At 34.1% G+C, this 144,179-nt stretch overlaps 5 protein-coding genes, 1 non-coding gene and 5 pseudogenes across 11 annotated transcripts; 4 read left to right on the forward strand and 7 right to left on the reverse strand.

Annotated features, from left to right (window-relative positions):
* Positions 1-13,593: 13,593 nt before the first annotated feature.
* Positions 13,594-15,652, reverse strand: LOC116140196 (annotated as a pseudogene).
* Positions 15,653-21,438: 5,786 nt separating this feature from the next.
* On the reverse strand, positions 21,439-34,410 carry LOC116140197 (stromal 70 kDa heat shock-related protein, chloroplastic-like). The gene is made up of 4 exons (XM_031425826.1): positions 34,255-34,410; positions 33,461-33,524; positions 22,054-22,319; positions 21,439-21,561 (listed from the first exon to the last, which is right to left on the reverse strand). Exons 1-4 carry the CDS (start codon positions 34,408-34,410, stop codon positions 21,439-21,441), a joined length of 609 nt encoding a protein of 202 aa, XP_031281686.1.
* Positions 34,411-49,636: 15,226 nt separating this feature from the next.
* On the reverse strand, positions 49,637-61,334 carry LOC116140198 (annotated as a pseudogene).
* A 15,839-nt stretch (positions 61,335-77,173) lies between these two features.
* LOC116140220 lies at positions 77,174-78,954 on the reverse strand (annotated as a pseudogene).
* Positions 78,955-103,496: 24,542 nt separating this feature from the next.
* LOC116140221 lies at positions 103,497-104,951 on the reverse strand (annotated as a pseudogene).
* Positions 104,952-117,231: 12,280 nt separating this feature from the next.
* Positions 117,232-119,257, reverse strand: LOC116140217 (pentatricopeptide repeat-containing protein At1g09190-like). The gene has a single exon (XM_031425851.1). It carries the CDS (start codon positions 119,242-119,244, stop codon positions 117,790-117,792), a length of 1,455 nt encoding a protein of 484 aa, XP_031281711.1. The 5' UTR covers positions 119,245-119,257; the 3' UTR covers positions 117,232-117,789.
* A 1,240-nt stretch (positions 119,258-120,497) lies between these two features.
* LOC116140214 (zinc finger matrin-type protein 2) lies at positions 120,498-123,850 on the reverse strand. Its single transcript, XM_031425847.1, has 10 exons — positions 123,674-123,850; positions 123,484-123,564; positions 123,363-123,390; positions 123,199-123,281; positions 122,477-122,509; positions 121,864-121,942; positions 121,726-121,778; positions 121,334-121,394; positions 121,158-121,240; positions 120,498-120,786 (listed from the first exon to the last, which is right to left on the reverse strand). The coding sequence occupies exons 1-10, from the start codon at positions 123,689-123,691 to the stop codon at positions 120,697-120,699; spliced, it is 609 nt and encodes a 202-aa protein (XP_031281707.1). The 5' UTR covers positions 123,692-123,850; the 3' UTR covers positions 120,498-120,696.
* Positions 123,851-123,883: 33 nt separating this feature from the next.
* Positions 123,884-123,955, forward strand: TRNAP-CGG. Its single transcript has one exon. It is a non-coding gene; the product is annotated as a tRNA-Pro (tRNA).
* Positions 123,956-125,072: 1,117 nt separating this feature from the next.
* LOC116140199 (acetylajmalan esterase-like) lies at positions 125,073-126,826 on the forward strand. The gene is made up of 5 exons (XM_031425827.1): positions 125,073-125,439; positions 125,642-125,860; positions 126,017-126,165; positions 126,254-126,527; positions 126,600-126,826. Exons 1-5 carry the CDS (start codon positions 125,169-125,171, stop codon positions 126,824-126,826), a joined length of 1,140 nt encoding a protein of 379 aa, XP_031281687.1. The 5' UTR covers positions 125,073-125,168.
* Positions 126,827-133,609: 6,783 nt separating this feature from the next.
* On the forward strand, positions 133,610-134,609 carry LOC116140201 (annotated as a pseudogene).
* A 375-nt stretch (positions 134,610-134,984) lies between these two features.
* Positions 134,985-137,648, forward strand: LOC116140207 (50S ribosomal protein L18). 6 transcript variants are annotated; one of them, XM_031425836.1, is made up of 3 exons: positions 134,985-135,070; positions 135,270-135,360; positions 137,129-137,648. In XM_031425836.1, the coding sequence occupies exon 3, from the start codon at positions 137,131-137,133 to the stop codon at positions 137,473-137,475; it is 345 nt and encodes a 114-aa protein (XP_031281696.1). In that variant the 5' UTR covers positions 134,985-135,070; positions 135,270-135,360; positions 137,129-137,130; the 3' UTR covers positions 137,476-137,648. The 6 variants fall into 6 exon arrangements, with proteins under 6 accessions (XP_031281696.1, XP_031281698.1, XP_031281700.1 ...); XM_031425838.1 differs by having other exon boundaries at positions 134,986-135,119; XM_031425840.1 differs by having other exon boundaries at positions 134,990-135,070; positions 135,267-135,360.
* Positions 137,649-144,179: the final 6,531 nt, after the last annotated feature.

The following is a 144,179-nucleotide window of genomic DNA, read 5'->3' on the forward strand; positions in this document are numbered from 1 at the left end:
AATTACTAAAAAGGGTACTACATTAAACAAATGCATACTATGAAATTTTAAAATTAAACAAGGATAATGTGGTAATATACTTGGTCAAACTAGCTTATAAGCAAAGTGCTTATAAGCAAAAAAGAAAAAGTACCTCCCCCTCAACTTATTATTTTTAGCTTATAAGCTCAAAAAAATTATAAACAAACAGGTAAGCTTAATTTTAGAGCTTATAAGCAAATTTGACCAGCTTATAAGCTTAGAATTTCATTGGCTTTATAATAATTCAAGTCAAATTTTTTTTTTTTCCAGGAAGAATTTGTATGCCGTGACGTGGCAGTAAACTGCCACGTCATCAATTAAAAATAATTTTCTTTATTTTGATTTTATATTTCTTCTTCTCCGTTTCTTTATTTTCTTTATTCTTTCAATTTTCAATTTTTTTTCTTCTCCATCGCTCTTCTCCCTGTGGACAAACGAAACCCTAATCCTAAGTACCAAAACTGTAGAGAGTTTGGCCCTGTCGTTTCAAAACTTCTAAAATCTAAAAATTCCACCGTGGATTCCCCGAAATTCCGCCATGGCTCTTCACCAGAAAAGTGTGAGTGTCTTAATACATATCCCAAGTCCTCTTTCAAGTGAATTTGTGTTGATTTTGATTCTAATTGTTCGTGGTGTCAATGATTGTGAATATGTATTGAGCAACAAAATTTTAATGACATTTTGTTGATATAGTAGTTTGAGCCGTTAAGTCGGTCGTGTTTCGTTTCTAAGATGGTTTTTTATTTTTCAAGTTCTAAATTTTTTGGGCTCTGGAGTGGAAGAAATTGAATGCTTTGTCTGGGATGAAGAGATGTTAGAACACCATCGTTTTTGGTTGTTTACGTGGGGGTTTTCATTTCTTCTTCTTTTTTATTGTTTAAATATTTTGGGTTAATTTAATTTCAAGAGTCATTATTTTGAGTTTGAGATGTGGCCGTCGCGTGGCTTCCTTGCCTCCAACAGGGGCGCTGTCTAGTGTTCACCACAACACAAGACAACGTGGCCGTCGCCTATTTTTTATAAGCTTTAAAACATGAATACCCTTCAACTTAAAACTAAGTAAATTTAAATCTAGAGGTTTAAATATTTAAATTATAAAGAATATTTTTTCTCTTATTTTAACATTTATTATATATCAATTTTATCAAGTAGAAAAAATGTATTTTTATGTAAAGCACTTTTAGGATTTTTTAAATATTTATTATATCTGATTATTATTTTACTTATTTTATTAATAATCAGATAAGACAAAAACATTTTTGTGTTTTTTAACATGATTTTTTTTGTTAAATAATAACTTTATTATCCCTTAAATTGATATGATGACTGTGATTATGCAATATTACCATATATGATAAATTGTACTTTAAATTAGTGCATAATTTTGTAGTTTCTCTTTCTCATACCAGAAGTTTAATTCGATTACATATAGCATTGACTGCCAATCAGTAAAAAATAAATAAATAAACATTACAGTGTAATAGATCTTCACCATTCATGAGTAAAATTGCAGATCTTTTACAAAATCCTTCAAATTTCAGGAAATCCAAATTCGATTCTTCATCCTTTCTGCATTTATGCCAATTTGACATAATGAGCAAGAGGGTTTTGTCAATAACTATACATCATCGTGAAACTTGTAAACTCATAACTTGAAACTTGTAATATGCACTTTCATGACCAAAGCCTTTGCAGTACCATTCAATTATTGCTGAAGATGAACATTCTGCCTAATTTAATTTGTAAACATGTTTGCTTTCCCCACCATACTTTCACTAATCATGTTTACTTCGTCCTTCTGCAATTAGTCCTCCTCAATATATCTTGTATGTATCCTCATGGCTAGAGGAAATACATTCTTGTTTACCATAACAATATTTGAGATTCTGAGATTCCTAACTCTCCATACCATAAAAATTCTTGCAAGTGAACATACAGCTACAGGTAGAGATAAAACTAGCAGTAAAACTAGGAAAATAAGATCCATCGTTCCATTAAAAGCTGAGTTCTCTAAGTTCTCTCATCTCATTATCAAATTTTTTTCCATTTACCTTCATATCTCCCACATTATCATCATTCGCATTGCAATGTAAGGGCAGAAATGAAAAGACACATTACCAAGAGAAGTCAACTTGCTTGGCTTTCGCAGCAACTCATCACTATTCTTCACGAATGAAAGATCCACAGGATATACATTCCATCTAGTAGGGAAATTGAATTTCTCATTGTAGAGGGAATCCTGTATAGTTGAACCAGTATTTTGTAATTATCTGATAGCACTCTTGCCTGGTGATTGTTTGATACTCTTTTCTCTCATCAACACTCTGACCCTCTCAACGCCGTCCCACTCGTTAAATGGCAGATATGCCCTTGATGCCATTTAGTCACCACGGCTTTGCTTGATGCCATATTGCCATTCATAACAAGCGTCGTCTTGGCTTGTTTAAATGGCAGATATGCCCTTAATACCATTTAGTCACCATCACCACGGCTTTGCTTGATGCAATTTATAAAAAGCGTCGTCTTGGCTTCATTAAATGGAAGATATGCCCTTGATGATGCCATTTAGTCACCACGGCTTGTAGCTTCCTTGATCAAGGGCATATCTTCCATTTAATTTCAAGTAATTCAACCGACAGTTGCACTGTTGCAGGTCTCTTTCGCCTTCCTAATTGCCCTGCCTCCTCGCTTATATCCTCAGTCCAAGATCACTTCAATACTTGCTTTCTTGCTCGTTTCACTTATCTTCTTCTCTTTAAAATAATCTTACATGTTATTAACTTTAACTTGTCAAATTAAGTAATTTATTAATAAAATAATTTTATTAACACATATGTTTTAAATTAAAAAAATAATAATACATATTTACCCTATTTTTTATTTAATGACAAACATAATGTAATTAGATAGTTGGATTTTTATGAGGGTAATTATCAGAAATTTATTAAAGACATACATAAGAGTTTGTTTAATCAATAATACTATGCTTATTCACGATCTTACTAACGTGTATAAATATAAAGCATAGTACGAGTACCATATGTAATTTTAACAAAGATGAGTAAGGCGGTTAGTAAGTTCGTGAGTAAACATAACATTACTCTTGTTTAATATATAAATAACATTATTTTCTTTTCCTTAAATTACTACTGTTCGCCGGCCACGTATTATGCTCACGAGTTTGTTGGACCAAACTATTTCTTCAAAGATATCATTATTTCATGTCGAAATTAAGGATATCAAGGTAACAATGTCAAAAATGTCAAAAAATAAATCATGAAGATATTTAAATGGGTTTAAAGGAAACTAATTTGTAATCTTAACTTTTTGGTAGATTTATGTCATGGAAATGAAAATGCATCTTAATTTAATTAATTTTTATGTATACCTATGAAGATTCAGAGTACTTATATGTTTTATTTATTTGTTTGTGTCGAAAAAGACAAACCAACGATGACCAAACTAAGTGCCCTGCCTCAATCTGCCCTCCTTAATTCTGTGCAGGGTTGGCTCCTCGATGTTGGGAAACCCCGCCTGCCGATTATAAGACATGGAACCTTAACAGTAATACAACTTGTCATAAGGGTTCATAAGTGAATTATTATAAACCTAAATCCTGCAGTACTTCTGAAAAATTAGTGCATAATTTGTAGTTTCTCATACCAAAAGTTTAATTCGAGTAAATATATGATTGTGACTGCTAATCAATTAAATAAAAAAAAATTACAGTGTAATAGATCTTCACCATTCATGAGTAAAATTGCAAATCTTTTACAAGATCCTTCAAATTTCAGGAAAGTCTATATCAAAAGAAATCTAAATTTGATTCTTCATCCTTTCTACATTTATGCCAACTTGTCATAATTTGCAAGAGGGTTTTGTCGCAATACATCACTTTAACTATACATCAACATGAAACTTGCAAACTCGTAACTTGAAACCTGTAAACGAAAAAACGAAAAACTTGTAATATGCACTTTTATAGCCAAAGCCTTTGCAATAACATTCTTATCATGTTTACTTCGCCCTTCTGCATTTAGGCCTCCTCAATATATCTTGTATGCATCCTCATGGAATGAAGAGATAGAATTATCTATCTTATACACATTTCAAATCCGTTCTCCATGCAACAAAAAAGACAACCCAAACCATCTTCCATCCCTACAAAATCATTTTCTTATACACATTTCCAATCAATTAGAGTGGTAAAAAAACTTGGCACTTTCTCACTTTCTGTCTGTAAAATCAGCGTCAATGACATCACTGTCTGGTCCCTATGCCGATAAATCTGAAGGCCAGCTTCAGCTCCAGCCCCAGGTGCAGGTCCAGCACGGGGTTGGTTGTAAAGGGACTGGACAAGATGCATGACTTCCTGATTAAGTGTAGGCAAGGAAATCTTTCATTCCCTGGGTAGAGCCTCCTGAAATTGCATCCTTTAGCCCTTGTAATTTTGCCTCAACTTTCTCTTTGACAGGGCTTCATGCTCCTTTAGTTGCTTCTCTGTCTGGTAGACAACCGAATCTGCCTGATAATTCCACCTTTTCTGAAATTTCATTTGCTATAAAACAGGAGAAAAAATCATCAAATAGGTCAAAAGTTGATTGCATTCAAAAGCTCTTTTGATCTAACGTTAAAAGTGCTTGAAGTATAACTAGCTCTCAGTTCTATATGCAACCTAAATCTGGTAACAAACACGACAAATATTAAAAAAAAAAAAAAAAGAGACATGAATCCACATTAACAATAATACCATTTATCATAAGGGTGGTTCTTTAGTGAATTATTATAAACCTAAATCCCGCAGTACTTCCGAACAATAGTCTGAAGCAATTTTGGAATTGAATTAGCTAGTTAGAATCAAACTCACCTCATCACTGGGCAAGATGCTAGCACCTGTAATCGTGATGTCTTGCTTCTTCCCTGTACCGCTGTCAACCGCGGTGACACAGAGAATGCCATTGGCATCAATGTCAAATTTGACTTCAATTTGAGAACCACTCTGGACCATCTAGACTGAAGCTGCCGAGAGATTAAATGTCCCCAACAAACTCTCACATTAATCTCCACACTGGTTTGCCGATGGGCAGCAGTTGAGAACACTTCTGAATTCGAAGTGGGATGAGTAATGTTTCATGGGAAGATGTCCCATAAAATATAGTCATTTAAATTTTTTTTTTTTTTTAAATTTTTATATATACTGAAGACGTCTTTCTTCAAAGATATTTTACTTATGATTCTACCATTTTTGTCATAATGGCCTAAATTTGCATTACACAGTTAAGGTTATGAAACTTCAGTATCATCTTCACGTTTAGACTTCCTGCCCACTTCACGAGTAGCAGACGACCTTCTATCAGAGTCAGAGATAGTTTTCTTTGAAGTTTGCGGTGTGTTTGGAATTCCCAGTTCTTTCTTAACTCTTCTTCTCTTATCTCTTCTTCTAGATACATCCAAGTATCATTTTTTATTGCTTCAACACCAAACCAGCTGACTCCTCCTGGGACAAATAATATGTCTAGAGCTTCTAAGTTCTAACACGAAGAGAATGTCAGTTTTTTCAAGAGCTGCAGCAACACCAAAGAAGCCAAAATAAGGAATGCAAATGTATTTTATATTAATATTAAATTTCTTCCTTGGTTTAGATTTTAGATACAGAATCTTGGATTATGATATAAACCAAATAATATAAACGGAGAGATATGGATTGAATTGCAGACAAACCTCAGAAGATACGCTTAAAAATAATTTTGGGGGCAAAACCATAATTTTCTTTTTATTGAAGTAATTTTTTTCAATAAAATATTTTTAGTCAATGGTATAAAATAAATTTTGGCCTTCCATGCAACTTGTATATCTATAAGAAATGTTGGGCTTTTTAGGACAATCGGGCCATGCCCTTTAATAAACCGAAGTAAGTTGCCATGAAGCTTCCATGCAGCTTATAAATCTAGCTGAAAATGAGGGAACACTTGAAGTAATTAACGCAAAAGAGTTGTTTGGATAAGAAGTTTAGTCTAACAGTAAAACCTTTCACAAGCCATTAATTTAATAAAAAACGATAAATAATATTATTAAAAAATCATTCCAACTCTCTTGTCAGTTTCTCTCATTTGCTTATAAGGAATCTTATTTTTTTTACTATAATAATTTTCTTTTAAATATTACTTTTATTCATAACCCAGTCAGCTGAAAGATTGCCTATAAAAATGATCTCAGTGTAATTGAATAATTTGATAAAGACTCTTAAATATATTATTCAAGAGGTCCTGTGCTAAATAATTTACTTTGTTTGTTGGACTTTAAAAACTGAACTAGTGCGTCTAGTAGATATTCCACACAACTTAGACTAAAAGTGACTTTGAAAGTTTAGCTATCAAAAATACATTATGAATGGTTTAAGTTAAGGGCCAAAACTAACATAATAGGGGTTATGTGTAAGAGAAATACTACATGTACAAAGAATCTTTGTACAAAATGATGTGGTAGTTGCCACACCACTAATTTGTAAAAAAAAAAAAAAAGAATATTGATGTGAAACTAGTGGTGTGGCAATTGCCATATCATTTTGTACAAAGACTCTTTGCATTTCCCTATGTGTAATTAATAATGCTACACTTAAAATGACTTTATACAAAATCATTAGTACAGAGGGACAAGACACTATTCTTGCATTGTCATATCATTAATCAAAACCACTACTCTTACAAAGCTCAATACAAAGTAGGTTTTACAAAGTGACGTGGTAGGTTACGTGGCAATGTCACATCATCTGACACGTCATCACTTGCCACNAAAAAGTGAGGCTGATACGGAGTCTTGTCAGTATAGGATGGCTAAAATTTGAGAAGGTTCTACTACTGTTCAAATGCGGTCACGTCGCATAATGACGCAAGTGGCATGAGTCTTGTCAGTATAGGATGGCTAAAATTTGAGAAGGTTCTACGACCGTTCAAATGCGGTCACGTCGCATAATGACGCAAGTGGCATGCCACTGTCAGTACAATGGGTGAGCGCCAGGTTAGCGAATGGTTTGAAATCGTCCACGGGTCCAATCCTTGCGAAAGTCAAGGAAATCACTCGGGTAGGTGAGCAATGAGACATAGAGAAGGATTTGTACGGTACTTACTCACTTGCAGATTTAGTAATCATTACCTTGTTTTATCCTACTATAAATAGAGGTTTCCCTTCTCATTTACAGAATTAGCTAAATTCACTCTGGAATAGCTTACTCTCTCTCTCTCTCTCTCTCTCTCTCTCTCTTGTATTCTCTAAGTTGTAACTCAACTTGTTGAATGCGACCTGACCTTACTGTCATTAATACAACATCAGTTGATGTAGGATTCACTTTTGAGCATCCGAACCACTTTCAACATTGCCTTTCACTCGTTATTTAACTAAATATTCTTATATCGCGTCTTACTTCTAAGTCCGCTTAGCATTTCTTACGTACGAATAGTTGGTGTCAAAATCAAGCATCAACAAATACCTATACTTGTCTAAACAAACTTCTGTTTCTTGATGTTCTCTCTCTTTATTGTCTCCTCCAAACTGTTCCTTTCGAAGTGTTAAATAAAGGAAAAGCTATGGCTTATGCTTATAGACATGCAAATGAAGAGGAAGAAGCGGAATTGTTGGACCTAGAAATTAAAGAGTTGGAGTCAATACTGTAAATTTAAGTGCATATTTTGGTGACAAATTGAGTCTCTTATCACATTTTGTAAGGGATTGATACGTGGAAGGGTTAAGTTTTGCATTATATTCAGAGTATTCTCACGGTATGAATATGAACTCAACCGGAAACATTTGACCATCAACTAAATTTAATAGGCTAACATTGTCTCATTATAAACCATTAGTTACCACCTCAATGAAATAAACTCCACTGCACTGGAAAATGCTAAAACAAACAAAATCTTTCCATCATTTTATCTGTTAGCTGCTGAAGATGCGGTTCAAACTAGGGTATGCTAGCTGCACGTAACTTCCCCATACTCATTGAACATACCTACATAAAAAAGATAAATAAGTAAACACTGCCTTTACTTCCACACGCCACTTCCCCAAAAAGTTTAATGATAACTCATGCTCAATAAATAAACGAAACTTCTGTTGCATGAAGAACTAATTCATTAATAATACACACAAGCATGCTACATTGCGATATAGCAACTTCGACCGCTTCTTCATTGATGTTACAAGACTAATAGAGACCCCGATTGCAACACAAGATTAAGAAACAGTGTCAAATGGTAACAGTATCATGCAATTCATTAAGATGCAATGCAAAAAAAAAAAATTAAGAGCACCGATTAAGAATAATGAACACAATGAATGAATCTTAATAATGTCTGAAATAAGGCTGAAGTAAAAATAATGCATATAAGTAAATAAATATGACACCGATAGTAAGATAATTGAGAACAAACCAGGTAACTGCTTTTCCATGATGAATAATGGGGTAGAGAGAGCGCCACCAGGAAGAAACTAGTCTAGATTCTCTAATTCCAGCAATTTGATAGAACACAAATCCATCAGAAAGTGGATCCACAATTATCCATATCAATGAACTTTATGGCAAAGTAACTGACGATCAACGAGTAAAAAAAATCAAGTACCTTCAACTAAATCACCCAGAACAAAAGCCACAAAGTAGTCATTTGCCAAAGACAAGTCCAAGTAATAAATGATTTCGACTAGAGAAGGCAAATTGCATACCTGAAGAAACAGACATGTAATTTTGGACAAGTAAGCTTCAATGGTTCCAACGAGCAACAGTTGCTGAATAACATAAAATATTAGTGCATAATAAAGCAGGTAAACCAAGAAACTTGGCTCTTTCTCACTTTCTGTCTGTAAAATCAGCGTCAATGACACCACTGTCTGGTCCCTATGCCGATAAATCGAAGGCCAGCTTCAGCTCCAGCCCCAGTTGCACGTCCAGCACGGGGTTGGTTGAAAAGGGACTGGCCAAGAGCATGACTTGATTAAGTGTAGGCAAGGAAATCTTTCATTCCCTGGGTACAGCCTCCTGAAATTGCATCCTTTAGCCCTTGTAATTTTGCCTCAACTTTCTCTTGACAGGGCTTCATGCTCCTTTAGTTGCTTCTCTGTTGGTAGACACCGAATCTGCCTGATAATTTCACCTTTCGAAAGTTCATTTGCTATAAAACTGGAGAAAAAATCATCAAATAGGTCAAAAGTTGATTGCATTCAAAAGCTCTTTTGATCTAACCTTAAAAGTGCTTGAAGTAATTAGCTCTCAGTTCTATATGCAACCTAATCTGGTAACAAACACGACAAATATTAAAAAAAAAAAAAAAAAAAGAAAAAAAAAAAAAAAGACATGAATCCATAAACAGTAACACCATTTATCATAAGGGTTCTTAAGGGAATTATTATAAACCTAAATCTGCAGTATTCCGAACTTGAAGCAATTTTGGAATTGAATTAGCTAGTTAGAATCAAACTCACCTCATCACTGGGAAGATGCTAGCACCTGTAATCGTGATGTCTTGCTTCTTCCCTGTACCGCTGTCAACAGCGGTGACAGAGAGAATACCATGGCATCAATGTCAAATTTGACTTCAATTTGAGAAACACTTGGACCATCTAGACTGAAGCTGCCAAGAGATTAAATGTCCCCAACAAACTCTCACATTAATCTTCAAACTGGTTTGCCGATGGGCAGCAGTTGAGAACACTTCTGAATTGGAAGTGGGATGGTAATGTTCCTGGGAAGATGTCCCACAAAATATAGTCATTTAAATTTTTATACATGCTGAAGATGTCTTTCTTCAAAGATATGTATCTTATGCTAGACCTTTTTGTCATAATGGCCTAAATTTGCATTACACAGTTAAGGTTATGAAACTTCAGTATCATCTTCACGTTTAGACTTCCTGCCCACTTCACGAGTAGCAGACGACCTTCCATCGGAGTCAGAGATAGTTTTCTTTGAAGTTTGCGGTGTGTTTGGAATTCCCAGTTCTTTCTTACCTCTTCTTCTCTTATCTCTTATTCTAGATACTTCCAAGTATCATTTTTTATTGCTTCAACACCAAACCAGCTGACTCCTTCTGGGACAAATAATATGTCTAGAGCTTCTAACACGCAGAGAATGTCAATTTTTTCGAGAGCTGCAGTAACACCAAAGAAGCCAAAATAAGGAATGCAAATGTATTTTATATTAATATTAAATTTCTTACTTGGTTTACATTTTAGATACAGAATCTTGCATTATGGTATAAACCAAATAATATAAACGGAGAGATATGGATTGAATTGCACACAAGCCTCAGGAGATACGTTTAAATGTAATATTTGGGGCAAAACCATAATTTTCTTTTTATTGAAGTAATTTTTTTTCAATAAAATATTTTTAGTCAATGGTATGAAATAAATTTTGGGCTTCCATGCAACTTGTATATATATAAGAAATGTTGGGCTTGTTGGGCTTTTTAGGACAATCGGCCCTTGCCCTTTAATAAACCTAAGTAATTAGCATGTAAGTTGCCATGAAGCTTCCACAAGTGTGGGGTGGGAAGTGGGAACCAGCTGAAAATGAGGGAATAATTAAAGTAATTAGCGCAAAAGAGTTGTTTGGATAAGAGGTTTAGCCTAACAGTAAAGCCTTTCACAAGCCATTAATTTAATAAAAAGGATAAATAATAATATTAAAAAATCATTTAAGCCAATTTGACATAATGAGCAAGAGGGTTTTGTCAATAACTATACATCATCGTGAAACTTGTAAACTCATAATTTGAAACTTGTAATATGCACTTTCATGACCAAAGCCTTTGCAGTACCATTCAATTATTGCTGAAGATGAACATTCTGCCTAATTTAATTTGTAAACAACTTTTACATCATGTCGTGGCAGCTCACACAACATGATATTCCACACACTTAGGCTGAAAGCGACTTTGAAGGATTAGCGGGATGTTAGATCACACCCCCCAAACTTCAAAGTTATGTGCAAATGCACATACTTTGAAGGATTAAAGTATGTGCAAATGCACATACTTTGAAGATGAAAAACACTTATATAGAGGCAAGGCTATCTCTTACAAGCACTGAAATATGGGCTTTTTCTTCCATTAGCAAAACCAAAAAATCTCCACAATATTAAAAAGAAAACAAAAGAAGCGAGAGAAATGCCTCCCCACTTACCTCAAAATCCTGCCTCCATCCAAATCGTCGATTGTCCTCCTGAAACTCAAAACTCTATCGCTACCTCCATCCAAAGGTTGTAGTCTCTCTCTTTTCACTTCTCTTTTTCATTTGATTCATATTCATTTTTAAATTCATATAAATATGATGAGAATTTGCATTTGCAGGGAGCAAAACTTCATTTCCTTGGCGCAATTCAATGAGGCCTTTAGTTTCTACATTCCGGTGCTTTTGGCTTTTATACAATTGAATCCTCCTCCTCAATCGAAAATTCGTCCTATAAATTTGTACTCTTTTTCTTTTATAGTTGTCACACTCATTTACTGTCTCTCTTTTACTGCTTCCACCAAGCTTAATATTTCTCACCCCACAAAGTCTCAACTCTCTGACGTAGTTGCTTTCATATCGGGATCTCTTGCTTCAATCTTATTGATCTCTAATATTGTCGCGTACTTGACTGAGTTTATAATTCTTATTTTATGGGCTTTCTTGTCTATTTTGCTAGTCCATCAACATGTCCCATTAAACAAGAAGGAAACGTACGAAAAGCTTGGAGGAAAGATGAAGAACATTAAGATTCCCGAAAAGATTAGCAACTTATGGAGCAAAAATGAGATCCTTGAAAAGATAAGGAGCTTATGGAGCAAAAACGAGCCGAATCTTCCAAGAGATGGATGATATAATAATTAGTGAATCAAAAGCATCTTTGTTGTACTCACCTGTTATACTGGGGAAATTGTAGAATTTCGTAGGCTTTACATTAATTCAAGTCAATATATATATAGGAAGAATTTGCATAACGCGACATGGCAGCACACTTTCACGTCATCAATTAAAAATAAATTTCTTTATTTTGATTTTATATTTCATCTTCTCCGTTTCTTTATTTTCGTTATTCTTTCAATTTTCAATTTTTTTCTTCTTCTCCATCGCTCTTCTCCTCACAGACAAACAAAACCGTAATCCTAACCACCAAAACCGTAGAGAGTCCGACCCTGTCGTTTCAAAGCTTCTAAAATCTGAAAATTCCATCGTGGATTCTTCGAAATTCCACCGTTACCTCCGCCGTGGCTCTTCGCCAGAAAAGTGTGAGTCTCTCAATACAGATCCCAAGTCCTCTTTCAAGTGAGTTTGTATTGACTTTGATTTTAATTGTTCGTGATGTCGATGATTGTGAATGTGTTTTGAGCAAAAAAAATTTAATGGGGTTTTGTTGTTATAGTAGTTTAAGTTGTTAAGGCAGTCATGTTTCGTTTCTGAGATGCTTTTTTATTTTTGAAGTTCTAAATTTTTTGGGTTCTGGAGTGGAAGAAATTGAACGATTTGTTTGGGATGAAGAGATGTTAGAACGCCGTCGTTTCCGGTTGTTTACGTGGGGGTTTTCATTTTTTTTTTTTTTTTATTGTTTAAATATTTTGGGTTAATTTAATTTCAAGAATTATTATTTTGAGTTTGAGATGTGGCCGTCGCGTAGCTTCGCTACCTCCAACAGGGGCGCTGTCCAGTGTTCACCACAACACAAGGCAACGTGGCCGTCGCCTATTTTTTATAAGCTTTAAAACATGAATACCCTTCAAACTTAAAAGTTAAAACTAAGTAAATTTTAATCTAGAGGTTTAAATATTTAAATTATAAAGAATTATTTTTCTCTTATTTAAACATTTATTATATCAATTTTATTAAGTAGAAAATATATATTTTTATGTAAAGCATCTTTAGGGTTTTTTTAATATTTATTATATCTAATTATTATTTTACTTATTTTATTAATAATCAGATAAGACAAAAACATTTTTGTGTTTGTTTTACATGATTTTTTTTGTTAAATATTAACTTTATTATCCGTTAGGTTGATATGATGATTGGGATAAAAGGTATATATATATATGAAAGAAATCCAAATTCGATTCTTCATCCTTTCTACATTTAAGCCGACTTGACATAATTAGCAAGAGGGTTTTGTCGGTAACTATACATGAACGTGAAACTTGTAAACTGGTAACTCGAAACTTGTAATATGCACTTTTAATAGCCGAAGCTTTGGAAATACCATTCAATTATTGCTGAAGATGAACATTCTGCCTAATTTAAATTGTAAATATGTTTGCTTTCCCCACCATACTTTCACTAATCATGTTTACTTCGTCCTTCTGCAATTAGGCCTCCTCAATATATCTTGTATGGATCCTCATGGCTAGAGGAAATACATTCTTGTTAACAATATTTGAGATTCTGAGATTCCTATCTCTTAATACCACAAAAATTCTTGCAAGTGAACATCCAGGTAAAGATAAAACTAGCAGTAAAACTAGGGAAATAAGATCCATCGTTCCATATAAAGCTGAGTTGTGTAAGTTCTCTCATCTCATTATCAAATTTATTTCCATTTACCCTCGTATCATCACACATTGCAATGTAAGGACAGACACATTACCAAGAGAAGTCAGCTTGCTTGGCTTTTGCAGCAACTCATTGCTATTCTTCACGAATGAAAGATCTACAGAATATACATTCCATCCAGCAGGGAAATTGAAAATCTCATTATGGAGGGAACACTGTATAGTTGAACCAGTATTGTGTAATTATCTGATAGCACTCTCGGCTGGTGATTTTTTTATACTCTTTTCTCTCATCAACACTCTTACCTTCTCAACACCATCCCACATCCCCTCTTCTGCATAAATAATAAAACATAATTACCAGAATTCCATGGTTCAAGATTAATAAGCTCTTTAACAGCATGTTCTGCAAGTTCCACATCGCCGTGAGTTCGGCAAGCACTTAGCAGAGCACCCCATAAAGCAGCATTTGGCCTAATACTTATGCTTGTAATCAGGTCATAAGCTTCTCTAACACGTCCACTACGTCCAAGGACATCAACCATGCATCCATAAATCATAATGCTCGAGATTTGGCTCTACATGGTGCCTTTCAGTCCTTGAAGCAAACAACTCCCACCCTTTTTCTGAATGAAATAGAGACAACAACAGGAACAAAATATAATAGTAAAACAAATCAAACAGTAAACAAAGAAAATAATACGCGCGATTTATCCTAGTTCACCCAATGTAGGCTACGTCCAGCTGAATCAATATTATTACAATATGTCTCACCTCTCTCGTTTACAATGAATGAATTGCTCTCACACACATAACAAGAGAAAAGAATGTTTATATACTAGGTTTAAGAGATTAAACCTAGTTTTACAAGGATTCTTATTCCTAAGCCCAACCCAAAAAGGAATTAGTAATTTAAAAGAAATCGTACAGCGGTTATACATGGAAAAGCCCAAAACCGCCTACGGGCTCGGGGGCACTGCCTTAGCGTCCCCCGTCCGTTCACCGGTCAGCAGGACCTCCAAGTGCGTCTCCGTTACCCATTAATGATGAAGTAGTCGACAACTCCAACATTTTCCACCATCCCAGCATGAGCACAACATGTTAGAACCCGCACAAAAGTAGCAGCATTCGCAGTCACACCTTTCGTCATCATTTGCTCAAACAATTCAACCCCGAGGTCACCCCTTCCATTGAAAGCCAGGCCTGAAATCATGGCATTCCAAGAAATCAAATTTTTTTTAAGGCATTTCACTAAAAATCTTTCTACCAGTCTCCAGAGTTCCACACTTGCAATAAAAATCAACTATGGCATTTCGAACTGAAACAATATTCCGATAAAGACCACTTGATTTAGCATAAGAATGAATCCACTCCCCAACATCAAGAGATCCCAAACGAGTACAAACAGGCAACACACTAACAATAGTTGCCTCGTCTAACTCAAATCCCTGATCGCGCATTTCATGAAATAATCTCAAAGCTTCACTATCCCTCCCACTCTGTGATAAGCAAGAAATCATTGAATTCCACGAAAGGACACTTCTCTCACTCATCTCCCTGAAAAGATGCAACCCCGTTTCGACATCTCCTCGTTTACGAAACCCGTGAATAATCAAATTCCAAACGATCCATTTCATCAATCACCTTCACAGCATCCCCCATCTCATCAAATTTTGTATACAAACTCAACAATCCCAATCCTCACTGATACAAAACACTCAAACCCACTTCTAATAACCTCTCCATGAACACATTTGCCAACTCTAACATCAGAAACACTCACACACGCCTTAAGCAGCGGCGAAAATACCCTCAATTTCTTAACTCTTAATCCTTATACAATGAAAATTCAACGTAACACCATTATCTATTCTAATAACTTTTCATCCCCAACCAAACCAATTTGAGAAGAATACAAGAATCTACAGATGGGAAGAAGGAGTTTTTGTAGAAGAAGCTATGTGCTAAATTTTAGAGTTTAGTGGGTATCAAAGCCTCCGCCCTAAAAGTAGTAATAAAAGCCACGGCTGCACTTTTACTTGCGTTTCCTTTTCCTTTCTAAGCCTAAGGTAAACTCAGGTGAGTCCACGTGTCAACCCCCCAGTCCAACAATTACCCATACTTCTATTTTGATTTTTGATTTTGATACAAAATATTAATGGATCTTATTATATTCTTACTTATTACGGAGTTTTAATTATCTTACTCTTATTCACAAAGAAATTTACCGTTGTAGGTAATAAAATTGTATTTTAAAATATTTTGGATGAAAAAGCACCATTAGGCCATTATTTGTAGATAATTTTTTATAAAAATATTGTTATAATTTTTTATAAAAATATTGTTTTATTACTTTTTATCTTCATTAAGAGACAAGAAATCAGTTACCTCCAACACTGATCTGAAGGGTCAGATACTGGCTGATGTTTGATTTTGAAGTGTCAGCATCATTGATTGTTTTATTAAAGACAAAAATAAGTGACTGAAATTGACTATATCTGTGATAATATAGATAAATTATTATGCTGGTTTCGCTTCACTATCAACACAGAAAATCAAGTGGGTAGTTTTCATTTTTTTTTTTTTTTTTTTTGTTTAATTCTTTAAATTGATACAAAATCAAACAATTCAAACGGAAGCATATTTATCAAACAATTCAAACATAACATATTTATCCTTTAATATTATTTTGTTAGTTGTTTTTAATCATATTTATTACTTCTTTAATTAATTTTGTTTATTTACCTTTGATTTTCTTCAGTTTATCAAACTTGGATATGGATTATATTATTGAATGTTTTATCAAGTAACTTGGGACAATCATTCATGCGGGAATTGCGAGTTTTGGAAAAGCTTCCATATTTTTACGATAACTTGAGTTGGAGACTTTAGATTTGGACGATTCTTGAAGCGTTGCAAAGCTGATTTGAAGGGCTACAATTCATATTATCGTGACTTTGCTAGATTTTGGAGTTATCATGCTCGATTTTGGATATGTTTGAAGACTACGAAATCTGGATAGTCCAACTTTGGCTATAAAAAAAGGGAAGTTCTTTTAAAAAAGGGAAGAAGGAGGCGGCTGTGGAGAAGAAAGAAAGATGTCCATTATTGGTTCAATCACATTATTCTTTAGAGCAAGCATAGGTAAATTAAATCAATATTCTAACTATCAAAAATACTTGATATTAATGATGAAAGAAAATATAATTCAATTATCTATATAAGTAAAAACCATAATCTATGAAGAACAAATAAATGGAAATTAATCTTTTAAAAAGAGAATCACTTCATTAAACAAAGTTTCATCCTAAACCCTGGTAAAAGAAAATTAGAAACACATGGCTGAGATTAGAGAGTCAAGGAGGATTAATATTTATTAATTCAAAGCTTTAGCAAATCCCAAATGGGTCTCAACTTGGTTGTGTGTGATCCTATTAATTTAATAAAAAAGAAAAAAATAATATTAAAGAATCAGACGAAGTCTCTTGTAATAGTTTCTCTCATTTGCTTTTAAGGAATCTTATTTTTTTTTACTATAATATTTTTTTATAAAAATATTACTTTTATTCATAACCCACCCAGCTGCAAGATTGCCTATAAATAGCTCATGCATAACCCTGCCAGTGCCTCTATAATAATATAATAAAAATAATAATAATAAGATAAAATCGTATTAAAGTAGTATATTCCTAGAAATATTTATAGTATAAAGTTGTTTTACTAAAATTGTTGGCATTGTCATGGACATTCACTTTTCTTTTGTTGATTATGTTATTGTTGGTTATACACATAAAAAATGGATATCCAGTTTTATATATTATTATTATTATAAAATCTTATATTAAAGATTGCTTCATCTTAGAGCATCACTCTATATTCTCATTCTGATTTGCTTATGACAGTTTTTGTGTACAAGATCTTGAGGTTTGGAAATTTTCTTCGGAACTTCAAGTAGCAGAGTGTTCTAAATTTTGCTGTTTTTCATAAAAGCTTGGATGCTTTGTGTACAGTATGGCTCACGGTGAGTTCACACTGTTAAAAGTTGTGCAGCAATAGCATTAATTAAACCAATTTTTGATCCAGTTATCTGCCTTTGAAGGGCCTTGGAAGATCTGGATTCTTTGCTTTTGCTTGCATCAATAAATGAAGGAGAAATTTCTCAGCAATCAATAAAGGGCCTTGGAAGATCTGGATTCTTTGCTTTTGCGTGCATTAATTATTAAAGGAGAAATTTCTCTGAAATCAATGAAAGCGACAAACAAAAAATTATATATAATTCTTTCTTCAGTTTTCTATCTTAGCTATTGAATATTGTTATGCCGGCAAAAGTGAGATTGAGGTAGAGTCTTATCAGCATGGCATGATTAGAACTTGAGAAGGTTCTATGACCATTTAGATGCGGCCATATCGTATAATGACACAAGTGGTATGTCACTGTCAGTGCAGTGGATGAGCGCTTGGTTAGTGAATGGTTTGAAATCGTCCACGTGTCTAATTCCTATAAAAGTCAAGAAAATCACTCGGACAGGTGAGCAATGGGACATAGAGAAGGATTTGCACTGTACCTACTCACTTGCAAAATTAGTAATCATTACCTTGTTTTATCCTACTATAAATAGAGGTTTCCCCTCTCATTTGTAGGATTAGTTAAATTCACTCTAGAATAGCTTTCTCTCTCTCTCTCTTGCGTTCTCTAAGCTGTAACTCAACTCGCTGAACGTGACATGACCTTACTCTCATTAATACAACATCAGTGGACGTAGGATTTTCTTTTGAGCATCCGAACCACTTTAAACATTGCCTTTCACTCGTTATTTAACTAAATATTCTTATATCGCATATGACTTCTAAGCCCGCTTAGCATTTCTCACGTGCGAATAGTTGGTGTCAAAATCAAGCATCAACAAATACCTATACTTGTCTAAACAAACTTATGTTTCTTGATGTTCTCTCTCTTTATTGCCTCCTCCAAACTGTTCCTTCCGAAGTGTTAAATAAAGGAAAAGCTATGGCTGATGCTTATAGACGTGCAAATAAAGAGGAAGCAACGGAATTGTTGGACCTAGAAATTAAAGAGTTGGAGTCAATACTGTAAATTTAAGTGCATATTTTGGTGACAAATTGAGTCTCTTATCATTTTTTGTAAGGGATTGATATGTGGAAAGATTAGGCTCCGTTTGGTTCACTTATTTGCATTTTTTAGAAAAGTTTTTTGAAAAAAGTTAAAAAAAGTTGAATTGGGCGGATATTACGATGTAGGATTTGGAAATTAATAAAAATACCCCCAATGTTTGTTTATTTACTAAACACTCCTATAATAAAACTTTGAAAGTTAACAAAAACACCCCCAACCCACCCATTGAATAATCATAGCCGGCCACAACCGCCGGAGGGTGGCCGGAGTCGCCGTATCGACGCATGACCAGTTGGATCTTGCCGGTCGTGCGTCGATACGGCCTTTGCCGGCCAGATCCACGGTGGATCTGGCCGGCAAAGGCTAGATCTACTGTTAGATCTGGCCGCATTTGCTCGTCAACAACGGCCAAAGATACGGCCATCATTGATGGTCAACGACGACCAAAGATACGGCCGTCGTTGATGGTCAATGACTACTATATGTTGGCCGTCGCTGACGTCTGGTTACGGCCAAAGATCTGACCTTTTCTGGCTAGATCCACCGTGGATCTGACCGAAAAAGGCTAGATCGACGCACTATCGGCCAGATTCAGCCGGTAGTGCGCCATTACATCAGATTCCAACCAACTTCCAATAGTAGTGGCCGGAATCTGGTATAATGTGGGTTTAGGGGTGTTTTTGCAATTTCGAAAAAAAATATTTAGGGGTATTTAATTAAATTAACAAATTTAAGGGGTTTAAAAAAGTTGAATAATATTGGATAATATTGTGAGTTTTTTGGTATTTTACTGTTTAACTTTTTTGAAAATAATAATAGTATTCCCAAAAACCAACCAAACGGAACCTAAGTTTTGCATTATATTCAGGGTATTCTCATGGTATGAATATAAACTCAACTGGAAACATTTGACCATCAACTAAATTTAATAGGCTAACATTGTCTTTTTATAAACCATTAGTTACCACCTCAATGAAATAAACCCCACCGCACTAGAAAATGCTAAAACAAACAAAATCTTTCCATCATTTTATCTGTTAGCTGCTGAAGATGCGGTTCAAACTAGGGTATGCTAGCTGCACGTAACTTCCCCATACTCATTGAACATACCTACGTAAAAAAAGATAAATAAGTAAACACTGCTTTTACTTCCACACGCCACTTCCCCAAAAGGTTTAATGATAACTCATGCACAATAAATAAACGAAACTTCTGTTGCATGAAGAACTAATTCATTAATAATACACACAAGCATGCTACATTGCGATATAGCAATTTCGACCGCTTCTTCATTGATGTTACAAGACTAATAGAGACCCCCCATTGCAACACAAGATTAAGAAACAGTGTCAAATGGTAACAGTATCATGCAATTCATTAAGATGCAATGAAAAAAAAAAAAATTAAGAGCACCGATTAAGAATAATGAACACAATGAATGAATCTTAATAATGACTGAAATAAGGCTGAAGTAAAAATAATGCATATAAGTAAATAAATATGACACCGATAGTAAGATAATTGAGAACAAACCAGGTCACTGCTTTTCCATGATGAATAATGGGGTAGAGAGAGCGCCACCAGGAAGAAACTAGTCTAGATTCTCTAATTCCAGCAATTTGATAAAGCACAAATCCATCAGAAAGTGGATCCACAATTATCCATATCAATGAACTTTATGGCAAAGTAACTGACGATCAACGAGTAAAAAAAATCAAGCACCTTCAACTAAATCACCCAGAACAAAAGCCACAAAGTAGTCTATTTAAAAAGACAAGTCCAAGTAATAAATGATTTCGACTAAAGAAGGCAAATTTGCATACCTGAAGAAACAGACTTGTTAATTTTGGACAAGCAAGCTTCAATGTTTCCAACGAGCAACAGTTGCTGAATAACATAAAATATTAGTGCATAATAAAGCATATAAATGTTAAGGTAAACCAAGAAAATTCAATTGAAAGAGGACATTGGAACCGTATTTAGAGACTCGCACTTTTCTAGAGAAGAGCCATGACGGAGGTCTTGGCAGAATTTCGGAGAATCCACGGTGGTCACTCGGTTCACTTCTCTCTTTTGGTTCCTCCGTTAGATTTTAGAAGCTTTGAAATGACAGGGCCGGACCCTGGTTTCGGTGATTTGGGTTTGAGTTTGGTTTGTCGATGATGGAGAAGAGAGCATGGAGAAGAAGAACTAAAGAATTTTAAATCTGAAATAATAAAGTAAATAGGAATGGAGAAGAAAACATAGAAAATTAGAATAAATAAATAATTATTCACTGATTATGTGGCATTGCTCAATTCTAGAAATAAGCAATTAAGATATGATGTAAAACTTTTGATGAAGTTTCGGAAATATCATAAATTTTATTATAAGAAAATAAAGAATGCAAGATCATGGCTCTGGAATGAAGAGATAGAATTTTCTATCTTATACACATTTCAAATCCGTTCTCCATGCAACCAAAAAGACAACCCAAACCATCTTCTATCCCTACAAAATCATTTTCTTATACACATTTCCAATCAATTAGAGTGGTAAAAAAACTTGGCTCTTTCTCACTTTCTGTCTGTAAAATCAGCGTCAATGACATCACTGTCCGGTCTCTATGCCGATAAATCTGAAGGGCCAGCTTCAGCCCCAGCCCCAGCTGCAGGGTGCAGGTCCAGCACCGGCTTGGTCGTGAAGGGACTGGCCAAGATGCATGACTTCTTGATTAAGTGCAGGCAAGGAAATCTTTCATTCCCTGGGTAGAACCTCCTGAAATTGCATTCTTTAGCCCTTGTAATTTTTCCTCAACTTTCTCTTTGACAGGGCTCCAAGCTCCTTTAGTTGCTTCTCTGTCTGGTAGACAACCGAATCTGCCTGATAATTCCACCTTTTCTGAAATTTCATTTGCTATAAAACTGGAGAAAAAATCATCAAATAGGTCAAAAGTTGATTGCATTCAAAGCTCCTTTGATCTAACCTTAAAAGTGCTTGAAGTATAACTAGCTCTCATTTCTAAATGCAACCTAAATCTGGTAACAAACACGACAAATATTTAAAAAAAAAAAAAAGACATGAATCCACGTTAACAGTAATACCATTAATCATATAATAATACTATACTTACAAAAAAATCTTACAAAGATTTCTATACAAAATGAGATGATAAAAAATAAATAGAATAGTGAAACAAAAAGTCAAACTCATTAAATTCATTATTCCATTCATTTTTTACTATATCACTTTATATGGAGATCTTTATAAAATTTCATTGTATGTGTTCTTAAGTGAATTATTATAAACCTAAGTCCTGTAGTACTTCCTAACAATAGTCTGAAGCAGCCTATGGTCTTAACTTGAAGCAATTTTGGAATTCAATTAGCTAGTTAGAATCAAACTCACCTCATCACTGAGCAAGATGCTAGCACCTGTAATCGTGATGTCTTGCTTCTTCCCTGTACCGCTGTCAACAGCGGTGACAGAGAGAATACCATTGGCATCAATGTCAAATTTGACTTCAATTTGAGAAACCACTCTGGACCATCTAGACTGAAGCTGCCAAGAGATTAAATGTCCCCAACAAACTCTCACATTAATCTTCAAACTGGTTTGCCGATGGGCAGCAGTTGAGAACACTTCTGAATTGGAAGTGGGATGAGTAATGTTTCCTGGGAAGATGTCCCACAAAATATAGTCATTTAAATTTTTATACATGCTGAAGATGTCTTTCTTCAAAGATATTGTACTTATGGTACTACCATTTTTGTCATAATGGCCTAAATTTGCATTACACAGTTAAGGTTATGAAACTTCAGTATCATCTTCACGTTTAGACTTCCTGCCCACTTCACGAGTAGCAGACGACCTTCCATCGGAGTCAGAGATAGTTTTCTTTGAAGTTTGCGGTGTGTTTGGAATTCCCAGTTCTTTCTTACCTCTTCTTCTCTTATCTCTTATTCTAGATACTTCCAAGTATCATTTTTTATTGCTTCAACACCAAACCAGCTGACTCCTTCTGGGACAAATAATATGTCTAGAGCTTCTAACACGCAGAGAATGTCAATTTTTTCAAGAGCTGTAGTAACACCAAAGAAGCCAAAATAAGGAATGCAAATGTATTTTATATTAATATTAAATTTCTTACTTGGTTCAGATTTTAGATACAGAATCTGGATTATGGTATAAACCACATAATATAAACGGAGAGATATGGATTGAATTGCACACAAACCTCAGAAGATACGTTTAAAAATAATTTCTGGGGCAAAACCATAATTTTTTTTTTTTTTTTGAAGTAATTTTTTTCAATAAAATATTTTTAGTCAGTGGTATAAAATAAATTTTGGGCTTCCATGCAACTTGTATATCTATAAGATATGTTGGGCTTTTTAGGCTTTTTAGGACAATCGGGCCTTGCCCTTCAAAAAACCTAGGATAATCTTTTGGTTAGTGGTCATCCTCAGATACCACTATCCTAATGCATCTTATAGATTCCCTTATTTAATAGGTACTTTATTTTGTTATCATGATATATTAATTTATTCAACAACAATAAAGAATAAAGATACCTTGATGCTTTACGATTTCTTATATAATTAAAATATAGTATATAAAGTTGGGGAAAAAAGATTGCCCCAAATGGTAAGTTGTCCTAGTTCTTTTTATATGTCATTTGATATCATAATGACATCATCAGGCTGACATCAACACGGTGACATCACGGTTCGATCTAGTGGTTGAACTAGTTCGACCAGCTAATCCGATGACCCGATTACCTAATTGGGACACTCCCTGAGTCGAGTTTTAAAACCTTTTGGTTGTTGAATTGGATTTTCAGTCATTTGACACAAAGAGTAATAAAGAGATGAAAGTTTTGCACATTCTAATAAAAAACTTTATATTTACATTTGTTTATTAGTATGACAAAAAATTAATGCTTATTTCAGCTGCAAAGATTTTCCCTAATCTGCCACGTCAAACTTTATATTTACATTTGTTTATTAGTACAACAAAACTTTAGTTTTGCACCTCATCTGTCACGTCAACGAGCTAACACATCACCTCCCAAAAAAAAAACAAAAAAAAATTCTATGAAAAAATTCAAATTCCATTCCCTTCAAACTCTCTCCTTCCCCTAAATAAAAAATCTCTCCCAAAATTGAAATTGCTCTCCTTCCCCTAAATCAAATCTCTCCCAAAATCAAATTTAAACCACCGTTGTCTGTTGTTTACCCCCATCACCGCCAGCTATCATCTACCAAAAAAACTCTGGTTCTCTTTAACTGACCCGAAAAGCTAAAACACAAACAAAACCAAAAACATTTCCTTCCAATTCTCTCAAGTTTCCTTCCTTGGCTTTCACCAACTCTTTCTTCTCTTCTTCAACTCTTCCTCAAACTCCGCTCACCGATTCCTATGTCAATGGTATAAAATAAATTTTGGGCTTCCATGCAGCATGTATATCTATAAGAAATGTTGGGCTTTTTGGGACAATCGGGCCTTGCCCTTCAATAAACCTAAGTAATTAGCATGTAAGTTGCCATGAAGCTTCCATGCAACTTATAAATCTAGAAGAAATGTGGGGCTTGTTAGACAATAGGCAAACACAACTACTTCCACATAAGTGTGGGGTGGGAACTGGGAACCAGCTGAAAATGACGGCGCAAAAGAGTTGTTTGGATAAGAGGTTTAATAAAAAAGATAAATAATAATATTAAAAAATCATTCCAAGTCTCATGTCAGTTTCTCTCATTTGCTTATAAAGAATCTTATTTTTTTTACTATAATAATTTTTTTTAAATATTACTTTTGTAAAATTACCTATAAAAAATATTTCTTTATCGAATGGTTTGATAAGGATTCTTAGATATATTAATGAAAAAACCTTATACCGAACAATTTACCTTGCTCGATAGGTTTAAAAGACTGAACATGTACAACTACGAGATATTCCACCTAACTTAGATTGAAAGTGACTTTGGAAGTTTGGATTTACTGTTTAGCTCGCAAAACTGAGTGACTTTTGAATGGATTTTATTAAGTGAAGCAAGTAAAATCATTCCAACTTCTTTTTGGTTTTTCTTAAAATTAATATTAGATTAAGAGTAAGGATAATCTTTTGGTTAGTGGTCACCCTCGGATACCACAATTCTAATGCAATCTTATGGATTCCCTTATTTAATAGGTACTTTATTAATTTCTGAGCGGCTTGACTTTTCTTGTACCTAACAACCCTTTTTTATTTTATTCATTTAAAAAAAAAAAAAAAAAAAAAAAAAGATAATGGAGAGGGATAAGGATGACGTCATCATGTCCTAGAACATCACCTCGTATAGGTATATTCATTTAATTATTAATTAGATGATTTCATCTAATTTGTACATACTTTGAAGTTGGAGGGGTTTGATCTAACATCCCCTAATCTTATGAACTAAAGTTTCATACTTTGAAGTTATTAAAAAGTAAACCAATCTTATAAACTTTATATTAATAAGTAAATAATATTAGTAGACGAGATTGGTTTACTTATTAATGATTATGAACTAAAGTTATATCCATGACTCATTTATAGTTGAGNTATTAATTAGATGATTTCATCTAATTTGTACATACTTTGAAGTTGGAGGGGTTTGATCTAACATCCCCTAATCTTATGAACTAAAGTTTCATACTTTGAAGTTATTAAAAAGTAAACCAATCTTATAAACTTTATATTAATAAGTAAATAATATTAGTAGACGAGATTGGTTTACTTATTAATGATTATGAACTAAAGTTATATCGTGCATGACTCATTTATAGTTGAGTCCAAATCCCTAGGAGAACTTATTGTGACATAAAATCATATCCACAATTTGAGGAACCAACTTATTGTCACGATTATATGAGATATCATTTAATATAAAGTCACTTAATCATATTTTATCAAGTTGTATAAAAAATATTGTATATGTAATATTATACATAAAATTAAGATTAAATGACGATGTGTGTTTAGTATAACCATGGTTTTAAAGCCCAGTCGGTTCAACCGATTGAACAGGGAACCGGTGATAGAGTCGGGTTGGTTCGACTAAAAAATTAGAATTTTCAAATAACCCAGTTTAAACCACAGTTAGCCCGGATTTTTTGTTATGAATCATCGGTCCAATCGGTTCAACCCAATGGTTGAACCGTTTTTTTATTATTTTTTTATATGTCATATTGATGTCGGAATGATATCATCACGCTAACATCAGTATGATGAAATCACGGTTCGACTCGATGATTAAACTGGTTTGATCAACCAATCTGATGACCCGATGACCTGACTGGATCACTCATTAGGTCGTGTTTTAAAACCTTGAGTATAACCTTTTGTTTGTTCAATTGGATTCTGAGTCATTTGACACAAAGACTAATAAAGAGAAGAAAGTTTTGCACATTCTAATAAACAACTTTATATTTACATTTGTTTATTAGTACGACAAAAAATTAATGCTTATTTCAGCTGCAAAGATTTTATAAACATTATAAAATCCAATCTCTAACATCCCCTAATCTTATGAACTAAAGTTACATACTTTGAAGTTATTAATATTAATGTTATTTACTTATAACTTTAGTTCATAATCATTAAAAAGTAAACCAATCTTATAAACATTATATTAATAAGTAAATAATATTAGTACACGAGATTGGTTTCCTTATTAATGATTATGAACTAAAGTTATATCCATGACTCATTTATAGTTGAGTCCAAATCCCTGGTAGAACTTATTGTGGCGTAAAATCATATCCAAAATTTGAAGAACCAACTTATTGTCATGCTTATATGAGATGTCATTTAATTTAAAATCACTTAATTATATTTTGTCACATCAAGTTATATAAGAAATATTGTATATGTAGTATTATACATAAAATTAATATGAAATTACGATGTGTGTTTAGTATAACCATGGTTTTAAAACCCGACCCGACCGGTTCAACCGATTAAATCGGGAATCGGTGATCGAGCCAGGTTTGTTCAATTAAAAAACCAGAATTTTCAAAAGACCTAGTTTGAATCACAATTAGACCGTATTTTTTGTTACGAACCATCGGTCCAATTGATTCGACTCAACAATTAAACTGTTTTTTATTATTTTTTATATGTCATGTTGATGTCAGAATGATATCATCACACTGACATCAGTATGATGAAATCACGGTTTGACCCAACTTTTAAACCGGTTTGATATGACCCGATGACCTAACTAGATCACTCATCAGGTCGTGTTTTAAAACCTTGAGTATAACCTTTTGGTTGTTCAATTGGATTATGAGTCATTTGACACAAAAGGTAATAAAGAGAGGAAAGTTCTGCACATTTTAATAAAGAACTTTATATTTACATTTGTTTATTAGTACGACAAAAAATTAATGCTTATTTCAGCCGCAAAGATTTTAATGCCTTTATGATTGCAAATTCTAATAGAGGACAGGTTTTGTTCATGAATCATCCAACTTACTATTTCAAGTTTCAACTTACTATTTCAATCAAAGAACCTTTAGATGGTACTGCTACTATCGGAAATCTCACCTAAGAAATATTAATTCTATTTAAAACACAACAGGGACTCGTTATTGAAGATAAAGCAAGACTTAAACTTAAAAAGGGGCTTATCAAAAAAAGTGTATAGGGATTTCAGTGTCGAGTAGTCACATTTGATCACTATTGTTGGTAGTGAAAGTAGGCCAAATTGGTCAAAAAAGAATCAATTATCTCATACTTACATACTCTCTAGTTAATGTTTATGTTCTTCTGGGTCCCGATGATCACTTTCTCTTAGTGATTAAAACTTTTAGATTTATATCTACTGTCCTCAAATTCTAGTGAGGTATATAACATTTCCATGCTATAACATATAAATCCATCAAACTAGTTCTATGAGATGGAGTTTGAAATTAAAATCTTGCTTCGAACTTGGAGTGTCTGTCAAACCCTATAATTTATATATAAAAAAAATTTGAAACAATAATAGTTAAATTTGGTTATATGGGTGCTCATAAGGAGATCCAAACTTCGAACTTTATGAGAGCAAATCACATGTACTGCCGTAAACATGAAAGATGTAAACATGCTTAATGGTTGTAATATTTGTCTTCCTTTCCCATGCGTTACTAGCTAGTTGCATTATATAATAGAATAGAGACTTTGTGGAAAAAAATAATGTTTCTCCAAGTCATAGAACATATAGAGATTGTTTTAAATATAGAGGGTCAAGAATGTGAAGAAAACTCCAAGGTACAAAAGGATCCAATTGTCAGGCAGCACTTCTAAAAGACATTGATCAATGCTCATGAGCTCTTATATGCAACCATTAAATCCAAAAGAAAAGGCTATATATATATATATATATATATATATATATATAAAGAAGCATCACTATCTCTTGTTAAGAAGTTGATTTTTTTTTAATTCAGAACAAAAGATTTGATGACATGACATGTCGACATAATAGAGTTCAAAGCTAAAGGTGGCCATCCAATTTATGTAAAGGGCACTTGTCTATGGCAGTATCAGGAGAAAGACAAGAATTAAAAAAACTTGGCTTTGCTAAAACAACCAAGTGTGTGCTTGTCTTTTGGAATATCTTTTTTCTTCTCTACACGGATAATCTATAAATCAAAGAAGTCTATGATTATTAAATGACACAAACCCATGAAGTACGACTAAAGAAAAAAAAACATTTATTATAAACGATGTTGAAATAAGGATTCCATACATATATCCGCCCGCCCCATGTCATATGGTACCTTTCCCGAGCATTTTTGAATATTATATCACTAAAAACAATTCTATTATAAAGAATTCTTTTCCTCTTATTTAAAAATTTATTATATCAATTTTATTAAGTAAAAAAAGTATATATTTTATGTACAGCATTTTCAAGATTTTTTTTTATATTTTTTATATCTAATTATTATTTTAATTGTTTAATTTATAATCAGATAAGACAAAATTGTTTTTGTGTTTTTTACATGATCTTCTTGTTAAATAATGGATTTGAGTAACGGCAGTTATCTACGGATGAAATAGTCATTATATTATAATATTTGAGTTTGTAATGTCACTTGGTTATATACCTCTAGAATATAATTGCCCTAAATTAATTGATTTATAAATAAGAACTTTGACGGGTGCTGCTTATAGCTAGAAATCGCACTAAAAGATTGTATAGAGAAAAAACGAGAGAAGATGCCAGATTTCCATGTAATCCTCCATCCTCCTCCTCTTGAAACTCAAAACCCTGCCTCCATCCAAAGGTTTTATTCTCTCTCTTTTCACTTTTCTTTTTCATTAGATTCATATTCATTTTCAAATTCATATAAATATGATAAGGATGCAGTTTTTTTTTTTCATTAGATTGATATTCATTATTAAATTCATATAAATATGATGAGAATTTGTTTTGTAGGGAGCAAAACTTTATTTCCTTGGCGCAATTCAATGAGGCCTTTAGTTTGTGCATTCCGGTGCTTTTGGCTTTTTTATGTTGAAGGACAAGTTGGCATGGATTGTTACGTGGCAGTTGAGTCATATTAAAAGGTTGTTAAACGTCAGAGTGTGTTAGTGTAATTAGTTAAGAATCAGAAATGCATGTGTAAACAGTGCATGCGTTTGTATATAAGCTATACAGTGTCACGTGAATAAAAAAAAAAAAAACTGAATTCTTCTTCTCTTCAAGTTATTCAATTTCTTCTTCTCTCAAATCTTAACATTTTACAATTGAATCCTCCTCCTCAATCGAAAATTCATCCTACAAATTTGTACTCTTTTTCTTTTATAGTGGCCACACTCATTTACTATCTCTCTTCTACTGCTTCCACCAAGCTTAATATTTCTCACCCCACAAAGTCTCAACTCTTTGGCGTAGTTGCTTTCATATCGGGATCTCTTGCTTCAATCTTATTGATCTCTAATGTTGTCTCGTACTTGACTGAGTTAATAATTCTTATTTTATGGGCTTTCTTGTCTATTTTGCTTGTTCATCAACATGTCCCATTAAACAAGAAGGAAACGTACGAAAAGCTTGGAGGAAAGATGAAGAACATTAAGGAGGTGTTTGTCTAAGCTTTTAAGTTGGTCAAACTAGCTTATTATTAGTATATGCCCTAGAAACCAATCGTGTCGTCAGTTCCAAGACATTATGTTTTGTATATATATGTTAATGTATATATTTTGTATATAAATTTTATCTTATCAATAGAAGAAAGTATTCTTATTTCACATATAGTTTATTTCTTCATTTATATATATGTATTACATATGAAATGCCTGGATGATATAGGGTGTGTTTGGTTCATTATTTTGGATAGGATTTTGAGAATAATTTTGGATAGTTGGATAGGGGAGTATTACGAGGTAAAATTTAAAAATTTATAAAAAAAACCCCAAGGTTTGCTAATTTAATTAAACACCCCTAATATGTAAAATGACAAAAACACCCCCACCAACCGCAGTGCCAGATTTCGAAACCACTGCCGGAATCTGGCTGAAAAATTGCGTTACGACACAGACCGGTCGGATTTGTGTCGTAACGCATCGATATGGTCGGAAAATGTTAGATCTACGGCTAAATGTGGTCGTTGATGGCCGCAGAGGTCTATCTTCGGCCAAAGATATGGCAGTCGTTTTCGGTCAACGATGGCCAAAAAAAATTAGTTGATGAGCGCATAAGCTAGCCCGAACACCCTAATTACCAAAAAAAAAATTTGGTCACACATTGCCACTGTTTGAGGTATTAGAAATACCCTAGATAGATGTAACTTAAAATGAAATAGAATATGATTATTACACCACCAGCTTTAGGCTAGTATAAATACCCTTTTTTCTTACTCTTAAGCCTTATACAATCTATATCCAACGTAACACCATTATCTATTCTATTACTTTTCATCCCCAACCAACCAATTTGAAGAATAAACTCAACTGGTTTACTCAATAATGTTTTTATAAAATATTGTTTTTGTTACTTTTTCTTCAGTAAGAGACAAGAATCATTACCGACTTACCCTCCAACACTGAAGGTTCAATATTGGCGCTGATGTTGGATTTTGAAGTGTCAGCATCATTGATTGTTTTATTAAAGACAAAATAAGTGACTGAATTGACTATATTTGTGATAATATTAATATATTATTATGCTGGTTTCGCTTCACTATCAACGCGAAAATCAAGTGGTAGTTTTCCTTTTTTTTTTTTTTATTCTTTAAATTGATACAAAATCAAACAATTCAAACGAAGCTTATATTATTAATTCAAAGCTTTAACAAATCCACAATGGGTCTAACTTGTTTTGTGTAGATCCTATTATTTATAAAAAAGAAAAAAAAATATTAAAGAATCATCGAGTCTCTTGTGATAGTTTTTCTCTCATTTGCGTTTAAGGAATCTTATTTTTTTTTTACTATAATATTTTTTTATAAAATCATTACTTTATTCATAACCCCCCAGCTGCAGGATTGCCTATAAATAGCTCATGCATAACCTGTGCCAGTGCCTCTATAATAATAAGAAGATAGAATCGTATTAAAGTTGTATATTCCTAGAAATATTTATAGTATAAAGTTTGTTTTAACTAAAATTGTTGGCATTGTCATGGACATTCACTTTTCTTTTGTTGATTATGTATTGTTTGTTATCACATTGTTGACGCTTGATTTTGGACGCCACCCACTCGCACGTGCAAAGTGCTAAAAGATCCTTAGAAATTACACGTGATGGATCTATGAAATTTGAATATGGTGTCTAAGTTATATACGTTGCAGAAACATAATAAAGTTGGCAAGTGGGTTTTTATAGTGGTTTCAGTGTTTAAAAGTGAATCTTACGTCCACTGTTATTTTATTATTCTCTAGCTATTTCTATGGTATTGCCCATAAGGCATACAAAGATGGAGAAAAGCTTTGATTACAGAAGAAATAATTAAATGAGCTCAAATCTATGCCTAACTCTCATCTGTTCACCTCCCCCTTTTTTTGTGAAGAGAAGTACCAATTTATACATCTTTGAGGTCAATGTATGAATGTTTTGCAGTTTCCTTAACCCATGGAAGACACTCATTCGTTCATCTCTTGAAAGGAGATAGGTTGGTATGAATATCTTTGAGGAGGTATGAGCTTGGCACTATACGAAAAGAGCATTTATTGAGCTGACATAATCATGACTTTTTAGACATACACATAAAAAATGGATATTCAGTTTATATATTTATATAAATCTTATATTAAGATTGTTTCCATCTAGAGCATCACTCTACATTCTCATTCTGATTTGCTTATGACCCTTTTTGTGTACATGATCCTGAGGTTTGGAAATTTTCTTCGAAACTTCAAGTAGCAAGAGTATTCTAAATTTTGCTGTTTTTCATCAAAGCTTGGATGCTTTGTGTACATGGCTCACACTGAGTTCATACTGTTAAAAGTTTTGCAGCAATAGCATTAATTTAAACATCTTTTATACCCAGTTATCTACTCTGAGGTCCTTGGAAGATCTGGATTCTTTGCTTTTCCTGCATCAATCAATGAAGGAAATTTCTCTGAAATCAATGAAACGATTGGAACTGCTCTCAAACAAACAAAAATATTTAAAGTTTTCTATCTTAGCCATTGAATACCTATACTTGTCTAAATAAACTTCAGTTTTCTTGATGTTCTCTCTCTTTATTGCCTCTTCCAACTGTTCCTTCCGAAGTGTTAAATAAAGGAAAAGCTATGGCTGATGCTTATAGACGTGCAAATGAAGAGGAAGAAGCGGAATTTTGGACCTGAAATTAAAGAGTTGGAGTAATACTGTAAATTTATTCATATTTGGGTGACATTTGAGTCTCTTATAATTTTTGTGGGGATTGATAGTGGAAGGGTTAAGTTTTGCATTTATTCATATGGTATGAATCTGAACTCAACTGGAAACATTTGACCATCAACTAAATTTAATAGGCTAACATTGTCTCTTTATAAACCATTAGCTGAAATAAACCCCACTGCACTGAAAATGCTAAAGCAAACAAAAATTTTCCATCATTTTATCTTTTAGCTGTTGAAGATGCGGTTCAAACTAGGTATGCTAGCTGCACGTAACCTCCCCATACTCATTGAACATTCCTACATAAAAAAGATAAATAAGTAATCACTGCTTTTACTTCCACACACCACTTCCCAAAAGTTTAATAATCGCTCTTGCTCAAAATAAACGAAACTTCTGTTGCATGAAAACTAATTCATTAATAATACACACAAGCATGCTACATTGCGATATACAATTTCGACCGCTTCTTCATTGATGTTACAAGACTAGAAGACCCCTGTTGCAACACAAATTAAGAAACAATGTAAATGGTAACAGGATCATGCAATTCATAAATGCAATGAAAAAAACAAAAATTGAGCACCGATTAAGAATAATGAACACATGAATGAATCTTAATAATGACTGAAATAAAGCTGAAGTAAAATAATGCACATAAAATAAATATGACACCGATAGTAGATAATTGAGAACAAATCAGGTCACTGCTGTTCCATATGAATAATGGATTAGAGAGAGCGCCCCAGAAAGAAACTAGTCTAGATCTCTCTAATTCCAGCAATTTGATAGAACACAAATCCATCAGAAAGTGGATCCACAATTATCCCTTCAATGAACTTTATGGCAAAGTAACTGACGGTAAACGAGTAAAAAAATCAACCTTCAACAAAGCCACAAAACAAAAGCCACAAAGTAGTCTATTGCAAAGCAGGTCAAAAAATAATGATTTCGACTAAAGAAGGCAATTTTGCATACCTGAAGAAACAGACTTGTTAATTTTGGACAAGAAAGCTTCAACGTTTCCACGAATAACAGTTTGCTGAATAACATAAAATATTGTGCACAATAAGCATATAAATGTTAAGCTAAACCAAGAAAAAGGGAAATAGATACCTCAATTGAGAAATCACAAAGTGATACAAGCCACCTTCACAATCCTGACACCATGAAAATTAGAATAAAGTCAACATAATTCAATTGAAAGAGGACATTGGATCCGTATTGGGAGACTCACCCTTTCCTAGAAAGAGCCGCGATAGAGGTAGTGGCAGAATTTCGGAGAACCCACGGTGGTCCCTCGGTTCACTTCTCTCTTTTGGTTCCTCCGTTAGATTTAGAAGCTTTGAAATGATAGGCCGGACCCTGGTTTTGGTGATTTGGATTAGAGTTTGGTTTGTCGCCGATGAGAAGAGAGCATGGAGAAGAAGAACTAGAGAATTTGAAATCTGAATATATAAAGTAAATAGAATGGAGAAGAAAACATAGAAAATTAGAATAAATAAATAATTATTCATTGATTAGTGGCATTGCTCAATTCTATAATAATCAATTAAGGTATGATGTAAAACTTTTGATGAAGTTTCGGAAATATCATAATTTTTATTAAAAATAAATAATTCAAGATTTGGCACGGAATGAAGATATAATTATCTATCTTATACACATTTCAAATCCGTTCTCCATGCAACAAAAAGACAACCCAACACCATCTTCCATCCTACAAAATCATTTTCTATCCAGATTCTCAATCATTAGAGTGGTAAAAAAACTTGCTCTTTCTCACTTTCTGTCTGTAAATCAGCGTCAATGACATCACTGCCCGGTCTCTTTGCCGATAAATCGGAAGGGCCAGCTTCAGCCCCAGCCCCAGGTGCAGGGTGCAGGTCCAGCACGGCTTGGTCGTGAAGGGACTGGCCAAGATGCATGACTTCTTGATTAAGTGCAGGCAAGGAAATCTTTCATTCCCTGGGTAGAGCCTCCGGAATTGCATTCTTTAGCTATAATTTTTGCCTCAACTTTCTTTTGACAGGGCTCCAAGCTCCTTTATTTGCTTCTCTGTCTGTAGACAACCGAATCTGCCTGATAATTCCACCTTTTTTGAAATTTCATTTGCTATAAACACTGGATAAAAATCATCAAATAGGTCAAATTGATTGCATTCAAAGCTCTTTTGATCAACCTAAAAAGTGCTTGAAGTATAGCTAGCTCTCAGTTCTATATGCAACCTAAATCTGGTAACAAACAGACAAATATTTTAAAAAAAAAAAAAAAGCATGAATCCCCATTAACAGTAATACCATTTATCATAAAGTTCTTAAGTGAATTATTATAAACCTAAATCCTGCAGTACTTCCGAACATAGTCTGAAGCAGCCTATGGTCATAACTTGAGCAATTTTGGAATTCAATTAGCTAGTTAGAATCAACTCACCTCATCACTGGAAAGATGCTAGCACCTGTAATCGTGATGTCTTGCTTCTTCCCTGTACCGCTGTCACAGCGGTGACAGAGAGAATGCCATTGGCATCAATGTCAAATTTGACTTCAATTTGAGAAACCATCTAGCCTGAAGCTGCCGAGAGATTAAATGCCCAACAAACTCTCACATTAATCTCCACACTGGTTTGCCGATGGGCAGCAGTTGAGAACAGTTCTATTCGAAGTGATGAGAATGTTTCATGGAAAGATGTCCATAAAATATAGACATTTAAATTTTTTTTTTTTTAATTTTTATGTACTGAAGACGTCTTTCTTCAAATATATTGTACTAATGACGAAAACGAGACAACACAGGAACAAAATATAATAGTAACAAATCAAACAGTTAAACAAAGAAAAATAATACACGCGATTTACCCTGGTTCACCTAATGTGGTTATGTCCGCTGAGTCATATTTATTGCATATCCTCACCTCTCTCGTACAATGAATGAATTGCTTTCACGCCCATAACAGAAACAATAGATTATATACTAGGTTTACTCACACGAAAATTGACATTTTACAACCAATTTTTTAGCACCTAACCAAATTAGTTAAAAAGCTACATTTACCAACTAAATTGACATTAGTCGAGCAAAGGAATTAAATTTTGGGGCCCACATGTTCCAACATTTGGCATCTAAAGTTAATTTTTTGCGACTATTTTGTTAGTCCCAGAACCGATTGCTTTAGTTACTAATAAATTTAGTTGCAATTTTTTCCGGGTGATTTTTCCCTCCAAAATTTGATAATTTGCATCTAAAATATGGCTTTTTGATTCTACATTTTTTGTTACAAAAAAACATTTTTTTGCAACTACAATTTAGTTGCTAAATTAGTTGCGAATAATTAGGGATTTATTAGTAACTATTATGATTAGTTTAAGAAAAATGAAATTACCAAAATATCCCATTTTGGATAGTAATTACGGCCCCAAAGTATATACAGCAACTAAATTTGATTTAGTTGCTAATTTAACTTAAAAAATTCATATTCCCCCCAAAATTATTTGTTCCCGCCGGACCTCAATTATGGGCAACTAACACTAATTCTTTACTGACTAAATTTTAGTTGCAAATTGACTTATTTCCATATAGAATTATATTTCAAAATATCCCATATTGGACAGTATCAAGGCCCCAAAGTATATACAGAGGTTGATTTTACTCATTTTTTTTGTTTAGGGGTCAAATGATATTATTTAGGGTCTACCTTGTCACTTTCTTCATGTAGGTTTTACTATACCCAATTATCCAAAAGCCCCAAACTAATTTTACCCTAAACCCTAATTGATCACTCCGTTCGCATCTTCCTCCATTTTTTTCCCTGAAATCTGGACTTCTCCCTTGTCCTTGTCAGTTCTGCACTGTCGTCCATCGAACCTCATCTTTCTCAATCTTTTCACGGCCAGCTTCTGACCCTAAACGCTCTTACAACAATGTTCTTATTAAACGACGACGTCAGAAGCGTTCGTTCTTCTTAACATTGCAGTTACAGTTGCACTCTAAAATCTCATTCCAATGCAAATACAAAGTCTTGATTAATTAGGAGAAAAACTGTTATCAAAGAAACACAACCACAATCAGAAATGTGATTCGATCGCAACTGCTCCACCGCCTAGATTCGCCACTAACCTCTCTTTGAACCATGTTAACGCTCATCCTGTTTGGTTTAAATCCAATCTCTTTCTCTCCCCAACCTTTGACTCCGAATCCTATATCTTGGAGCTCCGAAATTTTGTTCCCTTCGAGACACTCCGATCTAAGCTACATCTCATTTATCTTCCCTCAACCATGAACTTATTGATTTAATTGACCGGGACTGTGCTGATTTCGTTAACTTGAACACCAGCTCGTCGATGTCGACGCGGCTGCTTTCTAGCTACTAACCCCGTCAAGGACCCTTCCGGCCAAGCACATCCATCAACGGAGGTCGAATTCCAGCAGCGAATGAGAAGAGGGGTTGTAGTCGAAAGAGGAATTCGTACGACAAAACCTGGTACGATTTGCTTCTTCCATTTATTTTAGCAACTCCGGCAATGGACCTGCTTAGGAAACGCTATTGTCGATCTGCATTGGGCTCTTGGACTCCGGGAAGCAAGCAACACCCTTTCTCGATAAGTTCTGCACGATTTGTTTAGTTTAGAAGTCAGCCTGAACTTACTTTGAAGTCTTTGCTCAGCCTGAACATTCCTACCTTGCCTCGCGCTAGGGAATTATCCAGTGGCCAAGCTCACTTCACGCAACGCCATCCATCCAACGAGATGTGCTTCGGGAAATTGACCAGGCCCATTGTTGGAGTTGAGGAGAGAATCGAGGGTTTTAGAGTCTGTTGAAGGTTCTATTTTGCGTTGCAGAGTAGTTTAAAGAAAGATTGGAGGCTGCTGCGGCTAGGGAGGCTCTTGAACTGTTGCTTGACCCATTTCATTTGTTTCTAAGGTAATTCATTACTGCATTTTTAGACTGATTATTATTCGTTGAATTAAGTTATATTGATTGCGTTGTATATGTTTTTGATATAGCTAATTTCAGTTTTGGGTGTTGTACTTTTTGGCGACTAAGTGTATAAAGAGAAAGAAGCATGGATCTAGAAGTTACAAATTTGGGATTTGTGGAATAATATCTATGTTCACTTGAGTTCAATTTGATTGATAGCATCTAGCTTATATGCCTATTTTATTAATTAATCAGTTTTTCATGTGAGTTTCATGAATTGCATGAGATGTATGCTGTTAATTAGTAATCAGATAACATAAGTTTATTAAATCTGTTACGTGCTTCATGTTTTTGTTCTTTCATGGCTATGTTAGATTTTCCATTTCATAATGTACTGAATAGAATGAAGATTAGGTGGCAGTATTTTTTATTTTGCATTGTACTCACCATGTGCTTAGGGAAATGAGTCAAAGATGATTAAAAGTGGAAACATGAGTACTTATTTAAGTGGCCGTGCTCGGGTTAGTGTGTGTCTAATCAATTTTAATGCTGAATTTTAATTATTGGGGTTCAATTAAATAAGTGTTATGCTTCATCACCTCCGCCTCATGAAACCCCACATCATTAATTACAAAGCCCTGCTTCAATTTTTTCATTCTGACTTTACATTTGCACCATTTAGTTTTTATTCAAGGAAGTGGTGAGCAATTCAAATACTCTTGGAAACAAATGCTCCGACACCACCACTCTGCCTTCTGCATGGATCCATCTCAAAAGGGTAAGCTAGTTACTTTCTTTTTATTTTGTTATCGAGGATTAAACTGTTAAGGGGATGATGGCATGAAGTGTATTTTCATTTGGGGCAAAGATTATCACCACTATTATACTCAGTGTAAATGAAATTTTAGCACCCTTATGAAAATAAAACAATCATCAGGTGCTACTTTGCAAATGGTATTTCTACTTTAAAAGTCTTGGTGTAAGCTAGATTATCAAAGAGCTAAAAACAGTGTCATTATTATGTAAAATTCATGCTGCCTAGAGTGGTCACCACATTCAGATCTGCCATGGTGCAACCAGCCAAATGCACAATTGAGGTCATTGGTTCCTCATGATTTCCTTTGTTTCTCGTTTACATTCTGAGTCTGGATATTAAGGTGAACATATTCCTTTTGCTTACCAACTTATAGGCTTTCTCTATGAATTTTTGATAGTGCAAATACTATATTAATTTTCTTTGGGCTGCTGAATTTAAATATCTAGGTCACTGATAACCTACATTCAAAGTATATTATACTTTAGCTATAGATTTATATGAGGAGAACTTTAATCATTTACCTTGGATTTTATGAAGTTTTAGGAGAATATAGAAATAATGTTTCTACGGAGAGTTGACGTTTTTTATATGTTTTAATTAGGTACCAAAGAGAGACCTCCTACATTAATATTTAGAGTGTGGTATTTCTTTTCATATAAGAAAAATGACATATTCTTGATAAATTATAAAATTAAAACCTAATTATTTTGTTGTAAAAGGTTTTTGAGTCTTAAGTTGACTTGAAACTGAGGCTAACAAGACTGCGGGCACCACAGCTACTACACCCATAACAAAAGGTATAAGTTACGTAAATTGATATTTAATTAATTATTGATCGTTTAGACCCATTTACATTATCACTAGTACTATATTCTTTGTATGGATGAATGTGGTTTAATTGGGTTGAGTATTGTCTTTGTGATAGAACATATTTTGATACTGATTTTATGTTTTGTTTATGAACCTAGAAGTCACAAGGATAGAAGATAAACAGTTGGAGGACCAGCTAATCTTATTTGATCAACAAAAAGAGAAAATAAAAAGCCTTGAACACCAACAATTGGTCCTGTGAGATGATGAAGCGCCAACTATACCCTTGAACTAGGGAAATCTGATAAAGCTCCATCTCGACACACTTGCCTTCTCGAACTGATGAAGACTCATCCTCATCAGATACACTATTTCAAATACCGGAACTGGTGATACTTGACGTGCTAACGGTATTGATGGTTTTTTGTGTTGTATGGACAATAGATATTTTGACATGGTAGAACCATCTTTTTAGGATTGTTTGCATATATGTTTAGATGGTGTACATGGGTGTGGGCATTTTTTTTTTAGTTATGCACAGATAGATAGGTAGAAAAGGAAATGTGGGTGCATGTTGTTCTTTTGGGTTATGCACATGTGATAGTGCATTTTGGATTTTTATTGCTCATCATGCATAAAAATCCATGTATGGACTATATATATATGTATGAAAAATGATTTTGATTTAGTGATCAGATTTTATATTGTGTCCATTATTTGTTCATGTTGAATGTATAATGTAGGTCAATACAAATGCTCTAAAAAAAAAAACATTCTGCAACTATGTTTTGTAGCAAAAAGTCATTTAGCAAGTTGCATTCCGCTGGAGGTCAATATGAAATGCTCTAAAAAACACATTCTGCAACTAAGTTTTAGTAGCAAAAGTAATTTAGTATAATTGTTCCATATTCAGCATCTAAAATAGTCGCGATAACATTTGATTTCACATTCAGCATCTAAATGATTAAATAACCATTAAATTTTTGTCACTAAGATAATTCGGCCACTAATAAATAGTCACAAAACCTATTGGATTCCACATTCAGCGTCTAAAATGACTATATTAACTACTAAATTTGGTCACCAAAGATACATTCGGCCACTAATAAAATAGTCGCGAAAACTACATTCAGCGTCTAAAAGAGTTACAGTTAGCCACTAAATTTTGGTCACAAAAGATACATTCGTCGACTAATAAAATAGTTGCGAAAGTCTTTTACGAAATTACCCTTACACCTTTGGCGTCTAATTTGTGTGGGATTCGCGACAAATTATTAGACACTAAAACTGACATTTTGCAACTAATTGATTAGTCGCTATACAATTTTACCAAATTACCCTTGAACTTTTAGCGTCTAAGTTGGGGGACTATTTTGACCAGCATTTACCGACTATTTTGCTAGTCGCAAAAAAAAAACTTTTTGCATCTAAACCACAATATAGACGCGCTATGAATCTACGACCAGCATACTGCAACTAAGGGGGCAACAACCAAATTTAGACGCTAAAAATGGCTTAGTGTCTAAATGTGACTTTCTGCGTCTAATTTTGCTAGACGCAGAATGTCAGTTTTCTTGTAGTGAATAGATTAAACCTAGTTTTTACAAGGATTCCTATTCCTAAGCCCAACCCAATAAGGAATTAGTAACTTAAAAGAAATTCTAAGCCCAACCCCCGCCCGCTCACCAGAGAGTGGGGCACCCGCCCGCTGACCTGGCAGCGGGACCCCCAAATGTGTTTCCGTTACCCATTAATGCTGAAGTAGTCAACAACTCCAACACTTATGATACTACCATTTTTGTCATAATGGCCTAAATTTGCATTAAACAGTTAAGGTTATGAAACTTCAGTATCATCTTCACGTTTAGACTTCCTGCCCACTTCACGAGTAGCAGACGACCTTCCATCAGAGTCAGAGATAGTTTTCTTTGAAGTTTGCGGTGTGTTTGGAATTCCCAGTTCTTTCTTATCTCTTCTTCTCTTATCTCTTCTTCTAGATACATCCAAGTATCATTTTTTATTGCTTCAACACCAAACCAGCTGACTCCTCCTGGGACAAATAATAACACGAAGAGAATGTCAGTTTTTTCAAGAGCTGCAGCAACACCAAAGAAGCCAAAATAAGGAATGCAAATGTATTTTATATTAATATTAAATTTCTTACTTGGTTTAGATTTTAGATACAGAATCTTGGATTATGATATAAACCAAATAATATAAACGGAGAGATATGGATTGAATTGCACACAAACCTCAAAAGATACGCTTAAAAATAATTTTTGGGGCAAAACCATGGCTCGTTTGGTTCAAAATTTTAGGTTTTTAGGAAAAGTTTTTTGAAAAAAGGTTGAATTGGGCGGGTATTACGATTTAGGATTTACAAATTAATAAAATACTCCGTATATTTATTTATTTACAAAAACACCCCTATAATAAAATATTAAAAGTTAACAAAAACACCCCTAACCCACCCTCAAATACGGACAGCCGGCCACCACTGTTGGAGAGTGGCCGGAGTCGCTGTATCGACGCATGACTGGCTGGATCTTACCGGTCGTGCGCCGATATGACCTTTTCTAGCCAGATCCAAGGTGGATCTGGCCAGCAAAGGCCAGATCTGGCCGTCAATGACCAAATCTGGCCGTCAATGACCATATCTGGCTGTATTTGTTGGTCAACGACGGCCAACAAATGGTCATCGTTGATGGTCAACGATGACCATTTGTTGGCCATCGTTACCGATTGTTACGGCCAAAGATCTGGCCGTTAACGGCCAGATCCACGGTGGATCTGATCGGAAAAGGCTAGATCGACGCACTACTGTCCAGATTCAGTCGGTAGTGTGCCATCCTACCAGATTCTGGCCATTTTTCGATGGTGGTGGCCGAAATCTAGTAAATATGGATTATTGGGGTGTTTTTGTAATTTTTAAAAATATATTTAGGGGTATTTAATTAAATTAACAAATTTAGAGGGTTTAAAAGAAGTTGAATAATATTGAAAGTAGTATTCCTAAAAATCAGAGTTTTTGGTTATTGTATTGTTTAATTTTTTTGGAAATACTAACAAGTAGTATTCTTAAAACTAAAACAAATGAAGCCCATAATTTTCTTTTTATTGAAGTAAGTTTTTTCAATAAAATATTTTTAGTCAATGGTATAAAATAAATTTTGGGCTTCCATGGAACTTGTATATCTATAAGCAATGTTGGGCTTTGTAGGACAATCGGGCCATGCACTTTAATAAACCTAAGTAAGTTGCCATGAAGCTTCCATGCAACTTATAACTCTAGCTGAAAATAAGGGAATACATAAAGTAACTAGCGCAAAAGAGTTGTTTGGATAAGAGGTTTAGGTAACAGTAAAACCTTTCACAAGCCATTAATTTAATAAAAAAAATAAATAATAATATTAAAAAATCATTCCAAGTCTCTTGTCAGTTTCTCTCATTTGCTTACAAGGAATCTTATTTTTTTTACTATAATAATTTTCTTTTAAATATTACTTTTATTCATAACCCAGCCAGCTGAAAGATTGCCTATAAAAATTATCTCTGTATGATCGAATGATTTGATAAAGACTCTTAAATATATTACTCAAGAGATCTTCTGCTAAATAATTTACTTTCTTTGTTATGCTTTAAAAACTGAACTAGTGCTTCTAGTAGATATTCCACACAACTTAGACTAAAAGTGACTTTGAAAGTTTAGGTTTCTTGTTTAGCTATCAAAAATACTTTATGAATGGTTAAGGCGCCAAACAACATAATAGAGGTTATGTGTAAGAGAAATGCTATATGTACAAAGAATCTTTATGCAAAGTGATGTTGGCAGTTATCACACCACTAATATTATAATATATATAATAATATAATATATATATATTATATATATTATATAGATATATATGATATTTATGTTACTAGTGGTATGGCAATTGCTACATCAATTTGTACAAAGCTCTTTCCCTAGTTAATTAATATACTACACTTAAAAAGACTTTATATAAGTCATGACATGACACTATTCTTGCATTGTCATATCATTTAATGTGAATTTATTAAATTGATTTTTTATATTAACTCTCCAATCATAATTTGCATGTTATTTTGTATTGATAACTTTGTATAGATTCTTTATAAGTATAGTATTATTCATTTTTTTCTATGCTTTCTAAAAATGGCGAACATATGAGGGTTTTGCAGATATCCCTTTGTTTATAATGGAGGAGGAATAACTATTGTAACAAAACAAAATTATTGGGAAATAATTTTCAAATGTTAAGTTATATAGTAATATTTTGTAATAATATATTCAAATTGAAGTTAAAAAACCGGGAAAATGATGGAAGGCTTTTTTCCATTTTCAGATTTATTAATGATGGATTTTGTATTAATTTGTTTTGGAACTTTCATTGAATGTGTTTTGTGACACGTGGCACTGAAAATATGACTTGTTAACTAAAATCTAGAGCAATTTTTTTTTTAAGGCTTTTGTAATTTAACAATATATATATATATATATATATATTTATATTATATATTATATATATATATAATATATATATATATATATTTATAATATATATATTCAATGTATGGCCTTGATATAATAATATCAAGACGGTTCTGACAAAGGTTTTTGTATGTATATAAAATCATTCCACTTCTTTTTGTTTTTATTAAAAATTATTTGTGGATAATTGAATATTTGTAAAGACTTTTAGATGTTTACTAAAAAGTCTTGTGTTAAACAATTTTCCTTGCTTGTTACACTTAAAAAACTGACAGGTGTATCTAGAGATATTCCACACAACTTAGTCTAAAGTGACTTTGAAAGTTTGGGTTTACCGTTTAGCTCGCAAAACTGGTGACTTTTGAATGGATTTCATTAAGTGAAGTCATTCCAACTTCTTTTTGGTTTTTATTAAAATTAATTAGATTAGAGTCAGGATAATCTTTTGGTTGTGGTCATCCTCAGATACCACATTCTAATGCATCCTATAGATTCCCTTATTTAATAGGTACTTTATTTTGTTATCATGATATGTTAATTTATTCACAACAATAAGATACCTTGATCGTTACGAGTTCTTATATAATTAACATGTATATAAAGTTGGGAAAAAGATTGCCGCAAATGGTAAGTTGTCCTAGTTCTTTTTATTGTCATGTGGATATCAGCATGATGCCATTACAGTTCGATCGGACGATTAAACCGGTTCGATCGACTAATTCGGTGATCTGACTGGATCACTCTTTGGATCGGATTTTAAAATCTTGAGCAAACCTTTTGGTTGTTGGATTGGATTTTGAGTATAACTTTGTTGTTGGTTGGATTTTGAGTCATAAGAGTAATAATGAATAAAGTTTTGCACGTTCTAATTAGAACTTTGGGTTCGTTGTTACACTCTTGGGAATATTATTATTAGTATTTCAATAAAGTTAAACAGTAAATTACAATATTCTCACAATATTATTCTATATTATTCAATTTCTTTTAACCCTCTTAAATTGTTAATTTAACTAAATACCCCCAAATATATTTTTTTTAAATTAAAACACCCCAACAACCCCATTTACCAGATTCCCCCCACCACTACCGGAATCTGGTATATGGCGCCACCCGCTAAATCTGGCCAGTAATGCGCTAATCTAGTTCTTTTTCCGACCAGATCCACAGTGAATCTGGTCGTAGTGCGTCGATCTAGCCTTTTCGGCAAAATCTTTGGCCGTCACAGACGACCGTATCTTTGGTCGTCATTATTTGGCTAGATCTGATTGGAAAATGCCATATCAGCACACACAAACAGAACCATCGGTCATGCGTCGATACGGCTACTCCGGCCACCCTCCAATAATGGTCCCCAGCTGTCCATATTTAATGGGTGGGTTGGTGGTGTTTTTTGTTAACTTTAATATTTTATTATAGGGTGTGTTAGTAAATAAACAAACATACGAGTATTTTTGTAATTTTCAAATCCTACATCGTAATACCTGTCCAATTTAACTTTTTTCAAATATTATTTAAAAAATATCAAAATATGAATCAACAGGGACTCGCACGGGTCGGGAAGGTATTCAACATTGAAAATTAATTTATTGATGTCAAAGGCCGTGAACATAAATCAAGACTTAAAAGAGGCTAATCAAAGAAGTGTATAGGGATTTCAGTCGCTGTCGAGTAGTCTCATTTGGTCACTATTGTTGGTAGTGAAAGTCGGCCAAATTGGGTGAAAAAAGAATCAATCATCCCATATTGCATGCTCTCCTAGTTAATGTTTATGTTCTTCTAATCCTGATGATCACGTTCTCTTAGTGGATAAACTTTTAGATTTATACTACTGTCCTCAAATTCTAGTGAGGTATATTACATTTCCATGATATAACATATGAGTCATCAAACTATTCTATGATATCGAGTTTAAACTAATATTGTTCGAACTTGAGTGTGGTCAAACCCTTAATTTATATATAATAGTAATATAATTTAGCTTTCAAATTACCTGCAATGTAGAAAGATGTGACTTTGCATTGTTTTGTTATCGAAAATCATTAGCCCACGCGCACACAACTGTTTTAGACCAACCAAATGCCTAATAGTATTAGGCTAATACTCCCTCCGTGGTTTCTACGAAATTGGCCTTTTAAGCCTCGATTTATAAATCATTTTATCTCTCATCAAATTGATGTTTTCTTGAACTGTAAAAGAGAGAGAGACGGAGAGATGTTGATTGCTGGCTATAAAGAAGACGGAGACAGAGAGATGTGATTGCTGGCTATAGAAAAAATCATTTTATTACATCCCTCTCTCCACTTTTTTTTGTAGTCAAGATCTCCTCTCTCTCAATATTTCACACATATGTGGAGTGGGCACATGCAATGTCGAGGAAACATCTCCTCTGTGGGAAGAGTAGAGAAAGGAATTTTGGCAGTAGAACCATGTGGAAGAGAAAGACAGGAGGGCGAGAGACATAAAGAGAAGAAGATGCGGGCCATGAAAAACAAGTGGGAAGAGAGGATATAAGAAGAAAGGAGACTGGGTAAAAGAAACGCCAAAAGACAAAAAGACACAACATTTATTTTGAAAAAAGTTAATACCTCGACAGCTCGACTGACACAAAATGGCTTTTTGTGTTTGAACTTTTTGGAATTCAAATATTTTTGTACGTCAGCCTCACATGCGAACTGAATACTGATCAGGTGATCATATTTAATATTTATTAAAGAGTATGCAATCATCGAAAGTAGTGTAGTTGTATAGAATTCATGCATTCATTAATATTAATTTATAATCTCATGGTTAGGATTGTCTGCCATTCAGTGTATTATTTCCTTCCCAATGACACAAACCCATAAAGTAACTAAAAAAAAAAAAAAAAAAAAACCTTGGGATTTGATTATTCTTCCTTTCCGTACAATTCCCTACTTAACTCATAAATAAGACATCGAGGGGTGCTGTTTATAGCTAGAAATGCATTAAAAGATGTATAGAGAAAAAACGAGAGAGGATGCCAGACTTCCATCGTCCCTCCTCTTGAAACCAAAATCTTGTCCTCATCCAAAGGTTTTTATTCTCTCTCTTTTCACTTTTCTTTTCATTAGATTATTTCATTTTCAAATTATGTATAATATGGTGAGGATTTGCTTACATTTTTTTTTCCTTAGTTGATAGTTACTTTAAATTCATATAAATATGATGAAAATTTGTATTGCAGGGAGCAAAACTCGTTTCCTTAGCACAATTATATGAGGCCTTTAGATTCTACATTCCAGTGTTTGTGGCTTTTTGCAATGAATCCTCCTCCTCATTCGAAATTCATCAGCAGTTTGTACTCTTTTTCTTTTTATAGTGGCCGCCTATTTACTATCTCTCTTTACTTGCTTCCACCAAGCTTATATTTCTCATCCCACAAACTCTCTACTCTTGGTGTAATGCTTCATATCGGGATCTCTTGCTTCACCTTATTGCTCTCTAATCTGTCTCGCCTTTTGATGAGCTTAATATTCTGATTTTATGGCTTTCTTGTCAATTCTGGTAGTCCATCAACACACGTCCCATTAAACGGAAGGAAACGTACGAAAAACTTGAGGAAAGACGAAGAACATTAAGATCCCGAAAAAGATTAGCAATTTATGGAGCAAAAACGAGCCGAATCTTCCAAAGATGGATATATAATAATTAATGAATCAAATTTTTAATTTTGCATCTTTGTTGTAGCCACCTGTTATACTGGGAATGTTTGTTTGAGCTTATGAAAATTAGCTTATAAGCAACAATTGCTTATAAGTTAAAATTAACGTATAAGCATTTAAATTTTAAGCAATTACGTGTTTGGTTAAGTACTTATAAGTGACTTGATAGTAATTAACGTGTTTGGTAAATGTGGCCTATAATACATTTTATTATAAAATTACTAAAAAAGGTACTACATTAAATAAATACATACTATGAAATTTTAAAATTAACAAGGATAATGGGGTATATACTTGGTCAAACTCTTATAGCAAAGTGCTTATAAGCAAAAAAGAAAAAGCACCTCCCCCCCCAACTTATTTTTTTGCTTATAAGCTCAACTTATAGCTTAAAAAATATAAACAAAACAGTAGCTTAATTTTAGAACTTTATAAACAGTTTGACCCAGCTTAAGAGCTAGACAAACCCCCATGAAATTTCATTGGCTTTACAATAATTCAAGTCAATTTTTTTTTTTCATGTTTGTTATTTCATCATTTAAAATAATTTTCTTTATTTGATTTTATATTCTTCTTCTCTCCGTTTCTTTATTTCTTTATTCTTTCAATTTTCAATTTTTTCTTCTCCATCGTTCTTCTCCCCGCAGACAAACGAAACCCTAATCCAACTACCAAACTGTAGAGAGTTTGCCCTGTCGTTTCAAAACTTCTAAAATCTAAAAATTCCACCGTGGATTCCCCGAAATTTCGCCAGGCGCTCTTCACCAGAAAAGTGTGGTGTCTTAATACATATCCCAAGTCCTCTTCAAGTGAATTGTGTTGACTTTGATTCTAATTTTCGTGTGTCAATGATTGTGAATATGTATTGACACACAAAATTTAATGACATTTTGTTGATATAGTTTGAGCCGTTAAGTCGGTCGTGTTTCGTTCTAAGATGGTTTTTATTTTTCAAGTTCTAATTTTTTGGGCTCTGGAGTGGAAGAAATGAATGCTTTGTTTGGGATGAGAGATGCTAGAACGCCACGTTTTTGGTTGTTACGTGGGGGTTTTCATTTCTTCTTCTTTTTTATTGTTTAATATTTTGGGTTAATTTATTCAAGAGTCATTCTTGAGTTGAGATGTGGCCGTCGCGTGGCTTCCTTGCCTCCAACAGGGCGCTGTCTAGTGTTCACCACAACACAAGACAACGTGGCCGTCGCCTATTTTTTATAGCTTTAAAACATGATAACCCTTCAACTTAAAACTACAGTAATTTAAATCTAGAGGTTTAAATATTTAAATTATAAGAATATTTTTTCTCTTATTTTAACATTATTATATATCAATTTTATCAATAGAAAAATGTATTTTTATGTAAGCACTTTAGGATTTTTTAAATATATTATTTTACTTATTTTATAATCAGATAAGACAAAAACATTTTGTGTTTTTTAACATGTATTTTTTTGTTAAATAATACTTTATTATCCCTTAAATTGATATGATGACTGTGATTATGCAATATTACCATACTGATAAATTTACTTTAAATTAGTGCATAATTTTGTAGTTTCTCTTTCTCATACCAGAAGTTTAATTCGATTACATTAGCATTGACTGCCAATCAGTAAAAAATAATAAATAAACATTACAGTGTAATAGATCTTCACCATTCATGAGTAAAATTGCAGATCTTTTAACAAGATCCTTCAAATTCAGGAAATCCAAATTCGATTCTTCATCCTTTCTGCTTAGCCAATTTGACATAATGACAGAGGTTTTGTCAATACTATACATCATCGGTGAAACTTGTAAACTCATAACTTGAAACTTGTAATATGCACTTTCATGACCAAAGCCTTTGCCGTACCATTCAATATTGCTGAAGATGAACATTCCGCCTAATTTAATTTGTAAACATGTTTTGCTTCCACCATACTTTCACTAATCATGTTTACTTCGTCCTTCTGCAATTAGTCCTCCTCAATATATCTTGTATGTACTCCTCATGGCTAGAGGAAATACATTCTTGTTTACCATACAATATTGAGATTTCTGAGATCCTAATCTCCATACCATAAAAATTCTTGCAACGGCTGAACATCGCTACAGGTAAGAGATAAAACTAGCAGTAAAACTAGGAAAATAAGATCCATCGTTCCATAAAAAGCTGAGTTCTCTAAGTTCTCTCATCTCATTATCAAATTTTTTTCCATTTACCTTCATATCTCCCACATTATCATCATTCGCATTGCAATGTAAGGGCATAAATGAAAAGACACATTACCAAGAGAAGTCAACTTGCTTGGCTTTCGCAGCAACTCATCACTATTCTTCACGAATGAAAGATCCACAGGATATACATTCCATCTAGTAGGGAAATTGAAATTCTCATTATAGAGGGAATACTGTATAGTTGAACCAGTATTTTGTAATTATCTGATAGCACTCTTGCCTGGTGATTGTTTGATACTCTTTTCTCTCATCAACACTCTTACCCTCTCAACGCCGTCCCACTCGTTAAATGGCAGATATGCCCTTGATGCCATTTAGTCACCACGGCTTTGCTTGATGCCATATTGCCATTCATAAAAAGCGTCGTCTTGGCTTGTTTAACTGGCAGATACGCCCTTAATACCATTTAGTCACCATCACCACGGCTTTGCTTGATGCAATTTATAAAAAGCGTCGTCTTGGCTTCATTAAATGGAAGATATGCCCTTGATGATGCCATTTAGTCACCACGGCTTGTAGCTTCCTTGATCAAGGGCATATCTTCCATTTAATTTCAAGTAATTCAACCGACAGTTGCACTGTTGCAGGTCTCTTTCGCCTTCCTAATTGCCCTGCCTCCTCGCTTATATCCTCAGTCCAAGATCACTTCAATACTTGCTTTCTTGCTCGTTTCACTTATCTTCTTCTCTTTAAAATAATCTTACATGTTATTAACTTTAACTTGTCAAATTAAGTAATTTATTAATAAAATAATTTTATTAACACATATATTTTAAATTAAAAAAATAATAATACATATTTACCCTATTTTTTATTTAATGACAAACATAATGTAATTAGATAGTTGGATTTTTATGAGGGTAATTATCAGAAATTTATTAAAGACATACATAAGAGTTTGTTTAATCAATAATACTATGCTTACTCATGATCTTACTAACTATCTTACTAATGTATGTAAATATAAAGCATAGTACAGGTACCATATGTAATTTTAACAAAGATGAGTAAGGCGGTTAGTAAGTTCGTGAGTAAGTATAACATTACTCTTGTTTAATATATAAATAACATTATTTTCTTTTCCTTAAATTACTACTGTTCGCCGGCCACGTATTATGCTCACGAGTTTGTTGGACCAAACTATTTCTTCAAAGATATCATTATTTCATGTCGAAATTAAGGATATCAAGGTAACAATGTCAAAAATGTCAAAAAATAAATCATGAAGATATTTAAATGGGTTTAAAGGAAACTAATTTGTAATCTTAACTTTTTGGTAGATTTATGTCATGGAAATGAAAATGCATCTTAATTTAATTAATTTTTATGTATACCTATGAAGATTCAGAGTACTTATATGTTTTATTTATTTGTTTGTGTCGAAAAAGACAAACCAACGATGACCAAACTAAGTGCCCTGCCTCAATCTGCCCTCCTTAATTCTGTGCAGGGTTGGCTCCTCGATGTTGGGAAACCNGTGGTCATCCTCAGATACCACAATTCTAATGCATCCTATAGATTCCCTTATTTAATAGGTACTTTATTTTGTTATCATGATATGTTAATTTATTCAACAACAATAAAGATACCTTGATGCTTTACGAGTTCTTATATAATTAACATGTATATAAAGTTGGGAAAAAGATTGCCGCAAATGGTAAGTTGTCCTAGTTCTTTTTATATGTCATGTGGATATCAGCATGATGCCATTACAGTTCGATCGGACGATTAAACCGGTTCGATCGACTAATTCGGTGATCTGACTGGATCACTCTTTGGATCGGATTTTAAAATCTTGAGCATAACCTTTTGGTTGTTGGATTGGATTTTGAGTATAACTTTTTGGTTGTTGGATTGGATTTTGAGTCATAAAGAGTAATAATGAGAATAAAGTTTTGCACGTTCTAATTAAGAACTTTGGGTTCGTTGTTACACTCTTGGGAATATTATTATTAGTATTTTCAATAAAGTTAAACAGTAAAATTACAATATTCTCACAATATTATTCTATATTATTCAATTTCTTTTAAACCCTCTTAAATTTGTTAATTTAACTAAATACCCCCAAATATATATTTTTTTAAATTAAAAAAACACCCCAACAACCCACATTTACCAGATTCCCCCCACCACTACCGGAATCTGGTATAATGGCGCACACCGGCTAAATCTGGCCAGTAATGCGCTAATCTAGTCTTTTCCGACCAGATCCACAGTGAATCTGGTCGATAGTGCGTCGATCTAGCCTTTTCGGCAAAATCTTTGGCCGTCAACGACGACCGTATCTTTGGTCGTCATTATTTGGCTAGATCTGATTGGAAAATGCCATATCAGCACACGACAAACAAGATCCATCGGTCATGCGTCGATACGGCTACTCCGGCCACCCTCCAATAATGGTGCCCAGCTGTCCATATTTAATGGGTGGGTTGGTGGTGTTTTTGTTAACTTTTAATATTTTATTATAGGGGTGTTTAGTAAATAAACAAACATACGAGTATTTTTGTTAATTTTCAAATCCTACATCGTAATACCTGTCCAATTTAACTTTTTTTCAAAATATTATTTTAAAAAATATCAGAATAATGAATCAACAGGGACTCGTCAGGGTCGGGAACGTATTCAACATTGAAAATTAATTTATTGATGTCAAAGGCCGTGAACATAAATCAAGACTTAAAAAGAGGCTAATCAAAGAAGTGTATAGGGATTTCAGTGTCGCTGTCGAGTAGTCTCATTTGGTCACTATTGTTGGTAGTGAAAGTCGGCCAAATTGGGTGAAAAAAGAATCAATCATCCCATATTTGCATGCTCTCTAGTTAATGTTTATGTTCTTCTATATCCTGATGATCACGTTCTCTTAGTGGATAAAACTTTTAGATTTATATCTACTGTCCTCAAATTCTAGTGAGGTATATTACATTTCCATGATATAACATATGAGTCTATCAAACTAGTTCTATGATATCGAGTTTAAAACTAAAATATTGTTTCGAACTTGGAGTGTGTCAAACCCTATAATTTATATATAATAGTAATATAATTTAGCTTTCAAATTACCTGCAATGTGAGAAAGATGTGACTTTGCATTAGTTTATGTTATCGAAAATCATTAGCCACGCGCACACAACTGTTTTAGACCAACCAAAATGCCTAATAGTATTAGGCTAATACTCCCTCCGTGGTTTCTACGAAATTGGCCTTTTAAGCCTCGATTTAATAAATCAATTTTATCTCTCATCAAATTGATGTTTTCTTTGATACTGTAAAAGAGAGAGAGACGGAGGAGATGTTGATTGCTGGCTATAAAGAGAGACGGAGACAGAGGAGATGTTGATTGCTGGCTATAGAAAAAATCAATTTTATTACATCTCCTCTCTCCACTTTTTTTGTAGTCAAGATCTCCTCTCTCTCAATATTTCACACATATGTGGAGTGGGCACATGCAATGTCGAGGAAAACATCTCCTCTGTGGGACAAGAGTAGAGAAAGGGAATGTTGGCAGTAGAACCATGTGGAAGAGAAAAGACGAGGAGGGGACGAGATACATAAAGAGAGAGAAGATGCGGGCCATGAAAAACAAGTGGGAAGAGAGGAGATAAGAGNGAGAATGTCAGTTTTTTTCAAGAGCTGCAGCAACACCAAAGAAGCCAAAATAAGGAATGCAAATGTATTTTATATTAATATTAAATTTCTTCCTTGGTTTAGATTTTAGATACAGAATCTTGGATTATGATATAAACCAAATAATATAAACGGAGAGATATGGATTGAATTGCACACAAACCTCAGAAGATACGCTTAAAAATAATTTTGGGGGCAAAACCATAATTTTCTTTTTATTGAAGTAATTTTTTTCAATAAAATATTTTTTGTCAATGGTATAAAATAAATTTTGGCCTTCCATGCAACTTGTATATCTATAAGAAATGTTGGGCTTTTTAGGACAATTGGGCCATGCCCTTTAATAAACCGAATTAAGTTGCCATGAAGCTTCCATGCAGCTTATAAATCTAGCTGAAAATGAGGGAACACTCGAAGTAATTAGCGCAAAAGAGTTGTTTGGATAAGAGGTTTAGCCTAACAGTAAAACCTTTCACAAGCCATTAGTTTAATAAAAAACGATAAATAATAATATTAAAAAATCATTCCAACTCTCTTGTCAGTTTCTCTCATTTGCTTGTAAGGAATCTTATTTTTTTTACTATAATAATTTTCTTTTAAATATTACTTTTATTCATAACCCAGTCAGCTGAAAGATTGCCTATAAAAATGATTTCAATGTGATCGAATGATTTGATAAAGACTCTTAAATATATTACTCAAGAGGTCTTGTGCTAAATAATTTGCTTTGTTTGTTAGACTTTAAAAACTGAACTAGTGCGTCTAGTAGATATTCCACACAACTTAGACTAAAAGTGACTTTGAAAGTTTAGGTTTCTTGTTTAGCTATCAAAAATACATTATGAATGGTTTAAGTTAAGGGCCAAAACTAACATAATAGGGGTTATGTGTAAGAGAAATGCTACATGTACAAAGAATCTTTGTACAAAGTGATGTGGTAGTTGCCACACCACTAATTTGTAAAAAAAAAAAAAAAAAAAGAATATTGATGTGAAACTAGTGGTGTGGCAATTGCCATATCATCTTGTACAAAGACTCTTTGTAAGAGTCTTTGTACATGTAGCATTTCCCTATGTGTAATTAATAATGCTACACTTAAAATGACTTTATACAAAATCATTCGTACAGAGGGACAAGACACTATTCTTGCATTGTCATATCATTAATTATCATTTAATGTGAATTTATTAAATTGATTTTTATATTAACTCATCCAATCATAATTTGACACGTTATTTTGTATAGATGATTTTGTATAGAGTCTTTATAAGTATAGTATTATTCATTTTTTTTTTATGCTGTCTAAAAACAGCGAACATATGAGGGTTTTGCAGATATCCCTTTGTTTATAATGGAGGGAGGAATAACTAATTTGTATAAAAAGATACATATTTATATACACTTGTAGTGTTGTAAACTAGGTAGGTGATCAATCTAAATTAGGATAGAAGTGATCCCTATAATTAAGGATTTTAATGTGATCCCTATAATCAAGGATTTTAATGTGATTCCCATCATCTAGGAAGTCATGTACATCTATAACACTCCCCCTCAATCTGGAGTATAGATATCAATCATACCCAGCTTGTTACAAAGATAATCAACTCGAATCTCAGTTTGAGCTTTTGTGAAGATATCTCTTAATTGTTCTCCAGTCTTTACATACTCAGTGTAAATCAGACCTTGTTGTAGTTTCTCACGGACGAAATGGCAATCGATCTCAATGTGTTTTGTTCGTTCATGGAACACTGGATTAGATGCAATATGAAGAGCCGCTTGGTTATCACACCATAATTCCTGTACTGAAGTTTCAAGGCCTATTTCAGTCGGAACTGATATATCCACATTATTTCACAAACAACGTGTGCCATAGCCCTATATTCCGACTCTGCACTTGATCGTGACACAACATTCTGCTTCTTGCTCTTCCACGATATAAATTTCCTCCCGACAAAGATACAATAGCCTGATGTAGATCTCTATTACCTTGGAACCTGCCCAATTGCATCTAAGAACATTCAATATGAGAATGACTATGATTGGATATATATACCGCGTCCAGGGGCTCTTTTCAATAACACAAGATCTGCTCCAAAGCCGCCAATAATGAACTAGTTGGGGAGGCCCTAAACTGACTGACAACACTTACGGAATATGCATATCTGGATGAGTCACCGTAAGATAGTTAACTTCCTGACCAATCTTTATATTTCTCAGGATCTCAAATATGTTCACATCTTTCGAAGCTGCACATTAGGAACCATCGGAACACTACATGGCTTTGCCCCAATTTCCCTGTCTAGTTAATAAGTAGAGCACATATTTCCTCGAGAGAGGTATATACCTCGTTGCTCCTTGTAACTTCAACCCCAAGAAATACTTCAATATCCTAAGTCTTTTGTGTGAAAATGGGTATGGAGAAAAGATAGAGATGTGTGCCCACACTGTCACTCCCAGTAATAAACATATCATCCACATACACAACTAGAAGAATGATGCCAGTTCAGACCGTTTGTAGAAAAACAGAATGGTCAGTTTACATTTCAGCATACCAAATCTCTAACCGCCTGACTAAACTTTCCAAACCAACGCGCGAGGACTCTGTTTTAAACATACAGAGTTTGCAAAGATAACATATTCCCCATACTCCCCCTGAGCAACAAACCAGGAGGTTGCTCCATATATACCTTTTCCTGAAGATCGCCGTGAAGAAAAGCATTCTTGATGTCTAACTGATGCAAAGGCCAATCATAAGTAGCTGCCATAGAGATAAACAGTCGAATAGAGGTAACTTAACCACAGGGGAAAAAGTATCAGAATAATCACTCCGTAGTCTAGCATATCTTTAGCAACCAAACGAGCTTTTAGTCGAGCACTGACCCATCTGGATTAACTTTAACTGTAACACCCCATTTGCATCCAATTGCCTGTTTCCTAAAGGTAAATCTACCAATTTCCAAGTACCATTGTCATCTAAGGCATTCATTTCCTCTATCATTGCATTACGCCAACCAGGATGAGAAGGGCTTCATGAACAGTTTAGGGATGTAATAGAATCAAGGGAGCATACAGGAATATGATGAATGTGACAAATGATCATAAGAAACACAAGAAGAAACAGGATAAGTACACTGTCGTTTACCTTTTCGCAATGCAATAGGAGATCATCACTTGAAACTAGTCGGATGACGAAGAAGTGGTGCTGGACATGAAACAGGAGGAGGTGAGACGAGAGGTAAACTTTGACAGGAGCTGTAAGTCGGTCGTGTTTCGTTTCTGAGATGGTTTTTTATTTGAAGTTCTGAATTTTTTGGAAGAAATTGAATGTTGGTTTGGGATGGAGAGGTATTTGAAACATCGTCGTTTTGAGCTGTTCTGGTTGTTTACATGGCGGTTTTTTTTTTTTTTTTTGATTGTTTAAATATTTTGGGTTTATTTATTTCAGGGGTCATTATTTTGAGATGTGGCCGTCGTGTGTCTTCGCTACCTCCAACAGGGCGCTGTCCAATATTCACACAACACTTGGCAACGTGGCCAGGCCTATTTTTTATAGCTAAAAACGTAAATACCCTTAAAACTTAAAACTAAGTTTTAATCTAGAGGTTTAAATATTTAATTATAAAGAATTATTTCTCTTATTTAAACATTTATTAATCAATTTTATTAAGTAGAAAATATATAATTTATGTAAAGCATCTTTGTTTTTTTTTAATATTTATATATACTAATTATATTTTACTTATTTTATAATAATCAGATAAGACAAAAACATTTTGTGTTTTTTTACATGATTTTTTTGTTAAATATTAACTTATTATCCGTTAGGTTGATATGATGATTGGGATAAAGGTATATATATATATGAAAGAAATCCAAATTCGATTCTTCATCCTTTCTACATTTAAGCCGAATTGACATAATTGAAGAGGGTTTTGTCGGTAACTATACATGAACGTGAAACTTGTAAACTGGTAACTCGAAACTGTGAATATGCACTTTTAATAGCCGAAGCTTTGGAAATACCATTCAATATTGCGAAGATGAACATTCTGCAATTTAAATTGTAAATATGTTTGCTTTCACCCACTATACTTTCACTAATACTGTTTACTTCGTCCTTCGCAATTAGGCCTCCTCAATATATCTTGTATGTATCCTCATGGCTAGAGGAAATACATTCTTGTTAACAATATTTGAGATTATGAGATTCCTATCTCTCCATACTATAAAAATTCTTGCAGTTAACATAGGTAGAGATAAACTAGCAGTAAAACTAGGGAAATAAGATCCATCGTTCCATATAAAGCTGAGTTGTGTAAGTTCTTCATCTCATTATCGAATTTATTTCATTTACCCTCGTATCATACACATTGCAAGTAGGACAGACACATTACCAAGAAGTCAGCTTGCTGGCTTGCAGCAACTCATTGCTATTCTTCACGAATGAAAGATCTACAGAATATACATTCATCCAGCAGGGAAATTGAAAATCTCATTATGGAGGGAACACTGTATAGTTGAACCAGTATTGTGTAATTATCTGATAGCACTCTCGGCGGTGGATTTTTTTATACTTTTTCTCTCATCAACACTCGTACCTCTCTCACCAAACACCATCCCACATCCCCTCTTCTGCATAAATAATAAAACATAATTACCAGAATTCCATGGTTCAAGATTAATAAGCTCTTTAAAAGCATGTTCTGCAAGTTCCACATCGCCGTGAGTTCGGCAAGCACTTAGCAGAGCACCCCATAAAGCAGCATTTGGCCTAATACTTATGCTTGTAATCAGGTCATAAGCTTCTCTAACACGTCCACTACGTCCAAGGACATCAACCATGCATCCATAATGCTCGAGATTTGGCTCTACATGGTGCCTTTCAGTCCTTGAAGCAAACAACTCCCACCCTTTTTCCACCATCCCAGCATGAGCACAACATGTTAGAACAAGCACAAAAGTAGCAGCATTCGGAGTCACACCTTTCGTCATCATTTGCTCTAACAATTCAACCCCAAGGTCACCCCTTCCATTGAAAGCCAGGCCTGAAATCATGGCACTCCAAGAAATCACATTTTTTTTTTTAGGCATTTCACTAAAAATCTTTCTACCAGTCTCCAGAGTTCCACACTTGCAATAAAAATCAACTATGGCATTTCCAACTGAAACAATATTCCGATAAAGACCACTTGATTTAGCATAAGAATGAATCCACTCCCCAACATCAAGAGATCCCAAACGAGCACAAACAGGCAACACACTAACAATAGTTGCCTCGTCTAACTCAAATCCCTGATCGCGCATTTCATGAAATAATCTCAAAGCTTCACTATCCCTTCCACTCTGTGATAAGCAAGAAATCATTGAATTCCACGAAAGGACACTTCTCTCACTCATCCCCCTCAAAAGATGCAACCCCGTTTCGACATCTCCTCTTTTACGAAACCCGTGAATAATCAAATTCCAAACGATCCATTTCATCAAACACCTTCATAGCATCCCCCATCTCATCAAACTTTTTATACAACTCAACAATCCCAATCCTCACTGATACAAAACACTCAAACGCACTTCTAATAACCTCTCCATGAACACATTGGTCAACTCTAACATCAGAAACACTCACACACGCCTTAAGCAGCAGCGAAAATACCCTCTATTTCTGAACTCTTAATCCTTATACAATGAATATTCAACGTAACACCATTATCTATTCTAATAACTTTTCATCCCCAACCAAACCAATGTGAGAAGAATACAAGAATCTACAGATGGGAAGAAGGAGTTTTTGTAGAAGAAGCTGTGTGCTACATTTTAGAGTGTAGAGAGTATCAAAGCCTCCGCTCTAAAAGTAGTAATAAAAGCCGCGGCTGCACTTTTACTTGCGTTTCCTTTTCCTTTCTAAGCCTAAGGTAAACTTAGGGGAGTCCACGTGTCAACGCCCCAGCCCTACAATTACCCACACTTCTATTTTAATTTTTGATTTGGATACAAAATATTAATGGAACTTATTATATTCTTACTTATTACGGAGTTTTAATTATCTTACTTTTATTCACAAAGAAATTTACTGTTGTAGGTAATAAAATTGTATTTTAAAATATTTTGGGTGGAAAAGCACCTCCGGCCATTATTTGAGTGAGAAAAAGTGGTTTACTCAATAATTTTTTATAAAAATATTGTTTTATCAGTTACCTACAATCCAACACTGAAGGGTCAGATATTGGCTGATGTTTGATTTTGAAGTGTCAGCATAATTGATTGTTTTATTAAAGACAAAAATAAGTGACTGAAATTGACTATATTTGTGATAATATTAATATATTATTATGCTGGTTTCGCTTCACTGTCAACACAGAAAATCAAGTGGGTAGTTTTTTTTTTTTTTTTTTTTAATTCTTTAAATTGATACAAAATCAAACAATTCAAACGGAAGCATTTTTATCAAACAATTCAAACATAACATATTTATCCCTTAATATTATTTTGTTAGTTGTTTTTAATCATATTTATTACTTCTTTAATTAATTTTGTTTATTTACCTTTGATTTTCTTCGGTTTATCAAACTTGGATATGGATTCCATTATTGAATGTTTTATCAAGTAACTTGGGACAATCATTCATGTGGGAATTGTGAGTTTTGGAAAAGTTTCTGTATTTTTACGATAAATTGAGTTATAGACTTTAGATTTGGACGATTCTTGAAGCGTTGTAAAGCTGATTTGAAGGGCTACAATTCATATTATTGCAACTTTGCCAGATTATGGAGTTATCATGCTCGATTTTGGACATGTTTGAAGACTACGAAATCTGGATAGTCCAACTTTGGCTATTAAAAAAGGGAAGTTCTTTTAAAAAAGGGAAGAAGGAGGCGGCTGTGGAGAAGAAAGAAAGATGTCCATTATTGGTTCAATCACATTATTCTTTAGAGCAAGCATAGGTAAATTAAATCAATATTCTAACCATAAAAAATACTTGATATTAATGATGAAAGAAAATATAATTCAATTATCTATAGAAGCAAAAACCATAATCTATGAAGAACAAATAAATGGAAATTAATCTTTTAAAAAGAGAATCACTTCATTAAACAAAGTTTCATCCTAAACCCTGGTAAAAGAAAATTAGAAACACATGGCTGAGATTAGAGAGTCAAGGAGGATTAATATTTATTAATTCAAAGCTTTAGCAATTCCCAAATGGGTCTTAACTTGGTTGTGTGTGATCCTATTGATTTAATAAAAAAGAAAAAAAATAATATTAAAGAATCAGTCGAAGTCTCTTGTAATAGTTTCTCTAATTTGCTTTTAAGGAATCTTATTTTTTTTTTTTTACTATAATACTTTTTTATAAAAATATTACTTTTATTCATAACCCACCCAGCTGCAAGATTGCCTATAAATAGCTCATGCATAACCCTGCCAGTGCCTCTATAATAATATAATAAAAATAATAAAAATAAGATAAAATCGTATTAAAGTAGTATATTCCTAGAAATATTTATAGTATAAAGTTGTTTTACTAAAATTGTTGGCATTGTCATGGACATTCACTTTTCTTTTGTTGATTATGTTATTGTTGGTTATACACATAAAAAATGGATATCCAGTTTTATATATTATAATTATTATAAAATTTTATATTAAAGATTGCTTCATCTTAGAGCATCACTCTATATTCTCATTCTGATTTGCTTATGACAGTTTTTGTGTACATGATCTTGAGGTTTGGAAATTTTCTTCGGAACTTCAAGTAGCAGAGTATTCTAAATCTTGCTGTTTTTCATAAAAGCTTGGATGCTTTGTGTACAGTATGGCTCACACTGAGTTCACACTGTTAAAAGTTTTGCAGCAATAGCATTAATTAAACCAATTTTTGATCCAGTTATCTGCTTTTGAAGGGCCTTGGAAGATCTGGATTCTTTGCTTTTGCGTTCATCAATAAATGAAGGAGAAATTTCTCAGCAATCAATAAAGGGCCTTGGAAGATCTGGATTCTTTGCTTTTGCGTGCATTAATTATTAAAGGAGAAATTTCTCTGAAATCAATGAAAGCGACAAACAAAAAATTATATATAATTCTTTCTTCAGTTATCTATCTTAGCTATTGAATATTGTTATGTTGGAAAAAGTGAGGTTTACGTAGAGTCTTACCGATCAGAACTTGAGAAGGTTCTATAACTATTTAGGGCATCTCTAACCCACGCCAAAATAGCGTAAAAAATACCAAATTAGCATGGATTGGTACTCTAACCCACTTCAAACACTGTGCCATTTTGGTGCAGTGCGCCAAAATGGCGCAATACTGTAACACAAATAAAAAAATATATATTTTTTTTAATTTTGGTATTTTTGTTTTTTTTTAAATTTTGTTAAGTTAATTTGAGTATTAAATTTTATACTAAAAATTACACCAAATTTGAGTATTTGTATTTAATTTAATTTGATTATTATTTATAATAATACATTTATAATAATGATATAATTTAAAAAATGATGAAAAATTAAAAATAAAATTTTATTCAATGCAAATATTAAACTACAATAACTCAAAATAAAAATTAACACTAATTTAAAAACACTAAAATTAAAAGAAAATACAACATAAACTAATTAAATGTATCATTAAATGTAATGTTTGTATCATTTTATATTAGATGTAATGTTTTTCTATATTAAATGTAATGTTTATTTGATTAAATAAATGCTTAATTTTATTAAATTAGTATAATTTTTAATTTAATTATTATTTAATAAAAATATCATTTCTAATATTTAATTAATATATACAAAAATAATGAGTGAAATAGATTAACTGTTGATTATTACAATAAAAGAAAAAAAAGAATATTCTAGAGAATATTCTAAGGAATATTTTTTTTGGTGTAATATTTGGTGTTGTGGGTTGGAGATGGAATAGTGTTTTGCACCAAAATTTGCACCAAATTGGTGCAATGGGTTGGAGATGGTCTTAGCGCAGCCATATCGTACAATGATACAAGTGGCATGCCACTGTCAGTGCAATGGATGAGCGCTTGGTTAGCGAATGGTTTGAAATCGTCCACGTGTCTAATCCTTACAAAAATCAAGGAAATCACTCGGACATGTGAGCAATGGAACATAGAGAAGGATTTACACGGTACGTCGGTACCTACTCACTTACAGATTTAGTAATCATTACCTTGTTTTATCCCACTATAAATAAAGGTTTCCCCTCTTATTTGTAGGATTAGTTAAATTCACTCTGGAATAGCTCTCTCTCTCTCTCTCTCTTGCATTCTCTAAGCTGTAACTCAACTCGCTGAATGTGACATGACCTTACTCTCATTAATACAACATCAGTGGACGTAGGATTTGCTTTTGAGCATCCGAACCACTTTAAACATTGCCTTTCACTCGTATTTAACTAAATATTCTTATATCGCGTATGACTTCTAAGTCCGCTTAGCATTTCTCACGTGTGAATAGTTGGTGTCAAAATCAAGCATCAACAAATACCTATACTTGTCTAAACAAACTTCTGTTTCTTGATGTTCTGTTTCTTTATTGCCTCCTCCAAACTGTTCCTTCCGAAGTGTTAAATAAAGGAAAAGCTATGGCTGATGCTTATAGACGTGCAAATAAAGAGGAAGCAACAGAATTGTTGGACCCAGAAATTAAAGAGTTGGAGTCAATACTGTAAATTTAAGTGCATATTTTGGTGACAAATTGAGTCTCTTATCATTTTTTGTAAGGGATTGATATGTGAAAAGATTAGGCTCTGTTTGGTTCACTTGTTTGCATTTTTTAGAAAAGTTTTTTGAAAAAAGTTAAAAAAAGTTGAATTGGGCGGGTGTTACGATGCAGGATTTGGAAATTAATAAAATATCTCCTATGTTTGTTTATTTACTAAACACCCCTACAATAAAACTTTAAAAATTAACAAAAACACCCCCAACCCACCCATTGAATAATCATAGCTGGTCATCACCTCTGGAGGGTGGTCGGAGTCGCCGTATCGACGCATGACCGACTGGATCTTGCCAGTCGTGCCCCGATATGGCCTTTGCCAACCAGATCCACGGGTCGTACCCCGATATGGCCTTTGCCGACTAGATCCACCATGGATCTGGCCGAAAAAGGCTAGATCGTCACACTACCAGCCAGATTCAGCTGGTAGTGCGCCATTATATCAGATTCCAACCAACTTCCAGCAGTAGTAGCCGGAACCTGGTATAATGTGGGTTTAGGGGTGTTTTTGCAATTTCGAAAAAAAATATTTAGGGGTATTTAATTAAATTAACAAATTTAGGGTGTTTAAACAAAGTTGAATAATATTGGATAATATTGTGAGTTTTTGGATATTTTACTGTTTAACTTTTTTGGGAATAATAATAGTATTCCCAAAAACCAACCAAAGGGAACCTAAGTTTTGCATTATATTCAGAGTATTCTCATGGTATGAATATAAACTCAACTGGAAACATTTGACCATCAACTAAATTTAATAGGCTAACATTGTCTTTTTATAAACCATTAGTTACCACCTCAAGAAATAAACCCCACCGCACTAGAAAATGCTAAAACAAACAAAATCTTTCCATTATTTTATCTGTTAGCTGCTGAAGATGCGGTTCAAACTAGGGTATGCTAGCTGCACGTAACTTCCCCATACTCATTGAACATACCTACGTAAAAAAGATAAATAAGTAAACACTGCTTTTACTTCCACACGCCACTTCCCCAAAAAGTTTAATGATAACTCATGCTCAATAAATAAACGAAACTTCTGTTGCATGAAGAACTAATTCATTAATAATACACACAAGCATGCTACATTGCGATATAGCAATTTCGACCGCTTCTTCATTGATGTTACAAGACTAATAGAGACCCCCGATTGCAACACAAGATTAAGAAACAGTGTCAAATGGTAACAGTATCATGCAATTCATTAAGATGCAATGAAAAAAAAAAAAATTAAGAGCACCGATTAAGAATAATGAACACAATGAATGAATCTTAATAATGTCTGAAATAAGGCTGAAGTAAAAATAATGCATATAAGTAAATAAATATGACACCGATAGTAAGATAATTGAGAACAAATCAGGTCACTGCTTTTCCATGATGAATAATGGGGTAGAGAGAGCGCCACCAGGAAGAAACTAGTCTAGATTCTCTAATTCCAGCAATTTGATAAAGCACAAATCCATCAGAAAGTGGATCCACAATTATCCATATCAATGAACTTTATGGCAAAGTAACTGACGGTAAACGAGTAAAAAAAATCAAGCACCTTCAACAAAAGCCACAAAAACAAAAGCCACAAAGTAGTCTATTGCAAAGACAGGTCCAAATAATAAATGATTTCGACTAAAGAAGGCAAATTTGCATACCTGAAGAAACAGACTTGTTAATTTTGGACAAGCAAGCTTCAATGTTTCCAACGAGCAACAGTTGCTGAATAACATAAAATATTAGTGCATAATAAAGCATATAAATGTTAAGGTAACCCAAGAAAATTCAATTGAAAGAGGACATTGGAACCGTATTGAGAGACTCACACTTTTCTAGAGAAGAGCCATGACGGAGGTCTTGGCAGAATTTCGGAGAATCCACGGTGGTCACTCGGTTCACTTCTCTCTTTTGGTTCCTCCGTTAGATTTTAGAAGCTTTGAAATGACAGGGGCGGACCCTGGTTTCGGTGATTTGGGTTAGAGTTTGGTTTGTCGATGATGGAGAAGAGAGCATGGAGAAGAAGAACTAAAGAATTTGAAATCTGAAATAATAAAGTAAATAGGAATGGAGAAGAAAACATAGAAAATTAGAATAAATAAATAATTATTCATTGATTATGTGGCATTGCTCAATTCTAGAAATAAGCAATTAAGATATGATGTAAAACTTTTGATGAAGTTTCGGAAATATCATAAATTTTATTATAAGAAAATAAAGAATGCAAGATCATGGCTCTGGAATGAAGAGATAGAATTTTCTATCTTATACACATTTCAAATCCGTTCTCCATGCAACAAAAAAGACAACCCAAACCATCTTCCATCCCTACAAAATCATTTTCTTATACACATTTCCAATCAATTAGAGTGGTAAAAAAACTTGGCTCTTTCTCACTTTCTGTCTGTAAAATCAGCGTCAATGACATCACTGTCCCGTCTCTATGCCGAAAAATCTGAAGGGCCAGCTTCAGCCCCAGCCCCAGGTGCAGGGTGCAGGTCCAGCACCGGCTTGGTCGTGAAGGGACTGGCCAAGATGCATGACTTCTTGATTAAGTGCAGGCAAGGAAATCTTTCATTCCCTGGGTAGAACCTCCTGAAATTGCATCCTTTAGCCCTTGTAATTTTCCCTCAACTTTCTCTTTGACAGGGCTTCATGCTCCTTTAGTTGCTTCTCTGTCTGGTAGACAACCGAATCTGCCTGATAATTCCACCTTTTCTGAAATTTCATTTGCTATAAAACTGGAGAAAAAATCATCAAATAGGTCAAAAGTTGATTGCATTCAAAAGCTCTTTTGATCTAACCTTAAAAGTGCTTGAAGTATAACTAGCTCTCATTTCTATATGCAACCTAAATCTGGTAACAAACACGACAAATGTTTAAAAAAAAAAAAAAAAAAAAAGATATGAATCCACATTAACAGTAATACCATTAATTATATAATAATATTATACTTACACAAAAATCTTACAAAGATTTCTATACAAACTGAAATGATAAAAAATAAATGGAATAGTCAAACTCATTAAATTCATTATTCTATTCATTTTTTACTACATCACTCTATATGAAGATCTTTATAAAATTTCTTTGTATGTGTAGTAATGTTCTTTATCATAAGGGTTCTTTAGTGAATTATTATAAACCTAAATCCTGTAGTACTTCCGAACAATAGTCTGAAGCAGCCTATGGTCATAACTTGAAGCAATTTTGGAATTCAATTAGCTAGTTAGAATCAAACTCACCTCATCACTGAGCAAGTTGCTAGCACCTGTAATCGTGATGTCTTGCTTCTTCCCTGTACCGCTGTCAACAGCGGTGACAGAGAGAATACCATTGGCATCAATGTCAAATTTGACTTCAATTTGAGAAACCACTCTGGACCATCTAGACTGAAGCTGCCAAGAGATTAAATGTCCCCAACAAACTCTCACATTAATCTTCAAACTCGTTTGCCGATGGGCAGCAGTTGAGAACACTTCTGAATTGGAAGTGGGATGAGTAATGTTTCATGGGAAGATGTCCCATAAAATATAGTCATTTAAATTTTTATACATGCTGAAGATGTCTTTCTTCAAAGATATTGTACTTATGATACTACCATTTTTGTCATAATGGCCTAAATTTGCATTACACAGTTAAGGTTATGAAACTTCAGTATCATCTTCACGTTTAGACTTGCTGCCCACTTCACGAGTAGCAGACGACCTTCCATCGGAGTCAGAGATAGTTTTCTTTGAAGTTTGCGGTGTGTTTGGAATTCCCAGTTCTTTCTTACCTCTTCTTCTCTTATCTCTTCTTCTAGATACTTCCAAGTATCATTTTTTATTGCTTTAACACCGAACCTGCTGGCTCCTCCTGGGACAAATAATATGTCTAGAGATTCTAACACGCAGAGAATGTCAGTTTTTTCAAGAGCTGCTGCAACACCGAAGATGCCAAAATAAGGAATGCAAATGTATTTTCTATTAACATTAAATTTCTCACTTGGTTTGGATTCTAGATACAGAATCTTGGATTATGGTATAAACCAAATAATATAAACGGAGAGATATGGATTGAATTGCACACAAACCCCAGAAGATACGCTTAAAAATATTTTTTGGGGCAAAACTAATTTTCTTTTTATTGAAGTAATTTTTTTCAATAAAATATTTTTAGTCAATGGTATAAAATAAAATTTGGGCTTCCATGCAACTTGTATATCTATAAGAAATGTTGGGCTTTTTGGGACAATCGGGCCTTGCCCTTCAAAAAACCTAAGTCATTGGCATGTAAGTTGCCATGAAGCTTCCATGTAAGTCTCTCATTTGCTTATAAGGAATCTTATTTTTTTCTACTAACAATTTTTAAGTTTACTAACAATAAAAAATTTAAAAATTAGATATTGAAAAAGACATTAAAAAAAAAAAAAAACGAAACAAAATTATAAAAATCGATTTAAAGAAATGGGTTTATAGTATACTTTGCAGAATTTTTTTTTTTTTTTAATGATATAAGTAAATAACCCTATTCCTTTAAGTAATTGATCCTCAAATTTAAGTGGTTTAGACATCAAAACTTTAAGAAAGTTAAACAAGAAATTACTTGAAGGTCAAGAATAAATAAAAAGGAAAAGTATAAGAAACTAAGATTATTGTAAAAGAAAAAAGAAGATATGCTAAATTTCATTCTTATCATGTGCTTTATGCCCAACTATAAGAGTACGTATGAGCTAAAAAGAAGAATCAATTGAATTGCGGAAAATTATAAATAATAAATATGAAGTTGTTCCTATATGCATATTAATTGTTATTATTCATGATTTATATAATTCTTTTAATATTCAACTTTGGTTTCTTTTAATAATCACTGAATGATCTGATGATAAAAGAGTAGAAAAAGATTTCATAAACTCTTGAATTATAGACCCTCCAAACACTAATAAGAGTAATCATTGGAGCTTTTACCCAATCGACAGTTCTAAAACCTCAAAAGATTAGTTAAGGTGCATACAAACTAACCCGAACATCCCATTGATTAAAAAAAAAAATGGTTTCTTTTCATAACATTTTTACACAAAGATGAGTGAATTAAGAATAAACTACCCATATTTCTCGTACGTGTACAATTAAATTATCCGTTCTACTCTTATTTAAGTTAACATGTACAAGACTAGAATATGGGGCTCTTCACTAATAATTTAAATCGCAAGATATGGATGCTAGACCCCAAACACCAACGTATAAATAAAATTATCTCCACCTAATTATTTTAATGTTTTATATAATTTAATATATCCAGAATAACAACCGTCGCTGTTTTTCCCCTTCGAACCAATTAATTAATAAATCATGAATCATGACCAATAATGATGTCAAAGATCTAAGTCATTGTGCTGAAATCAGCCCTCAAGGCCTCGAGAACAAGATCTTTTTAAGAGGAAAGTCAATAACGCTTCCACGTGCTGTAAAATATCAGTTCTTAGTTTATCAATTTTTTTTTCAATTCAGTCAACTATGCTTATATTACTCTTAGTTGGAAAATAAACGACATATATTAAACCATGCTTATCAGCTTGCGTCTGACGATTTGATATTTCCATGTTTCCGGGAAATTTTCTTGAAGACAAGTTTCTAAAATTAAGCTAATATATTTATTTATACATTTTTAAGCTGATATATTTATTTATAATTTTTTTGAGTTTATAAGTAAAAAAAATAAATTAGGAGAAAGGTATTATTATTATTATTATTGTTTATAAACTAGTTTGAGCAAGTATATTATCATATTATTCTTTTTTAATTTTAAAATTTCATAAGTTAGGAGGGAGGTATTCTGCTCGGGGCATGATCGATGTTCACCGGTCCCTTGAACCCTTTGGGTCTACTGTGCACCACTTGCTTTCCCTTTCTTTGACGAGTTGCAGTGCAAGCGGTATGGGCTTTTGCCCTTTTTCGCTCTTTCACGTGATCTGCAAACATTTTTGGCGGTGACACCGTCTCATTTGATTCGGGTGGCATGACCCGATCCAATCGGTCCAGCCTTTGGCTAACTCTTTGGAGAGTATTGTTGAACCTCTCCAGGTAACTCATAACGGCTGGATCAAGCCATTAGCTTGAAAGGATATCCCCCATGATATTTTTTTGGGTTGAGGGCACCTCGGGAGAAGTGTCCTCTTGTACATGGGGGATCTCTTCATTGCCATAATTAGTTCGCTCAGATTCGAAACTGCGAGCCATTTGCTGTAGTGGGATCGATTAGTCAGAGATTCTCTTGATGAAGAACATGTACTAAATCAGGTCCTCCTTCTAGCGTCAAACTGTTGATGCTCGATTTTGACACTAACTATTCACACGTAAGAAATGCTAAGCGGGCTCAGAAGTCACACGTGATTATGGAAGTATTTAGTTGAATAAAGGGTGAAGAACAATTTTAAAATGGTTCGAATGCTCACAAGGTGAATCCTACGTCCACTGATATTGTATTAATGAGTGAAGTCAGGTCGCATTCAGCGAGCTAAGTTACAGCTTAGAGAATACAAGAGAGAGAGAGTATGCTATTCTAGAGTGAAATTAGTCAATCCCACAAATAGGAGTGAAGTCCTCTATTTATAGTAGGATGAATCAAGGTAATGATTACTAAATCTGCGAGTGAGGTAGATGTCGTGCAAATCATTCAAAGCGTCCCATTGCTCACCTGCCCGAGTGATTTCCTCGACTTGTGCAGGAATTGGACATTTGGATCGTTTCCAACCATTCACCAACCTGGCGTACACCTATTACACTTGCAGGAGCATGCCACTCACATTATTACGCGATATGACTGCGTCTGAGCGATTGTAGAATCTTCTTCAGCTCTGACCATCCATGATGATAAAGCTTTGCATGAGCCTTACTTTTCCAAGCATAACAATACGTATATTAAAAAAAAATTATTAACTAAAAAATATTAATCAATCAAAGCATAAGTAACATGGAATTTAAAAAAATAAAAAATAAAAATAGAACTTAACAGAACAAGTACTTAGTAATTAGTATAACTAAATTGTGTCTTAAGCTTACATAGCAGCTAAATAAAATAAAATTAATGAAACTTTAAATCAACTCTGATGTATTAAATACAGTTTAGGAAAAAAAAAATTTATTATAACTGAACTCGAATCAATCAGCTACTTATTTCTAATTAATACATATTTCTAAACAAGTAAAATCTACGTAAGTTTATTAATTATCGGCTTGGAATATTTATTCCATAAACACATAGGTTATTCTCACCCAACCTTCTTAGCCCCTTAGACCATCTCTAATGGTGCGTTTTATTTTGAAGAACATCTTTCATATAAATAAAGAGTATCTTTATTAATTTTAAAATATAAAGAACATAATTTTTATTCAAATCCAATAGACTCTTTAAATTTGATGAAGATGTTCTTTATTTTTAAGAAAGAAACTTAATGAGAGAGAGAATTAATAAATAAAATACATAGAAACTTATAGTTTATTCATTAAAATTAAGATAGAAAGTGAAATTTGACTCTGTAAACTGCAATAGAATAGATAAATCATAAATGGCTAACCATGGTTAACACTTTTAATTCTTATAAATAGCTGGAGGAGTTTTTGTGCCGCTTATGCAGTTGCTTGAATCGCCTGGTTAGCAGGGAATCACATCAAGGTTTGTAAAAAGAAACGGAGAAGATGCCAGGCTCCCACCCTGCCTCTATCCAAAGGTTTTAGTCTCTCTCTTTGCACTTTTCTTTTTCATTAGATTCATAATCTTTTTTAAATTCATATAAATATGATGAGAATTTACATTTGCAGGGAACAAAACTTCATTTCCTTGGCACAATTGAATGAGGCCTTTAGACTCTACATTCCAGTGCTTGTGGCTTTTTGGCAATTGAATCCTCCTCCTCAATCGAAAATTCATCCTGCAAGTTTGTACCCTTTTTCTTTTAAAGTGGCCGCACTCATTTACTATCTCTCTTTTACTGCTTCCACCAAGCTTAATATTTCTCATCCCACAAACTTTCAACTCTTTGACGTGGTTGCTTTCATATCGGGATCTCTTGCTTCAACCTTATTGCTCTTTAATCTTGTATCGCCTTTGATTGAGTTTATATTTCTGATTTTATGGGCTTTGACGTCTATTTTGGTGGTAATTCATGAACATGTCCCATTAAATAAGAAGGAAACTTACAAAATGCTTGGACAAAAGATGAAGAACATTAAGAAGATAAGCAACTTATGGAGCAAAAACGAGCTGGGGCTTCCAAGAAATTGATGAATCAAAATCTTGAATGGTGCATCTGTTGATTCACAATTCTGATAACACTTTCCAAGAGGTGGATTATATATTAATTAATGAATAATAATTTTGAATTTTGCATATGTTGTATTGTATTCACCTCATTATAAAAGGGGAAAGTGTTTTAAGGTATAAATGATCAGAAGTGTATTTTTTAGGTGAATGTCTGCAGCTTTTGTGAGTTGTCTTTTTTTTTTTTTTTTTTTTTTTACTTCTAACTTTAAAGCCAGGCCCATTAAAATATAAATAAATAAATAAGACAATTCTGACTTAGAATGTCACACTAACGTCACAGTTACGGGCCATGAAACCCACTTCTATAATAAAATTATATTCCGCTGCCAAAATATATCCTTATTTTTCGGAAATTACTTTAATTTACATAAATTTGATCGAAAGAAAAAAATATGGCTGTGGAACGAAGAGATTAGAATTATCTTATCTTAATACACATTTTAAATCTATTCTCCATTCAACAAAAATGACATTATGATAATTAGAAGTTGAATTTGTCTCATATCGTCTCAATAGTGGATTATTATGGTGTATATAAATAGTCAGACTCTCCTCATTTGAGTTAACTTTTAACAATGAGTTCTACTTAAGTCTATTTTATCATGGTATCAGAGCCACATTCATTTTTCTCCTCTCTTTGGTTGGGGTGATGATGAGTTTGGACCCTAACCTTGCATGTCAAGCGTAAGTGAAAGTGTTAGAAGTTGAATTTATATCACATCGTCTCAATAGTGGGTTGTTATGGTATATATAAGTAGTTGGACTCTCTCTTCTCTTGAGCTAGCTTTTGAGAGTGAGTTTTATCTAAGGTCACTCTATCAATGACAACCTACACCAGCTTCTGTCCCTACAAAATCATTTTCTTATACACATTTCCAATCAATTAGAGTGGTCAAAAAACTTTCGTTCTTAGGAGAATAAAATTTGGATGTGTAGAGTGACTAAAATAGGTCCTTTTAGTAAGTTCTTTGGATTTTTTAAATATATTAATAATACCCTCATTTTAACATTGTTTAAAATATTAAGTAAATTATAATATAATATAAAATATTATTACCATTTCTTAATCAGTTTGTATAAGAAAAAAAAGTGTGTATAAATTGTTTTTATATTTTTTATTATTATTATTCATATTTTATTATATGCCTTATATTGTAAGTTAATCTCTCTTTAACAATGCCGAATTTGGGGAATATTACAATGCGGATCTCACGTAATATATTTAGCTTGCCCAAGTCAATGTAAACAATTACAACATAATAATTACTGACTATTTGGAATCAAAATTTAAGTCCAATTTTCCATAAAAGTAATAGGCAGCCATTTTATCTTTCTGGTAAAGGGTCCAATGGGTTAACCACACGTCAATTGTGTTGGATTGTTTATGCAGTTAAGGTTTGTTGATCCTGTTTTCCTTTGACCCTTTTTATTTCAATAATGGCATGTGTATAAAAAAATCTTATAAAAATTTTTGTACAAAATAAAAATGATGTAACAAGAAATAAATGAATGAGTAAATATAATGAGTTTAACATTTTGTATTTACTATTTTATTCATATCACTTTATACATAAATCTTTTGTAAGATTTTGTTGTATATGAAAAGTTACTCTTTTTATTTGATTGTAATCTAATCTTGACAGAGGACTTTGGGCTTATATAAATTAGAGTGGTAAAAGTAACTTGGCTCTTTCTCACTTTCTGTCAGTAAAGTTATTATTTAATAAATAATACCGGATATTATTGCTGAGGATATAGTTGTACAAGTTTATTGAATTATAACGGGAACCCAAGTTTATTCAATATTAATATAAAATACATGTTTGTATTATAGTTTAAAATTTCGTTTTAATACTTTGGCGAATTTATGGCATCACTTTGAATCATTTTTTTGTTTTTTTTAGTAATTAGAGGTGTTTAGACTAGTTTATGCATACCTCAACTAATCATTTGAGTCAATTGAATATCCTACAAACCCAATAAACAAGTAAGTCACAATTATGTATTGTAATAAATAACTTCAAAGTTTGAACTTAATAAGTCAAAGAAGAAAGTACACCTTCTTGATCATCAAACCAATCCATTGGGGTTCACTTTGAATCATTAGAATACATGGTAACCTTATCCAACTCCTTGGCATGGGTTAAAATTCTGGAGATCAAGTCAAAATTGTCACTTCCACGTAGTGGATGGGAGAAGATTGTGAGATTGAACCGTGAATCTAGCATTATTCATAACTTATTAATTTCTTAACAGCTATATAATCAAAAATTAAACTTTTGAATGCATTTGAAATTACATCTCTTTGTATCAAAGAATTTATCAGTAAAAAAGATAGAGCCACTGCATATCTTGGCCCCCCATTGTTGCTCCACTTTGTGCCCTCAACACGATATTCAAGTAATTCAACCGACGGTTGCACTGTTGCAGGTCTCTTTCGTCTTCCTAATTGCCCCGCCTCTGCGCTTATATCCTCAGTCCAAGATCACTTCAACACTTGCTTTCTTGCTTATTTCTCTTATTATCTTCTCTTTACCATAATCTTAGATGTTATTAACTTTAACTTGTCAAATTAAGTAATTTATTAATAAAATAATTTTATTAAAACATATATTTTAAATAAAAAAAATTAATACATATTTATCCTATTTTTTTATTTAATCACAAACATAACGTAATTAGATCGTTGGATTCTTATGAGGGTAATTATCAGGAATTTATTAAAGACATACATAAGAGTTTGTTTAATATATAAATAACATTATTTTCTTCGCCTTAAATTATTACAGTTCACCGGCCACGTATTATGCTCACGAGTTTGTTGGACTAAACTATTTCTTCAAAGATATCATTATTTCATGTCGAAAAAAAAAAAAAAAAAAAAAAAAAAAAAAAAAAAAAAAAAAAAAAAAAAAAAAAAAAAAAAAAAAAAACATCATGAAGATATTTAAATGGGTTTAAGGGAAACTAATTTGTAATCTTAACTTTTTGGTAGATTCAAGTCATGGAAATGAAAATGCATCTTAATTTAATTAATTTTTATGTATACCTAATGAGTACTTGTATGTTTTATTTATTTGTTTGTGTCGAACAAGTCAAACCAACGATGACCAAACTAAGTGCCCTGCCTCAATCTGCCTGCCTTAATTCTGTGCAGGGTTGGCTCATTGATGTTGGGAACCCCCGCCTGGCTATTATAAGACATGGAACCTTAACACTAATACAACTTGTCATAAGGGTTCAAGTGAATTATTATAAACCTAAATCCTGCAGTACTTCTGAAAAATTAGTGCATAATTTGTAGTTTCTCATACCAAAAGTTTAATTCGAGCAAATATATGATTGTGACTGCTAATCAATTAAATAAAAATTAAAAAAAAAATCGAAATTACAGTGTAATATATCTTCACCATTCATGAGTAAAATTGCAAATCTTTTACAAGATCCTTCAAATTTCAGGAAAGTCTATGTTGATGCGTGATTTTGATACCAACAAAACGTACGTGGAAAACGCTGAGATGACTCAGATGACACATGTGTATCGAGATATTGAACTGAAATAAAGAAAGAAGAACAATGTTTAAAGTGGTTCGGATGCTCAAGTAAGTGAATCCTATGTCCACTAGTATTTGTCGCACCGATCGTCACGGCTACAAAATTAAATCTAATTACTGTAGTTAGCAGTAAGCAGGGTCGAATCCACAGAGAGCAAGACTAAGGACCTAATGTATATTTGAATTAACGAAAGATAAATTGGCAAAATGATTGATTAAAACTAAGCAAACTAAATGCAAATAATAAAATCGTGAAATTAACACTAATGAAGATTTTATAATAAAAATGTTGCCGTTACGGTTTTGGTTCGACACGAGACCAACTCCCACAATTCTCCTCCACCCTCTACGATCCCCTAAACCTACAAGGTAAGGTAAATCAATGAAATAGCTTTCCGACACTCTAGGTATAATCTATCTTGTCTCACCCGATCACTCAAGTTCGATTGGTTAAAGATTATCATTGAACACCGATAAACGCTATACGACAATACTACTAGTTGGTACGCGATTAACAAATACAATTTGTTAACACGTATCTTCCAATCAACCAACTTTACAATAAACGCAACAACAGTAGAAATGAAATTAAATCCAAACACAACTCAATTACAATCGATGCGAAGTAATGAAAAGCAATATTCATCATTCAATTATTTCAAACCAACGTTTATCATTCAGCAAGTTCTATTAAAACATTAAATCATAATGGACAACAATATTCATCACAAATTATGCTCAAATCATATTAAAGTATCGAAATCAAACATGAAACGAAAACAAATATAATTCGAAACACAATACTACCAAATGTCCTACAATCGGGCTCATCCAACTAGTCGAGAGCTGATGAGTAGAGCCGTGGAGTCAATCTCGATCTCGCCTATATAGTAACAGACAACCGAGAACTTAGCCACTTATGGTGGTGATGACGGAGGCTGAAATGATGGAAACGAAGCTGATTATGGCGGAGAGGAGGTAACCGACAGCGATATGATGCGAAGAAGGGGAGACAACGACCAATGGACAGCTCGGAATACGAATAGTCGCACGGCGGGTCTTCCAAAAAATGGTGGCAGAAATCGGATTCGAAGGTACCGATGGAAAGCTCTAGTGATTGAGAGTTCAGATCAGGTCCTGGGGAGGTGAAAGGTCGCCAGAAATGAGCAAGATCGCGATTGGAAGATGAAGAGGCACGGCGGCGATTTGGCATATTCCGACAGTTTTCGCGGCAGCTGAAGCTTGGAATGGGTAGATCCGGCCATGGGGAAGGAAGATCAACCACCAGGAAGCTGAAATGTTGCCGGAAACTGGAGAAATCACGACTGGAAGATGAAGAGTCGCAGCGGCGGAATGCGAAATGTCGCAGCGATGGTGCGTGATTTGCGGTGGTGATGGCGACTGATGAAGATCGGTGCACGAGGAAGATGGATCGTCGCCAGAGGCTGTCGAAAAGGAAGACGAAGAGTCGCCAGAAAATCTGGATGAACAGCGTGCCTCTGTAACGCAACCTTTCGTTTTCATTTTATAGATAAACTGCAAAATATCACTTTGGTCCCTGCACGATTGAAAAGTGACAAAATCAACCCTTATAAATATAACAGTTTACCCCCCAAACAACATAAATGAGACAAAATCACCCCTAATCCATAAACCACAACCTAATATCAACTCATATCCTTTCCAAAATCATTCCAAACATGTTAAACTCATAAGAAAAATATTAGGAAGCGATTTTCATGAATAAATTCATAAATTCTTTAATTGTCTCAATATACTTCAATTTAATCACACTTGGGGTATTTTTATCACCAAAATAGAGTCACGAAAGTGACTCTAACAGTATTGTATTAATATATTTGAGATCAAGTCGCGTTCAACGAGCTGACTTACAAGAGTTTATTTATAGTGAATGGGTTAAGGTAGTGATTACTAAATCTATGAGTTAGTCAGACTATCTGTATAAATCCTTCTTTATGTCCCGTCGCCCACCTACTAGAGCGATTTACGCGATTTGTGCAGGGATTGGACACGTGGACCTTCTCCAGCCTTTTGCTGGTCTGACACGCACCCACTGCATTGACAGAAGCATACTGCTTATGTCGTCACGCGACATGGCTGCGAGTTTATTTAAGCTCTAACCACTTGTGCTGACTGAGCTCTGCGTCAGCCCTACTTTTCCAGGCATAACAGTCTATATCATAAGAAATCTGAATTTGATTCTTCATCCTTTCTACATTTAGGCCAACTTGTCATAATTTGCAAGAGGGTTTTGTCGCAATACATCACTTTAACTATAAATCAACATGAAACTTGCAAACTCGTAACTTGAAACTTGTAAACGAAAAATGGAAAACTTGTAATATGCACTTTTATAGCCAAAGCCTTTGCAATAACATTCTTATCATGTTTACTTCGCCCTTCTGCATTTAGGCCTCCTCAATATATCTTGTATGCATCCTCATGGCTAAAGGAAATACATTATTGTTCACCATGATATTTGAGATTCCCAACTCTCCATACCATAAAAATTCTTGCAAGTGAACATACAGGTGGAGATAAAACTAGCAATAAAACTAGGAAATAAGATCCATCGTTCCGTAAAAAGCTGAGTTATGTAAAGTTCTCTCATCTCATTATCGAATTTATTTCCATTTACCCTCATATCTCCCACATTATCATCATTCTCATTACAACGTAAGGACAGAAATGAAGACACATTACCGAGAGAAGTCAGCTTGCTTGGCTTTCACAGCAACTCATTGCTATTCTTCACGAATGAAAGATCCACAAAATATACATTTCATCCAGTAAGGAAATTGAAAATCTCATTATAGAGAGAACACTGTATAGCTGAACCAGTGTAATTATCTGATAGCACTCTCGCCCGGTGATTTTTTGATACTCTTTTCTCTCATCAACACTCTTACCTTCTCAACACCATCCCACTTCCCCTCTCCTGCATAAATATTCGATAATAAAACATAATTACCAGAATTCCATGGTTCAAGATTAATAAGCTTTTTAACAGCATGTTCTGCAAGTTCTACATTGCCATGAGTTCGGCAAGCACTTAGCAGAGCACCCCATAAAGCAGCATTTGGCCTAATACTCATGCTTGTAATCAGGTCATAAGCTTCTCTAACACATCCACTACGTCCAAGGACATCAACCATGCATCCATAATGCTCAAGATTTGGCTCTACATGGTGCCTTTCAGTCATTGAAGCAAACAACTCCCACCCTTTTTCCACCATCCCAGCATGAGCACAACATGTTAGAACACCCACAAAAGTAGCAGCATTCGGAGTCACACCTTTCGTCATCATTTGCTCAAACAATTCAACCCCGAGCTCACCCCTTCCATTGAAAGCCAGGGGTGAAATCATGGCATTCCAAGAAATCACATTTTTTTTAGGCATTTCACTGAAAATCTTTCTAGCAGTCTCCAAAATTCCACACTTGCAATAAAAATCAACTATGGCATTTCCAACTGAAACAATATTCCGATAAAGACCACTTGATTTAGCATAAGAATGAATCCACTCCCCAACATCAACAGCTCCCAAACGAGCACAAACAGGCAACACACTAACAATAGTTGCCTCGTCTAACTCAAATCCCTGATCGCGCATTTCATGAAATAATCTCAAAGCTTCACTATCCTTCCCACTCTGTGCTAAGCAAGAAATCATTGAATTCCACGAAACAACACTTCTCTCACTCATTTCCCTGAAAAGATGCAACCCCGTCTCGACATCTCCTCTTTTACAAAACCCGCGAATCATCAAATTCCAAACGATCACATCTCTTTGACCCATTTCATCAAACACCTTCATAGCATCCCCCATCTCATCAAAGTTTGTATACAACTCAACAATCCCAATCCTCACTGATCCAAAACACTCAAACCCACTTCTAATAGCCTCTCCATGAATACATTGGCCAACTCTAACATCAGAAACACTCACACACGCTTTAAGCAATGGCGACAATGTGTACTCATCAGGCCAAATGCCACGACTTTTCATCACAGAAAACAAGTTCAGAGACTCTTCAAAAGGCCCGTTACGTGAATAGGCTTTGATCATGGAATTGAAGAGGATAATGTTGGGGTTTTGGCTTTGTTTAAAGATTAAAACTGCGTAATTCATTTTGTTGAGTGTACCACACACGGAAACGAAATGAGGATTTGGTTGGATTGGTGAAGGCCGTGGCGGAGAAAATGAGCGTGTGGATTTGAGTGAGTTGGGTTCGGGTTTTGTGGCCATTAAGAAGGCGCAGGATCTTGCGCTCAATTTCAATGGAAGATCTGTTCATTGTTTTTAAATGCAGGGTTACACTCCTTTTGCAAAGAAGAAAATGAAGGCAACCAAAACGGTTACACTACCAACGGTTTAATTTTAGTTATTATATAATATTCACAAATTAGTTATATGATTTTTTTTAATTTAAAAGTAAATTTGATAAACTCGAATTATTTATATAATAACACAATAAATATTCGTATTAAGTGACGTTTTAAGGCCTTGCAGAATTTTTAAGAAACGAATCTCTCTCTCCGCATGTTGACCCTTGCAGTGCAGTGGAATTTGATTCTCCTGCCATACCCATTTGAAAAAAAAAAAAAAAAAAAAGAGAGAGAGAGGAGATGAGAGGCAGAGGAGGTGGCGGGGAAAAAATTGAATAAAAGGGACGGGCAAAGTTCTCGGGAAAGAAAGAAAGGAGATGAGGACAGACTAAAAGTGGAATAAAAGGCACAGGCAAATTCGTCGAGAAAGACAGAGACAACGACTGTTATTTCCAAAAGAAAGATACTCTCGTAATATTTGAGATGGCAACTTCTCTGTATACGTAAAGTAAAATTTCCATGGATATGCTTATCCTTCTCAGGGGCGGATCCAAAGTGTATCATGCCCACCCTCAATTTAAAAAAAAACAAAAATTAAAGACATTATTCTATTTAGTTTGAGTTTGACCCACCCTTAATTTTTATCATCAAATATTAAAAAATTGTGATCTACTCTCAATTTTAGAACTAAAAATTTTTATTTGGCCCACCCTAATAAAAATTATGGATCCGCCCTGATCCTTCCTGTCCATGAATTTCACTTTGCACCCTCTCTCTGGATACGTAATCTGTGGTCCTTCCGTCTGGATACGTGGAAAATTGGTATTGGTCGACGACTTTATAAATATTGCTCAAACTGGGAAGCCAGGTAACTGCGACTTAGTTCTATAGACTCTACGTAGAAAGATTTATAAAAAGAGACAAGAGAAGATGTCAAGCTCCCAGCTAATCCTCCATCGTTCCCCTGCCTTCATTCAAAGGTTTTAGCCTCTCTTTTTCACTTTTCTTTTCTCATTAGATTCATATTCATTTTTAAATTCATATTGATATGGTGAGAATTTGTATGGTTTTGCATTTGCAGGGAGCAAAATTTCATTTCCTTGGCGCAATTCAATGGCGCCTTTGGTTGCTTGATTCCGGTGCTTTTGCCTTTTTTACAATTGCATCCTTCTCCTAAATTAGAAATTCATAATGCAAATTTGTACTCCTTTTCTTTTATAGTAGCCACACTTACTTACTATCTCTCTTTTACTGCTTACACCGAACTTAATATTCCTCACCCAACAAACTCTCAACTCTATGGTGTAATTGCTTTCATATCTCAATCTCTTGCTTCAATCTTATTGCTCTATAATCTTGTCTCGCCTTTGGCTGAGTTTTTAGTTCTCCTTTTATGGGTTTTACTATCCATTTTGGTAGTCCATCAACATGTCCCATTAAACAAAAAGGAAGCTTACGAAATGCTTGGGCAAAAAATGAAGAACATGTTTATTGAAGCTTATGAAAAGCTTGGACAAAAGATGAAGAACATTAAGATCCCCGAAAAGATAAGCAGCTTATGGAGCAAAAACGAGCCAGAGCTTCCAAGATAATCATGATATATTAATTAATGAATAAAAATTTTGAATTTTGCATCTGTTGTATTCAGATTTCAGCCCATTATAAAGGGGAAAGTGTTTTAAGGTAAATTATTATAATTGTATGTGTCAGGTGAATGTCTGCAGCTTTTGTGAGTTGTCAATTTTTTTTTCTTTTTTTTTTTACTTCTAACTTTAAATCGAGGCCCAATAAAATATAAATAAATAAATAAAAGACAATTTTGACTTAGCCATGAAACCCACTTCTACGATAAAATTTTATTCCGCTGCCAAAATATATCCTTATTTTGGTTAACGACATTAATTACCTGAGGTAGGGTAAAATGGTAAAACTCATGAAATTTCGGAAATTACATAAATTTTATTGAAAGAAAATAAATAATGTAAGATTATGGCTCTGGAATGAAGAGATTAGAATTATCTTATCTTATACACATTTCAAATCCGTTCTCCATGCAATAAATTTTATTGAAAGAAAATAGATAATGTAAGATTAAGCTGTTGTCTTGTGGCGGCGCCCTGTCAAAAAGGCGTCATAAAAACGCGTCATTTGACAAAATAGTAGGTCACACAACTAAGTAATTTTTATCCGCTTTCATATTAGAGAAAATTTAACTAGGCGGCCATCCCAAGTTTTGATTTAAAAAAATAGCCTTGAAAATATTTTTAATTTTTTTTAATTTAAAAAAGCTGACATGGGATAGTTAGGATCCATTAAACATGTAAAATAGATTAAAATAAAAAGATTAAAACATATAAGAACAAAACATAATTAATGAAAGTTTTTAAAATTTGAACTTTGAAAAAGAGCCCCACCCATTCAAATCGCTTAATCGAAACCGATTAAGGCAAAAATCGATTTCTTCAAACTGTAAACGCATTCTGCGCAATTTCCGGTGATAACAGTCCACATTCCTACAAATTTTCACACCCAAATTCAATCCTAAAACTTCTTCATTTCTTAAAACAATGGCTGACATTCACAATGACAAAGAAAACCCAACGCCTCTGCGAATCGTAGAGTCCAGCGGATCAAGCAGTTCAATGGCTACTCCGTGGATGTTCTGATTAGTGAAGGTGTTCCAGTAGCGAAGACGACGGCGGCACAACAAGAGAGAGAACAGGAGAAAAACGGTTCTGAAGAGGAAGAGGAGGCCATCCAGAATTCAGGCAAGGAAGAGGAGTCCCGCGAGAGTTCAGGTGAGGAGGAGGAGGAGGAGACCGCCGAAGAAAAGGTATTTATACTTGTCCCTTTGCTCTGTATTGTCGCTTAAGCGATTTAGGATCACTTAAGCGATAATGTCCGAAGCATAATGAACATCTGACAAGACCTAAGATTGCTTAAGCGATCTTTTGTATCGCTTAAGATATTGATGGCTTTTACTCTTGGTCGCTTAAGCGATTTAGGATCGCTTAAGAGTAAAAGCAATGAATCGCTTAAGCGATATAAAAGATCGCTTAAGCGATCTTAGATCTGGCAGATGTTGATTCTGCCTCGTATAAGATCTCTTAAGCGATATGTAATCGCTTAAGCGACCTAGAGTAAAAGGGATGAATCGCTTTTACTTTTGGTCGCTTAAGCGATTACAGCTCGCTTAAGAGTAAAAGAGTTGAATTGCTTAAGCGATACAAGCGATCTTAGATCTGGCAGATGTCGATTCTGCCTCGTACAAGATCTCTTAAGCGACCAAGAGTAAAAGCGAAGAATCGGTTAAGCGATATTATATATCGCTTAAGCGATTCTTCGCTTTTACTCTTAAGCAATCTTGTATGAGGCAGAATCATCTACCCATCGCTTCAGCGATTCTTCCGAAGCGTATTTTGTTTATATTTGATTTGGTTTAATTTTTTTGCTGATATTCTGTTTATATCGATTGTGCAAATTTTTCGAAGCATAAACTTTAGAGAGTACGGGTTGGAGTATGTAAGCAATACGGTACCGTACTTCCCTGTGTGGGTGACAGTGAGGTCAAATTGGGATGTTTTAACGAGAATAATGGGGATTTTACAGACACTGAGGAATGGTGAAAGGAGATTCAAAGAGACTTGTTTTAGTCATTTTTGGGATGTCGACACAAAATGGAAAAAGACATTTTGGGGGTCGGGAGTGCATTATATGTTGCTGCACTTAATAAAAAGCAAAAAAAAGTACGAAATGTGGTTCGTGGTGGATGGGAAGCCACTACGTTTTGGGATGATGGAGTATGCATTGGTGACTGGCTTAAGATGTGGGGAATTGCCAGGTGAGGTTGAGGAAAAAAGAATAAAGGATAGTCCAGCAGCCAAAAGGTTGGCTAACAAGGTTTTGGCAGGGAACACGCCTATTAAGGCACATGAATTAGAGGACAGGTTAATAGATGGTGAGTTTAACGATTCAGAGACGTTCAAACTATGCTTGGTATTGTTCTTACATTCGATCCTAATGGATGGTGACTCAACAAAAGCCATTGATATTGCTTGGGTGATGTTTGTAAGCAACTTGAACTTCTTTAATGCTTATCCGTGGGGACGGGTATCATTTAAGCGAACCATGGAGTCCCTGCAAGCAAAAGACCTGGCGTTAAAGCACTCCCAATGGGCCAAGAAGGATAGAGCGGCCACGTACTATTTGTTTGGCTTCCCATGGGCAATGCAGGTAAATATTAATAGCTTTTTATTATATTTTTTTTAATATATGTGTTTGAATTATGATATGGACTGTTTTTTTACAATGTAGGCTTGGATATATGAGGCAATCCCTATCCTGGCTAAGGCAGGGGGGAGGATTAGTGCTTTGGTTGTGCAACAGACATTTCCTAGGATGTTGCGGTGGCAGGACCAAAAGTGTACCCATTGGGATTATGAGCAAATAGAGATTGAAATTCAATCAACTCGGGTAAGATTAAAAGATTAAGCTTTTGAATATGCACTTGTTTTAAAATATCGCTTAAATCTGATTGATTTTGTTTCTTATTGTAGGGGGTTGTCCGTCCCTTCCTCACCGCTACTGGGGTTGAAGCACAACGGTACTATGTCACATCTTTCCAAGCACTGGAGGATGAAAGAGATGAAGGGATAGATCGCCTAACGCGGGAGCTACAAGGGGTCACACATGTGAGGGTAGTTGCAGGGCCACTGCCTAAGAATATGGTTGACGCTGAGGAGGATGAAGCCGTAATCAGCGGGAGGGAGGAGGAAGGGAGGGAGGAAGAGGTTCGTATGCCTCAGCAAACTGGTACAACAAGTACCGCTTTGTTGAGGCGTCCAGGTCGGTGGAGTGAGGTGGTTGACCTCATAAACAATTTATTTGATAGTTTTACAACAGTTGTTTATGGCAGGTTTGATAAGATGGAAGAGCAGTTGAAAAGGGTGGAAAAGAAAGTGGATAAGGTGGGAGAGAAAGTTGTTAGGGTGGAGGAGGAAGTTGGTAGGGTGCAGCAGGAAGTTAGTGGAGTATTGAAGACAGTTGAAGTGCAACCTGGGCTAAAAAGAGAGAGCCAAAAGAGCAGGTTTGTGAAATCGCCTTACACCGTATTAACACGTGGAATTAAGAGGAAAACAAAGAAACAAAGTGAGGAAGAAGCCAAAATTGAGGAGATTAAGGAGGTTGTTGGAGGAAGTGGGGCAGTTATAATGGAGGAGGTTGAGGCGGGAGGCGAAGGAAGCGAGGATGTACAAATGGAGGAAGGGGGAGGAAGCGGGCAAGCAAAAATGGAGTCCACTGTCGATTTGTATAGGCCAATAGAGGAGGAAAAGAAAAAAACCCTTCTATGCCTATTGCAATGAATCCGGAAGCGATGCCCTCGTAAAGTATAAGACCGGGGATTATTCTCGGGATTGGTTTGGAAAGATTTTGACGATGGGCAGGTGGCTTCACGACTCTGTGAGTTATTGTATACTTATCATGTTGTTTTTATTTGATGCAGCACATCGATGAGGTATTGGCACTGATGAGACTGTGACAAACCAACAATGGTGATCTACTGTATCCTGATTGTGCCATCGTCGATGTGGCCTTTGGCCAGATGCTGATATCGACATACCTTAATTTATTGAAAAATGCCATTGGTACAATTGTAGCAAAAGGAGCCAAACGAAAATGATCGGGCACAGAAGACTTGGACTATATCCCTAATGATTTTAAGTTTGATGACATGATGATGCAGTATGTAATGGGGGATAGGCCCAAACATGGCCACAGTTGCAAAAAGGTTAAGAGTGTCTACTGCATCATCCTGGTCAAGGAAATACACTGGATAGCAGTCGTCGCACTCTTAGAGGAGAGGTTGTTGTAACCCAACAATTTGTCAAGACAGGCAGTTGGAGGTCGAGTTGGAGTCACTATTCGTGTTGTTCCCGCGGCTGTTACGTGATAGTGGGATGTTTGACCACATCGGTGATGAAGCATTGACGGGAAAGTGGCCACTCAAGCGCGTTCCTGTCCCAACAAATGAATCAAGGTAAATTTTGTATAAAACTAACTTACATAATACAATTGTTCTATAGGTTGATTCTAATGCTAATGTGTTCTTCCTATTGCAGAGCTGATTGTGGGGCATATGCCCTGAAATTTATTCAGTTCGACATGACCAACATCCCAATGGATAGATTGAATGACGAAACAATGACCACCTTTCGGGAGCGTTGGGCTGTTGAGTGCTTCCATGAGGAAATGGATCTGTTTTGAGTTACCACAACCCAATCAAAAGGTTTGGAACTTGGACTTTGAATTTTGTAGTTTATGTGATGTTCATGTTGATACTTGGGTTGTGGTGTTGATGCTGTAGGTTTCATGCTCATACAGAGCTTTACCGAAATAGACGGACTCAGTGAACTTCTCAATCTTGCATTCCATAACTTGGGTTCGTGAAGAGAGAAAATTTTGCAGGTTATTGGCAAACAAGGAGAGGGAACTTCTGAAACTGGCTTGGGCTATCAGAGTAGGCTGCCGAGAAGGCATTTGTAATCAAAGCTGGTGGCCAGGAGGAGGCATCTGCAATCAAGGCTGCTGGCAAGGCATGGTACCAAACAATGATCTCAGACAGTGATTATACCAAAATCGAAAACTTCTCAAAGTGGCTTAGGATTTATTCTGTTTTGGCACTATTATAAATAATTTTAAGTTTAAACTTTGAATTACATTGATGCCTCTTACATTTTGATTTGTGATGGATTAGATTGATATAAATGACTTCATTCTGCTGCTTATTCTTTTCGGATTTGGGAGGAAAATGAGTGAGGTCGAAATGTATTACAATCGCAGTTATTTCAAAATTACCTCTATAAAGACAGATCATTATATAATTCAGGAGAAATGTAGGATTCTTCTCTTTTTCTCATGATCGCTAAAGTGATATATGAGCGACCACATATATCTCTTAAGCGACCAAGAATTTTCCCCAAATGATTGCTTAAGTGATCTTAAATCGCTTAAGCGACCAAGCTTGAAAGCGAAGAATTGCTTAAAAGATACAAAGGATCGCTTAAGATATTCTTCATCTAGGCAGATTTTATTCTGCCTCGAAAGAGATCGCTTAATCGACCAAGAGCGATACCAGAGGATCACTTAAGCAATGAATCACTTTTACTCTTGGTCGCTTAAGCGATCTGGGATCGCTTAAGCGATCATAGATCTGGGCAGATTTGATTTTGCCTCGGAAGAGATCGCTTAAGCGATCTTAAATCGCTTAAGCGACCAAGAGTAAAAGCGAAGAATCGCTTAAGCGATCATAGATCTGGGCAGATTTGATTCTGCCTCGGAAGAGATCGCCTAAATCGCTTAAGCAATCATCTGGGATCGCTTAAGCGATCATAGATCTGGGCAGATTTGATTTTGCCTCGGAAGAGATCGCTTAAGCGACCAAGAGTCGCCAAGATGTGTGACAACGGCCTACAAACGTCCCGTCGGTGGTAATTCACTAATGTGACTTTTTTCCACGAGGTCCATACTGGATTTTGCCAGAAAAGGCCAGATGTGGCCGTCTAGAAAAGGCCACAATGATGGCCACATCTGGCCTTAAAATACCAGATCGATGGCAGATCTACCGTAGATCTGGTATTTTTCGGCAACATCCATGGTCGATGTGACTAGTCTGTGTCGTAACGCACTTTTCTGGTAGGATGCCGGCGTCGATATGGCCTTTTTCGAAGGTGAGATTTCGGTAGGTGGGGGTGTATTTGTTAAGTTTAAAATTACTCCTGGGGGTATGATATTAATAAACTTAAGGGGTCTAAAAGTAATTAAAAATATAAGCTAATATTTACTAAATAATTAAATAAACAAACATTTTGGAAATATGGATATGAATATTTAACCAAACGCACCCTTTATGTTATGAGGAAAGAAGAATAAGATATATTCACTATTTATGATATCGCTTAATCGTGCTTATGTTTAATATAGACGTAAACATTCTACACCAGAATAAGATATGTTCGCTATTTATGATATCGCTCAACCCTAAAGCCATTTTATTGCTCGAACTCTTAACATCTTTATGTTCCGAGAAAAGAAGAACAATATTTGTTCACTAAGCTTGCATGGTTACCTAGTTCTCTTCAACCCTATATATTTTTAATATAGACGTAAACATTCTGCACCATATATATTTGATATAGAAGTACAAGAACTAAATGTTTAATAAAAATATAATAATGGTCATGATTGTACCAAATAGCGAAAAAAAAAAAAAAATATATATATATATACACATGAAAGACAGCTGTAACTCTGCAAAACCATTTGCACAAGCAATCATTCAAATTTTAAACTTAGTTTACTCCTTTCTCTTGTAATCAGACCGAGAAGAATTTCAAAAGAGTATAATATTTATTAAATGCCCTAAAAATTTAACCGTCTTCTTCTTTATCCATATCTCAACCCTAAAGCCATTTTATTGCTCAAACTCTTAACATCTTTGGTTTGATGATTCGATCAGTGAACCATGACCTTTATTATATTTTTATTAAATATATAGTTCTTGTACGTCTATATCAAATATATATGGTGTAGAATATTTACGTCTATATTAAATATATAGGGTTGAAGAGAACTAGGTAACCATGTGATGGGAATGCAAAATGTCATATTTAACCCCCTTAATGTTTAGTCTTTTATATGTATTTGTTTCCTAATTGTACTCATTATTACTTTATTTTGGTTTAGGAAGCAAATGGAGGTGTTAATTGAAAAACGGAATTAATTAGGGGAATGCGACGTTTCGCCACTGCTTCGTATTCTGGGCATAATTCTCTCATCCAAGCTCCGATTGAGATTATTCAAAATGCTGTGGAACGCAAGAAAGAGATCTCAACTTTCATGTTTGAGTTTTTAGAGATACTGGCTGAATAAAGGTTGTAATCGAGCTTGAATTGACGCACCGCATTATCGACGTCCTAGAGCGTTTGAATTGTTATGCAAGTCAGTCTATTATTGCACGTTTTGAATACATAAATGCTGCACGAAAATTACAGCTGGAAACACCACTTTCCTATTATTAGGACTCTATTTTATTTTAGTTCCAATTAGAATTAAACTAGGATTAATGTTATTTTAGGATAGGAGATATTTCTTTTAGGAGATGAGTGGGATTCGAATTCTAAATGGATTTTAAAAGGGAGATCAGATTAGGTTTGAGGGGACCACGCCTTCCTCTTTCCTCTCTGGAATTTTCTTTCTCTTGAGTTTTGTGATGGCCATGAGCGGCTAGACAATTTTGTAACTTGGTCGAAGGAAACGGAAACTCGGAATCAAATAAACTGTGAGATCTTTCTGTTTTTAGTGTTAAATTCATGTTTGAGTATTGAATGGATTCTGTGCATATTTTCATGATTGATGCATTTATTACTAGGAGGCCTACTAGGTGTTTATTGTTGAAATCTACTGCTAAGTTTGATATCAAATCCGTAATTGTTTGATCCCTCCAACTTGTGACAATTAGGGTTAGTAATTTGCTACGTCAGGAATTAGTAACCTTACGAAGAAACATCAACTAAATAAATACAAACGCTTGTGTTTGGGTTGTTTAGCTTCATCGATCTCTCTAATTCTTAAGGCTGCCACTAGATTAAATCTTGAGCGCTTGTCTAGGGTTGTTGGGGTAAGATAATTAGGATCGCTTGTTTCCTGATTAATTACAATAAGGAGAGATAGGAAATTAGTTCCAACGGTGAATATTCAATGTGTGAATTGATATCTTTGCATCAATGATCAATTGTAAGATTCTGATGGTGGATGTGACAGAGACCAAGCTCGTCATTTTGATTGAATTGAATTAAATTGTTGTTTTTACTGAGATGTTTCTATTTTTACACAAACCCCCCAACCTTTTTCACATCAAAAAAAATTCGGCTAGACACTCTTCGTGGGATCGACCCTTGCTTACCTATTACAGTTCAGTAGTTGGTTCGGGAGGTTTTAATTCTAGGTGCCTACGACAGCACGACCACATGCAAGCTTAGTGAACAAATATTGTGTTCTTTTCGGAACATAAAGATGTTAAGAGTTCGAGAATAAAATGGCTTAGGGTTAAGATATGGATAAAGAAGAAGACGGTGCATATATAGGGTGTACGATTTATTCAGTGGAACATGACTGTATTATATTTTAATTAAACATATAATTCTTTTACATCTAATCAAACATTATGGTGTAGATGTTTACGTCATATCAAACAATTGCCAACAACTAATAATTTTATGTACGGAGTTGTAACTGTGCAAAATCATTTGCACAAAAAAATCTGTTTTAAGGTGCTGATGTCGCTTAAGCGACCCCATATCGCTGAAGCGATCACTCTCTTTTTCCCTTGGTCGATTAAGCGATCATGATGGGCAAAATCAATCTGTTTTAGTTGCATGATCGCTTAAGTGATCAGTGTATCGCTTAAGCGATTCCTCTCTTTTTGCTTGGTCGATTAAAAGATCATAGATCGCCTAAGCGATCATGTAATGGGCAAAATCAATCTGTTTTAAGGTGCATGACTTTAAGCGATGAGTGATATCGCTTAAGCGATCTATATGAAACCCTTTGTCGCTTAAGCGATATACTTAACGCTTAAGCGATCATGGGCAATACATATTTTCCATGTTTTCTCCTGAATTTTGACAAACTAAAATTACCAACATATTAATTCCATCTTTCTCCTCAATTTGACAACCTAATTCCAAACTAAAATCAACAACAAATATTTACACCATGTAAGAAGAATACTAAATATAAAGAATGATTTATTCAAGGTAACAATAAAATTAAAAATCAATAATTGAAAACAATAACTCATCAATGGTTGGCCTTGGCAAATCCCTGTTTCATCCTTCTTCACCTAATTTTCTGGATCTGCATGTGATTACCTCTGGCAACTGCTTCTCTTGTGGCAGGTTGCTTGCAAATTGAGCACTTATCACTTTCGGGGACCTCAAAGGCTGATGGAATACGCTAACTCTTTTCTCCCATTTGCTATCTTCTGAATGGCGGATGGATGATAATGTTAGCCAACTCGGCGGCACTACCCACTACTGTTCTGGAGGCACTAGATATATCGTTTCTGAATAAGCTAGCATGTAGTGATTTGCCATATAGAGAGGGGAGCAAAGTTCCATGCAAATTCTTGAACCAAAATCTGCCTTCGGTTGGTGTTTCAGTGCTGCTAGTGCATGAGGACAAGGTAAACGTTGAATGTCAAGCACTTTACAGCTGAAGTTTTTCTAACAAGGTTAACTAGGGCATCCGGCCATAGCCACGTATAGTGAACTCTTGAGCATTAAGAGGTAGGCAAACAATGCATTTGACAGTTCCATACGTTCTCGCAATAATTTTTCAACTGACAGAACAAGGGTTGTAGTAAAAGTATCTGACTCATACGAGCGCATGGAACCACCGCAACAATGTCCTTTAGATTGCACAAAAAGTGCAACTATTGGAAACTCTCTTTATAACAACTTCGAATTTATGGACTCGGCTATGTTCGTAGTCATGACATCAAACTTTCTCAGGAAAATAAGCTCTACTTCATCGCTCAAAACCAACATCATGCTGAAGATACTTAGCAACTCTATCAATTGATTCGGATTTGCTGAAAGTGCTCTTCGAACTCGTCAACCCATAAGCTTTTGCTGCCATATAATGTTGAAGGAGGCCAGCACACTTAAACTTTTGTTTTATGTTCTCACCAAGGTGCCTCATACAGAATCCGTGATGTGCTTGACAATGAATAGTGACAATCCCTTCTTTATAGAGTTGTGCCTACAGATATTATGCACAACTCGTCACTGTCAGGGAAATCGTACGTATGCTGAAAAAACCAAGTCCACGACTCGTCATTCCAGAGTCACCACACACCATGCAACAGGATATGTGTGATTCTCGCTATCCTGTGCAGTGGCACCAACAATGTACCTCCATACTTTCCCATCAGAAAGCAACCATCAACAGCTAATACCTTTCTCATGTTTACAAAATCCTTATAGCAGAACCGTAGCAACAAAAAAATATTTAAACATCATATCTTGTCCACTTCAAAGTTGTCTTGCTACCTTGGTTTGTCAACTCAAGCATATAATGGTATGCTTCTAATAACCGCGTCCCCGTGCTCTGACGTGCCCCTCACAAAATCTTGTGCATGTTGTCTCCTTTCCAGCATTTCCAGTAACTACAGCACATCCCAACTCTGTGCGCACAAGTCTCTGAATGTCTTAGGAGATGGACCTTCCTTCAACGAAAGATTTTTGACAAATTGTCTAATAACATCAGTGGAGGCTTGTCGATGTCACCTGAAATAGTCCCAAACCACAGTGTGCCCACGGGTATAGTGCTAAGAATAAATTTTCGGACTCCTCCAACCTCTTATAATAAACACCGCCACTTGCACTTTCAGTCACGACATGCAACCGTCACAGCCAATGAATTTGAATTTTTGGTGATGAACTCAAAATGACCTCTACAGCAACAAGTTTTAGCTTCCTCACCACTTCCTCTTTGTTGTCAAATAAATACCCTATGCGCAACTTGATCCATTCGTAAAAACATGAGCTGATTCACAACTACCTCAATTGCCCCCTCTGAACTGCGTAAACGGCCATAGGTGTCTCTTCCTCACAATCTACGCCTTTTGCATAATCGTTTAAAGGAATCTTACATCTGTGGGAAATGTACGGGGTCCTACTCCTCAACATTTCATTCTACCCCCCATCACACAACCTCTTCTACAGTGTCCTCTTCACCACAGTTCACCGTCTACTCTTGATTTTTCAACTAAAAAACAATGGCCTCATAGTTCAAATTAAAACCAGGCAAATCTCTGCCTACTTTCTCGTTATCCCCTTCCTTTGAATCAATTCTATCGGTTTTTCTACAAAGAAACCCTTAAAAACGGCCTCGAACCATATCGACCACACAATCATATATAACTTCACACTTTCATCCGACCTTAATATAGCAGGAGGTACCTTATAATGTTAGAAAAATCTGCTTAAAATATACTTCACAACAATCACTAGTCTAGGGGTGAGCACGGGTAGTGGGTAGAACCGGAACCGGAACCTACCAGAACCTGCACTGTGCGAGTAGGTTCTGGTTTCAATTTTTTGGAACCGCTACTGTGCGGTTCCGGTTTCGGTTCTTGCATGTGGAGGAATAGGAACCGGAACCAAAACCTGTAAAAAGGGTACCCGTTTGGAACCTGTAGGGGGTACCCGGTTTAGAACCTGTTTGGAAATGTTTTGGAACCTGTTTGGAACCGTTTGGAAACTGTTTTGGAACCTGTTTTGGAACCTATTGGAACCTGTTTTTGGAACCGTTTTTAGAACCTATTTGAAACTATTTGGAACCTGGACTATAATGAAATATTTGTGAAAGGTAAATAATGGGGGAGTTTTCTATTATTTTACATATAAAAAAATTTAAAATAGAAAAAGTTAAATTTTTAGAATAACCTAATTAAAAATATACGAATACAATTATACTTATTACATATATTACACCATATTAAAAGCTTTATATATTATAATACATAATATTAAAGTTTTGATCAATTAAGTGAATAATTGATATGATCCAATTAAAAGTGTTTTACATTTTTAATGTTATTAAAAGAATATTTTTGAATAAAAATGTATATTTGATTGAGTAATAATATTTTAGTTATTACTCAATTATCAAGTTCTAAGTATATCTGTAATAAATTAGTAATTAATAATTATATATGATAAATGGATAAACATTAATAAATTTATTACTAGTTAATATCATACTTAATCAATTATAATATTACATTATAGTTAAATGATTACTAATAATAATTTTATAACATTACTTAATTGATTTATAGTATAATTAATTATAGCATTACATTAATTGATTAATACTTAATTAATTGACTTATAAAGTATAACATAATTAATAGTTAATTAATTGACTTAAATTAGAAATTTAATTAATATAGCATTATGTTATAGATTTATAGTATAATTACTTAATCAATTATAAAATTTTATTTAAACATAGTACAAACTTAATTAATGATTAAAAATTTAATAATTATAATGTTACATTAAAAATTTATAGATGATTACTTAATAGTTAATTCACATAACATTGCATTATAGTATGATTATATAATTATTATAACATTACATAATTAAAATAACTACTTAATTGATTATGTCATTATATATAATATTAGTAATTAATATTTACTACATAAACATTAGCATAATAATTAATTAATGATAAGAAATTTAATTCATAACATACCTTATAAACATTTCATTATAAACATTAATAGCATTATATTATAGTTAATAATTACTCAATTAAATTATAATTTATTATATTATTTATATTATGATCACTTACTTAATTATGCATTATATAGTTAAATGATTACATAATTACATAATTAGTTATGAATTTTAACATACATAAACATTAGTAATTTGCTAATTTACTATATTATTACATTATTAATTAAACATTAAAAATTTAATTAATTATAACATTACTTTATATTATAATATGATTATTAATCAATTATAAAATTCCATTATAAACATTGTATATTAATCAATGATTTGAAATTTAATTATTATAATATTAAATTATAGATTTATAGTATGATTATTTAATTCATTATGTTACATTATACTATTATAGTATGATCATTGATTAATAAACATTACATAATTAAATGATTATTTAATTGATTATGAGTTATGATATTATGTTTTAACATTAGTAATTACTAATTTACTACATAATATAGCACAATACTTAAATAAATGATAAGAAAATTAATTAATTATAACAATACTTATAAACATTTCATTATAACATTAATTAAACATTACATTATAGATAAATAATTACTCAATTAAATTATAAATATTAATTACATTATATATTGATCACTTAATTAATTATAGTACATAGTTAAATGATTACATATTAGTTATGAATATAACATTACATATAAACATTAGTAATTTACATATTATTACATTACTTAATTAAACGATTAAAAATTTAATTAATTATAACATTCCTTAATATTTATAATATAATTACTTAATCAATTATAACATTCCATTATAACATTAGTATATTGATAAAATGATTTGAAATTTAATTAATTATAATATTAAATTATAGATTTATAGTATGATTACTTAATTCATTATAACATTACAATACTTTATAGTATGATAATATAATAATAACATTACATAATTAAAGATACTTAATTGATTATGAGTTATGATATTATATTTTAAACTAGTAATTACTAATTTACTAAATAAAACATTAGCACAATACTTAATAAATGATAAGAAATTTAATTAATTATACATTACCTTATAAACATTAATTAAGCATTACATTATAGTTAAATAATTACTCAATTAAATTATATTATAATATTACATTATATATTATGATCACTTCTTAATTATAGCATTACATAGTTAAATGATTAAATAATTACATAATTAGTTAGAATTTATAACATTACATTAAACATTAGTAATTTACTAATTTACTATTATTATACATTACTAATAAACGATTAAAAATTTAATTAATTATAACATTACCTATATATTTATAAAATGATTACTTAATCAATTATCATTCCAATAAAACATTAGTATATTAATCAAATGATTTGAAATTAATTAATTATAATATTAATTATAGGTTTATAGTATGATTAATAATTCATTATAACATTACATTATACTATTATAGTATGATCATATAATTAATATAATATACATAATTAATGATTACTAATTGATAGAGTTATGATATTATGTTTTAAACATTAGTAATTACTAATTTATTGCATAAACATTAGCACAATACTTAATTAATGATAGAAAATTTAATTAATTATGACATTACCTTATAAACTTTTATTATAAACATTAATTGCAATTACATTTTAATTAAATAATTACTCAATTAAATTAATATTATTATTTACATTATATTATGATCACTCACTTAATTATAGCATTATATAGTTAAATGATTACATAATTACTAATTAGTTATGAATTATAACATTACACTATAAACATTGTAATTTACTATATTATTACATTACTTAATTAAACGATTAAAATTTTAATAATTATAACATTACTTATATATTTGTATATGATTACTTAATCAATTATAACCCATTATAAACATTAGTATTTAATTAAATGATTTGAAATTTAATTAATTATAAATATTAAAAATTTAGACTTATAGTATGATTACTTAATTCATTATAACATTACATTATACTATTATAGTATGATCATATAATTAATATAACATTACATAATTAAATGATTACTTAATTGATTATGACATTATATTATAAACATTAGTAATTTACTAATTTACACAATACTTAATCAAATTATTATAACATTATATTATAAATTTATGGTATGATTATTTAATTAATTATAACATTCTATTATAAACAATATTACAATACTTAATTAAATGATTAACAATTCAAGTGTTGCTTAGAGATTACAGGTTATGAGTTACATTGGACACAAATGAATGAATAATGAAAATTTGTTAGGGGTGTATTTGTAAACTTATAAGGTTTTTTGTTATTTTTTAAACTAATAGGGGGGTAATTGATTTTTTACAGGGTACCCTGGAAAGGAACCGGAACCTGCATTTTAGGTTCCGGTTCCTTGAATTGAAGAACCTGCACTGTGCGGTTCCGGTTCCCCCGGAAAATGTAGGGTACCCGGAACTGCTCACCCCTATCACTACGCGAGCAACTTAAATCACCTCTTCTAATTATTTCATCAATCAACTTATCAAAATTAACCTCTGTGCTCACAACAATTGGTATAACATCTTTGCTCTTCCCAATCCACTTCCAGCTACTTTCTTCCTCCACCCACTCACCAAAATATTCAACACCCAAAACAACTTGTCCCATGTGTAATAATAGTCAACTACCTGTAATGCAAGAAAAAAAATATTCTTAAATATTGTACTAAGGGTTCAAATATTTTAAAAAGAATATGTACAATCGCTTATATGGTCTAGTGTATCGCTTAAGCGATCATGGTTATTTATACTGGATCCCTTAAGCGATTGATCCCTTAAGCGATCAATCGCTTAAGGGATCCAGTATAAATAACCATGATCTCTTAAGCGATCTTATGCCATTTACTGATTGCTTAAGCAATCTGCTCCTACACCAGACTTTTAGCAGATCGCTTAAGCGATCTTATGTCACATACCTGATCGCTTAAGCGATCTATCTGTTGCATTACCAGACCTACTAGATCGCTTAAGCGATCCATCATACCTAGAACACATTTTTAGTCAACTCCACCTACAATCAATCCATCATACCCAGAACAAATTTTCAACAGATTTCACTCCTTTTAACTTCTATTACATCGAACACAGCCCAACAACCTAAACAACTAAATCAAAATCATAACCCAAACCTAATCCATGCTAAATCAAAACCATAACCCAGATCTTTGTAAATCGAAATATAAAATCGAGAGAGCGATACACATACCTGGACGAAATTTCAGGAGGAGGAGGAGAATCTGTGTTGGAGAACATGTTAATGGCAGAGGAATGCATTAACGCGGTAGGAGGAAGAAGAAGGAGCTTTTTGGGTTTGTTTGCAAGATTTTCGACTCTTTGGGGACATATTGTAATTTTTAAAAGATTACACAATTATTCATTAATCCTAATTAACCCCTAATCATATATAATTAAGCTTAATAAAAAATAAGGCTATTTAGTTAACATTTACAAACTACATAGCCTTTTAATTAAATTATTACTGAAGATGAATCTGCCTAATTTAAATTGTAAACATGTCTGCTTTCCCCACCATACTTTCACTAATCATGTTCACTTCGTCCTTCTGCAATTAGGCCTCCTCAATATATCTTGTATGTATCCTCATGGCTAGAGGAAATACATTCTTGTTTACCATAACAATATTTGAGATTCTGAGATTCCTAACTCTCCATACCATAAAAATTCTTGCAAGTGAACATACAGCTACTGGTAGAGATAAAACTAGCAGTAAAACTAGGAAAATAAGATCCATCGTTCCATAAAAAGCTGAGTTCTCTAAGTTCTCTCATCTCATTGTCAAATTTATTTCCATTTACCTTCATATCTCCCACATTATCATCATTCGCATTGCAATGTAAGAGCAAAATTGATAAGACACATTACCAAGAGAAGTCAGCTTGCTTGGCTTTTGCAGCAACTCATCGCTATTCTTCACGAATGAAAGATCCACAGGATATACATTCCATCTAGTAGGGAAATTGAAATTCTCATTATAGAGGGAACACTGTATAGTTGAACCAGTATTTTGTAATCATATGATAGCACTCTCGCCTAGTGATTTTTTGATTCTCTTTTCTCTCATCAAAACTCTAAATGCCCTTAATTAATAAACATTTTGGACACAAATGTCCTCATATGTCTACTATATAACAATTAACCCAAATGTGAGAAATTACTTTTGTAACTTCATATATAAATTTTTTAGATAGAAATACCCTTACTATTTACATGAATGATACCCAAAATACCCCCAGCCACCCAAGATGATTGTCGATTATTGGCCACCACCGTCGACTACCATTAGCAGTCATAGAAACGACGCACAATAAGTCGGATCTAGCCGACCATGCATCGATCTAGTCATTTTTAGCCATATTGAAGGTTGAAAATGAGTAGATGGTCGTGAATATGGCCGTTAATTGCTAGATCCACTGCTATTAATGGCCACAGATCTAGCCGTTAATGGCCAAATGGATCTGGTCATTTCCGGCCTTCGATCTGGCTGATCATGCATCGATCTGGTCGTTTCTAGCCAAATCAAAGGCTGGAAATGACTAGATGGTCGTGGATATGGCCGTTAATCACTAGATCCACTGCTGTTAATGGCCACAGATCTAGTTGTTAATGGCCAAAATGGATTTGGTCATTTTCAGCCTTCGATTTGGCCAAAAATGACGAAATTGACGCATTGTCGGCCAGATCCAACTAGTCGTGTGCCGTTCTAGTGACTATCGACGGAGGTCGGTGGTGGTGGCAGCTAGCAACCGATAGTTGTCTTGGGTGGTTAGGACTATTTTATTAAATTTTAAACTTTTGCTGTTGGAGTGTTTTACTAAATTCTCAAAGTAGGGGGTTAAAAGTAACACTCTAAATAGTAATAATGATATTATAATAATATTAAAAAGGAAGGACAATTCAATAAAAACCCCTCTAGCAATATTTTATTCCTCACAACCAACCATATTAGTTATTTATACTCACCAATTTAACAAAACATATTAATATAATATTTTGCATTAATCTTCAAGCTAGTAATCTATTTCAATAGTAATTTTATCTTTTCAGTAATAAAAAATTTCCCAAACCAAAAGCTACGTATGAGATTTGGGTCTTCTACTACTTTGAAGTCTTAAGTCTTGAGGTTTAAAATAATGACATATCCCCTTGAATTAAGAAACCGTAATACAGTAAAACCTCTCTATAGTCATAATGGTGGGATTAATTAATTTTATTACTATGAAGAAGTTATAACTTAATAGAGGTATGGTAACAAAAATTTCTTTATAATTCATGTTTTAGTAGTACAGTATTAGGATTTCAATTGATGTTTTAATACTATAAAGATTTCAATTCAGCGCTTCAATTGCCTACTTTTGAAACGGATAGAAGATCATGTCTTGAAACCAGCAAAGATAAGTGTCCTTGATGGAATTATCAATGCAGTCGCTGCATGGTCAAATTGATGTGAAGCCACAAACTATTGCCAATTGTTTTAATCATTACAAAATTATGCAGCAAATTGATGTGAAGCCACATATTATTTCTAGTTGTTTTAATCATTACAAAATTATGTAGCAAATTGATGTGAAGCCACATATTATTGCCAATTGTTTTAATCATTACAAAATTATATCGCAAATTGATGTGAAGCCACATACTATTGCCAATTATTTTAATCATTACAAAATTATGTAGCAAATTGATGTGAAGCCACATATTATTGCCAATTGTTTTAATCATTACAAAATTAGGATCCCCGATGTCGATGAGTTGCAAGTTACAAATGAAGTGGATGAGGAGAATCAAAGAGTCATTGTAGAATTTAGTAATCAGATTCGACAATTTTATTACACTAATCGAATGGATATTAATGTCTTTGTCAATCATCCAAATGAGCAATAAGTCAGGTATATTTTAACTAAAGAAGAAATCATTACTACAATTAGACAAGAAGATAAAGGAAATAATCATGAGGATGATGATACAGAAATACAAAAAGTTGTGTACCAAGAAGCTCTAAACATATTTGAGAAACTAGAAATATTTGGCTTTAACAAGAAGATGTTCATGCTAGCGAGTAATCTACCTGCAAGTTAAAAGATGTAGTAACTACTAAAACATAAATTATTATCTCAAACAACTTTAGATAAATATTTTATTTCATCTTAAACCTTTAATGTAACATAATATATTTTTTCTACAATATACAGATAATTATTACTATGTAGAGACAACTTTTCTTAAGACGAGAATTAGAAAAATTATAACTTATTATAATGTAGAGTTTATTCTTATTTATAATTATCCCAAATTGGGAATTAAATTTTTTATAACTATGTAGAGTTTATTCCTATATAGAGTATCACTATAGAGAGGTTTTACTATAATAATTTATAATTTATATTATATTATTATTTAATTAATATTTTAAATAATATCAAAATAAATGGTATTCTAATTTTTAAACAGAAATATTAATCCAATTAATAAATTATGTAAATATTTATTTAATTTAATAGAAATAATTCTTAGTATTTTAAAATATAAGATTCATGCTAGTTAATTGAAAATAAAGTTTTTCTCTCATAAAATATAATACCGAGAGCACTATACAACAATGGAGATAGTATGAAATCATTTAATTATTATTATTATTTTTTTAAATTGAACCCTTAAATTTTGATATTGAAGATGTGTTTTGTTCGATGTTAGGGTGTGTTTGGTTGGGATAATCCTGATTACTCTAGTAATGTCATCTTATAATACTCACATTACTATATTTGATTGTCAAGTAATAAAATATATTAGTAATCTTCTAACACCAATAGTAATCAATATAACTTATATAAGTAGTAATCTAAATACCACCCATTTTTTAGGTATTTTAAGATTACTTGGTAATCTTACAATTTACCCCTAATTAATAAAAATTTTGGATAGTAATGCCCTTGTTCTATAAACAATTTACAAGAATATTCATGGACTATTTTTATCTTCATACACAAGATTTTTAAGACATTATTACCCTTGTATTTCCACCAAATTACACCCCAAATCAATACCCTAGCCACCCACCACCATTGCTCGCTGCTGACTGCTAGTGGCGAAATGATGATCAAACATGAGGGGAGGTAGATCAGGTGCTGAGGAGTCCAAATAGGTAGCTAGGGAGCCTAAACATCTTTGGAAAGTGAGCAAATCTGATCAAGAAATTGAACGGTTGTCGACGGAATATGAACAGTCACGACCAAACTTTGACGAAATCAACATGGGAGAGCTCGAGTGAAGGTGGAGATGAAGCTATGATGGTTGATCTACATTGGGGAAGGCCAAATGGCGTTGGAAAATGGAGGAAACGTCGTTGGAAGCCGAATCGTCATTGGCGGTGGGGAAACGAAGCATCACGGTGGCGTGGAGGAGATGGAGAGGATGACCGACAACGGGGGAAGGTGAGGGTCGATGGCCAGCTGTGGTCTTAGGTGACTGTGGATATTTTGTTAAATTTTAAACTTTTATTGTGACTGAGGTGTTTTAGCTAAATTCTTAAATGTAAGGGTTAAAAAATAATCCAAATAATAATAATAATAATATTAAAAAAGAAAGGTAATTTAGTAAAAGGTTTCTCTTGGAATTTTTTTTATTCCTCCCTAATAAACATATTAATTTATTTCAATCTAATAAAATATATTTAATATAACATTCTTAATCATTTTCATAAAATTTTTTTATTAATATAATATTTTTAATAATATAATATAATATTAGACGCTATAATTCATATGTTGACGGTATATTGGTTGCCCTTGTCGTTGATTTGACTGGACCACAAACACATAAAGTACGACTACAAAAAAGACATTTAGTACAAATAACTGTTGAAAGTAAATGCCACATCCATCGAAAGTCCCCTAGTCTATTGAAAGTAAATGCCACATCCATCCAAAGTCCCCTAGTCTGTTGAAAGTAAATGCCACATCCATCCAACGCTCCATAGTTTGTTGAAAGTAAATGCCACATCCATCCAAAGGCTTTTAGTCTCTCTTTCGACTTTTCTTTTTAGTTAGATTCATTTTCGTAGTTTTTGCCACGTTGGATCTACTCGCCATTGATAACTCAACTCTTGCGATATAAATAGGAATATTGCGTTCTTAATGCAGTCACTGGAATTGGCTGGTTAGATAGAAATAGCATTAAGGTAAGATGTCGGGCTCCCACCAAACCCTCCATCGTCCTCTTGACCATCAAATCCCTGCCCCCATCCAAAGGTTTTAGTCTCTCTCTTTCGATTTTTCTTTTTGGTTAGATTGATATTCATTTTAAATTCATATAAATATAATGAGAATTTGCATGGTTTTGCATTTGCAGTGAGCAAAACTTCATTTCCTTGGCGCAATTCAGCACGGCCTTTAGTTTCTGCATTCCGGTGTTTTTGGAATTTTTACAATTGAATCCTCCTCCTCGATCGGAAATTCATCCTGCAAATTTGTACTCTTTTTCTTTTATAGTGACCACACACATTTACTATCTCTTTTTTACTGTTTACACCAAGCTTAATGTTTCTCACCCAACAAACTCTATACTCTTTGGCGTCATTGCTTTTATATCAGGATCTCTTGCTTCAATCTTATTGCTCTCTCATCTTGTCTCGCTTTTGATTGAGTTTATACTTCTCCTTTTATGGGTTTTGCTGTCCATTTTGGCAGTCCATCAACATGTCCCATTAAACAATAAGGAAACTTACGAAATGCTTGGACAGAAGATGAAGAACATGTTTAATGAAGCTTACGTAAAGCTTGGACAAAAGATGAAGAACATTAATATCCCGGAAAAGATAAGCAGCTTATGGAGTAAAAACCAGCTGGGGCTTCCAAGAGTTGGGTGATATATTAATTAATGAATAGAAAATTTGTATTCTATATCTGTTGTATTCACCCCATTATAAAGGGGAAAGTGTTTAAGATAAATTATAATAAGTGACTAAGTGTATTTTCAGGTGAATGTCGCAGCTTTTGTGAATTGAGGTTTTTTTTTTTTTTTTTTTTTTTTTTAATAACTTTAAATCCAGGCCCAATAAATTATAAATAAATAAAAGATAATTTTGACTTAGAATCACACTAACCGACTAACGTTACATTTGCCGGCCATATCTTACTCGGTTAATTAATGTCATTAACCAAATGAGGATATATTTTGACAGCGGAATATAATTTTATCGTAGATGTGGGTTTTATATACATATTCCACGCTTTTTATTCCAATCATCATATCGACGTAATGGATAAAAAAAAAAAAAAAAAAAAAAAAATCAATATTACAGTTTAAATATATCTTCACCATTCATGAGTAAAATTGACGATCCTTCAAATTTCAGGAAAGTCTATATCAAAAGAACACCCAAATTCGATTATTCATCCTTTCTACATTTAAGCTAACTTATCATAATTTGCAAAAGGGTTTTGTCATTGTATCTATACATCAATGTGAAACTTGTAAACTCGTAACTTGACACTTGTAAACCAAAAACGTAAAACTTGTAATATGCACTTTTAATAGTTGAAGCCTTAGAAATACCATTCAATTATTGCTGAAGATGAACATTCTGCCTCATTTAAATTGTAAGCATGTTTGCTTTCCCCACCATACTTTCATTAATCATGTTTACTTCGTCCTTCTGCAATTAGGCCTCCTCAATATAACTTGTATGTATCCTCATGGCTAGAGGAAATACATTCTTGTTAACAATATTTGAGATTCTGAGATTCCTAGCTCTCCATACCATAAAAATTCTTGCAAGTCAACATACAAGTGGAGATAAAACTAGCAGTAAAACTAGGAAATAAGATCCATCGTTCCGTAAAAAGCTGAGTTGTGTAAAGATCTCTCATCCCATTATTGAATTTATTTCCATTTACCATCATATCTCCCACATTATCATCATTCGCATTGCAATGTAAGGACAGAAATGAAGACACATTACCAATAGAAGTCAGCTTGCTCAGCTTTCGCAGCAACTCATCACTATTCTTCATGAATGAAAGATCCACAAGATATAGAGCGAACACTGTATAGCTGAACCAGTATTGTGGAATTATCTGATAATACTCTCGCCTGGTGATTTTCGAATACTCTTTTCTCTCATCAACACTCTTACCTTCTCAACACCATCCCACTTCCCCTCTTCTGCATAAATATTCGATAATAAAACATAATTACCAGAATTCCATGGTTCAAGTTTCATAAGCTCTTTAACAGCATGTTCTGCAAGTTCTACATCGCCATGAGTTCGGCAAGCACTTAGCAGTGTACCCCATAAAGTAGCATTTGGCCTAATACTCATGCTTGTAATCAGGTCATAAGCTTCTCTAACACATCCACTACATCCAAGGACATCAACCATGCATCCTTAATGCTCGAGATTTGGCTCTACATGGTGCCTTTCAGTCATTGAAGCAAACAACTCCCACCCTTTTTCCACCATCCCAGCATGAGCACAACATGTTAGAACACCCACAAAAGTAGCAGCATTCGGAGTCACATCTTTTGCTCAAACAATTCAACCCCGAGCTCACCCCTTCCATTGAAAGCCAGGCCTGAAATCATGGCATTCCAAGAAATCACATTTTTTTTAGGCATTTCACTAAAAATCTTTCTAGCAGTCTCCAAAATTCCACACTTGCAATAAAAATCAACTATGGCATTTCCAACTGAAACAATATTCCGATAAAGACCACTTGATTTAGCATAAGAATGAATCCACTCCCCAACATCAACACTCCCAAACGAGCACAAACAGGCAATACACTAACAATTGTTGCCTCATCTAACTCAAATCCCTGATCGCGCATTTCATGGAATAATCTCAAAGCTTCACTATCCCTCCCACTCTGTGATAAGCAAGAAATCATTGAATTCCACGAAACAACACTTCTCTCACTCATCTCCCTGAAAAGATGCAACCCCGTCTCGACATCTCCTCTTTTACAAAACCCACGAATCATCAAATTCCAAACGATCACATCTCTTTGACCCATTTCATCAAACACCTTCATAGCATTCCCCATCTCATCAAACTTTGTATACAACCCGACTATCCCAATCCTGACTGATCCAAAACACTCAAACCCGCTTCTGATAACCTCTCCATGAACACATTGGCCAACTCTAACATCAGAAACACTCACACACGCCTTAAGCAATGGCGAAAATGTGTACTCATCAGGCCAAATGCCACGACTTTTCATCACAGAAAACAAGTTCAGAGACTCTTCAAAAGGCCCGTTACGTGAATAGGCTTTGATCATGGAATTGAAGAGGATATGTTGGGGTTTTGGCTTTGTTTAAAGATTAAAACTGCGTAATTCATCTTGTTGAGGGTACCGCACACGGAAACGAAATGAGATAGGATTTGGTTGGAATGGTGAAGGCCGTGGCGGAGAAATGAGCGTGGATTTGAGTGAGTTGGGTTCGGGTTTTGTGACCATGAAGAAGGCGCAGGATCTTGCGCTCGATTTCAGTGGAAGATCTGTTCATTGTTGTTTTTAAATGCAGGATTACACTCCTTTTGCAAGGAAGACAATGGAGGGAACGAAACGCTTATACTACCAACGGTTTAATTTTAGTTATTATATAATATTCACAAATTAATTATATAATTTTTCTTTTTTAATTTAAATTGAATCTATATATTTATACAGTATAATCCTAAAACACTTGTTATTTGAAAGCCACATATGATTTTATAATTATTGCAAGTGTCTAAATGTTATTGCTAATTACTAATGGATCATTAAGTTCACAAATATTTTCTAATTTATTATTTTAGTCAAGTCTTAGGTACTATTTATATTGTATAATTTTCAAATTATGCTAGTATATTATGTAATTTCTAATTACTATGATTAGAAAATTCAGTATATCATTTTCAACCTATATAATGTCTATACAATTATAGTATGTCTCAACCAATTGAAACATCCAATTATTCAAACAAACATAATGTTAAAACAATTTTCTTAAGCAACTCGTGGGGCTTCAACTAGTTGATTATAACACAATAAATATTGTAAGAGTAATTTCAATGAAGATATTTTTAATGGAATAATGTGTTATTATATTAAACTAATTTATTTAGTAATGTGAATAAATGCATAATTTAATTGAATTCAGTTGACTTGCACGAATTTAGTTGCCTTCAAAATCTTAATTGTACATAGTATGGTCTAAGTTGATTGAGAACTTAGTATGTACACTAACTATGCTGGTTGAGCAATCATCAAGCTCAATACAACCAAATATTTATACTGGAAATATTGTGTACAACATGTTAATGGTGTTTGTTTCTGGTCATGCTTTTTCCATTGGTTACACCAATCTGTTTTCCATCATTCATCCTCCTGCTCATGTAATTTTTGGGTCAAAGTTCATAATATTATTCAATCTGTACAAGGAGGGCTGCTTTTAATAACTACAGAGGATTTGGGAGAAAAAGATCGCATTTGCGCTCATGACCTTAAATTAGTGCAGCATTTTTTTAGAGTACTGTTGTGTCATTTAGCTCTCCTTTATATTGGCCTTCTATGGTGAAAACGAGCATAGATTCATAACTAATAGTTCATATGGTCACAAACTAATCCTCATGACACCTTGCGCTTCATATATATATGTTCTTATGGCTTGTTGGTGTCAAAGCAGAACTTGAAGAAGTTGGCACATTTGATTTCACTACTGTTGTTGCAGCTCCTGATAACATTGGCACAGCTCTTGAAAAATTGACACATTTTTTGGCTTCTTTGTATCCCACTTCTAAGATGGACTCTTGATGACCTTAACTCTTGACTGCTGGGGCTCTAGAGCAAATGTTTACAAAAGGGTCTTTTTTGGTTGGATTTCAGTAACATGGATAACGATATATTCAAAAAATGGTCCTAATTAATCAACTCACTAGGAACATCAACTTAATTTCTTGGTGTTTAATTAAATCACACTACCATTCTATGTATTAACAGTTGAAGATGAACATTCTTATCATATTAGCATATTGGAAACTACGCATGCTACAAAGTACAGAGGCCTTTTCAATTCTCAGCTACTGGTTTGGGATTAAAGAGTTCTGATCAAAAGTAATATCTCTTCATGCATGGTCTTTAATTTGCTGTAAGAAGACCTCTTTCAATGTTATCAAGCATGCTGTAAGCAAGAGAGAGCTGCAGAAATAGATAAAATCAATAGAGATTTATTATTAACGCATAGCAATGTCAACTTCATCAGATACTGAGGTTGAGGGGACATAAACAAACAAAACCAAATTATAAGGTAAAAATAATTAACTTAAAATGACCTTTCCGTAACATAAAACAAACACTATATCTTACACATGTTCTTACAAACAACCTTATTGCTTAATCTCAACGCCTAGCAGCACACGAATCGTTTTGGCTGGTGATTTTCCCATCTTAGGAGTTGCAACCTTTGAAATGTTTGACACAGAGAATTGGTTCTTTGGTTTGCAAGCTTTTGAAATAGTTGTCAATGGTGTTTGCTTATTTGGTTTTAAAGCTGTTGACATAGGTGCTTGCTTCTTTGTTGGTGAAGCTATTAGCATCTTTGGTGTCAAAGCACTAGAGAATTTGGGCACATAGCTTCTTCCACAACAACTCTTTTTTCCCATCTCTTCTCCTTCGTTTCTTCACAACTTGCTTGAGAATTGAAAAGTTGGTATAGATAAAGCTATTTATAAGGCTTGATATAGATAATGCTATCTCATTTAAAGTCGCAGTGTTATGAAGAAGCCCACGAGGCAGCATTACTAATTCCTCGAATTAAGTTTAATTAATTGTGACCCTTCAAATGAGTGCCTTGAAAGTGCATGAAAAAATTAATTACCAAACATTCGATCTTCTTGCTGCCCAAAATACATTATTGGATGAATCAAAATTGGGATTGCATTCAGTCTATCATTATTACTGAAAATGTCTTGTATCCTGATATCTACTTATATGATTACTCTTTAGTCACATTGACCAATATGGATTGCTAAGAAATCTTAGATAAAAAATTATCTATGGATGGAATGACCAGCTTAAACAAGAATTCCCACCCGACTAAAGGGACTGAGAAATTAATAGAGTACAAAACTTATCTTCAAGCTTTACCTTATTCTGATCGTTCAGAGGGGCAAGGCTGAGATGAATAAGTGACATATGAACTATGACGACGACAACAAGATGTCGTAGAAAGAGATAACAGGTGGAGCCAACGACCCACTAAGACTAATGTATCTCCAACTACATCCTCAAGCAGCAGTCAAACGGAAGCGTGAATGCAAGATGCCAGCAGAATGATCGGCTGAGCAGAGGCTATCGTACATGAGATTTTCACCTCATACAGCTCCTAAGGGTCACAAATAAATCTAAGGACTGAGCTGGTATTAGCTATCTTGATATGGTTATAGGATAGATAGAATCAAAATCTATCGGAAGATCCCCAATTATATCAAAGGAATTCTGTCTGCTATAAGATATAAAAATAAATAAATAAAAGAGTATAACTTAATTCCTTTACGAACCACTCTTATTAACTACATCAAAAAATTTCCATTAATGGAAGCAAAAGATCTAAATCTATTAGAAAATAAAAAATACGCATGTCAGATGAAATGTTTGTTGCTATTTGATCCAATAAGAAATCACTGGCTTACTAAATAATTAAATAAAACAGACAGACCATTCTCTTCGTGACTTTGTCTCATAGGTTATGAATTGATTGATAAGTCCAATCCCGATATCTTGATAACTCAAGTCCAACCCCAGTATCTTGATTTCGTATGATGGTGCATCACAGGCTCATATATATATCGTTTGTTAATACGCGACAACATCTTTTACCCCAACAGCTTCTTTATATCGTTCTCCATAATCAAAGGTGATGCAGTTAGGATCATACCTGCTCATAACATCCCCTTTTCTATCGACCAGAAACTTAGTGAAATTCGACCGAATCAGCAATCCTATTTGTGACTTTAACTACTTGTGAACTAGTTGAAGTGACATTCACTATAGTTAGAACCTTCCCCTTGTATTTACTGAGACTCACATCAAATGCCAATATCTGTCTTTAAATGTGTAATAGTAAATAGTTTTGGGTATATCTTCTACCACTACTTGATCAGCAGGAGAATTATAAGAAATCCTATAGGATGAAGATGAAGATGTTTATTAAAAAAAAATTAAAAAGGCTCAACACCAGATACATCTATTTTGATAGCGGCTTCCTTTGTAGAATTTGATAGGCAAATAGTTGCCCCATCACTACCATTCTTTGAGCTAACTTTCTCCATAATCTTTTCATACTGGTACAAAAACCTATGGCAATTTGATAGAAAGAAGAAACTAAGCTATAGGGAATTATGAATCTCTATTTATGTATAAATAAACTAGTTATAGAATCATATATGAGTATAGGCTTTTTTTTTTTAATGATCGCAAGCATCTGGATCAATTTACGTATAACTCAATTAATTCAATGTTCAGAAAATAAAATATTAGAATTTATCACCCACCAGCATTGGAGTTCATACGTCCTATAATACCTTATAATAAATTTTTTATTATATTAAAAATTCTTTTACGAAACACTGAAGATGATCTTCTATTAGATCTAGTACAACAAACACATGATAATATATTAATATTCAACTACAAAATTCTTTCAATGTTAGCAAGCATGCTCTAAGCAACAGAGAGTTGCAGAAATAGATTATATCAATGGACATTCATATTTTATTAAACACTTAAATTAATCATGATGCAAAGGTATGAAGAGTTTACTATAAATAAAATAAATATTATATTCCAGCTTACATCACACTAACATAAACAGTGGTGGATCCAATTAATCACTAGACTTAACTTTACAAAAAGTTTAGGTTTTATATTTATTTAAATTTTACACTTATAAAATTATGAGATTTTGGGAACCGAATAGTCCCCATGGTAAGTTTGGATTTTATTTTTGTAAAACCCTATTTTTAATCCTAATATATATTTTCATATTTTTTGTGATTTTTATTTTTATGCAAGAAGATATGTTAGTTTTTAAAAGTTTTATTAGGAGTGAAAATAAAAGGAATAAGAGTTGTTGAGTTTGCATTTAACTGAGGGGAGAAATCTAGGCATTTTTATATCAGAAAGCTAATGTGGCGAGGTCATGGTGAGAATAAGAGAATCTTGGGGCAGTTTTATAATTCAAAGAAGCTATAAACTGGGTTGTTCGCCAAAAATGAAGAAGAAGAGAAAAAAAACTCATAAAGAAGAAAGGAAGAAGGAGCAAAGGAAAAGGAAAAAGAGAAGAGAGGGAAGAATGGGTTTGGTCAATTTTATCCATTTGATTTTTTTGCACTTGAGTTGATGGTAATTGAGAACTAGGCTGAGATTTATGTTATTGACATACGTTCTTGTAATGAATTTGCTAAGTTACAAGGAATTGGTGATTTGATTAAGAATTTAGTTCGGTTTAAAAAATACATTTTGCATATGTTGGTGTAAGCTTGTGAAAGTTGCATTGGTTTTACCAGTTGTGACTGTGACTGTTGAAAGAGCTTTTTCTGCAATAAATCTTGTGAAAAGTCAATTATGCAATCGAATGGGAGATCAATAGATGAATGATTGCTTGATCACCTATATTGAGAAAGATGTATTTGATATAATTGATAATAAGATGATTATCCAACGTTTTTAGAATATGAAAACTCGTCGAGGACAATTATAGAAAAACTGTTTTATTTTTACAAAAATTATGTTTTTTGAAGATATTTATTTGTATTTTATAACTTTTTATAGAAGCTCATCGTAATGAAAAAAAAGTTTAATTATAATTGGTTTTAAGTTTTTTTTTTTTTTTTTTGTTTATATTTTACTCTCATATAGTGAAATTCATGAATCTATCACTGAACATAAATAGTATTTAAGTATTACATCATCAGTTTTTCTAGAATCACAATACATTCCCAGGGTAATTTGATGTTTACGTGGACCAAGTGGATGAGGCAAAAGTATAAAGAATTCACTAGAGGGAAACACGGCGGGAGAAATGTTAGACAATACGTATTTTACATGAAAAAAAAATGAGGGTTTGACATCATTGAGGGACTATAACTTTGCGTAATATATTTTTCATTTAAGGGCAAATTCGTAAAATTGGTTAAAAAATTCTAAAACTTAAAAGGAGGATCCTTGACCCCCTTCCCTCCTCCTGGCCGCCATTCTTATATATTCAACTATTGATATTTTAATAAAATAGTCAATGAAATAGTATGACAGAGAGATCAAATAGTCAATGAATTTACAAGGATAACAGATAGGTAATCAATATTAATAAAAAAATTGGATGTAATCTTCTCGGTGGATAATTCCGCCACTTACTTCTATAAATAGGGACAGTTGTTCGTCCAAAAATCATAAGCAATAGAACAGTAATTGCGAAACCTCGTGCACTCACTTGTTTATGCAGTCACTTGAATCGGCTGAACGAGAGAAGATGCCAGACTCCCACCTAATCCTCCATCGTCCTCCTGTTGGAACTCAAAATCCTGCCTCCATCCAAAGGTTTCAGTCTCTCTCTTTTCACTTTTCTTTTTCACTATTTTCATATTTATTTTTAAATTCATATAACTATGACTTTGCATTTGCAGGGAGCAGAACTTCATTTTCTTGGCGCAATTCAATGAGGCCTTTAGTTTCTACATTCCGGTGCTTTTGGCTTTTTTAAAATTGAATCCTCTTCCTCAATCGGAAATTCATCCTGCAAATTTGTACTCTTTTCTTTTTATAGTTGCTACACTCATTTACTATCTCTCTTTCACAGCTTGCACCAAACTTACTATTCCTCACCCCACATACTCTCAACTCTTTGGGATAATTGCTATCATTTCGGGATCTATTGCTTCAACTTTATTGGTCTCTCATCTTGTCTCGCGTTTGACTCAGTTTATAATTCTTATTTTATGGGCTTTGCTATCCATTGTGGTAGTCCATCAACATCTCCCATTAAACGATAAGGAAACATACGAAATGCTAGCAGAAAAGATGAAGAACATTAAGATCCCTGAAAGGATAAACAACTTTTGGAATAAAAACAAGTCGGGGCTTCCACGAGATGGATGATATGTTAATTAATGAATAAAAATTTTGAATTTTGCATCTGTTGTTGTATGCTTGACTGCTTGTATTTACGCCGTTATACGGGGGGAAAGTGTTTAAGGTATATTATGAGAAGAGTATTTTTCNTCCATTGTGGTAGTCCATCAACATCTCCCATTAAACGATACGGAAACATACGAAATGCTAGCAGAAAAGATGAAGAACATTAAGATCCCTGAAAGGATAAACAACTTTTGGAATAAAAACAAGTCGGGGCTTCCACGAGATGGATGATATGTTAATTAATGAATAAAAATTTTGAATTTTGCATCTGTTGCTGTATGCTTGACTGCTTGTATTTACGCCGTTATACGGGGGAAAGTGTTTAAGGTATATTATGAGAAGAGTATTTTTCCGGTGAGTCGAGTCTATTTTCTTTGCTTTTTTACTTCTAACTTTACTTCCACGCCCCCCAAAAATGGGGTCCAAATTTTTTATAAATTTTTTTTTTTTTTTTTTTTAATATCTTACAAAAATGAAAATGGTTTATAATTTCTTATCCAAGGCAAGAGACCCCTAAAAAAAAGCCAAAAAAGCCTAAATTTATTATAAACTTTTTACATATATTCTCACCCAAAGTTTGACAAAATAGCAAGTTTGTATCTCTAGTTTCGTATATTCCAATTTACACCCATAAATTAACACATTGAATCTCTTTTAACAATGAAAGACTAAAATAGTCATTTACATATCTCAAATTACTCACCTCTAATTCAATCCCAAAATTCGATATTTACATAAATCATCTCCAACCCTCTTCTGCCGCCAGTGGTTTGGAGTTGATTTCGGTCGATTTTCTCACCAAAATCGATCGAAATCATCATCTTATCATTTCCCAACTGTTTTCTCAACTTTGATAGCCCTCGATTTGGCCAATTTTTGATGACTCTCGCAACCCAACTCCACTGCGCGCGACAACCATTTCTGGCCTTTTCAACATGTACCCGACATTGTTGGCCTTCCCCGACACCACCATCTTCCTCTCCTAGCCCTCTCACCAAAACCCCTATCATACCTCATCTGTTTACTCTGCCAATCACCGGCCACTGATACCTTTTGGGTCGTGACTTCTCAAGCATTTTCTTGTCAATCTTGACATTGGAAATCACCCATTTCACCACTCATCACTTCTCCAACATCTACTCTCTAAAACCCCCCACCAGCCTAACCCTGTTAACCTGCCGATCACTGTTCACCTCTCCTAGTGATTTTGCATCTCAAAAGGCCAAAAAAAAAAAATAATAATTAAAATATTTTTTTTAATATATGCTTATATTATTAGAAGGCCCTAAAGTAACTCTTGTCTAGGGTCATAAATGTTTTAGAGACGGCCCTGCTTCCACGCCTAGTAAAATATAAATGAATAAGACAATTTTGTCTTAGGGTCTGCTTGGGAGTTTCGGGGTAGCGGTTATGAGAGTAAACCATTGTAGCGGTTTTGAGGGTAAACCACCGTAGCGGTTTTGAGGGGTTTTTAATAGCGGTTTTTAAAACACCCAACCTGTGCTTGAGAGTTTATTTTCCAACGGTTCTGACAGTTTTTTAAAATGATAAATTTACATATATGCCCATAAAGTTAAAACACTCTCTTTTGTTGAATTAACTTTGATAAATACAAATAATGCCTAAATTTTGGCTCAACTTTAAAATATTTGCTTAATTCAATTTTCACACGACAGCTTTTATTTACTTTATAATTAATTCAATTCCTACATCAAAAGTAAAACATGTGAGCCATAAGTAATATATTTAGCTATGATATAATTTTTGAAAGAATTATAAATTCATTCTTTTGTGTAGTAGTTAACATCTATCTCTCTTTGGATCCTTTTTGTTTGTCTACCCTTTTGCCGTGTATAAAAACATGAAAAGAGAAAGCCTATCTTCCTTTTTGGCGATTATCTTATTACTAATTCCATCACTTGCTCTCTTCCACTCAAATTTTTGATTCTCAATGCTCTTTATTTTGCTCATTCTTTCAAGGACACTGTTAAAGTTTACACTACAATCCAACTTGTGTGCTAGAGAGAAGTGAACAGCAATGACAGATTAAAACCATTCATGTGCGGCAAAGGGCTTTGTGTGCAGCAAATTAAAACCATTCGTGTGCAGCAACAAGAGAATTGTGTGCTATTGAGAAGTGAACAGCAATGATAGATTTGAGAGATTTGTGTGCTAGAGAGAATCTACAGCAGCAAAAGATTTGTAAAAGGGAGTGGAAAGGGGTTTTTTGGGGATAAAAGTTTTAAACCAGTCAAAACACCCCAATTTGGGGTGTTTTATAAACCCCTCCAAAATACACTACACTGGTTTTGGGGGGTTTTTAAACCCCTCAAAACCAGCCTATTAAAAATCTGGCAAGTGGAGGTTTTTAAACACCCCAAAACCAATTTAATTAAAAACCTCCTAAAACCAGTAAAAAAAAAACTCCCAAACAGACGCTTAGAATGTCACACTAACGTCACAGTTACAAGCCATGAAACCCACTTCTAAAATAAAATTATATTCTGCAGCCAAAATATATCTTTATTTGGTTAAAGACATTAATTACCCCATGTATGATAAAATGGTAAAACTCATCATAAAGTTTCGGAAATAACAGAGATTTTATTAAAAGAAAATAAATAGTGTAAGATAATGGATATGGAATGAAGAAATTAGAATTATCTATCTTAAACACATTTCAAATCAGTTCTTCATGAAATGACAACCTTGTTGAATCTGTTAAATTGGGTTTTTGTCAAGTAGAATCAAATCAAATCATGGTAATTACCTCTACTTTTTATTATTCATCCCATCAAATTTGAACAATCTTGTCTATTAGAGTCGCACAGTTACTTGAATTTGTTTTGTCTGTTCTGTTGTATGTTTTTTATATTTGCATAGTTCTAATTAAACCTTCTTAGCCCCTTACAGAACTGCAGTACAAAAGGGAAAAGGCCGCTCCCAGAAAAATGCCTAACCAGGGTTAAAACTTAATTGAAGCAAAGCCTGATAGTGTTTCCCTCTCTTTTTATTCAACTCACGACTTGGGCAACGAGTTGTGTTTTCAAACCAAATAATTCTTTATCTATTTCTTTAATATATTAGGATTTCTTACAAGAGATGCCAGACAACCACCTAAATACCTAAATCCACGGTCGTCTGAAACTCACGCCATTAAATATTAAAAATCCATATCTGAAACTTTCGCGATGAGAAGTATGTCAAATTTTCAACTCATAATCACAATCAATTATGATTTGACATGATCAATCTAATGAAAAACAAGAATGATTGTAAATTGGAATAGTAATAAACAAGTATATAAACAAAGCGGCCATGGATATTATTTAAAAAGTATCGAGTTTGATTTGTCAGAGTTATTAATAGAGGTAATCATTGAGAGTTTACTCAATTGTCAATTTGAGAGTTTTAGAGGATTAGTTAATATACACGTAAGTTGGTCCGGATAACTCCAATCATCAAAAAAATAAAAACAAAAAGGTATATAAACAAGTATGATAATTCTAATCTCTTCATTTTCGAGCCATAATCTTATATTAAATATACAAACTGATATGACACTATTCTTTAATTGACACATCATTCACCTAATTTATTGAATATTTAATGAGTTTGATTTTTTATGTGTATTTATCTTTTCATTTTAAGATACATTAGTTTGTATGAAAAAGTTTATACATCTAATATTATTCTTTTTCATGGGTTTCAACAAACTCCTTACAATGATTCGTGAGATAATGATACATACTTTTGGAAGAATATGGTGTATGTATTTCAGTGATTTAAACGTGAGAATAGACATAAATTTAATGGTTTTAGATAATATAGGGAATATGGTGTATTTTTTTCTTTTTAATAAGTATTATGTTACTCCTACAGTTAACTACCCATTTTTAGTATTGTAGACTGTAGAGTAACCATAATTTAAAAGTTAATTTTTTGATAATTTTATGGATCCCCTAAATTATAGGCTAACTTGGTGGCATAGAGGGTGCAGTTATAAATATCTTTAACCTATGAATAATATTCCAATAACATTGTATCCAACAGTCTAAACCCTTTAAGGAGTATCAGGATTAACCCTAAATCTCTTAAGGTGTGTTTGGTTGGAGGTTATATAGAATTACTGAGGTAATATTATTTAATATTACTTGATTACTACGTTTAGTTGTCAAGTAATAGAAGATTCCGATAATTTTCCAATACCAACAGTTATTGTTGGTAATATAGGAGGTAATCTGATTACCTCAATTTTCTTAGGTATTGTAAGATTACTTGATAATCCTATTTTTGTTAAAATTATACCTCTTATTAATAAAATTTTAGGATAATAATGCCCTCGTTTTAAAAACAATTTACAAAAATATCAATTAACTATTTTATCTTTATATACAAAGTTTTTAGGACATAAATACCCTTGAAATTTAAAAACATTACCTAAGGGTGGTGGCTGGATTTGGCCATAGCCACCACAGCCAACTGTTGGGAACCACTACCGACAACGACGGAATGGCACACAACTGGCCATATATGGCCGGCCGTGCACATCCATGGTCGGAAACAGCCAGATCTGGCCTTTCACAGCCATTGTTTTACGGTCAGATCTCCACTTTCGCTGCCGTCGACGCTGCTGGTAGGCCACTAGCAATGGCTTGGGATGGGTGGAGGGTGTTTTTGTTAAGTTTTATACTTTTTTTGTTGTTGGGGTATTTTAGCTAAATATGAAATGTAGGGATTAAAAAAATTATTCAAAAAATAATATCATATTGATATTTAAAAAGGAGGACAATTTAGTAAATTATATGATATACCCACCAATTTATTCATCCCAACCAAATATATTAATATAACATACCCACTAAGTTATTCCAACCAACCAAACATATTTTCCTAAACATTTCTAGTAATATTCAAGATAATCTATATTTCATTAATGTAGCATTTTCAGTAATACAACAATCCTTGAACCAAACGTATGCATAGTTACCTAAACGTTATGGTTTCTTTGTTAACTTTTGCTAATGTTACGAGGTGTAGGGTTATTCCTAATACATTAGGGGGTTTTATATTAGCGCAAACCTTCAGGTTTCTGCTATATTACACGTATTGAAATTTATGTGCAAGTATATAATTTCACCCCTTATACGTTTATTTTTTTTTTTCATAACCTAGTTGACAAACTTTACTATTTAACCCCCTGGAAACAATTTCGTGCTTCTGTCACGTACCCATACCATTATTCATTCTGAGAGATTAGAACTACTATCGTCAACCATGTGCATCCGTCTCTGCAGGCAGCCCCGACTCGTTATAGCTCCATAGGTAGCTTATTTTATGAAACTTTACTATGACATGACTTTACACTGGATCTTACTAATGAGTAAATTACATATCTTTTACAAGATCCTTCAAATTTCAGGAAAGTCTATATCAAGATAAATCCAAATTCAATTCTTCATCCTTTCTACATTTAGGCCAACTTGTCATAATTTGCAAGAGCGTTTTGTCGCAATATGTCACTTTAACTATACATCAACGTGAAACTTGTAAACTCATAACTTGAAACTTGTAAACCAAAAACGTAAAACTTGTAATATGCTCTTTTATAGTCAAAGCCTTTGCAATACCATTCAATTATTGTCGAAGATGAACATTCTTCCTAATATAAATTGTAAACATGTTTGCTTTCCCCACTATACTTTCACTAATCATGTTTACTTCATCCTTCAGCGTTTAGGCCTCCTCAGTATATCTTTTATATATGTATCCTCATTGCTAGAGGAAATACATTCTTGTTTACCGTAACAATATTTGAGATTCTGAGATTCTTAACTCTCCATACCACAAAAATTCTTGCAAGTGAACATACAGGTAGAGATAAAACTAGCAGTAAACTAGGAAAATAAGATCCGTGGTTCCATAGAAAACTGAGTTGTTTAAGTTCTCTCATCTCATTGTCGAATTCATTTCCATTTACCCTCACATCTCCCACATTATCATCATTCGTAAGGACAGAAATGAAGACACATTACCAAGAGAAGAGAGCTTGCTTGGCTTTCGCAGCAACTCATCGCTATTCTTCATGAATGAAAGATCCACAGGATATACATTCCATCCAGTAGGGAAATTGAAAATCTCATTATAGGGGGAACACTGTATAGTTGAACCAGTATTGTGTAATTATCTGATAGCACTCTCGCCTGGTGATTTTTTTATACTCTTTTCTCTCATCAACACTCTTACCTTCTCAACACCATCCCACTTCCCCTCTTCTGCATAAATATTCGATAATAAAACATAATTACCAGAATTCCATGGCTCAAGATTAATAAGCTCTTTAACAGCATGTTCTGCAAGTTCTACATCACCATGAGTTCGGCAAGCACTTAGCAGGGCACCCCATAAAGTAGCATTTGGCCTAATACTCATGCTTGTAATCAGGTCATAAGCTTCTCTAACACATCCACTACGTCCAAGGACATCAACCATGCATCCATAATGCTCGAGATTTGGCTCTACATGGTGCCTTTCAGTCATTGAAGCAAACAACTCCCACCCTTTTTCCACCATCCCAGCATGAGCACAACACGTTAGAACACCCAAAAAAGTAGTGGGATTAGGAGTCAAACCTTCCGTCATCATCTGCTCAAAAAATTCAACGCCGAGCTCACCCCTTCCATTGAAAGCCAGGCCTGAAATCATGGCATTCCAAGAAATCACATTTTTTTTAGGCATTTCACTAAAAATCTTTCTAGCAGTCTCCAAAATTCCACACTTACAATAAAAATCAACTAACGCATTTTCAACTGAAACAATATTCTGATAAAGGCCACTTGATTTAGCATAAGAATGAATCCACTCCCCAACATCAACAGCTCCCAAACGAGCACAAACAGGCAATACATTAACAATAGTTGCCTCATCTAACTCAAATCCTTGATCACGCATTTCATGAAATAATTTCAAAGCTTCACTATCCATCCCACTCTGTGATAAGTAAGAAATCATTGAATTCCAAGAAACAACACTTCTCTCACTCATTTCCCTGAAAAGATGCAACCCCGTCTCGACATCTCCTCTTTTACAAAACCCACGAATCATCAAATTCCAAACGATCACATCTCTTTGACCCATTTCATCAAACACCTTCATAGCATGCCCCATCTCATCAAACTTTGTATACAACTCAACAATCCCAATCCTCAGTGATCCAAAACACTCAAACCCACTTCTAATAACCTCTCCATGAACACATTGGCCATCTCTAACATCAGAAACACTTACACACGCCTTAAGCAATGGCGAAAATGTGTACTCATCAGGCCAAATGCCACGACTTTTCATCGCAGAAAACAAGTTCAGAGACTCTTCAAAAGGCCCGTTACGTGAATAGGCTTTGATCATGGAATTGAAGAGGATAATGTTGGGATTTTGGCTTTGTTTAAAGATTGAAACTGCGTAATTCATCTTGTTGAGGGTACCACATACGGAAACGAAATGAGATAGGATTTGGTTGGAATGGTGAAGGCCGTGGCGGAGAAAATGAGCGTGGATTTGAGTGAGTTGGGTTCGGGTTTTGTGACCATGAAGAAGGCGCAGGATCTTGCGCTCGATTTCAATGGAAGATCTGTTCATTGTTGCTTTTAAATGCAGGATTACAATCCTTTTGCAAGGAAGAAAATGGACGGAACGAAACGATTACAATAACACTACCAACGTTATTATATAATATTCACAACTTAATTGTATAATTTTTCTTTCTTAATTTAAATTGAATTTATACATCCATATAATCATAAAACACTTGCTATTTGAAAGCTACATAGGATTTTATAATTGTTGCAAGTGTCTACATGTTATTGTTAATTATTAATTGAACATTAAATTAAATATTTTCTAATTTATTATTTTAATCAAGTCTTAGGATACTATTTATATTGTATAATTTTCAAATTATGCTAGTATATTCTGTAATTTCTAATTAATATGATTAGGAGATTCAGTATATCATTTCCAACCTAGATAATGTCTGTACAACTATAGTAGATCCCAACCAATTATTCCAATTATTCAAACAAACAGATGTTAAAACAACTTTCTTAAGCAACGCGCTTCAACTAGGTGATCATAACACAATAAATATTGTAAGAGTAATTTCAATGAAGATATTTTTAACTGAATAATATGTTATTATTTTAAACTAATTTATTTAGTAATATGAATAAATACAGAAAATAGAAAACTCCCTTATAACATATAATAACTTTACATTACACGCTCATAAAATTTTTACAAAATCAACTTCTGATAACATTAATTTAATTATAAGATAATTCCCCAATATTTAATTTGTTAAAAATAAATCAATTCAATGCCATTATTGCCACCGCAAGAAATGGAAAACCAAGTTACCCCAAAAACCAACCCAGTTAACCCAAAAGCATGCAGGAATTCGGTTGACCTGCATGAATTTAGTTGCCTTCAATATCTTAATTGTATATGATTATAGTATGGTCTAAGTTGATTGAGAACTTAGTATGTACACTGACTATGCTGGTTGAGCAATCATCAAGCTCAATACAACCAAATATTTATACTGGGAATATTGTGTATAACAATATAACATATTAATGGTGCTTGTTTCTGGTCATGCTTTTTCCCTTGGTTACACCAATCTGTTTTCCATCATTCACCGTCCTGCTCATGTAATTTTTGAGTCAAAGTTCATAATATTATTCAATCTGTACATGGAGGGGTGCTTTTAATAACTACAGAGGGTTGTTTTTATATTTTATGAGAACACTGGGCTACAATAGAATTTAAGGATGTCCAAAGGGCATAAGGGCTGCATCTGAGCATCTATTGTTTGAAAAAGAAATCCAACATCATACAGTTTTGGCAACTAAAAATTGGGATCATGTTAAACTGCACCCACAATAGTACACACTCTTCGGATATGAAAAGTTACAACTTGCAGAAGGTCAGAGAGCTATATTCTTTTACACCATTGTAAGTCATTAAAAAGACTATTACATGGGTGAATGAAACTCACTCCTATAATATCAAAGGAAAGTTCAAGCATTTGTCTCACTTTTTCGACGCATGAAAACTGCCGAATCCCATCATAGCTGCAATGTCAGGATCAATTTCAGTTTCCTCTTCTACTTCTTTCTCTTTCTGAACCCAAAAAGTGAAGAACAATCAGCCATACTTTACCAGTAAAATGAAAAATAAATGAAACCATTGTCCTTGCTTAGTGTTCAATCTCTACGTTTTTTCAATTGGGAACCAACAGTAAGTCTGTATACTAGCAAAGATAAATCTACAGAAGTCTAATATACTTGGCACTTTAAACTTGAATAAGATTTGTATAGGAAACCATTTGTTTGATAGGCAAATAGCAACCAATCTGAACCACAAACCACTGTTGAATAAAACAATCAGCAGATTGGGAAGAAAAAGATCGCATATCCGCTCATGACCTTAAATTAGTTTGAATATTTTACAATCTCATAAATACTAGTCATGAGCAATATTATGGTGCTAACCTTCTTCTCTTTCTTTCTTTCTCGGCGTTGACGCTTCCGTTCCTCCTCTTCTTCCTGCTGTTTGCTGATTCGGGCATCAAGATCTAAGGCATTAAAACAGCAAGATGTCAATTTCCACAATCAATTAAATCTTTACCTATTCTTTTTTACTCTAGATATTTCCATCAATGCCTTACCTTGCTCTGTGAAGCTGCTAGGGTCTTTCCGCTTCTTGAGGATTTCAAAACGCTCCCGTACCTTCACACAAATATGGAATATCAGAAAAACTAAGTACTAAGCCTAAACAATAATCACATCCAGGAAAGGTTTCCCACAACTTTTGATACTCCCAAGAATTGGGAATATTTTTACTCTATACATTTCACAAACATTAGTTTTCTTCCAGAACATACATCCACACATGGCACATGTGCCCAAAACAAAAATCATTAATTACAGTTTTATAGCTTTTCCTGTTTTCTGGTTTGTTTAAGCTTTCATAGCCATCTTAGTTTTCTCCATTAAACATCTTCAGTGGTTATATAACCGTCATATCATTTCAAAATAAAGAATACTTCTAAAGGTGTACCTGATCAAGAGATGCTCGTTCAACCCGCATTGACATACCCAAAGCTCTTTGATCTAGAGAACACAACCAATCGATCAAGTAGATGAGTGATTGTGGATAGTTTAATAGAACAAAGCAAGTGTATAGATGACTACATACGTTTCTTTCCATTGATATGATCCAAGTAGTTGGCAGAATCCTTTACTACACACTCGCAAACAGAACAGTAATATCCAGCCTGCAAGAAAACAGATTATAGATAAAGAGAAGAAATATTATATAATGACAAAGTAATGATTCTACTTTCATTAAACAGATGTAGAACAGCTAAGAATAATCCAAGCCACCATCTCTGCCTAGAGATAACTGCCTGAAATCATAGAACATATAGGGCATATATGTCTAGCCAGGTGGTGCAAGGGGCAAAGCTCATCGAGGCAATTGTAGACAACCACCGTAAAATTTTGTTTAGGGATAATATCACCAATCTCTCCTGTTGGTTTATTTATCATAATATAGATTTCCTTGGTTGAAAACTCTGACACAGACCTCCTTTACTATTAGTTTTGTCCATTATGACAAAACCTGATCAAGCATAACCAGTTATCTACTGAAGTGGTCAGATCAGACAGTTGAAGCAATTTTAACAGTTATCTACACAGTTACAGGTGCAATCATAGAGATTGAAACAATAGTGAGAGATAACTCAGAAAACCTCAAATTGATTAATAAACAAAAGACCAAAAATACATAAGAATAGTGGTAAGCACACCTGTTGGCTTAATGGAGCTATTGGAGTAACAACCTGCACAAAATACAGAATGAGATAGATCAGTATAACAAACTATAAGAAATCAGGAAGGACTATCAGAAACATGTGAGCACAAAACGCAAATATTGATCTGATGATAACAAGATTATCCAAAAAAATTATTTACTCAGTCAACATGCAGCAACTCCTAAATCAACCTCTAAGTAGATATAGTGCACAATGCGAGACACCAATATCGATAGTAATCAAGACTTTCGCAAACAACACAATCCTGAATCAAACATCTTAACACACAGTTCACTAAACCTATTTAAAGATAGCAGCAGCTAACCTAAAATATAATTTATCACAGCAACCAACACAGTGTTACTACTTTCATTTCCCTTCCTTGAACTCTTCTTAGTAGAGTACTAATCAGTGGGTTGCCTGCAAGTACTCGTTCATTTTGTTAACCAAATAGGCAATCTCCATATATTAGTTGTTTTTAAACGTTTACTTCTCACAAATACATATATTACTCATGGACCACTCCCATTAATCATTTAGCCTAACTATATCACAGGTGATGCTTCTACTTTCCTCCTTTTGCAAATCAATAACTAGTCATCAAATTATAACTTTTCGAAACCATTCAGCACTTAATATTCAGCACTTAACATGATAATTAATAATGAAAAAGGCACAGATATACAAAATAAACAAAAAAAGAAAGATGAACTCACTTGAGTTTTACCCAATCGAGATTCAAGGTCCACTATATAGTCCCTATGCTTCAAAGGCTTCCTCTGCACTGGAGGACCCTTTGCTGCCAAAATAATAATAATAATAATATATATCAATGTTTACCCAATCCAACTAAATACCCAATAAAGAAGAAACAACTTACATTTCGATTTAACTCGGCCATCCGACTCCTAAATAAGAAAGAAAAAAAGTTATCAAGCAAAACAGAAACCTAAAATTAAAAAAAAAAAGAAAAATATTAAATAAATAAATAAATAACAAACTTGTTTTTCACGCTCGCGAGCTCGTTCTAAATACTCTTCTCTGTCGAATTTTCTCCTGAAAGTGTTATCGACTCCAGCAACCTGCTGAACAGATTTATCAAAAAAATCATATAATCGCATCAACTATATCAAAAATTCAAACTTTAATTTAAAACAACAAACGAAATTGAGTTGAGGGAGTGATACGTACGTTGTCGTTAGCCGCCATTAAAACTCAATTACAGAAAAACTTGATTAATGGAATCAAAATTTTAAGCTTCACAGGGAAAGAGCTGGAATTTGGAATTAGGAGTAATGGAACCGTGAAACCCCAATTTCTCCCTCTCGCCGTAATAATTAACGACGTCGTCTCTCCTAGATTTTGTTGATATTTAAATAAATTTTTGGTCTGGACCGACGTGGGTGTTTGGTCTAGTGGTATGATTCTCGCTTCGGGTGCGAGAGGTCGCGAGTTCGATTCTCGCAACACCCCTCCTTTTTCAAAGCCCATTTCTGAGCCTGGCCCATTATCCATTTAATTATATTTCTAAGCCCATTTTTAACTCCAGTTCTTTAGGGCCCTTTTTGTCTTTTGATATGACTGATCGTTTAAAGCTTTATGAAAGTACATCTAATGATAAGTACCACATGGTTTTAAAAACCTGACTAGTTCCTCATCCGGTCCATTGAATGGTTAAAACTCATTTTAGCCATTGATCTAAGATTGAATCGATGGAACAGTATTGAATCACGGTTCAACTATCGAGTTAGGTAAGGAATGTCTTGTTTTATTAATTATTAGAGTTTTAAAATTTTATTACGTTATATTATCAGCATGATGTCACTAGTCGAATTGTCCAGACCTAAGGACTGGCCTCTTGACTAAGTTAGTCGAGGATAAAAAAATGGGATAACACGTGAACTTTTATTGATAAAACTAAAGCTTTCATAAATGGAAAAAAAGTTTCAATCATTCTTCCATTGGTCCATGGCAAGTCTCAATTTATTGGTAATAAAAATAAAACTATTTATAAATTTCGAGGGGTTGACTTAAAAGTTAAGGAGGTTTAATCAATTTCTTAAGTTTTTAGATTCAAACCTTGAGGTCATCTACCATAATGATATTGTGACTTACCTGGTTCTTTGAGCTTGTAGAGTGTTCAATGGATCCTAAAGATTAGTTAAGGTGCGCGTAAGCTAACTCAGATACCCAATTACAATATATATATATATATATTAAAAAAAATAAACTTATTTATGGATGGAAATCTATAAATATACTTATTTATTGAGAATAGTTTAAAAAGTAAGTAAGTAACTATACGGATGTGAAACGGTTACCAAAATAATAAAAAAATAAACTTATTTATGGATGGAAATCTATAAATATACTTAACGAGAATAATTTAGAAAGTAACTACACAGATGTGAACGGTTACCAAAAAAATAAAAATAAAAATAAACTTATTTATGGATGGAAATCTATAAATATACTTAATATGAGAAATAATTTAAAAAGGGAAAGATTTTGGTATATTTAAGGACAGTCTTCAACGTGGGGAAGGAAAAGGAATGGAATTGGAATATAATAACACATGCACGAGGCTTTCCTTTCACAAATTTACTATCAATTCTTTCGTAAAGCCATAGCCATCGCCGTAGCCAGAGTTATTCATCTTCTTTCTTTGATCTGATTTGATTGCGTTATGTCTAAGACTTTCAGCAACATGTTCTTTTCTTTTGTTCTTGCTTTCATATCTCTCTTTCTTCTTTTCCCTCCTCCTCAATGCAATGCTCTTACTCTGCAAGATTGTAAGTTTGACGCCATATATCAACTTGGCGACTCGATTGCTGACACGGGAAATCTGATTCGCGAGAGCCCTCAATCACGGTTTGCCTCGCTTCCTTATGGACAAAACTTCTTCAAGAAAGCAACTGGGAGATGCTCAAACGGGTTATTGATGATTGATTATATTGGTAAGCCATTAACTTCTGTTTGTTGGGTTAGTTTTGAGATTTAGAGTAAAAGAATCAACAACGTGATCACCAACTGACAATATACTAAAGTTTGATCAGTTAGCCTTTTTCTTTTTATTTGATTCTATCTTTACAGTATGCTACTTTATTTATGCCTCTCTGTGTGCTTAATGATGATGCATTATAATTTATAATTTTGTAGCTCAATCGGCTGGTGTCCCCTTGCTTGATGCCTACTTGAATCCCAACGCAACATTCAGTCATGGCCATGGAATGAATTTTGCAGTTGCTGGTTCAACTGCTTTGCCTGTGGATGTTTTATTAGAGAAAAGGATTGTAGCCTCAGTCACCAACTCTTCTCTCAGTACTCAGCTTGACTGGATGTTCACCTATTTCAATGGAATCTGTTACGATGATAAAGGTCAGTGCCTGCTTCATTTAAATTAGATGTATTAAATCATATATGTATGAATTAAGTACTAAGTATTTGTTAATTATGATTAATAGACTGTCATGAGAAACTTAAAAGGTCTTTGTATGAATTAAGTGCTAAGTATTTGTTAATTATGATTAATAGACTGTCATGAGAAACTTAAAAGGTCTTTGTTCATGGTTGGGGAGATTGGAGGAAACGATTACGGTTATGCACTGTTTCAAGGCAAAACCCTCGAGGAGGTCACGGCCATGGTGTCTGATGTTGTCCAAGCCATTAAAGATGCTGCTACTGTAACTCTTCTTCTTCATTCCTCATAATTTTATGGGTATTAGAGTTAATTTCTCAACGGTACTGATTGTTTAACTGGTTTGGTTGCAGAGAGTAATTGAGAGTGGGGCTCTTAGAGTTATTATTCCGGGAATATTTCCCATTGGTTGCTTCCCAATCTATCTAACTGGATTCCAAACCAATGATTCTACTGCTTATGATGAGCTCCATTGCCTGAAGGGGTTGAACAACTTTTCAATGTATCACAATGAGCGCCTTCAACAAGCCATTCAAGAACTCAAACTACAATACCCTAACATCGTTATTGTATATGGCGATTATTACAACACATTCTTGGGGCTTCTACGCCAAGCTAGTTTGCTTCGTAAGTTTATTCATTAATCTTTTTCACATCTCTTAATAGGAAACTTACGAAACTTTGTATAAAATTAAACAGGTTTTGATGTTAAATCAGTGCAAAAAGCTTGCTGCGGAGTTGGAGGTGAATATAATTTTAATCTAACAAGAGACTGTGGAGGTCCTGATGTTCCAGTGTGTCCCAATCCCGATGATCACATCAGCTGGGATGGTGTTCATTTGACTCAGAAAGCTTATAACACCATGGCATCATGGCTCATCCATGACATCTTCCCAAAGCTTCAATGTTTTAATCCCTTAATTTAGTTTTGTAGAGCAGTTATTGGTTAATAATATTGCATAATTTTGTCTATCTATTCCAACCATTATGTGCTCTCTATTTGAATTTTGAACCATTATATTTAGCATAAATACATATATGCAAGCATGAATAATAGTTTTAGTCAAATCTAGCTTCCACTTCCGATGTTGTTAAAGCCAAATACAGAATGCTGTTAAGGCAATCAATTCTCTTAAAAACATCATCTACTTGGCTTGATTACTGATATAGATGGTTCCATTTGAGCAACAAATAATAATGGAATGCAAACAGGCCATTGAAGATAGACTGCTTTCCAATCCATCAAACATCATTCCATTACAATGAGTATCTCCAACTGGCGGTGGGCCGTGTCAGCCCATGGCATGATAGGAAAAAAACACAACACAACAAGACATGACACAAAAAAAAACATGGAACGGCATGACTCACGATCATGCAGGCTGTGCCGTGGGCCTTAAAAAAGGCATGAGGGTCAGCACGACATGAAAAAAAAAAAATACTTAAAAAAAATAGCTTAATTTCTAAATTTGTATTTATAATTTATAATTAATAAAATTAATAAAAATGAAGATGTATGATAATTCTTAATCCTAATTTCTAAATTTGTATATATAATTTATAATTATAACTTATAAGTAGTAAAAAGTGTTGAAATTCAATTAATATTTCAATATCTCATTATTTTATTATTTTTTATAGTGATTATATATTTTTTTTAATTAATACAAATATAAAATATCATTAAATATAACATATAAAATAATAATTCAAAATTACCACAATTTATAAATATTAAAAAAAATTTATAGGCATGCTCACAAAGCACGTGAGTCAGCCCATGGCATTGCACGACAAGGCATGAATTTTGGTGGGCCTTGGCACAGCACGACAAGACACGAATTTCTGTGGGCCTTGACACGACACAACAAAGCACAAATTTCTTTGGGTCTTGGCACGGCACGGCCCACAACACGATGGGCCTTGAATTTTAGGTACATCACGGCCCAGTGCCAGCTCTACCTCCAACAGGCCATTGAAGAACCAATAACAGAATTTCCCTAATGTGATTGTAGGATATATATGTACGTCGATTATTACAATTCCTTTTGTTGACATGGAATGAGGATATTATGCATTAAATGGAGATGCAATATGGTTCTAATTGGAGTATGTATATCGGATATTATGCTGTTACCTTATTATAGGGATCATGACATTATTTTCTTTAAGAGTTAATGACTTTTTCCCACCCAAATAATGGTTTGATGACACTTTCCCACGAACAGAATTTTAAAATATCATTTTACTATCTTAATTTATATTCCGACGGTGAATGAAGAACAAACTCAGTCCAAGTTGTTAGGGTTTTTAAAGAGGGGAGACCAATTAATCTTTTGATGGTGGAAGGTTGGGTTTTCATGGTTGGGATTGATCGAAACTTGACTTAAGAGGGGTGGCTATGCAAACTCTAATGGTTTGATTGTCAGCGATTGACGAGGTCGACAGGAATAGGGTTTGAGAGGTTTTGGTGAGTGATGATTGAGGAAGAGAATGATAGTGGTGTGGGATCACAACAATGTTGGAATCAGAAACGGAATATAAATTTAGGTAATAAAGTAATATTTTAAAAGTCTGTGGGTAAAAAAATATCATTAAACTATTATTTGGCTGGGAAAATGTCGTTTACTTGTTTCTTTAGTTACATTTCCTTACAGGTCTGTTCTTTCTTGTATAAATTGATGTAAATTGTACATGAGAAACATATCAATCAAATACATTTTCACTACAAAGCTCTTTGTTCTTTTCCTCTTGGCATACTCAGCAACCAAGTTGCTTCTCTTGCCTCTCCATCACGAAGTTCTGACACCTTTCAATGGATTTTACAGAATCTTCCTTTGCTTGGAGAGTTTCTTTCTGTTTCATGAATCATAGACTGATCTTAATAAAGAATATATATATATATATAGCTTGGAATTGGATCCATATACAGTACTGATATAGATGGTAATTAAAAAATTACAACAAAAACATGACGCCTTAGAGAAGACCCTCTGAGTCTCAATAGAAGCATCAATGTAAACCTAATCAATCGTAGCCAAATTGCTTGATTTAATTCCAACCCAGTATGCAGAATGCTTAATTGTTCTAGCTTGATAAAGCATGAAAGTTTCTTTTATCGACATTGAATTGAGAATCTACAGTGCAAATAACGTTGCCTCCAATCTGAACTATTTGATAGTTCTATATATAATCTTTATCTTTTAAGGAACCCTACATTTTTTTAAGGAACCAAAACTGAAACCGGTCAGTTCTTAAAATTTGGAATCAGTTGGTTCTTAAGATTTGGAAACGGAAACCTTGAACCAGAACTTGAAACATAGGTTCCCGTTCTAGGTCTAGGTACCGAGGTTAATTATTACCCCCTATTTAAAAAAAATTACAAATACACCCCTAATAATTTACAAAAAATAAATTCAATCCCAATTCTTTTCTGAGTACCCAGATCTCAGTTCCAATTGTGTTGAAACTAGAACCGGACTTGGGAATTACCAGTTCCAATTTGTCAGAACTGAAACCAAACCCTAATGAGGCCGGTTCCAATTCTACCATTTACCCATGCTCACCCCTAGTCAAAAATCTTATAGGACGAAATTAATTAATATATAATTTGTTGCAACCGAACATGCCAACAATATTAGACCAAACTTTGCACGAAGAAGTTAATAATATTTGAATTGTCAATATCTTGTAATTAAGAGGGCTTGAATAATGGATGGGAAATGAATAATGAAAGAAGGTAAAGCAAAATATTGATAATAAATAATGTAGCTACCATACCATGCCAAAGTTGGAGAATCAAATCCACCTAGGAACTCTCTCTGCTCTTCCCAAAACCAACAAAACAAAACTTGTTCAATTTCCATCTCTATTTACGCAAAAAACTTGCGTCCAACACGCAACCCCAACGTGCAATCTCTGCAAAAATTAACCAGTACCAGCTACTNCCAAGTCAAAAATCTTATAGGACGAAATTAATTAATATATAATTTGTTGCAACCGAACATGCCAACAATATTAGACCAAACTTTGCACGAAGAAGTTAATAATATTTGAATTGTCAATATCTTGTAGTTAAGAGGGTTTGAATAATGGATGGGAAATGAATAATGAAAGAAGGTAAAGCAAAATATTGATAATAAATAATGTAGCTACCATACCATGCCAAAGTTGGAGAATCAAATCCACCTAGGAACTCTCTCTGCTCTTCCCAAAACCAACAAAACAAAACTTGTTCAATTTCCATCTCTATTTACGCAAAAAACTTGCGTCCAACACGCAACCCCAACGTGCAATCTCTGCAAAAATTAACCAGTACCAGCTACTACTGCATGCTGTCACCAGACCAGACCACCCCCCACCACCATCCAATCTTCTTATGCCAGACTCCAAATTAAGTGTCTCTTCTGCTCTCTATTACTACCATTTTTTCTTGGTCAAAAAGATCATCATCTTTTCATGGAAATATTTATTAACTAGAACTATATCTACAGCGAAACATAAACACCCCTTTCATCACTTTTAACAGTTAGTTCTAATGGGAAATTTTGGAAAAAAAAACATATAGATATCTACAGTTTGAATATTCGAATTCGATTGAAACTCGTATTCTCGAACTCGAATAAAATTCAGTTATACCAACTCGAATTCGAACTCAAATTCCAATTTTAGGTACCGAGTTTGAATTCAAACTCAATTTCTCAAGCTTGAATTCGGTACTATAATGTTCGAGTCGAGTTCAATTAATCAGATACTGGACTCAATTCAACTTGATTTCTCCCTTGGAATAGTCTATAAAGGATATGATGTAGGATTAATTTGTTGAAAATCTAGTTTTAAGAGAGAATTTATGATGATAGGGAACAGTAAGCAGACGTCGGTTTAAAAGAAGTAAAAAGAAAGAGGGGAATGCTATTTTGGCGGCAGGAAGTATCTCAAACTGACCCAATTCTTACGTAATTAATAATATATCATATAAAACTGTTGATCAAACCGGTAAGAATAAGATTCACTGGTACTTGTCAAATTGTAAGTCAAATCTTTTATGCCATGCTATCAAGTCTTCTTCAAAAATTTTCCTTCCTTCTTCTTCAAATTAAGCTCGTGCACAACACGTGCAACTCTCCATTAAACTTTAATTGGTCAGTATTTTCCACTCTTTCAAAGAGAGAGTGATGGTGATCATCATCTGAATACCTGCAATTGATTAATCAGTCATATTTTTCAAACTTCTCATAAGGGTTTTTATTTTTTTCGTAATTTTATTTTTCAAAGAATTCAAATGCCATCAAGATTGAATAAATGGACAAATGGGCATTCATGGCTGTTTCTACATGGCAGAGCTTGAAAAAGTGAATATGAATTATATCTTTGATTGCCTTTTTCTCTTAAGGGTCTTTAAAGAATGCCCACTTGAAGACTCAATCTCTTTAATTCTCTTTCCCTCCCTCTCTCCCTCTCTCTCTCTCTCTTACAGAAACTTGTATATATATATATGCATGCATGACTTTGCTTCTACTACTTCTTAGCTAACTCTCACTCTCTCTCTCGATCTCGCTCTCGCTTTCTTCATCTGTATTATCGTTTGCATATAGAACTCCAGGTGGGTGAGTAGCTCTTGTTGGAGAAGCAGGGCACGTGCACATGTACTTCTCGATATATCTCATGCATCCATCGATCTTTGTCTTGTGTAGTACAGAACTTGCACGTGCTCCCCTTCTCCAACATGAGTTCCTCACCCTTAATTTCGCTCTCTGCCGGTCTATCAATCCTCCAGGTAAATACAGATATACAACTTTTCCACTTCACACTCTCTTTTTCACTGCAAATGAGCTTAATCTTGTAGATATCTGCAGGTTTTTGTTGAATATGACACCATGATTATAGTAATATTATTTGTCAGCTTTAATGGAGTTTTTTAGTTTTTAGCTTTGGCAGGGTAATTAAATTGAAGACATTTGTCAGATTTGTGACACATGCATGTACTTCTCAATCCACATGTTTAATTTTTGGCAGTAGCCGAGGGGCGAGGGCCATTTTTTATATCTTTGAATTACTATTTTGCTACAAAGAAAGCCTAAAAACAGGCTGAAAGGTAACATTACATCTATATATAGACATACAGATGGAGCTGTTTTGAGGTTAAAATGGAGAGTCAAAGTGTACAGTAACTAATATCTCACCAAATATGGACTGCCTTAATCAATGCGGCAATCAAAATTGTTAATTATGTGCTACAGAACCAGACTTCGAAATTGATCTTTCTGCAGAAAAAAAATGTATATGCATCCGACCAATAATCAAATTTCATGTTAACTTAAGTGGCATGCATACAGAATATCTATCCAAATAAAGAATACCAATTTGATTTTAATGCATAAATCATTTGGGAAAATCGTGTAAAGGCATGTGACATATACACACTCTCTGCTTTTGCAACAAAATTTTGCTCCTTCTAGCTAGATGAGATGATGCACACAAATGTACTTGTGAATCTATCTTCTGTGGTAATGGTACGGAGGAAACGTGAGCTACAGGAGGAGAGAAACAAGACGAATGAGCAAGTACCATTTGGCAAACAAGTAAAGAGGGTAAATGGCGTAAGGTTGATGAAGGCTATAGGTAAAACTAAGAAAGGTTTTGCCAGCAGAATCAAGAAAAATATGAGGGTCTATAAAGGGTACTTTCGCAATACTTTTTGGCATAGAAAGTGGGGGACTCTGTTCGGGTTCCCTTTGTAAGTGAGAAGACTTATTTTGATAGGCCATAAAGGTATCGGAAATTGAAATGGGAGGGGACAAGAAACGCAGAAATGCCTGCCCAGATATGCAGAACCTTAAAATGCAAGCAATGGTCAAAACACTCAATGATCAATAAAGACACAGAGCTGGGTAATATAATGGAGAACAAGAAGAAGAAGAATTAAGTGCTGCACTCTCTCTACACGCAATGCTCAGATCTCGAGGTTCCAACACATAATCATTATATCACATGTATTAGATTCAGTATATATCCCTCACGCCAGAACCTGATCAACCTCCAACATTATAATATGATGGTTACTGATTTATTGTTTTAATAAAAAGGCTGAGATGCCCATCAGTCTCTTCTTGGCAAAATTTAATAGGCCTTCTAAATCATTGTCTTTCAATGTAGAGGTCCAGCTTCTTGTTCTTTCATCTCTGTTCTCTGTTATTTTCTTTGTACTAAGATCATTAATGTTCTATGGCCCAGCTGTTGGGTAGGTTTAGTCCCAATTCGGAGACTTGTAGGGCCATTGCTTAACAGCATATCCATAGCCATAAATTGGTCTGATATAATTTATATACAATTTGATGTTTAATGTTTACTAGTGTGGAAATTAGTAATCAATAGATGCGCCATGGCTGGTAGTCCATTTCATTTGCAAGTTTCTGCTTAAAAAAGGACTCACATACTCAACCCAGATTAACAAATTTATATATTATATGGTACAGTTATGCAGTTCCCAAATTGAGTTCAGCTTTGTCAATGGAAAGTATAATTTCAGAAAACTCTAGCCTTGTTGAGATCCCAGTTGTTGCAGTTGCTGTCATTGCAGCGGCAATAGTAATATTACTATAAACCAAAATTATTGAAAGATCGGTATAGTAAACGAATGCTATGTACACAGTGCGATACATTTGGTCCCATCTGATCGCTTGTTGAATACCAGTACGGAAGAGTTCGAAATGGTGGTGTTTTCGGTTGTCAATAAACTCTTTGCCAAGCTCAAATTAAAACCGAGAAACATAGATATCTTAATCACAAATTGTAACGTTGTGTGTCCTACTCCATCTCTAGCTGTAATGATAATCAATAGATTCGGACTCAGAAGCGATGTGATGAGCTTTAATCTCTCTGGAATGGGGTGCAGCAGAGGAATCTTGTCGATTTCGTTAGCCAAAGGCCTTCTCAAAGTCCACAAGAACTCAACGGTTCTTGTCCTGAGCATGGAATCAGTATGTTTGATTATGTACCAAGGGAAAATCAAGTCTATGTTGCTCGCAAACTGCTTGTTTCGGATGGAAGGTGCAGCTATTTTACACTCGAATCGAACACATATCCAAATACGAGCTTAAATATTTAGTTAGAACTCAACTGGGCTCTAAAGATAGCGCATACAAATGTGTTTTCCAGGAACCTGACGACGAAGGCAACACAGGAGTTTCCTTATCAAGATCAATCCTGCAAGTGGTTGGCGAATCCCTGAAAACAAACCTCGCAAACCTGGCAGCTTTAGTACTTCCATATTCGGAGCTCATCTAATATGGCTTATCATTAATCTGGAGGAAAATCTGGTCTCCTGCAAGAAAAAGAGGTCTTCATATACCCAATCTCAGGAAGGCTTTTGAGCATTTCTATATGCATACTGGAGGGAAAGCAGTGATTGATGCCATCAGGGAGAACCTGAAGCTGAAAGAGAGGGATGTGGAGGCTTCAAAAATGAAACTTTACAGGTTTGGGAACACATCTTCATCATCAATTTGGTATGCACTTGGGTACCTTGAGGCAAAAGGTAGGGTTAAAAGAGTGGATACAATTTGGCAATTGGGGCTTGGAAGTGGGTTCAAGTGTAACAGTGCAGTCTGGAAATGTATTTCAAACCTGAAACAGGAGAATTCTAATGCTTGGTCAGGATGCATTCACCAGTACCCAGTTGAGGTTCCTGATGTCAAATATTTGATTTAATCTCATCAATATATTAGTTCTAGTAAAATATACAACATGATTTTTACAATATGATCAATATTTTTATATCTATATAATTTGAAATGAAATTGGTGTCTCTCCCAAAGGGGCTTCAATATCTCACCTCTCTGCAGAACTTGACTATTGGTGGTTGTAACCAAATTGAATCACTCTGCACAGCATTGAGGATGACGATAACATGCCATGGCGAGGCTCAGCCGCCAGTCTTTAGATATTTATGGGCTTCATAAATTGGTGCCTCTCTCAAAGGGCTTCAAGACACTAATTTATGAAGCCCAATTAAAGCCCCTTTTGGGAGGGACACCAATTTTTGAAGCCCATAAATATCTAAAGACTGGAGGCTTCTAAAGCGTTGCCCGTGTCATCGTCATCCTCACTGCTGTGCAGTGCTGAGTGATTGAATTTGGTTACGACTACCAATAATCAAGTTCTGTAGAGAGGTAAGTTCTGAATCTCACATCATTTGAGTCTTCATAAAAGTAATTGAAGGTGTCAACGATTCCCTTCTGATCTTACAAAAATGTAAATGGAGTGGAGTAATTTTTCATCTATATACTTCTTGTCTTCTTGATATGTCATTATTACATTAATTATAATTAAATATTAAATATTAATGTACTATTTTTACGGTACCAGCAGTTACTGCAGAGTTTTTCCACTCTTCTCTCTGTTCCTCTGTTTTGAGCTTAACCCAGTAGCCGTGAACCCCTAACCACAGAACAAATTTCAGGTAACCTTTTCCTCCACTTCATTTGATTTTATTATTGGTTTGTTTGCTAAGAAAACATAGGAAAACCAAAGGAACGAGAATTTGAACTCTTAAAAACTTATATAAACATATTTTTTCTTCTTCTTATTTTCCCTCTGTTTTTTCCCGGAAACCAAAGTAGGATCTGCGCATATTTAGGTAATTTATCTTTCATATTATGACCCGTTAGCGTTTTGTGATTCTAACTTCGTTATCTTTGCTGTATGATTGACGAGTTTCTCTATTAGACCATGTGTTCGATGAAATGCTTGTGAGAGAAAAAGCATTGTGTTAGACTGTAGCTTTCTTGTTATTTGGTTTCTGACAAAATGCATATAATTAGGAAAAAAAAAAAAATTAGGGGCTTTGTACAGTGTTTCTTAGTCATTGCCGAGTTGTTTCTTATTCATCAATAGGTACTTTCTGGACTGGGTGTTTTTGTAGTACCAGCCCGGTAACATTACCAGACATGATTGTTTTGTTACAACTAGCTATGATTCGGTTACGCATGTAATAATTCTCTAGCTAGCACATTGTTTCATTGAACCAATTTAATGCTATTTGTATTGGTCCAGCAATTCTATTAACTCATTGATACATATAACCGAAAGATAGCTAATTGTAACCAAAGGATGGATCTAAGCATGTTACCCGACCAGTAAGTTAGCATAACTATTTTGGAATAGGTGAAATCCTTTGATTTTTTTTTTTAGTGACTCTTGGCGGCCTTGTATAGTTATTCATCCAAATGATGCTTCACTGTGTCCTTTTTAGTTGTTAGTAGTATTCATTATGTTTTAAGTTGTATTCATATGTCGTTTGGTGGATGTGGAATTTGCTTTAAAGTCAAGTTTCGGGAATGGAATAGGAACTTGCGAAAATATGATCCATGTAATAACTGTGAAATTTTCATTTGTCAGTTATGTGGGTTAACATACTTCTTTGAATCTTGTGGAGATTGCCCTTTACAGGAGAAGTTTTAGCTTGTAATGTGTGTCTCTCCAAGCGCATTAGTCTATGAATGTCAAACATCATGTCATATTATTTGTATACAAAAGCCCCCATGTCTTGTTGTCTACTTGCTTATTCTTCCAAAGAAAAATGAAAAAAGAAAAGAGGTTTGCTATTAGCATTCTAGTTTTTGACATATGTTAACATTACCATTGAACTGTTAAGAGAACTAGAGTTTGGTTCTGTTCATTTGTTTGTTAGATGTTGAAAGGATGTAATGATTGTTTTTTATGATACCGTGGGTTTCTACAGTCTATGGAGCTTATGAAGTCTTGATTTGTTTCTCTATCTTGCCTTTGGATTTATCATGCGAGTGAAACACCCCTGAAACCAATGGTCCATAAGTATTTTTCCTTTACATAAACTGTCTAAAGAGCTTTTAATTCCTCATTCCACAAAAAAGGCTTGGAAGGCTGTGGCCTATTCTTTCTAGTAGGGTTTTTTTTTTTTTTTCTTTTTTGGCTAGGAAAAAGAAGAACTACATTTTCTATCAACTATTGTTTTCAGTAGTTGACAGTAGATAACACAAGAGTTAGGCAAATTCTGTATAACAAGCTTTTGTTACACTTTTCTTTTGATTTCAGTCAATAACTAATGCATTTTGATCATCTTGCTTATTGAATTCACTGGTGTAATTGTAAACATTTTCCCCTTCTTGAATCTTTGAGTGAGTAATTAAAGCCTTTTTATAGTTCGAGTCTGTACTAAAGGTTCAATCTGTTCTCTATTTGCAAAACAGAGATGGTTATTCCTCCACCTGTTAGGCCACCAAGAATCACCAAGTATCTGAAGCCCTATGTCCTGAAGACGAACTTCACAAACAAATATGTGAGTGCCCAAGTTTTCCACTCACCAACTGCCACAGTAGCTTGTTCAGCAAGTTCACAAGAAAAGGCTCTGAGGCCAACCATGGAGTCTACTCGGGACGTTGCTGCAGCCGCCAAGATTGGGAAAATTCTGGCTGAGCGGTTGCTTCTCAAGGACATTCCTGCCGTTACTGTTGCCTTGAAAAAAGAACAGAGATATCACGGTAAAGTGAAGGCGGTGATTGATTCTTTGAGGGATGCTGGTATCAAATTGATTTAGATTGAAATTTAATACTCAATTTGCTGTAAGGATTGTGACTTCTTTAAACTTTTTGTGATGGGATTGTGTTGGTCAAGTTATGTTTCAAACTTTGCATGCCTTGTTGAGACATTTACAGACCAAGCAAGTAGTTTTCAGCAATTCGGATAAGATTTTCTTCTGATTCAAGCTCATCCCATATCTCAGTATAACAAATAACGTTGACATTTACTTATTTCTTTGTTCCTTATCCTCTTTCTCTATTGTTTGTTCTTCTTTTCTGGTATTTCTTCAATTTTATTTCGTTTTGGACTCTATTATAAGTTGGTTTTGCTTGTACAATGTTTCCATCATGGTCCCTTGATTTATGATTTTGAAGGTGTCAACGATTCCCTTCTGATCTTACAAAAATGTAAATGGAGTGGAGTAATTTTTCATCTATATACTTCTTGTCTTCTTGATATGTCATTATTACATTAATTATAATTAAATATTAAATATTAATGTACTATTTTTACGGTACCAGCAGTTACTGCAGAGTTTTTCCACTCTTCTCTCTGTTCCTCTGTTTTGAGCTTAACCCAGTAGCCGTGAACCCCTAACCACAGAACAAATTTCAGGTAACCTTTTCCTCCACTTCATTTGATTTTATTATTGGTTTGTTTGCTAAGAAAACATAGGAAAACCAAAGGAACGAGAATTTGAACTCTTAAAACCTTGTATAAACATTTTTTTTTCTTCTTATTTTCCCTCTGTTTTTTCCCGGAAACCAAAGTAGGATCTGCGCATATTTAGGTAATTTATCTTTCATGTTATGACCCGTTAGCGTTTTGTGATTCTAACTTCGTTATCTTTGCTGTATGATTGACGAGTTTCTCTATTAGACCATGTGTTCGATGAAATGCTTGTGAGAGAAAAAGCATTGTGTTAGACTGTAGCTTTCTTGTTATTTGGTTTCCGACAAAATGCATATAATTAGAAAAAAAAAAAAAATTAGGGGCTTTGTACAGTGTTTCTAAGTCATTGCCGAGTTTTTTCTTATTCATCAATAGGTACTTTCTGGACTGGGTGTTTTTGTAGTACCAGCCCGGTAACATTACCAGACATGATTGTTTTGTTACAACTAGCTATGTTTCGGTTACGCATGTAATAATTCTCTAGCTAGCACATTGTTTCATGGAACCAATTTAATGCTATTTGTATTGGTCCAGCAATTCTATTAACACATTGATACATATAACCAAAAGATAGCTAATTGTAACCAAAGGATGGATCTAAGCATGTTACCCGACCAGTAAGGTAGCATAACTATTTTGGAATAGGTGAAATCCTTTGATTTTTTTTTTTAGTGACTCTTGGCGGCCTTGTATAGTTATTCATCCAAATGATGCTTCACTGTGTCCTTTTTAGTTGTTAGTAGTATTCATTATGTTTTAAGTTGTATTCATATGTCGTTTGGTGGATGTGGAATTTGCTTTAAAGTCAAGTTTCGGGAATGGAATAGGACAATTCCAGTGGAAAATATGATCCATGTAATAAACGTGAATATTTTTCATTTGTCAGTTATGTGGTGTTAACAACTTCTTTGCGAATCTTGTGGAGTTGCCCTTTACAGGAGAAGTTTTAGTCTTGTAATGTTGTCTCTCCAAGCGAAAGTCTATGAATGTCAAACATCATGTCATATTTATTTGTATACAAAAGCCCCCATGTCTTGTTGTCTACTTGCTTATTCTCCAAAGAAAACTGAAAAAGAAAAGAGGTTTGCTATTAGCATTCTAGTTTTTGACATATGTTAACATTACCTTGAACTGTTAAAGAGAACTAGAGTTTGGTTCTGTTCTTTTTTGTTAGATGTTGAAAGGATGTATGATGTTTTTCATGATACTTGGGTTTCTACAGTCTAATGGAGCTTATGAAGTCTTGATTTGTTTCGCTATCGCTTGCCTGGATTTATCATGCTAGGAACACCCCACCTGAAACCATGGTCCAATGGTTCCCCTATGGGTTTATCTTTCTCCTGCTTACCCTAATTCCTGGTACACAGAGGCTCTCTTTCTTTAATTCCTTTATGGCTAAAAAAGGAAGTCATTTCATAGTCCTTGTTTTTAGTGACAGAAAGACTTCATCTCACTAGTTATTTGGCTAATCCAATACAAGTTTTGTTCACAGTCGTTACACTTCGTGTGATTCAGATTCAAGTCATAACTGAGCTTTTGATCACTTGTGCGATATCAGGTAATTAACGATCTTTATCTCTCGCTTATTGCATTCACTGGGTTGTAAGGCCTTGTAACATTTCTCCCTTCTGAATCTTGAGTGAGAATACAGCCTAGGTCGAGCTGTACTAAAGGGTTCAATCTGTTCTCTATTGCAAACAGAGATGGTGTTCCTCCACCTGTTAGGCCACCAAGAATCACCAAGTATCTCGTGAGCCCTATGTCCTGAGAACGAACTTCACAAACAATAGTAGGTGCCCAAGTTTCCACTCACCAACTGCACACTGTCAGCGTGGTTCACAAGTGCTTCACCAATAAGAGCTCTGAGCCAACTCAGGGTCTACTCGACGTTGGCTGCAGCCCCCAAGATTGGGACAACATTACTTCTGTCTACGTGCGGCTGTGGGTTGCTTCTCAAGACATCCTGCCGTTACTGTTGCCTTGAAAAAGAACAGAGATATCACGGTAAGGGAAGGCGGTGATTGTTACTTCTTTGAGGGATGCTGGTATCATTGATTTAGATTGAACATTTAATACTCAATTTGCTTCCAGGTTTGTGACTTCTTTAACTTTTTGGTGGATTGGATGGTTGTGTCGTCAAGTTATGTTTCACAACTTTGCATGCCTTGTTGAGACATTACCAGACCAAGCAAGTAGAGTTTCAGTCAATTCGGTGGACTTTATGTGTGCTTCTGATCGCCTGGCGCCATCCCACTATCGCAGTCCTACACAATCTACCGTTTTAGATTTGACTTACTCTGTTCTTTATCCTCCCTCCGGTCTCCATGGTTCTGTCTTTCGTGGATCTTCACTCAATGCTCCTGTTCGTGGACTCTATTATAGTTGGTTTTGCTTGTACACGTGCTTCATCATGGCCTTAGATTTATGATCTAGGGTGTGACAAAAGGAAATAATAACCCAACATTGTGGGTTATAACATAATCTCTCTAATTTACCATCAAATAACAAAATCCCTCCATGGTTATGTTAAAATAGTCGGTAGTGGGGATGATATGAAATAGATTAACCAATTATGTATAAGTCTAGCCTGGTAAGAGTGTTCTGACTATGCTCTCCCTCCGTGATGAGATTGGTCATCGGGGATCCCCGTGTAGCAAAGGCCGCCACTTATGTTCCACCCATGAACGTCCGCTCTGTTCCTTGCCATGCCGTAGTTTTATTTAACGGGATATTAACATAAAATCGTAGAAAAAAATATTAGTTTTATATTAAACCCCTAAACATTTCTCTGATAATCCCAAATCATTATTTGAAGTGTGTATAAGTGAAATACTAAATAGTAAGATGGTTCATGGTAGAGTTTTTGGGTTTTTTTGGTTTTGTGAATTTGAACTGAATATCTATATCATATCAGTATATAAATATAGCATTATGATATATATACATATAATATATATATATATATATTATATATGGTGATTAGAATGTCCGTGTCAGTTTATGTGTATCTCGCTAATCTCTAAGGTCTTGAAGTTAATGACCAATAAACCTTTTTAATAATAGTAAAACGAAAAATTAACACTTAAACCTTCTTTGATATATATCTACAAATTTTATAGTCCTATCTATCTTTTAAAGAGTGGTGTTAAAGCAGATTTTTTTTATTAACTAAATTATTCAAATCAATTTACACGTTTTCAATTAATTCGATAAGGTTGAAATTACTGGCGGAATAAATCCCCATCCTATTATTACTGTGGGATTATTGTTAACACCACTACTATTAATATCTAAGATATCGGGTCCGTACTCTAGAGGGTCAAATATCCGATTTCCAACCTAATAAGCCCAAGCCCATTTACATTTAGAGTCCAGACGACGGATTAAGTGAGGAGCATTCTAGACAAACATGATCGCTCACGTGATCATGCCCCCGACATATCTACACCCGCCACGTGTCACCCTTATTAGGCACGTGTCAACCACATGCAACCTCGGCCCCACCACCTGTCATACGATCTAACCTTACAACGTGCTCCTCGATCCACCGCCACGTCACCATTCCAGTTTTAGATCTCCACATAACGGCTCACACCTCCTAGTGTGTTCGGTCTTTACAAACTGTCTAAAACCTCTCACCACGTAAATCTCGCCCCTCTGCCGATTACTCTATCCCAGACCTTGAGTGGAGAGGACATTTCGTTAACACAGCCGGTCTGTTAAAAACACTCGAGTCTTGCTCACTTGCGCCATGAGCTACTTGACCAGTTGTGGGACGACACCTTGGCGGCCTCGGCCGGAGTCCGGCTGGCAAGCTTCGAAAGCACTCCACCTTCATTTTCCGCCCAAATTCCGGCAAGGTAGGCACTACCTGGTGGCGCATTTGCGCAGATTCTGTATAACATTTTTTAAGAAAATAATTAAAAGTGAAATTGAACTACAATCATTGATAATCAGTGATCGGACGGCTAAGATTTTTTTATTAACCTTCGCATTATTTAAACAAAACAGATTTTAAATTTAGTCTGTTTAATGGGGGTACATGCTGAGTGGACAAGAATTTTAAGGTTGTTAGAGTTATTAAAGCGGCGGCAGTGGAGTAGTTTATTTAGTTAGTAGCTACCGTTGAATTTTGGTTCTAGTTCTGTTTGTCTCTGTACTTTTTGAATTATTTCTGATGCTTGATTATGGTTGTGATTAGAATCTAATGGCGGGAACGTGAGATCAGCGTTGACGAATCGCCGTTGGAGGTGCGAAAGTTACACGGAGTATCATGATAGTAAAACCACCTGGTTATCAGAACGGGTCGCCGCCTGTTTCTCCGGCCGATCTACACCTCCGGTATCTCCTTTTTCTGTAACTAAACTTCTTGTTCAAATGACGAATGATTTAATTACTAGTTCCGAAAATGCCCTCTCCGATATAATGGAGTTTGTGATAACAGGAATCAACCAACGGAAAGCTAGGATTATTTGTCATTTAGCGCACGTAGAGTAGGGTATATCGGTAACTTCATGCGATGTGATTAGGTTAGGTGATGAAATAAAGTAATAAAACTTTAAGTAGGACCGATGTTTCGTGTCTTTATCTTGAATTCATTTATTTTTGGCTTGTGGCGTATTGAAAATGACAGATTCGTCCTTATTGAGTCATTGACTGACTTTGCAATAATTATGCATGGACTTTAGGGCTCCAAAGTTTGGCCAAATCGTAGTTGAAAATGGGTGGTGGTGTTAAATCATGATGGGTTTATTGGTATTTGCACATATGTGGTGGATTCCACTTTGCCCTAACTTGTATTTTCTCAATCAAGTCAATGGAGTCCACATTGAGTATTATTATATATTATTGAACCCACCCCATCTAAAAATCACTTTATGATGTGGCTACCACTCGCCACCCCTATATTTCAATAATTTATGTGTGGGTCATGGACTTTGCGTTGCTACTATATCACCACCTTAGCGTGTTACAACGTGTAACATCGCTTTATAACGTTTAACATCAAATCGGCCTCATACCATACTGTTGTAATCGATCTAGTAACGTTATCGTAGTCTATATACATGCAAACATATTGGTTTATAAGTTAGAGTATGATGATCTATTTATTCATAGGTTAGTGCATGCAATGTATAAGATGATTCATGTTTTGGCATTAATGGGAAAATGGTCGTGTTAGGTGAAGGTTGAAGTGACAAACCTATTTAGGCAGTAACATTATTTTAATATTGGGCATCAGCAGATGGGTTCTTTATATATATATAAACTGGGCTGTCAGATATTGTAGGTGCTTACGAAAGTTTGAAATCTGTTATTTCTTTTCTAACCGTGATGATGAATAGGTAATAGAGAGAGTTTTCGGTTTCGTAGAAGGTCAACATCGACGCATATGAGAAGGCGAACGGGGATGGACTCAGGGGACCTACTACTCCTTACGACGTGTGATATATGAGGGAGGAGGAGGTAGGGAGGGAGGAAGCAATGAGAGGATGGTCTCACAGGGGAGACCTACGGCTCCTGTGGAAGATGAGGAGGGAGACTGTCCAAAGTTTTTCTATGCTTCTACCTGGTGTCGAAGAAGGAAATGTAAGGTGTGTGCATATGTATGGTAATGTGTGTAGTGTGTGGAGGCGTGGCGAGTAGCGGAATATTGAGGCTTTTAAGCTTCAAAATGGTATAAGAGATGAGAAGGGTGGTTAGTTTGTAATATGGAGATGTTGTTTTGAGTTTGTGTTTGCGTACATATAAAAGTTTTCTTTGTGTTGTTAGAATAAGATGTTATGATTGATTTCTATTTCGAAGCAATTTTATTATGTGTGGTGGCTTTGCTAAAGGTGTAACATTTCAGCAAGTTGGTTATAAATAAACAAATGAAGCACCATTTACTGTTAAGAGATCATTCTATAATTGATTTTTGGGAGTATCTAAAATAACGATTTGCGTTTTTCAGCTTTGATATTATTTAACGGATTCGGTGTCAACATGTTGGATATTTATAATCGGCTGGGATTTGTGGGTAAACGTATTTAGATAACAGTGATGATA

The sequence above is a fragment of the Pistacia vera genome, unplaced genomic scaffold (assembly GCF_008641045.1).
Source record: "Pistacia vera cultivar Batoury unplaced genomic scaffold, PisVer_v2 Contig365, whole genome shotgun sequence".
Lineage (NCBI taxonomy): Eukaryota > Viridiplantae > Streptophyta > Magnoliopsida > Sapindales > Anacardiaceae > Pistacia > Pistacia vera.

What these genes read in the sequence shown, in the direction of transcription:
- LOC116140217 (XM_031425851.1), bottom strand. Translation starts at nt 119,244, where the DNA reads ATGAACAGATCTTCCATTGAAATCGAGCGCAAGATCCTGCGCCTTCTT.
- LOC116140199 (XM_031425827.1), top strand. Translation starts at nt 125,169, where the DNA reads ATGTCTAAGACTTTCAGCAACATGTTCTTTTCTTTTGTTCTTGCTTTC. An exon ending in ATTGATGATTGATTATATTG is followed by an intron (nt 125,440 to 125,641) that starts GTAAGCCATTAA and finishes ATAATTTTGTAG; the next exon opens with CTCAATCGGCTGGTGTCCCC. An exon ending in CCATTAAAGATGCTGCTACT is followed by an intron (nt 126,166 to 126,253) that starts GTAACTCTTCTT and finishes GTTTGGTTGCAG; the next exon opens with AGAGTAATTGAGAGTGGGGC.
- LOC116140207 (XM_031425836.1), top strand. Translation starts at nt 137,131, where the DNA reads ATGGTTATTCCTCCACCTGTTAGGCCACCAAGAATCACCAAGTATCTG.
- LOC116140214 (XM_031425847.1), bottom strand. An exon ending in CTCGATTGGGTAAAACTCAA is followed by an intron (nt 122,510 to 123,198) that starts GTGAGTTCATCT and finishes TATTTTGTGCAG; the next exon opens with GTTGTTACTCCAATAGCTCC. An exon ending in AACGAGCATCTCTTGATCAG is followed by an intron (nt 121,395 to 121,725) that starts GTACACCTTTAG and finishes ATTTGTGTGAAG; the next exon opens with GTACGGGAGCGTTTTGAAAT.
- LOC116140197 (XM_031425826.1), bottom strand. Translation starts at nt 34,410, where the DNA reads ATGCATCTTGGCCAGTCCCTTCACGACCAAGCCGTGCTGGACCTGCAC. An exon ending in TAACAAGTCTGTTTCTTCAG is followed by an intron (nt 22,320 to 33,460) that starts GTATGCAAAATT and finishes ACATCTTCCCAG; the next exon opens with GAAACATTACTCATCCCACT. An exon ending in GCATCTTGCTCAGTGATGAG is followed by an intron (nt 21,562 to 22,053) that starts GTGAGTTTGATT and finishes CCAGTTTTATAG; the next exon opens with CAAATGAAATTTCAGAAAAG.